Consider the following 140,932-nt stretch of genomic DNA (forward strand, 5'->3'; position numbering starts at 1 on the left):
CTCCAAGTTGGATCGGGGGCTGTAGCTAGAGTGATACTGGTTAAACAGGGCATCATTGGAAGGACACTGTGTAGAGCCACTGGGCATCATTGGAAGGACACATGGGCAATACCCTCAGATTGCAGAAGGAAAGTGAGAGAAAGGCAAAACACAGGAGAGTGTCTGAGGAATGCCAAGAGTACCTGTGGAATCCACGGAGGAAAGCCATAAGGAGTGTTGGGCCACAGCCTCCAGGGCTTTGACTGTCATGGAAAAAGTCACCAGCCAGGAGAGCCACATGTTCCTGGCAGCACTCTACAGCAAAACTGAGCCTGCATCAACATCATCCAGGGGTTTGCAGGGCTAGGTTCTGTCTCTACCACCCCCAGCCCCGCTGAGTTCCTGACTGAGGTCTAGATCCGGGCTGAGAATTTGCATCTTCAGTGCCTAGGTGAAGCCAGTGTTTGAGAATCACTTCTGGAGAGTTCCAGAAGAGAGACTAGAGATGGAGACAGCCACAGTGGGCAGGTGGCAGCCATGTGGGTGAGGAGTGAGGCAAGCTGGGATCCATGTAACTATGGTCACAAGTGAGTGTTTTCCAACAAGAATCCATCTCCATGTTGTTTTCTGTTCTGCTGCCACTGTGCAACTGAAACAAATCTACTTTTATGCAATGTCAAGACAGTGTGAAATCAGAAAAGAATTCCTACTAATGATAATATAATTCTGAATTAATTCAAAATTATGAGTTCCTCTGAGGAGTAACTTCCCTTCAAATGATTTGAAAGGTTCTCTGATTTATTCTGGAACTGAACTAGTTCCAAAAAGAGAACCACACCAGGAAGATATAAAAGTAGAATATTCATCTGATTATTAGAAATTACAGATAGAGATGCAAACTTTGATCTCATTATCTTGAATTTGATGAGACTACCCAAAGGTCATCTGATCATATCTCTTGCTGCCAGGAAATTTTCCCTTCAGAGTCTTATCAAGGGCTATAGCCATGCTGTATATTTTATTTATAAAGACCCTGAAGGTGAGACTGCTAGGAGAGGTTATAAGTTTGATTAGGAGCTCTGGAATGCTCAAACAGATGTCCAAAGGTGTAGTTTAGACAAAAACTGCATATTCAACATTAAGAAATGCAAATTCTGTTCCTTCCTACTCACTAGAGATCTAATAGACATTTTCTTTTTTCTTTTCCTAGGGATTTATCCTGTAATAAAATACAATTTATTGAAAGACGTACATTTGAATCACTTCCCTTTTTGAAGTCTGTGTAAGTTATAATGTCATCTTTGGAATTAGAGTAAGTCTTAATTGTAACCCCCCTTGGTAGTCACTCATATTTTGCAACATCATTATAATTCTACTTGTAGGAAATTCGCTAGAATTATATAGCAATTTTTTCTGGTCTCCGGAGATATTTTGGGCCAAGGTCAGAGTGCTGCAAAACCACCTGCCATGAGTTGTTCTAGAACAACTGCCATGTACAGGACAGACCTCCACAAGCAAGAATCACTCAGCCCAAAGCATCTAAAGTGCTCAAGTTGTGAAACTTGTTCTAGAGAGAGGATATGAAGATCACTGAGCACAAGTGTTTGTGGCGTGTGGTTTGGTGCACCTCACGCTCCACAGGTGCAAATGGGAACGTGTTGAGTCAGAAGCCAGAGTCTTCCAACTGGGAAGTCTTTAGTGTGTGGAGGAGATGTTTCACCTGTACAAATTAGGATCACTGCTGAACGATGAATGTTCTAAAAGAGTAACTTTCTTCTTAATTTGTGTCTTTTTACAGAAATCTTGGCTGCAATTTACTCACAGAAGTGAGTTTGGGCACATTTCAGGCGTGGCATGGAATGCATTTTTTGCACGTGGTGTAAGTGAAATACAAGATAAACGCATATTAAAGAGCTGTGTATATGTAAAATCCATATAGTTATCGTTAGCTGAGTGTAAGTCATGTACAAACTCTGCAAAGTATGGCTTAATTTCCACTCTTTTTTTTTAAAATGAGGACACCAAGGTGCATTGAGGCTCAGGACTTTGTGTGACAGCTGACATGCTCTGCTTTTCCTCATGCTGATCTTGGCCTTGGGCAAGAGAGCACATCAAGCAAATAGTACTCCAGTTAGCACTGCTACCAGAGTCCCCACAGTGCTGCTCTGATTCCCAAATGCTCCTTGAGATTCCACCCCGAATCTAACTGGGTTTGCCGCTCAGTGTGGGGAGCCGAGGTGCTGGTGCTTTCTCAGGATCATTTTCTTCTAAGTGATAAAGCAGAAAGAACAACTGAAAATTCAGCACAGTCACCCAGCTCATGCTGTGTTTTGACAAGTATTTATCTGTGAAGTTATGGACCATCTGTGGGCAAGGGAACTTTTGAAGTAAGCCAAGGTGGTGGTTATGTTAAGCTGTGGTGTGAACAATAATAGGAAAGCATTGCTCTAGCCTGATTTTGTTTGCATCCTGGGCACACTTGAATGAAATGTTGCAGTTTTATTCCCTCCCAGTTTAACAATTCTGTGATAGTCCACGGCCTGGGGAATTGAGATTCGAGATGGAGATTTTCTTCCAAGCCTGACCTTGGACAAGATAGCCACCTGTCCTGTGCTTCATGATTTCACAGTTCCATTTGCACTCGAGGGAGGGGCTTAAGATATGCTGGGAGTAAGTGGACCAGCCATTGTTGCAGATCAGGCTGTATGGCCTCCTCCCTCCCTCCATTCAGGTGGTGCAGGGTCCCAAGCCTTGGCCATCCTTCACTGCCCTCTCAGGCCACAAGCATGGAGCCGGATGGGAAGCAGGGCTGCCAGGATTAGAACCAGTGTCTGTATGGGGGGATCCCAGCATGATCAAACCAAGGACTTCAGTTACCAGGCTACTGGGCAGGCCCATAAAATTTTTTTTTTAATTTACAAATTCTCTCTCATATATATGTATATGTATATAAGCTTTTGCACATGTTTGTACATAGAGAAGAGGTGTACAATTTTAATCTCATTGCATTTTTCAGAAATCTTGATCAGAATCCATTGACAACTGTTGAAGATTCCTATCTTTTTAATTTGCCAGCATTAAAACATGTGTAAGTATGAAAAATAAACCTCATGAATCATGGAGTGATTTATACTCCTTGTTTTTACTTTGATAAAAATTTGTTTTGCATTGAGGCTAAAAAGTTGCAATTTTAAGTTGAACTGGGCTCCTGGATTAAGCTGTACAATGTGTAAAACAGCCCCAGCAGAGAGACAGTGTGGAAGAGCATATTCAGATACATGTCGAAATACAAAGCAGATGAAAAGATATTAAGTAACCAAGGAGTGAAATAGGCAAATGAAAAGGAAGATAATGGTAAAAAAACAACAACAACGGTGCAGGTTCTGTCCTTCAGTGCCAAGGTCACTGACTTGACAGTGCAGAGTAACTTAAATTTCTTCAATGAGAATTTCTTGGAAGGATCTGCCTTGACAAACTCTCAAGCTGCCTTGTTTTACAGAGTAGCCACAAGTTAATGCAACCACATGCTCTTAAAATACTCTTTGTACTTTTTTAAAAATCTGAGTGAGTTTTTCATTTCATTTCAATTTTATTTTATTAGATTTTGTTCCTTGAAATCATCTTTTTAAGGACAGAACTTCTTCTTGGGGCTCACATCATGAATGTTTGGGCTTTCTCCCTCAGAGACCTCGGAAGAACGCAGGTGTCCATGAGCACAGTTGAGAACATCCTCATGAAGACTCGCGAACTGGGAAAACTGTAAGTTACTCTCTTAGGGTTATGTTTTTGTCATTTTGAAGATTTAATTGCTTTCTTACATCAGACTTATTCAGGAATAATTTGCACATCATAAAAGTTTTAAGTATGCAGTGTGATAAATTTCATCATATGTGTCATTATAAAATCACCACTAAATTCCTACTATAGATTGCTTCTGACATGCCAAAAAGGGCCCTCTGAACCCTTTGCAGTCAACCCTTTCCAACCCAGACACCTGTTGCTTTTGCCTTTTCAACATTACTGAGTTTTTTTTAATGTTAGCAAGATTTATTTTTATTTAATAGCAGATATACAGAGAGGGAGAGACAAAAATCTATTCAATGGTTCACTCCTGAAGTGGCTACAATGATCAAAACTGAGCCGATCTGAAGACAGGAGCCAGGAGCTTCTTCTGAGTCTCCCATGTGGGTGCAGGATCCCAAGATTTGGGGCCATCCTCTGTTGTCTTCCCAGGCTGTAAACAGGGAGATGGATGGGAAGTGGAGCAGCCAGGACATGAAGTGGCAGCCATAGAGAAACTGGTGCTTGAAGGAGGTGAAGTAGGCAATTGAGCCGTTGTGATAGGCCCTCGTCAGTGGTAGGCTTTAGCATTGGACTCGTTTAACTGAGCACAATCTTTGTGAGATTTTGCTATTACCCTGGTGTTGGCTCCAGCAGCAGTGCTGTGACTGAGTAATATCCCAGTTGTGTGGATAGGCCAGTTTGTTTTAGTCACTCATCAGTTTGCATATCTGGACTTTCTCAATTTTTGCAATGATGAATAAAGCTGTTAAGAGCACTCCTAGGCAGACCTTTGTCTAAACATGTTTTCCCTTCTTAGGGGATAAACACAAGGCTAGGATCGCTGCAGCAACTACTAACTGCATTTTTTCCTCCTTAAGAAACTGTTCAACAGTTTCCTAAAATGACAGTGCTGTTTGCATTGTCACCAGCAGGGTATGGGAGTCATGATTGCTCCACTTCTGGTTGCAATCTGTGTGTTTCCATTTCAATTTATTTTGTAGTGAGTGGGCAGTGTGGCACAGCGGTTAGAGACTGCTGTTCTCTCCCTGAAACTACCTGCAGGAAGCCTCGACTCATAAGACAATCAGTTTGGCTATCTTTCACTGCAAGATTTTGTGGTGAGAAAATTCAAACCTACATGGGGCCCAGGGTTGTGGCACAGCAGCTTAGGAGTGCTGGTTTGAATCTTGGCTTCTCTGCTTCTAACCCAGTTTTCTATTCATGTGATTGGGAAGGCAACAGAAGAAGACCAAAGTGCCAGGGGTAGGAGATCAGATGGAGCTCTTGGCTCCTGGCTTCAGCCTGGCCCAGCCCCATCCAAGGATGGAAGATTAACTCTCTTCCTCTCTCTCTCTTGTGGTATGTGTGTGTGTGTCTCCAACACTCTACTTTTCAAGTGAATATTTTTACCATTGTATTTTTTTAATTATAAATAATCGGTCTCTTATGGATGTTTGATTAATGAATTACATCACAAGATGTTATTACACAATCGCTTCTCCACCTTTTGGCTAAGATTGAGTGAAGATCTTATTACACAAGGTACAGGTAAGTATGAAGTGACATAGAGTAAGATTGACATATAATATCCCTAGATTTGACATCATATTATATTAGAGCAAATATATGATACCTGACATTTTAAGATTGACTCATTTCCCTTAGCATAATGGTCTCTAGTTTGGCCCATTTGTCCACAAAATATTGTATTTCATTTTTTTTAATACCCAAGTAGTATTGCATAGTGTAGATGAACCACAGTTTTTTTTATCCAGTCCACTGTTAATGGGCATTTCGGTTGTTTCCATGTTCTTGCAATAGTAGATTGCACTGCAATGAACATTGGTGTGTGTGTTGCTTTCTCATGTAACAAGTCTTTTGTATATATTCCTAGTAGTAGTGGTATTGCTGGGTCATATGGTAGGTGGATTTTTAATTGCCTAAGTGTTCTCCATACTGACTTCCACAGTGGCTGCACCAGCCTGCATTCCTACCAGCAGTGGAAGCAGGGTTGCTTTTTCTCCTCAACCTTGCAAGCAGGTGGTGTTGGTAGTTTTCTGCATGTGGGCAATTCTTTCTGGTGTTAAGTGGTGTTGTTTTTAATTTGAATTTCCCCTATTGTCAGAGAGCTTGAGCATTTCTTCATGTGTCTGTTAGCCATTTGAATTTGTTCCTTTGTAAAGGTGTCTGCCCATTTCCCCTGCCCATTTCTTGACTGGTGTGTTTGTATTATTGTTCTGGAGTCCTTTGTATATTCAGGAAAGTAGCCCTTTGTCTCCTGTGTAACGTGCAAAGATCTTCTCCCATTCTGTTGGTTGCCTTTTTACTTTGTTGATTGTTTCCTTTGCTGTGCAGAAGCTTCTTAGCTTAATGTAGGTCCCATTTGTTTATTTTGGTCTTGGCTTCCTTTGCTTTGGATGATTTTTCTAGGAAGTCAGTGCATATACCTATATCTTGTAGAGTATTTCCAACTTTTTCTTCCAAAAGTTTGATGGTTTCTGGGTGTAGATTTAGATTTTATCCATTTAGAGTTGATCTTTGTGTGTGGAGAAAGGTGTGGGTCTTGCAGACTATTACTAGTCGTGCCAACAGCATCTGTTGAAGAGCCCTTCCTTTTTCCCAGATTGTTTTCTGTTTTCTTGTTGAAGATTAGATAGTTGTGCATATGTGGCTTCCCTTCTGGATTTCCTGTTCTCCATTGATCTACCTCTCTGTTTCTGTACCAGTACCAGGCTGTTTTGATAACTACCGCCCTATAGTATGTCCAAAGATCTGGGATTGTGATCCCTCCCGCTAGGCTCTTATTCTTCAGGATGGTTCTGGCTATTCATGGTTTTTTGTGTTTCCAAATGAGCCTTTGTATCATCTTTTCCAGCTCTGTGAAGAAATTTCTTGGTATTTTGATTGGAATCGTGTTGAATGCATATTTTCCTTTTGGAAGTGTGGACATTTTGATGATGTTGACTCTGCCCATCCAGGAACATGGTATTTTTCTCCACTTTTTTGAAGTCTTCTATTTCTTCTCTTAACGTTTTGTAGTTTTCCTCATGGAGATCTTCCACATCCTTTGTTAAGTTTATTCCCAGGTATTTCATTTTCTTCTCTGTTGTGTATCTCATTTTGGTTACCTTCTAATGTCTGAAATTCTTTCCTCTGCAGCATTGATTCTATTGTCAAGCTTGCTACCATATTTTTCAGTTCCGAAATTTCATTTTGTACGTGTTTAATTTCTGTGATAATGTTACTTTTGAATTCTTTGAGCTCTTCCCAACACTTCTCACTGTCTATGAAGAGTTTCATGTTCATTTTTTTAATATTCCTTATCAATGTCTTCTTGTTGCAACTCTGAGGCAGATTATTTTTTGGTCATTTTTGAGGGGAGTACTGGCTCTTTCATCTGAATAGTTTTTCTGGTATTTCTTCCCATTGCTTTGTGCCTTCTTGTCATTTTGCGATTTTAGCTCTGATGTGCTTTGGGGGTTTCTGGGAGCACTGTATCTGTCAGCTGCCCTGTGGGTTGTGAGGCCTCTCAGCCGGCCAGGTAACTAGGATGTTTGTCAGCTGCTGCCACCTTGTGGGCGATCGGTGCTTTCACTCTCCTCATCATTTGTGTGGAGCTTTGCAACCAAAAGCCTGCCAATTCCAGTTCTGTGTGCAAGCTCCCTGCTGCCCGGGGCCTTCACAGCCTCTGCCCGCTGTGCAGTTGCCGAGAGTGGAAATGACCCAGCCTCTGCTACCCAGTTTACAGTCAGTGGCTGGGATCTCCGCACTCTGGGGTGCATCACGCCTTTCCTCACCTCCAATGGGCAAGCGACGGCAGGGGGTTATGTGGCTTTGGTTTGCCCTGGAATTTGTACCTCCACCGCTGGGTTCTGCGGTCTGCTGGGTGTTGGTATGGCACTAACCTACTCTCAAGTACTTTTGGAGTCTGCTCTTATGCTGCTGGGTCACTGAGAGAAACCTCTAACCCTGGGGGCTCCCGCATCTCCATTTTGGGGGACTCTGGCATCCCTCTGGGTGGCCCAAGTCTGAGAAACCTTGCCAACTGTGTCTCCGACCCTCACCCTTCACTTCCCAACTACCCTTTCCCCAAAGGCGTTCCCTTCTCTGGGAGAGACTGCTCATATCTGTGCCTATAGTTTTCTCATTGGGCCATTTTTTTTAATCCCACCAGTATCCTGATCTGAGAGTCGTCCTGACTCCCTCTGTCTCTTATGGGCAGGCCAAGGCTCCTGCTGGTGTCTTCCCTGCATCGACTCACCAGGTTTTTACTGAGTCCCTCCTGCCTGTCCCGGATGGTATCCTGGTATCCGTCTCCACAAGCTCAGGCTGCAGGTTGCCGTCCTGAGAGTTCTTCCAGGTTCTCTCTTGCCTGTGTGAAAGTTGCCTCGGTTTCACCAACTTCACGGAGCTTCGGACATCTTTTCCTGCAATTCTGCGCTTCCTGCCTCTCTTCTGCTTAATTCTGTCCCTGTCTTTTCACACACTCAGCAGCACCCTCAAGTAAATATTTTTACAAATTCAAACTTACGGACAGAATATAATGGTTGTCCATATACCTGTCCCGTAGATTTGGAGTAGCCTGTCTTCTTCCCTTCCTTACTCTCTTCTTCCCGCCCTCCCTTCCTTCTTCCTTCAGTTTCACAATAATGCCAGAGATGAAGCATAATTGAGACCATAAATAAGGTATAGATATATGTCTATACAATGAAGCCATCACCCAACTCCAAATGTACCACATCAACAGGTCCTTATCTCTCTGGAATCCTTCTGTTCCATCACTCTTGCTCTCCCCCGTGCCTGTGTAAGTCTCAGCATCTTTCTGTTACTATACAATGCATTTTCTAGAATTTTATATGAATGGAATTAAACACTATGCACTCTTTCTCATCATCTTTATTTACGTAATATGATTAAGACACACTGTTGTCTGTAGCAATCGCTCATTTCTTTTTCTGGTGGAACAGCATCTCATTGTGTGAACTCAGTATCATCTATCCACTCATCTGTCGACGGACACTTGGGTTCTTTCTAGTTTTGGCTATCACAAATGAAGCTGTTACAAGAGCAGCAGTAAGCCACCACCTGGGACACGCATACTGCACATCAAAGTGATTGAATTCAAGTGCTGGATTCATTTCCAACTCTGGCTTCCTGCTAATGTGCACCCTGGGAGGCAGTAGCTGATGGCCCAAGTTCTTGGGTTCTTGCCTCCTATGCGGGAGACTCAAGTTGAGTTCTGGGTTCCCGATGTTAGTCTGGCCCAGCCCTGACTCTGGTAGATATTTGGAGTGAACCAGCTGATGGAACATTCCTGTCTCTGTTTTTCTCTCCACCTTTCAAATAATTTTTTAAAATATGTCTCAAGAAAAGCTTTTAATCAAATTAGTTTTGGAGTATCATAAAAACTTTAAGACCTACCATATGTTCCAGCTATTCTACTTCTGGGTGTTTATTAAGCTTTACCTGACACCTCCCAGGGAATTCACTGGTGGAAGGGGAGACAGGATTCAAACCCAGGTTCATGGACTGTGGCTTGCCAAGCAACATATTCACCATTGGGCCAAACGCCTACCCCTGGCAAACTTTTTGTAGACCCCAACCTTGATTGTGAGATCCTTTTACTCTGTATCTTTCTCCCAACAATTGCTAGAGTCAGTCTTTTCTGCAGTTAGAGTAATTTCTAATATTAGATCCTTCCAACAGCAGATGAGAAAGGCACTCCCTAGGCTGTGGGCTCTGACTCCTTCTCACAAGTCTGACATTATCCCAGAGTGAGACTTGTGAGCTGGGGGGAGATGCTCCTGAGTGACAGTGCTGACTAGTGGCACTCACTTCCAGCCCCTGTCACCTTTATCCCGAGCATACCACACCCACTGCCTTGTTTGCCTTTCTGTTGGGCACCTCTGCCTCCTCCCCATATTTGCAGCATTTAAGAGCAGCACTTGGTCATCGGGTTCCCAGCCACATAGTCTGACGCCACATCTCAAGATTTCTTTTTTCACAGCCTTGGCCTGCCTCTTGACCTACTCAGGTAATCCCTTAATTATTAGCTGAATTCTCTGTGTTTCCCTCTAACAGGATCTTACCTAGCCACATGGCCTGCTGCCTCTGCCAATTTAAAAAGGACATTGAGACTGTCTGCAAGATAGTCAAGCTGCATTGTCGCAATGAATGTCTGACAAACCCTCTATCTTGTGGTGAGTCTGAGATGCCTGGCGATTTTGATTTCTTCTTTGTAAATTAGAGATAAATGCTTAAAGTTATAATGTAATTATTTTTAGTTCATTTATTCAGAGTAAAACTCTCAATTTCTGAACTACTCTGTCAATGAACATCAGGCTCCCAGTGACTGATAGGAAATTTGATGCTCTAACTGTTCCTTGTGCGTAAAGAATCCCAGGAAGGAATTAACGCTGAGGGCCACACGGTGCACCGTGCTCTCAGCTTGGTGCTTTGCTTCCATGAGCACTCATTTGGGCACTGCACCACAGCCTGTAGCCTGCTTTTATACACAGCAGGCCTCCAGTGCCTCTGCCCTAGAGAACAGGTGCAGAACATTGTTGTTTGGCTTGTTTTTGCAATTGTGGAAAAGAGTACAAGTGACACTACTTGATTCTGAGCCTGGGAGTTTGTGGTGCCAAGCCAGGCATGGCCGCCTGGCTCCTCTGATGGAGCGGAATGCCGTTCCACTGTAGACAGCCCAGCTCTGAACCTGCTCCGAGGCTCAGACTGCTCACTGGGCAGTCACCCAGGGGCTTTGCTGTGGTTTTCTGGATATGTGAAGTGCCACTAAGTAAGTAACTAAACTCCACCAACTAACTGGAAGTCCCACTAATGTTGGGATTCCAGACAAGACTGCTTTACTCTCCCTAGAGCTTGAATATACCTCTCTGTCAGGATCCAGGACTTTAGCGCACTACTGGCTGACAAACAGTGTTGTTTATTGTCCAGAACACTTGTCCACCTGGTAACCCCTTCTCTCCAAGAGGGGGCAGAACAAACAATTTAATGGGCTTTCACAGAGAGGAGACACAAGACGGAGGCATGAAGGGGTGAAGCCAGACACCCGGTCTTCTGCCCACCGTTGACTCTCCACGCACTCATGTTCCTTCTTTCTCGTGATGCTCACCTCCTGCTCTCACTGGCACGGCAGGGTCTGGGACAGAAGCCCAGCCACACAACAGCACACTTGACCTTCCTGCACTTGGAAGCTTGAAGACATCCCCAAGTCAAGCTGGAAATACTAGAAATGAAAGCAAAACCGGCATTTGCAAAAGCGGCTTGTTTCCCCCTTTTTTAAAAGATTTACTTATTTTTATTGGAAACTCAGATTTACTGCGAGAAAGGGAGACAGAGAGAAAAAAAATTTCTGTCCACTGGATCACTCCCCAAGTGGAAGCCCTGGCCAGAACTGAGTTGATCTGAAGCCAGGAGCCATGAGTGTCTTCCAGTCTCCCACATGGTTACAGGGTCCCAAGGGTTTGGACTATCCCTGATTACTTTCCCAGGCAACAAGCAGGGAGCGAAAGGAGAAGTGGAACACCTGGGATATGAGCTGGTGCCCATGTGGGATCCTGGTACATACTGGGTGAGGACTTTAGCCACTAGGCTACCACTCCAGGGCTCCAGCGTCTTTCCCTTTTGCATTTTAGGGCACTGAGCAACATTTACCCAGACACTGCTACCACCCCAGAGAGCTCACAGAACAATCTGTGCATGCATACCACCTAGCAACCTACACATCACTCCACCTACATCCCAGACCTGCCCAGATTGAAAGAACCAGGGTGGATGTGGTGGTTTTCTGTATGAGGAACCTTCTGTGATAAGGGCTAGGAAACATTGAGCAGGGACCAAGTAACCATTGCCTCGATGGAAAAGGACACATCCAATGAGGAGCAGGCTCCTGTTTTAGCATCTGTGCCTTCGCTCCCCTCATGTGAATGCATTTGGCCATGGTCACCTGTTGACAGCAGCCAGAAGACAAGGTTGCTGGAGAGGGAGTCAGAGGAAGCCTTGTGCTCCCTGGGTGTCTGAGGCAGGATGGTGCAGCATGTGCCCGTGAGGCGGGCACTTCCACACTGGGCAGCTGCACAGAGATCGTCTCCCAGCCTTGGGCTTTTACTGGGTGCTGGGCAGTTGACCACTGGGGAGCCAAGGAACAATCCTAAACAGTGACTGCTTTTCATACTCGGTACTCCTCTGAGGACACTCTTTTTAAAAAATCACTTTTTTCTTCTTTTCTGTTGCTGCCATGTCATAGACTTAAGCTTGGGTTATTTTTTCTTCCTATGTGGTAACCAAATGGTGGTGACTCCGAGCCTAAACTGCTAGGGATCTATGACTGTACACTGACATGCAATTTCCTGTTAACGAAAGCATTCTCTTCCTCTCTGACAGTACCAGAACCATCGACAGAGAATCCCAAAGCAGAATTCCTGAAGATACTGCAAGCCCGGAAGAGGAACACTAGCACCAAATTAATTATTACTTCAGAGACGGATAATTCAGAAAAACATACACTTGACATTCTAGACTCTACAAATGAGCAGCTAGACTTGAATGAAAAAGGTGACGTTATCAGTGCACTAAATTACATACTGCGTTATTTCTCAGGCAGCAATCTAGAAGACGTAGAGTCAGTGTTACTACCCTACGTCAGGTTGCTTTTTGCAAGTCCTCAAGATGATCGGTCAGTGAAACACTTGAAAAACAATCTAGAAGACTTCTCTGTGAAAGCAAATAAACGTAAATTGAGAAAGATCCACTTTCTAGAAAATTTGATAAGCTCCAAAGTTCAACAAAAAATGGATGAGGTTAAAGACACACAAAAAGCTGCCATGCTGATGCAGCCTCCGTTAGATATCAGAGGGAAACGACGATTCTTCCTAAGGAAGTTAGAAAGGACCCGATCACAGCAGATCAGCCTGGCGCTCACCCCAAGCACAAGGCAAAGATTACACAGACAGAAAAATGTCATCAAGGGGTCAAAGGGCCTGAGGAAAAGGCAGCAGCGGGAGGCGATCAGGAGGAGAGAGAACGCGCACCCCCTTGTGGAGGGCACCATGCAAGGCGAGCTGGGAAGTTCAGGAGCCAAGGAGCAGGAGGAGCTTCATGTGGCCCAGAGGCCCTGGCACCTGGTGGCCCACTCCTTCCTCCCAGAGCCCCCACTCCCAGAGGAGCACAATGCCAGGGCCGCCTCTTCCCTGAAGAGGCACATCGTGGGCAGACCATCTGCTGCACCCCTTGCAAAGTCCCTCTCTGTAAAGAGGCCTCCGTTCCTTGCCCTACAAAGTCTCATAGATTCACTCCCCCGAGAGCCTTCTCTCTCTTCTGGAGACCCGAGTTCTCAGGATATTCTTTCTCCAGAAGCGAAGGCTCTTCCAATACCTCCTGCCGAAGACGTTCTTAAAGCCAGCCTTGCTGCAGTAAATGACTTACAAAATACTTTGATGCACAGCGTGGCCGTGCGAGAACAATCTCCCCCTGATGTGAGAAAGTTCTTGTCACACGTAATCAGTACTCTGAAAACGGACTGTGTGGACCCCAAGGTGCAGCTGTCCTGCGCCAAGCTCATCTCCAGCACGGGCCTCCTCATGAAGCTCCTCAGTGAGCAGCAGCCAGTAACGGCGGCCAAGGCGGAAAGGGACACAGACCGATGGGAAGAAGAGAACTACATCAGCGAGAGCCCGGGAGGCCAGAGTGATGCGGAAATGATCGAATCAAGTGAGGTGAGGACGGCCACGAGACAGGAGACCTGCCCTTTCCTGTCGCTTAGGAAGTGTCACTAAAGTACCAAGGAGGAAGAACAGGGGCTCCCAGTCCATATCTTGTATTGGGCACATAACTTTGGCCAAGGTGGTGATTTCCCACTTTGCTCCTTTAGAGAATGAAGCAGCCCTGACAAGCTAGATGAACTGTAGAGTACCTGTGTGATCATTAGATCATGTAACATTGGATCTTATGTGGCCTTGAAGATCCTGTAAGTCACTCACCTGGAAGAATACGGGCTGGAATAATTAAATGTTCATACTATCTCTTTATTTGATCTCTTTTAATGATCCTTTTTCTTTTCTTCTAGCTCAAAAAAGAAGTCCGAAGATACATGCTTAACGAAACACTCATCATGGCAATGTCTGTCATTGGAGCAGTGGTGTTCATAATAATGGGAGTCTGTCTCATTTGGGTAAGGACAACTATTAAATCGGGTCTAAAAAATCCTTTCTTTACAACAGATTTGAATGCAGAGTGAACATCAAAGCCACTTGCCCACATACTGCCAGTTGACAATCTTCTTTGGTTACAAAGATATACTCTCCTGAAAAGCATGCACTTGAGATTTTGAATGGATCCTACTCCCAGGAAATCTCAGTGCAACTGGAAATTAGGTAGCAAGCCAAGCCACTGGCTATTGTGAGCGATGAAGTAGAAGACAGGACTTCATAGATAACAAAATTTCCCCACAGCTATGTTAACTGTTTGATGTGCTTACCACTCCCCTCTCTGCTACTGCTGATCTCTCTTCTCGTTGTTGAAATGATGAGAGCTGTATCAGCACCCTCAGCTCACCTCACAGAAGGGTTACTGTCCTCAGGACACTACCAGACAACATGTTAAAGATTCTGTCTGCTCTAATGTATAAGGCAGGTCTAAAGACAGGTTGTTTATGCACCTGAATGTAACTGAATCCTGCTTCCTAAGCTGAACCCTGAGGTGTGCTGTATTTGTCATATCCCATTCCTGGAGCCCGACTCTGTTCACCTATTGCTCAGTTACATAAAGTGTATTCCTTTTCCCAACAGGAAAGGGCTTGAATATGAAGTCATTGAAAGATCTGACAGTCTCGACTCTACCCAACCAGTCCAACCCAGTCTACTTCACTGATACTCTTATTGTCATGTCTGCCCTGTCTGTGCTCCTGCCTAAGTGGCCCCTTACCATACCCCGGTCACACCATGGCCGTTCCTACTTTCACTTGTGCGTTTGTCCACTTAAAATGCCCTTACTTCATTCCCTTGAATCCTCCAACTCTCCTGCTTTTGTTATTGCTCTGATCAGGGTCTCGTGAACGGTGGAAAATAGTAACAATCCCACCAAGCAACCTAGTTTCCTTGACTTCTGCAAGTTTTCTGATCAAATTAAGGATGCTTCCTTCTTTTCATCTTTGGAGGAATTTCATGGAAAATAGTCTGCTTAATGTTATCTAAAAAATCCAGTAACATGTATTAAGCCCCAGTTGCATACAAAACCCTAAAGTAGGTGCTGTCCAAGAGTCAAAGAATTCTGTCCTCAGCAGGGTGCAATGACTTAATTAGATAATACTCCCCCTGCAAGTGCTGGGCTCCAATGTGCTCCTCTTCCCATCCAGCTCCCTGCTTACGGCCTGAGGATGCGGCAGGAGAAACCCTTGAAACCTTGAAAACCTGGAAAGCCTTGAAACCCTGCTTTCAAGTTGTGTAGGAGACAGCCCAACTCCTGTCTTCAGTTTGGCTGAGCTCTGGCCATTGCTGCCATCTGGGAAGTGAATCAATGTATCGCAAGATTTTTGTGCCTCTCTTCTTTGTAAATCTGCCCCTCCAATAAAAATGAAGGAATGTTTAAAAATTCCTGTCAGTAGGGCCCGGCACGGTAGCCTGGTGGCTAAAGTCCTCACCTTGAACACACTGGGATCCCATATGGGTACTGATTCTAATGCCGGCAGTTCCACTTCCCATCCAGCTCCCTGCTTGTGGCCTGGGAAAGCAGTCGAGGACGGCCCAAACCTTGGGACCCTGCACCCATGTGGGAGATCCAGAAGAGCTCCTGGCTTCAAATTGGCTCAGCTCTGGCCCTTACGGTCACTTAGGGAGTGAATCATCAGACAGAAGATCTTCCTCTCTGTCTTTCCTCCTCTCTGTGTATTTGACTTTCCAATAAAAAGAAAATATTTTTTTAAAAAATCCTGTCCTTAAAAATGTTCTCATTTTAGTGGGTCAATGACAGTATAATGAAAGAAAGGCATGTAAGTGATCTGGACTTTGTGGTCACTGTGCTGTAGAATAATGACTGTGTCTTCTTCCAAACCAGGATTACTTCCACAGGGCAAGACCCGAGGAAAAAGGTCTAAGGTAAGTACCAGCCCAGTAATGTGTGAGATGAAACTCGAGAACTAGAGAACTTAGAACACATGTATTCCAATCACCTCATTGTTTAGTGAGGAAATCTCCACAGACAGGAAGCATACTTCACAGCTGGGGTAGGCAGCTCCACCAAGGCACCTTCTGGCATACAGGCGCTGGGGAGGGGTTCCAGCTATGCCCTTCCTGCTGGTCAGACCAGAGGCCTTCATGGAGGCTCCTGACAAGGGCTAGGGGAGGCTGTGTGGCACTGGGGGAGGAGCTGGTCTCCTTTAAGGCAGCAGGAACAGTTTCTTCCCATCTCTCTTCTTTTTTTTTAACCTTTGTTTCGAAATATTTACTTTTTGTTGTTGTTGTTGTTGGAAGGGCATGTTTACAGAGAAGGAGAGACAAAGATCTTATGGGTTTCCCATACAGGAATAGGGTTCAAGGCCTTGGACCGTCCTCCACTGCTTTCCCAGGCCGCAAGCAGGGAACTGCATGGGAAGTGCAGCAGCCAGGACAAGAACCAGCGCCCATTTAGTATCCCAGCATGTGCAAGGCGAGGATTTAGTCTTGCACTGAGCCATTGTGTTGGCCCTGTCTTCTCTATTCTTATTAAACCTCTTAGAGCCTTTTTTTAAATTTTATTTTTATTTTTAAAATTTATTTTATTTTTATTACAAAGTCAGATATACTGAGAGGAGGAGAGATAGAGAGGAAGTGGAGCTGCCGGGATTAGAACCAGCGGCCATATGGGATCAAGGCGAGGACCTTAGCCACTAGGCCACGCTGCCGAGCCCTAGAGCCTTTTTTTTTAAACCATACAGTTTTACAATTTATAAGCAACAAATTCAATTGTTAGGAATATAAATTCAAATGTTTCATCAATTTATAAGCAATAAATTTAAAATGTTAGGAATATAATAAACTACATTATAAGTAGCTTACTTTCCACAGTTTCTTAACATTTTTTATTCATGTCTCCCATTAGATTTTCTTCACTAGATTCTGTTAAGCTCTAGATTTAAATATGGCTAAGCTTTGCACAGTGGCAGTATCGTAGCCAATGGAGTTCATCCTAGGCACGATTATTGCTAATTAAATATGGCTAAACATAACAGCAAAGGGTGACAACAAAATAGCTGAATTTTAGCAGTGCCTAAGTCACTTAAAGCTATTCTTCAAAAGACACGGTATTCAGCCTAAGGCAAACATGGAGAGATTTGTATTTGAATCTTAGGTTCTTCATAGTTTGACCTGTCAGGTCCATGGGACATTCAAAGCCCAGGTTTTGAATGTTTATATACCATGAAGTTGACTGTGTCTCTAAGTGGAAAGCCAGCTGAAGACAGATCCCTTGAAACATTCAACAAGACATTTAAACTTGCACAAGATAAGGAGTTTGGAGTGTCTAACTAACAAAGGTAATTTTAAGCTTTCTCAGAGATAACTAATAATAATCTCTAAGGAAATGTGACTTTAAATTGTAACACTTCCTTGCACTACATTAAGTCAATGATGTTAACAGATTATCTAAATTATTAACAAAATGGATAATCCTTACTCAGTTTTTAAATATATTTTTATTTTATTTCATTTTATGACACAGTTTCATAGGCTCTAGGATTCCCCCAGCCCCTCCCCATACCCTTCCCCCTATTGAATTCCTCTATATTGTTACAGTAGTACAGTTCATAACTAGTCATGATTCCTTCATTGCACGTATGGACCATGCAGAGAGTCCAGCATCTTATTATCCAGAAAAATTCAACAGTTTCATTGGGAGACCATCCTTGGTCTGAAAGTAGAGCTGGCAGAATATCATCCCCTCCAATGAGATGTCACTACACAACTTCAACAACAGGAAGAAACATCAAAATTAACAACATCATGAAGTTAATTAACATGCTCACCTGCCTAAGACTTTTCTATTCTTCAACTGTTAAAATGCAAAGTTCTGTAAAACCATATACTGCAAAGTTTAAATTGTGGCTTAGTTTTCTCCCCCTCAAAAGAAACTTTATCAATTTATGACTGTTAATGCTAAACAAGATGTAACTGCATAGAAACTTTGATGTTAAGTTTGTACTCAGCTGTTATATGTGATGGATGGTAATGTTGATGCTTCCACTGTTCCTGTGCCACTCTGATTTAGGTTAAACTCAAAAACCTGTCAGCTTGGGAGAAAAAAAAAAGGTTTATAGCAGCTGGTTGTGTATACACTGAAATTGAGATGTCAAGGAAGTAGTTACAGGATGTGGTTAAGAACTTGCATTTTCTAACATATTGGTCACTCAAAACCTCTTAAGAGCTTTAACTGGAAGAAACCTTCAAGCTGAAGAGAAGTTTGTCTCTTCATTTCATGAGAAGGAAACAAGAGAAAGGGACAGTATCTTGCCCCTATGGTCACACTACTAGCCTCAGAGGAGGGTTCCTTCCCAGCTGGGGTTCCTCCCTGGCTTGTAAGGGGTTGGGGCTGTGAGCTACATTTTCTGTCAGAAATCACTACACGTGTAGTGCACAAAACAATGTACTCTTTTCTGTTCTGCTTGGATTCATAAGGGGTACCTTGGTGTCAGTGCTAACCTCGTCCTTTAACTGATTTCACCACTCACTCTCCCGTCAGTGACACCTGCAGGGTGAGGCTGCATGACCTAGGTAACTGCTGTCAGACTCAGGCCCTGCCTGATGTGACTCAGTTTACAGGGGATCAAAGGACAATGCACACAGAGGCACCTTCTCCCTCACCCCCAGGTGAAGGAGGCATGTGAGACTCAGTCCCGGTGGGGCTGGTGTCAAATACTAAAGGAGGGAGACAGTGTGTGTGCCCCATGTGGTTGTGCAGTCTGTCACTGCACAAGGGCACTTGGGGAAGGCAGTGTTGGGCTGACAACCTCACACAAAGCAATGTCATAGTTGGTCCTTAGCCACAGGGGCACCTTCAGGCAGACACGGAGAGCTCCCAGAAGCCCAGATCCCGGGTCTGAGGTGCTTTTGCTTTGTGCCAATTGCAGAGGAAGGCTACAGTCTGTCCCAGGCACACCAGAGATGCACACCGGGTGAGGTGGGGAATGGTACCAGTCTCTGATTGTCTCGTGCGTGTGTTTTCCTACAGGGGCTTTTTCAAACATTCGCCTAGGAAGTGTGAAGGCAGTGAGATGCAGGTAACTGAGGGGACGTGGTGTGTGGCTGGAGGAAGCGGCTGGGAAGTGAGATTCATGTTTCCCTCCCCTTTCCCAGGATGGCTTGTTCTGGCTGAGGCAGCCGCTCTGGCTAAGGGATTTGTACAAACCCCTCAGTGCCGCTCGCCTGGAAAAGATGGCTCAGGAACTCCATGATGAGTCCTCTGATGAGGAGGAAATTTTCAACAAACAGACATTGTAAGTTATGGGTTGCCTTCACCACCTTACTTAATGGGAACATGAGGTAGGCAGAAGGGACAGCTGGCCTATTCTGTTCCCCACAGGGAGATGGGCCTCAGGGTGATCAAAGCCCCAGAGGTGGAGATGGAACCCACTGAATCGGCTGCTGAAGGTTAAAGTGAAGCACCCGAGGAGGACACACCGAGTGACCCCTACCCCTGCTGCAGCTGCCCGCAGGTTGTATCCTCATCTGCTTCTGACACTGTTAATAAAACCACCAAGAGACACCCTTGTACTACCTGGGCTGCTCAGAGCCTGTATAGGGATTCCAGGAAGCTCCTGATGCCTAACTTGGCATAATTATAGTATTCCAAATTTGGTACACAAAATGAGGCCTGGTTAATAGTTTTTATGTAACACTAAATCAAATAGTGTTAATAGGATCAGTAATACGAACTAGCTTACCATATTTTTCCAGTGTTAGTCATTTTAGAATGTTTTATGTATTTGATAATTTGAAGAACATGCTTTAAAATACTCATCTTTGTTATTGTTGTTTGTTTTTTTTTTTGACCCACAAGGGTGCCTGTAATTGGGCCTTGGGGGAGGGGCACTTGTGGTGGGCCTTCAGGACCCCCTGCTTGGAGGCTTTTCTAACCAGTGCAGGTAGGTACAGCGAAGCACACTTGCTCCCTGGCTCCCTGGGTGGGAGGGACACTGAGCAGGCTTCCAGGACCACACCATCCTGGAAGTTATCTTTTTTCTGACCTGCATGGATGCATGGAGCCGGAGCACTTGGCTCCCCGCCTAAAGGTATGAAAGGCCAGGAAGCGGCTGGGAAGGCGGCCAAAGGCACTGGGTGAAGCCGCTTGGGCTGTCTGGTGGCGCATCCTCACCGTTTGAAGGATCTTGATTTACAGGGGAATGATGGGCTCTCACAGGTGGTACTGAGCGATGACCTGTCGTTTTTAAGCCCAGATTAGGAATTACAGCTGAGGGACTTCCATAGACAAGTCTGTCATCTGTGTGTAAATAGGGGACTGACAGCATACTGGTTCAGAGGGAACAACAAGAGTGAGAAAAGTGGGTCTGATAGCAGAATCTGTGGGAAATGTGGGCTCACCCCTGTAGAACTGCAGTCTCTGCTGGCTCTCCCAAGAACTGCAGGTGGCTTCAGGCCTAGCTGGGGAGCTAAGGAGGGGGCGCCCTAGCTGTGCTGGGGTTCCGAGTGGTGAGGACAAGAGTAGGACTAAGGGCAGCAGCCTTGGCTGGACGTGGCTACAGACTGCACTGGCATGGATGTGCACTGGGACTTTAGAGCATCAGATTGGGCTAGACTTCAGTCCCCAGTGGTACTTGTGAGAGCCAGATTGGATATAGAACAGGTCAGGCTAGGTCTTGACTCTTGCTGAAATATGTGAAAGCTGTGTCTGGGCATGGAGCAGGTATCACTAGGCTGCAATACCCAACAACAACCAGAATGGGTGTGGCTGGCTGAGCAAGGTCACTGTTCTTGCCAGCACAGGAGGTGGACAAAGTCAATCTGGGCCAGCGACCTATTGGTGTGCATGAGAACTGCCAGTGGGAGGAGACTCAATGGAGGAGCTTAGGAACTCTTTCAATGGGATGCAGTCCCTGCAGGTGAGCACGGGAAGGAAGGCAAGGAGCAGTCCCAACAATGCCAGGTTACAGTACCCACTGGCATATATGTGGGCCAGGTCTGGGGACAAACCAGTCTGGGCCAGCTCATAACACCCACTGGCAGATATGGAAACCAGGGTAGGGGGCAGGAGGAGCCACATCAGGCCTCAACACCAGTCAGTTCACGTTAGGACTGGGACTGCAATCAGACTGGGCTGGAATAGGCTGCAGCACCCACCAAGAGGAGCTGGAACAGGAAGCAGACTAGACTAGGCCAGGCTGTGCATAAGATTACGGATGCTTAGGTAAGGCAGGTCATGCCAGCCTGGGCCCAGTGGGGGCTGGGTTCATGAGTCCCAGGGACAGGGGATCTGACAGGGCTCAGGTAGCTTGGCCCAGATCCTGGCGCCTACCTTTTAGGTGGGTGTCATGTTCATGAGCCCCAGGGGTGGGGGATCAGGTATAAGGTTCATGAGCCCCGGGAGTGGAGAGTCCAGTGGGGCTTGGGTTGCCTGACCTACTAGGTGGGTGCCAGGTTTGTGAGCCTCAGGCGTGTAGGGGATCTGGTGGAGTTTGGGTCACCTGGCCCAGGTCCAGAGGTCCACCTACTAGGTGAGTGTTGGGTTCATGAGCCCCAGAGGTGGGAGATCCTGCAGGGCTTGGGACGCCTGGCCCAGGCCCTTGGGCTTCCCTAGAAGAATAGGTCCTACTTAATGAAAAAAGCAAAGCAGTAGACACAGGTCCTGTTGTAAAAGGAGAATATGGCAGCTCATTTGGTGCTGTAGCAGAAGAGAACTAATTGGACAACTACCCCAAACAAATGATGACAACAAAAAATCTCAGTGAATGGAGCCAATAGACATTGGGAGGGTGACATCATCCTCGAATCAGTGAAATTGGCAGCATTTCAGAACTATCCAAGCCACTTGGACAGAACCCTTGGAATAAGTACACATTAAGACTCTGGGTTGATGTGAGGTGACGGTTCTGCATCCCTGGGTACTGTGATGTGTGGAAAGTCATGAGTGGTGTCCTTCTTTGTCTCCCCTTCCCCCGGAATCAACAAGAAGAAATATCAAATCTGGAAGCAGCGGGTATACCCAGCTTTCCCTAAACCTTGATTCTTCCCACCCTGATCTACCATGTAATCATTATGAAAAATAAAATTTATTTAAAAAGTAAAATAAAAATACTCATATTTGAAGTATACTTGTATTATTTTGATAGGTTCCATAACAAAATGACTTCAAGAATAGACACTTGGGGGTCAGATTGTGGCACAGTATGAAATCACCACTTGAGACCAGCATCACACATCAGAATGCTAGCTCAGGTCCTGGCTGGCCCACTTGCAATACAGCTTCCTGCTAGTGCAGCTGGGGAAGGTGATAAGAGCATGACTCAAGTGTTCAGGTCCTTGCAACCTGTGCAAAAGAGGCAGATGGAATGGCTGAGCTCCTGGCTTTAGGCAGGCTAGTAAAATACTTTGGGGAGTGAACCAGTAAAATTATTTGGGGAATGAACCAGATGAAAGATCTTTCTCCCCAGGCTCTGTGAATGTGTCTCACTCTGTCACTCTACCTTTCAAATAATTAAATCTTTTTATTTAAGATTTATTTATTTTATTACAAAGTCAGATATACAGAGAGGAGGAGAGACAGAGAGGAAGATCTTCCGTCCGATGATTCACTCCCCAAGTGAGCCGCAACAGCCGGTGCACGCCGGTGCTACGCCGATCCAAAGCCAGGAACCTGGAACCTCTTCCGGGTCTCCCACGCGGGTGCAGGGTCCCTCATCTTTGGACCATCCTCGACTGCTTTCCCAGGCCACAAGCAGGGAGCTGGATGGGAAGTGGAGCTGCCGGGACTAGAACCAGCGCCCATATGGGATCCCAGGGCATTCAAGGCGAGGACTTTAGCCACTAGGCCACGCCGCCGGGCCCAAATAATTAAATCTTAAAAAAAAAAAAAATAAAAGATACACACATACTTCCACATCGTTCTGGAAATTAGAAGTCAAAGATAGAGACGATGGCAAGGTCAGTTTCTTTCAAGCCCATCTCTCCTTGGGCTTGGCTAGAGGGAGAGGCTACCACACATGATTCATCCTGAATTGGGCAGAGTTTATGTTATAGCCTCGAGCCTGCTGCCTGTTGATGAGCTGTCTCCCTCTTTGATGCAGGTGGACATCCATGTCTGTAACCCAGAAGGGAAGAAGTACCCAGGTCAGGTGGCATAAACATATCTAGGGCCATCTCTGCCTCCATCTTACGATAGGCCAATTATAACTCAGACCAGCTTTTTAAAAAAATTTTTTCCATTGATGGGCCTAGTGTGGTGGCTCAATGGCTAAAGTTCTCACCTTGAACACATTGGGATCCCATATGAGCGCAGGTTCTAATCCCAGCGACTCCACTTCCCATCCAGCTCCCTGCTTGTGGCCTGGGAAAGCAGTGGAGAACGGCGCAAAGCCTTGGGACCCTGCACCCACATAGGAGACCTGGAGGAGATTCCTGGTTCCTGGCTTTGGATCGACACAGCACTGGCCATTGCAGTCACTTGGGGTGTGAATCATTGGACAGAAGATCTTCCTCTCTGTCTTTCCTCCTCTCTATATATCTGACTTTCCAATAAAAATTAAATTTTTTTTTTCCATTGGAAAGGCAGCTTTAGAGAGAGAAGGAGAGACAGAAGGTCTTCCATCCACTGGCTCACTTCCTAAATGGCCGCAACAGCCAGAGCTGAGCTAATTCAAAGCCAGGAGCTTCTTCCACATTTCCCATGTGGGTGCAAGGTCCAAGGCCTTTCCAGGCTGCAAACAGGAAGCTAGATAGGAAGAGGAAGCAGCCAAAACATGAACTGACACCCATATGGGATTTCAGCACTTGCAGGCTAAAGATGACCCAATTGGGCCATCACAGCAGCCAGAAGACCAGTTCTTAACAGAGGCCTGACTGACTAGAGGAGCTGGACACAAGGCCAACACCCACTGCATGAATGAAATCCTCAATTTCCTATGAAACCTGTCAGAGATAATTATATGAGGCATTTTTATGCTTGGTCTTGCCCAAAAGGCTGAGACGTAATAAAATGAGGTGTTTTTCAGAATGATGATGAAACAAGGCAGCATATCACTAGGGCCAAAGTGGTATAGAAATGTGGTAGTTCAGAAGAGGAAAGGTTAGGTGGCCAAGGGCCAGGAAAGAGAAGGAAATTGTACTGGACCTTACAGTGGTGAAAAAGTTGACTAGGACAGAGCTTGCCTCAAGGAGCTCCCAGACTGGGAGGAGAAACAGCAGCTGGAGTTTGTGCCATGAACAGTATGTTGCCTGGTGCCAGCATTACAGCACAAGTTGAACTGCCACCTGCAAAATCAATATTTTATTGTGAACACTGGCTTGAGACCTGGTTATTCTGCTTCTGATGCAGCTCCCTGCTAATGTGCCAGGCAAAAGCAGTGGAAGATGTTCAGAGTACCTGGGCCCCTGCCACTCATATAGGAGAACCAGATGGAGTTCCAGGCTCCTGACTCAGGCATGGCCCAGCCCTAGTCATTTTGCCCATTTGACGAGTGAACCAGTGAACAGAAGATCTCTAACTCTGCATTTCAAATGAACACATCTTGAAAGAAAACATGTGGGATATGACAGTGGCTGTGTGCCAAGGATGGTGCAGTTCTCACATAAGTAGAAAGCAGCAGATGTGGACAACAGCAGTTATAGCTGACGAGTGGAAGGGAAAACACACTAGACAGAGGACAACACAAAGATGGAGAAGCATGAAAGTGCGTGGAGTTTGCTTTTCTGGAGCATAAAGTGTAAGAAGCAATAGAGAAATGAGTGAAATTGTCTAAGTGCCAGGGAACCAGACCCTAAAGCTCTGGGCATGAACTTAATCAAGTGAAGGTGAGCTGCTGACGTTTCAGCAGACACATGACATGAGAGTCTCGCTCTTACAGGCATATACGAAGCCTAGAAGCGGAAAGATCAAAAGATTTGGGACGTCCAGACTAAGCAGAAACTAGGGCTAGTGGGGTGCCAGATAAGAAGGGTTAGGCAGGATGGCTTGGATTTCCACTCAATTGCCTGGCCAAGAGGTGGTTCAGCAGATACCAGTGAGGACCATAGAAGAACAGATACCTTCTTTCCAGTGAGACCATTTCTGCCAGCAAGCAGTTTCCACCGTTGGTGGCCTACATGTGTTCTGCCTCACCTTCCCTTTAAACATGAAATGCCTTCTGACAGGCCCCCAACTACAGAGACGCTAACCATGGTTAGACACAGTCAAGGGTCTACACAGACACAAGTCTGATCCAATCCCCTCTTGAATTACTGAACATACTCTTAAATTACTTTGTTTGTAAATCTACAAAAGCTAACATATTTGTGTAGTTTAGTGCCAGTGTCCCTTTTATGTGACTGGAGACAAGGAATTTTGTGCCCTGAAAATATCTATGAGTTGATTAGCATGACAGGTGCTGTGGAAGCAGGAAGACTTGTTGCCCAGAGCCAAAGTCCCCAACCATGACCTGGGCATTGGTAATTAATGCACCCAGTCTGTCACAGGCTCTCAATTCTGTTTGCCTCTATCCCTCTGTTGGACAGTTATTGTTTACCTGACTCTCAGTGGAAATGCTAAATTAGCATTGAGTCTCTGACTTTCTGCAAGAACTCAACAGTAACTTTGCCAGTTCTGCCACTGGGTCAGTCAAGAGGTTCTTAAGCTGTGGGCTAGGGCTGCATGCATTGGCGAACTTGACTGAGGCTGGCAGATCACCTCCCAGGGGCTCACCCCCTCACCTGCAGGGCAAACTGGTGCCGATTGTTAGAGGGAGGTGTAGGCGTCTCCTGAATGAGCCTGTACACATGCTGCCTTGGTGGGAGGTCCTCAGGATGGCTGACTTCCTCTAGAGTGAATGGTCTGGAGAGAGACTGAGAATGTTTGTTATGACCCAGCCTCAAAAGCACAGGACTGAAGTCATCAGCAAATCCAGGCCACATTTGAGGGAAGGTATTTAGGCTCCATCTCTTGAAGAAATAAGGGCCAAAAGAGTTTGAAAACTTCTATCAGAGCTTACTGCACAAGGAAGAAACAGTCATCCAGTGCTGCACTTCTGACACCTGCCATGGGAGTCGGGGGCAGGAAGCAGTTCCCAAACCAAGCAATTCTCTGATCCTTTGTGAACACCAACTGCGTATCCCAGAGTTTAATTAAAATATGCAGCTAGTGTCATATCCCATGAGCTAAGAGCCCAGTCCCATAACACTGACCCTACTTCAGATGCCAACTGAAAATGCAGTTCAAGTTGAAGCCTTAAGTAATAGACGGCAATATTTGAAAGAGGGTGTGGTGCTTGTGGGAGTTTGGGCTTACTAGACACAAGGAAATGGAGACCTGAACCTGTAAAGGAGAATAAAACTTGTGTGGAGTGCTACATCCCAAGGAAGGTGGAGCAGTTAAAGTTACCTGTGACACATGAGCCACCAAACTAGCCCTCCGTTTCCTAACCAGATTACATGAGCCCGATGAACTGCTTTCTTACTTAATCTACTATTGTGATGAGTCTCTATTGGAGCCCCCTGAGCTTGTAACCTAATCAAAGTTAGCTGTGGACACAAGAATACTATACAATCCTCCATACTGAAACAGAGTGGATTACAATTAGGATTCCCACAGGTCTACAGGTGGGTGCTGTGCAGCTAAGTGCTAAGAACTTAGTGCTCTGCAGCTAAGGTTGGTTCTGCTTTTCCTGCAAGTCTGCACATTGGCAAGGGCAGGGAGAGGGCTGGTCCTAAGGTGTCCGTTCTGGGACCCTGCTACCCACAGAGAAGGTGGAAGCACGTAAGGGAACAGAAATTTACAAGACCTCTTCAAACCTAAACTCAGAACCAGCGCCCTGTCATTGCTTTGTTGTGGGGTGTGAGTGAGATAACACCAGACATGTCTAAGGTTTATTAAGGAGTCATTATTAACCAAGCTCGGTGATAATAGAGCACAGTAGCAAATCACAAGGCCATACAGCAATCCAACCAATCATAATCCAACCAAACATAATTTCATTTGCCCACTGTCAATGGGTGCTGGCTATCACTGGCTGCACCCCATGACAGCTTCTTCATTCCATGGGCCAAAACAGGCTGATAGGCAAGCCCAAAGCCAAGGGGGCAGCAAGGATGGTCCATCCACAATGAGATCGAGGCAGTGTGTGGATCAGATAGGGGCAGGGAACTGGGACCAACAATCCCATATATCCCGGGGCCTCTTTTTGAGGCACTGCCTACAAAGGCAGTGTCTGTCACTCACCCACAGTTCTTTCTTAGGTCTGGAATGCTGACAGGGTAAGACTCATATTTGTCCTTAACTGTTCCCATGTTCTTCCCCCACTGCCCAGCATCCAGCCCTGCCCTCAGGGATGGCTCAGCACTATTACTGAGCGCATTATAGATAGTTTCCTCATTTCCCCATGTGATCAGTTGGGCAACAAGGACTGACTTCCTGAAGCTCCACACACTGTGTCAAGTGGCCACCCCAAGGTTGCTGTGAGGATTGTGTCATGTGGAGCTGAAATCTGTACCCAGATGCACCTGACACCAAATGCTGTGACCTCCAGAAGAGAGAGGCAGATATTGAAGCTGGTTAATGCAATTTGTCTAGAAGCCATTTTAAACTGGGAGTTCCAAAGCTTCTCATCACTTAAAACATCCTAAGAGGAAGGGTTGTCTAAAGTCACAATCCTGGGTAGGATGCTCCTGGCTTCAGGACAGTAGTAAGTGGGACCCAATGCCAGAGCCCCCTACTGCTGAACAATTCCTCTTAGCCCCCTTCATCAGGACAAACGTTAGGCCAGTGGAACCAGTAACATGGACAGGGAGAAGGTCTGGGGATGAAGCACTCACAGGAGACCAGTGATGGTAGAAGTCTCTCTGAAATCTCTATTACTCCTTCACTTCTCTATATATACTCTTCCCCCCACCGAGTCCTCTAGCCAAGCAATTGGATACAGCTGAGTCCAATTAGTCTAGGTGTTTTTAGCCACAAGCCCAGTTCCTGTTCCTGCTCAGTTTAAGGAGTGCTAATTAACTCCTTAGCCCACAACAAGGTACCACCCCCCATCTCAACTACTGCTGCCTTTCCCAGCAAACCTGGTCCTTTAAAGGAGAACCACTTAAAAGAACTGAACCCCCAAAATGCCTGAATTCAGGGCACAGGCCACATGAATCTCAAATGTATTTCAAAGTAGTAAATCATGGCAAATTTTCCCTGAGTTCCTTAAGACAAGTCAGTGTGCAGGTATCTGAGGCCTGGGTTGATGACTTACAGAAGGGCGGAGAACCTCAGCTGTAGTGTCTTGGTTGTGAGATTTTTGGAAGGTTTTAGAGGCCCGTTATGAAATGATGGCCCATGGCTCTCCAGGCAGGTTACAGGATGGCCTTTATGCATTATACAAGAACATTTTTCAGCACTTACACAAAATGAGGTAGAGGCCCACAGTGTATCTCCAACATAAAAAAGAGCTATTAAGTGAACAAAACAATATGGAGTGTGGTATGTAAAGTCTGCTACTGTCTTGGGCTGGTTTTTGTTTTGTTTTCTTTCTTTCTTTATTTACTTATTTATTTATTTATTTTTGTTACAACAACAAAATCTCTAAAGTTGGGTGATCTTCAAAGAACACAAATTCCTCTGGCCCACAATGCTCAGAGAAAAGTCAGACCTCCAAAGGCTTCTTATTGCAACTCATGGGACATTGGTCAAGGATGCGGAGACTAGCCAGCCAAGGTCACATATACATCTTGGGATGGGAATGATTAATGAGTAACTTAAATCCAGTAGACTTATATGAAATAGAGTAGGCACATCACAATAGTAAAACAAGAGGGATGTGCTAATACCAGACGCAAAGGGAGTGAGATGAGCCAGGTGCATCGGAACTAGATGTCAGATTGATGTAAACCTTAGCCTCAATGGTTCCCAGCAGCTCACGTGCTTCCAGATGCCAGGACCATCCAAGATACCCTTCAGGTTCCCCTTTCTGGTCCCAGAGCAATTTGCCAGGGCCGTTACTGTTCAAGTGGTAACATGAGCCTTACTTTCCATCTGGTCTCCCTGGTGGGCTCAGGGTCCTGATATGAGACACTTAGTGAAAATGTGCCCCTGGGTGTGCATTTCCTTCTCACCCATCTCCCAGCCCCTCCCAGCACCTGGGCTGTTATGTGGCTTCACAAGTACCTGCAGTGTGCGATGAGAAGAGAGACAAGCCTGCAGATCTATTTGGCAAGGTTGAAGGCCTGGGAAAGAAGACCAAGAGACTCCTTAAGAGCTAATGAGATTACTTCAAGGGGTCCCCCACAGCGCCAGAAGATGGTGGCTGTGCATAAAGCACCTAAGGACATTGTTTGCTCAATCTGGGGCAAGGCACCCTGTACCAAACCACTAACGCTCTTGCTGTGCCAATTTGGGAAAGAATTTTTTTTTTTTTTTTAACCACAGTAACTGGATTTTCCAGGAATGGAAAAACTCCTAGCTACTCACTCTGAATGGCAGCCTGTCTCTATATCCTTACTCTGAAAACCACAGTGCTGGGTCTGGTACAATGGCTCAATTAGCTAATCCTTCCTTTACAAGCACTGGGATCCCATATGAGTGCTGGTTTGTGTCCCAGCTGCTCCATTTTCCATCTGCCTTTCTGCCTGTGACCTGGGAAGGCAGTGGAGGATGGCTCAAAGCCTTGAGACTCTGCACCCACATGGAAGGCTCCCGGTTTTGGATCAGCTCAGTTCCAGCTGTTGCAATTACTTGCGAGTGAATGGGCATGTGGAAAATCTTTCTCTGCCCTCCCTGTAAATCTACCTTTCCAGTAAAAATAAATCCCTAAAAAATGCCATAGTATTCAACCATTAACTATATTGGACACGTCCCCCACCCCACCCCAGGATTCTACCTGTGGGTTAAATCCAAATATGGGAAGATAGTATTCTCAGAGAGGTATTATCCAAGGGGCAGTCCCAACTACAACAGCCAGCTTTTTTTTTTTTTTTTTTAATATATCTTCTAACAGCCGACTTCATAAAAGGATGTAAGACCTGGGCCCACAGCCCTTTGGCATGTTCGAGATTGTCCACGGAGAATCAAAGAAACACAGGACTCCTGGCTAAGGTAAAGGGCGCTTGGCTACAAGAACCAGCCTGTACCCAAGCTGCCCTGATGCCCTCTTGGCATTTGCACCTGGCAGCTCCCCTGAAACCGCTCCCTCTAGGCCCCAAGTTTCCATTTGGCCTAGGCCGGCCTGCGAGTCAGGTGCCCAGAACACAGTTCCTGACGGCTTCCCTGCCCTGCACCTCACTGGTCGTGGTCCCTAAACGCGACTTAATGTGCTGAATCCATCTGAAAACGAAACGTCCCTGCTAGCTGGAAAGCAAACAGCCACCCATGAGCCAGAAGGCGAGGTACCCAGAGGACAGCGCCCAAGGGGTCCTTCACTGCTCCCGGGCTCCAGGGTGCAGTCAGGCTTTCCTGGCTCCGGCGATCCCGGTGGGAGGCTCCCATGTGGCTCTGCCCCGCGGGGCTGCCCTCCTGCGCCCTGGGAGACTCGGACGGCGTCGACGTTCCAGACACCACTCACAAGGGCGGTGCGACCATCAGCTGAGGGAGGAGAAGCGGCAGCCCCAACGTTGCCTAGATGGCACCGAGGGCGAGCGAGGGCAGCAACCTGAACCCGCAGACGCTCAGGCGGGGGCAGCACCAAGGGCTCCCGGTTGCACCCCCGGGCCTCAGGTCCCCAAGCCAGCTGGCACAGTCCCGGGCGACAGCGCGGGGAGCGCCCCTGGTGGCGGCGAGTCTCCCAGGCGGCCCTGCGATCGGCTGCGCGTGCCGGGGGCGGGGCTAACGCGAGCCAGCGTGATGGCGTCAGGCAGCGTGGGCGCTACTTCCTGTTGTCGGTGTCCGGAATGTCGCTTCGTCGGCTGAGAGTCGAGGGGGCACCCGTGGCCGAAAATGCCCGCTGCTCCTGCGCCCGCTGCCCTGGGTGAGTCAGGGCTCCGGGAGCGAGGAGAGCAGCGCAGGAGCGGGTGTGGTGGGCCTGCAGCCTGCAGCCCTCCCTGTGATCCTGCAGCGCCAGCGCAGACTGTCTGTGGCCCTCGGAGCCCTCACCCGTCCTTGCCCGCGCCTCAGCTCTGCCTCTCAGCTTGCGCCCGCCCTACTGCTGCTGACTTGGACAGCTGCTCCCACGCGTGACCCGATCTCTGCCTTACCCCATTGCCGCACCAGGGGTCTCATGACCCCATGTTAGTCCCCTGCCAAGCCCCGTAGGGGCCACGGCCCTGGCGACCTCGCTCTTGCCTGTCAGCCGCTCAGGTGACCCCAAAGCTCCACACAGGACGTCCGCTAGAGAGAACTGTCCTCTGCTTTTGTTGTTTAGTTTGATCAGTTCCTTCAAGTATCTTTAGGAGCACTGCTGTGTGCCAGGCACTGTTCTGGGTACTAGAGATGCGGTCAGTGGTGAATGAGTCAGGCAAAGTCTAATTTCATTCCTTCACAGTTGCTCCCTGTTGGAATCCTGTGGGATTTAGACCAGGAATATCCGGGAGACACCTGACACTGGGCGGAAGGAAGGGGGCAGGAAAGGTAGCCAGTGTTTTCCAAAATCACAGTTCTGCTGATCTCACCCACTCTGCCCTCTTGTGAAAAAAAAAAAAAAAAAAACCCGCAGGCTAGAAATTCCCGCCTCCAGTGGGTGTTTAATGGAAGCGATTGTGCTTAAAGCCTTCTGCCCCCTTCCTCCTATCCCACCCCTCCCAGAGCTCTCTTCCAGAGATCCAGCTAGCCGCAGCTAGGAGGAAGTACTGTTTACTGCAGCTCTCACATGTCTGAAGGATCATCTGCCTTTCTGAATCAGAAGATGTCTGTCATTCTTTTCCAACCCAAAATGTGTGACTCTCTGATTGGTGCAGCGTGGCAGGACAGCCTTAAGCACCAGGCTGTTGTTGGGAACTGCCCGGTTCAGCGCTAGGCAGTGGAGGAAAGGGCTTTGGGGAGTTGGCTGACAAGTCTTCACCGAGTTGCTGTTTCTTGGCGGGGCTGCGTTTTGAGAGCTGTGAAGCCAGGGGTGTCCATCTCTTCTTTCAATGTAAGTCTCAGCTATTTTTTTTCTCTTCCTTGGTGTCTGGAGGTTGTAAATTGGACTTGCTGTATGCAGAGAGACTAGCGTTATAATGAAGACAAACAACAAAAACAAGTCTTAATGTTGTGACTGTGTGCTGGGACATTTAGGAAAGGAGAGTTCTGAAACCTGGGGACCTTGGAGGACCCAGGCTCCGCTGATCGGGTTTGGCCATCTCTCAGTAAGCCTGTTTCTTACTGGTCTTGCATCTTGGTGATAACCTTGAGCTTCTTAGCACCTTGGAAGAACCCAAAAGTAGTAGTTTGCAACTTCTCAAGCCAAAGACCCAAGAGAGAATAGTGCAGCAAAAGGCAGGGTTAGAATATGGGATTCTGTGTTACCTGAGGCCCACTTCCACTGAGACCCCAGGGATGGTCTTCCTCCTTGCCTAGGACTATTGTAAAAATCAAAGTTAGAGAAGATGCTCAGAAAAGCCTGCTGTGTTCATTCTGGAAGGCTGTTGTGAGAGAGAATCAGTATTCACAGATAGAAGGAGAGCCTGTGGTGTTTTCTTCACAACAGAAACAACCTCCCGCCTGCCACACTTCACCAGTAGTGTTTGAAATGCCCCTTGGTAGCATTGCCCAAATTCTGTCTGTACTCCTTCCTGTGTAGTGCTTGAAGCCATACCTTTCTGGTTTGGTTCCTGGGGTCAAGAAATAGTGTTTTGAGGGCCAGAAGGGAGCCAATCCCATTCCACGACATATTGTGTCTGACCCACCCACGGTAGCCAACAGAAACATCCAACAGGAATCCCAAAACCTCCTTCCTGGTAGTGCTCAGGTCACTGAACAGATTGCTGACTGTGGGACAGATGTGAGTAGGCAGGGTGCTTTGGTTGCCTGTGAAGGAAGGTAAGTCCTGAATTGTAGCCTGCATGTTTTGGTGATGCCTTAGTGCAGGAAGATAATTGATTGGATATCATTTGTAGGAGGACAGTTGATGGGACATACAAAACAGAAATACTTCCAGGCAAGGGTATGGAAACAATTGATGTGTTCCATAGACAGACTGATGGGAACTCCCATAATCTCAAGTCAACTCCTTGTTGTTGATATGTAAATTCTTCAAAGCCTCCTCCCTTATCCTATGATTGATCAGCTATTGATCATTAGTCAGTAGTCCATATGTGTGATTATCGGCTCCCTGCACCAAGTTCATTGCTGTTGGAGAATGAACAAATGGTGCCTGAACAGAAACTTGAAAGCAGGTAGAAAGTGTGGATAGTAAGCAAGTGGCACCTGAACAGGAACCTGAAAACAAATAGAACGTGCATCAGAGACCCGCTACAGAAAGAGGCAAGTGGACATAATGGGCCAAAATCAGTGGAGAACAGTCTTTTAGCTCTCTTATGCAGAACTTCTTAGTGAAAAGTGGAGCAAAGGCAGCAATTGCATTCTTGCTTAGAGGTTATTTGTGAATATAACCCTTGGTCCCTGGATGAAGGGACACTAGAAACTGAATTTAAGACTTTTGCCCAAAAAACTGGTGACTTGTGACTGTTGATGCAGGACATCCATTGTAAAACTAGAGGGAGAATCAACGTGGGGGTGAGGGGTAAGGAACTGGGGGAAGGGCACAGGCAACCCCAGAACCTATGGAGCTAATCATAAAATAAAATATGTGGAAAAATGAATAAACAGAAATTCCAAGTACACAAATTGTGAAGACTAATTTGACTAAGGGACACCTGATACCTGATGAAGCATCGTGTCTGGATTAGGCCGGGAGAGTGCTTCAGAGACTGGAATTTGAAGCAGTGCACGCTGAGTAAGGTCCTCACCCAGCATTGGTAGGAACCTCTCAGTCAGTAGAAGGCCTGGATAGAACATCATGACAGAGGAGAAGCTCATTGGCTACCACTTATAAAGTAGACATCAGAAGGCTGCACTGTCCAGCCCTCAGCTTCCAGGGCTTATGTCAGAGGTCCTCCATTTCCCCAGTTTTTGGCCTCAACTAGAGTTACACCCTCAGCCCTCCTAGTTCTCAGGCTTTGAACTTGGCTGAGTTAATATTTCCAGCTCTTCTTTGATTCTCCAGCCTCCATAATCATAGGAGACAGTTTACATAGTAAACACCCTCTTATCTGTCTGCCTGTCTATATTGAAGAATGGTAATGGATCACACACCTCCAAATAAGAATCCAAGCCAAGTAGCAAGGAGGTAAACAAGGTCCTAAGATAGAAAGGGCCTACAATATAAGCATTTTGGTTTACTGAGCAATTGTGGAATCTGTTTTGTTTTTGTTTTTTGACCCCCAGGTCTGCAATGAAAGTACAATAGAAAAATTACTTGAAAAGATTTTAAAAATATAGAAATTGAATTTAAGACCTTTACCCAGAAAAATGGTGATAAGACCTAAAGGATAGAAGATATTCATGTTAGCTTTTTGGATTACATGGGCTTTAATTAAGGACATTATTATAATTTTAGAAAGGGAACCTGCAAAAGCCTCCTCTGAAGGAGACGCTGCCGAATCTGGCTAAAAAGGAAGTGTCTTGTAGTACAGATGAGGTAGAAAGAGAAAGGGAACCGTGAGAGATCCCCCTAATAGGAGAGACTGCCATAATATGGCTAAAATAGAAATGCCTCATAATACTGATGGAACAGGGGAATGCGTGAGAGACCCTCCTAACAGGATATGCCGTCATAATGCAAGTAAAAGAGAAAGGCCTTATACTACAGATGAGGAAGACAGAAAAGGACAACTCAAGAGAGACTCACCTAATCCACTGTAATGTGGCTGGAAAAGAAACTAAAACTTCCTGTTATGGGGTGCAGCCAGTGATAGCCAGCACCCATTGACAGTGGGCAAATGAAATGTGGCAGCGTCCCCTGTCCTCTGTCCTGAAGGTGGGTCCTAACAGCAATGGAATGTTAATTCCATCCTCAACCACTCCGCCCACCACTTAGATATTCGCTCCTGCCCACCAGTGACTCACCTATCCTCTGAGGGGGATGGTATTGCGTTGTTGTGTAACCACTCCCCTCACAGGGCCCTTTAAAAGGACTGTGAAGCAGGGGCTCGCTCTCTTTCTGGCACTTCGGCTCTTGGCTGACCCAGGACAGGTAATCCCCTGAGCATGGTCCCTGTGTACTGCTTAGATGGGGCAATGTGTTGTAATGTTGTTTCTGGTTTGTGTGCTGTCAGGAGTTCCAGAAGAGGTGAGGCCTAGCAGTAGTGGAATGTGGGCAGAGAAGCCAGAGAACAATGAATGTCTGCAGCTTTGGAAGTGTGTCCAAACTGTTATTCGTTGCATGTCTCTTAGGATAACTTATATTGTTGGAGAAGCTGGGACATAGGTCTTCAGCTTAATGGATGGACGTAAGGGTAATGACCATTTGTTCCTTTTGCGATTATGTTTGGTTGGATTATGAGGTTGGATTGGCATATGGACTTGTGATTCGCTATTTCTAGTATGCTCTGTTATTACCAAGCTTGGTTAATAAAGACTCCTTAATAAACCTTAGACATGTCTGGTATGATTTCGTTCGCACCCCGTAACACTTCCCATGTTAAAACAGCAAAATCCCAGGACTTCTCTGAATCTTCTAGTGAGGAAAATGAAGGTGGGATAAAATTCCCTGGAGACCTCATGAATTCTGATTGCTTCTTCCAATGATACTTAGTCAAGAATATGATCAAATTGTATATTAGAATCTAGACTTTAACATCATCATGACTTCTAAGGAAGCATGTGCATCCTCTGAACCCACTTCTTCATATGTGTGGGAATGTTATTAAATAACTGGAGCCAGGGAGCAAACTGGATTCCCAATAATTTTGAAGAAAGAGCAAAAATAAGGCTTTCTCCTCAATATTTACAATGGAAAATGTGGAAGAGTGAAATGGCTAAGGAAAACTTGTGATCCTTAGGACCAGCAGGGTAACAACTTCCCACGGCATGTGTGTGTGGGGGGGCAGTGATTCATTTGTGATTTGTTAGTTGGAGATGGACAGTGGGCAGTTATAGAGCAGCAAATACAACTATCATACTGGGCTTACATATATACAGGACACAGCGCTGTGGGCCTGGGAAAAAATTGGAACTGGGTCTGAATATGCAGGCAGTTATACAAAAGCCATCCAGGGTGCTGGTGAATCTTATGGTGAATTTATGGAATGCTTGACTGACTCCACAGAAAAACAAATCCGAGGAGATAGTACTAGAAAACTATTACTTGGGCAACTAGTCTTTAATAATGCCAGTGCAAATTGTCAGGCTGCTATTCATTCTATAAAAGAGACATTTTGTTTGGTTTTGGTGTCTCTCTGATGTTGCAGAGATGGGAAATTCCTTGTCCAGCCCTAATCTGCCCAGCCCAAGTTGCAGTGGTAGAACCAGGCCATCTAGTAGCACCCTTCTCTTGAGGCTAAGGGAGGAAACCAGATGTCTTGTGGGATTTAGTGGTTTAACTGTGTTGACTTACACTACTTCTGCATGCCCTGAGTGGACAGTAGCAGTTTTTGTTGTTGATTTGGGTAGCCACGTCCACCGGGATTACCGATATCTCTGCAGCACATCAGGCAGTGTGCAAGGCTGCTTATGACCGGCTGATTAGGGTCATTTTGCAGCTTACACCCCTGCTGGTTTGTGTGGAACCATCCCTGTGGTGCTCCAACAGAGAATTCAGAGCCCCGAAGCAGCAGCGTTGTGGGAGAGCACTGCCCTTTCAAAGCTGCTCCACTTGGTTTTGCACCACGGAACAGAAGATACTGGACTAAGTCACTGGTTGTGGCCAGGCCCCGACCCTGAGTTTGAATTGTGAGCCCATGCACCAAGGTCCCTTCAGGTTCTCAGCACCATGACTACCAGCCCCCTTGCACCTCAAATCAGCCTTTTGTTCCTCACCCCATTGGTCCCGCTGGGTCCTGGTTGCTGTGACACTTTTGATGTGAAGAGATTTTACCACTCCCTCCCCCCGCCCCCACCTCTGGGGCTTACCCACCTCCGCCCTCACCCTCTGGCCGTTTCCCTCTTGGATTCCTTCCTTAAAATCTATTCTGTTTCTCCTTTAGTGTTGTTCAAGCCTTGGAGCTTGCTCATCTGGCTGCCATCTTCCCTCCAGGTCCCGTGTGATTCTCCGCAGGAGCTGCTAGCTTGAGTGGAGATGCTCTCAGTGGGAGAGAGTGCACTGGACCCCCGGGCTGCCATCCCGGTAGGTGGGCAAAGTCGGGAGGCGAGGTCGGGGGTGGGGGAAGGGAGACTCCCTTTGACATGGACAGTGTCTAGTGAGGCCTCCAGCTGAGAACAGTCCATGGCAGAGACAGGTCTTAAAGAGTCTTACTGATTGTAAAATGGGAGTTTACCCAGAAAATAGTGGGAATTGGAGATAAGGCTTTGCAGTCAAATTTTCAGCTTCTTGGTCAGTTGGGCCAATGCATTGAAATGGCCCAAAACAAACGGTAGTGGGTGCTGGTTTGTTATTTCATTATTGGAGTAAGCTGGTAACTTCCTTATATGTTTTGGAACATTCACCATTTTCCAGGATTTTTCAAACAATTATTTGTGACCACTTTACCAGAACCCTCCCAGACTCCCTGTCTTGGGAGATACCTTTGCATCCTGGCCCAGCTTTCTCAATTCCCTAGGAGAGGCAAGAAGTCATGTTGTGTTCAGTGGTCCCTTGTTGGATTTCTGAGGTGACTTTCTGGGAAAAGCCAGACTTTCCCTTTGCTCCTCACTGCTGTTCCCCAATTCAGAGAACTTTCCTGTTTAAAAGGAACTGTAGATATGCCTTCCTCCCTCCTGGCCGCTGGAGGGTTCCACCTGTCTTGTAGTTGGCTTTTTAATGCAAAGCCCTTTCCCCATCCTAGCCTCTGCCCCTCTGTAGGTGACAGAACCATGAGCTGGATTACCTTCCAGCAAGGGCTGCATGGATATAGATATTTTGGCTTGCTTGTTTGTCTGAAGACTTATTTATATAAAGGCAAAGTGAAAGAGATACAGAGACAGAAAGAGCTTCTATTCACTAGGTCATTCCCCAAAAGGCCATAACAACCAGGACTGGTCAAAACAGGAACCTAGACTCTATCCACATCTCCCAGTGGTGTCATGGACAAATGTCTTGGGTCATTATCTACCGCTTTAACAAGCACATTCACAGTAAGCTGGATTGGAAATGGAGCAGCTGGGACTTGAACCTGTGCTCCAGAAAGAATGCTGGCTTCACATGCGGTGTCTTAATGCACTGTGCCACAACACTGACCTCAAAGGTATGAGTTTCTTGGGGTAAGATTTATGTAATATCTACATCACCTCATCCAGCATTTAGTTTAGGCCCCAAGCTAAATGAAGCATTGTACTTTATATGTAATATACTAGTAACTCTGGTTTGTAAAAAAATTTTAATTTTTGTTTTTTAATAAAAGGCAGAGCAACAGAAAGATCTTGTATCTGCTGATTCTTTCCTTAAATGCTCTCAACAGCCAGGGCTGGTACAAACTACAGCCAGGAGCCTCGAGCTCCTTCCAGATGGGTTGAGGGACCCAAGGACTTGAGGCATCATCTGTTGCTTCTCAGGATGCACTAGCAGGAAGTTGGATCCAACGTAGAGATACCAGATCATGAACTGGCACTCAGCTATGGATGTGGGTGTTCTGGGTGGCAATTTAATGTGCTGTACCATTTGTCTACCTCTAAAATAACATTTAAAATTGGGACCTATTTAAGATGAGAAATTTTGTGTTTCAAAGATGCTATCAAGAAAGTGAAAAGATAATTCACAGAATGAATGACTTGTACTCATGTATGTGTTGAGAATCTAGTGTGCAGAATTCATGAGGAACTCGGGGTTGGTGTTGTGGCACTGCAGGTTCCGCTGCTGCTTGGGATTCCTGCTTCCTAGCCAACTTCCTGCTGAAGCTCCTGGAAAGCAGCAAATACTGGCTTGAATACTAGTCCCTGCCCTCCACAGAAGAGGCTTAGATGGAGTTGCAGCCCCCTGGCTTTGGCCAAGCTCACCTGTTAGTGATGTTCAGGTTGGATAGTGCAGTATCAGGTGGAAGATCTCTCTGTCATTCTGCCTTTTATAAGTCTTTTTAAAAAATAACTCCCACAACTCAACAGTAAAAAGACAAACAATCCAGTTGTAAAAACAACAAAAGATGGGCTTGGCAGTGTGGCCTAGTGGCTAAGGTCCTCGCCTTGATCCCATATGGCCGCTGGTTCTAATCCCGGCAGCTCCACTTCCTCTCTCTCTCTCCTCCTCTCAGTATATCTGACTTTGTAATAAAAATAAATCTTTTAAAAAAACAACAACAACAACAAAAGTTTTAAATGTGCATTATCCAAAGCAGATATGCAAATGACTCATAAGCACTTGCAAGGATGTTGTCATTAAACATTCAGGAATTCAAATCAGCACCACCGGTCAGGATGGCTATAATCAAGAATATGGCCATTTCTGGCCAGAATGTAAAACAGTGTGGTCACTTTGGCAAATAATTTCCCAATTTATCAGTTAAACATAGGGTTTTTATATGGCCCAGACATTCCACTTTTAGGTATGTACCCAAGAGAACTGCAAACATGGCTGCACAGAAACTTTTTTAAAGAAAGATTTATTAATTTTTATTGCAAAAACAGATTTAGAGATAAAAAGAGACAGAAAGATCTTCCGTCCAGTAGTTCGATCCCCAAGTGACCACAGTGGCCAGTGCTGAGCCAGTGTGGAGCCACAGCCTCTTCCAGGTCTGCTATACAGGTGCAGGGTCCAAAGGCTTTGGGCCGTCCTCCACTGCTTTCCCAGGCCGCAAGCAGGGAGCTGGATTGAAAGTGGAGCAGCTGGGACATGAACTAGCACCCACATAGGATCCTGTCACGTGCAAGGCAAGGCTTTAGCCATCATGCCAGGCCCTCGGGAACTTGTATACAAGTGTTCACGGCAGTATTGTAGCCAAGAAGTGGGAACAGCCCAAATGGCTGTTCACTGATGAATAGATAAATAGATCTTTGGAGTAGAATATTATGTGGGGTCAATGCCAACCCCAGCTCCTGATTCCAGCTTTATGTTGATGTGGCCCTGAGAGGCTGCAGTAATGACTCAGGTAGTTTGGTTCCTGTTACCCACATGAGAGACATAGAGTGAGTTCCTGGATCCTGGCTTTGGACTGCTGGCTTTTGCAGGCTTTTGGGGGAGTTAACCAGTGGGTGAGAGACCTTCCACCCTTGTGTATCTGTCCCTCTTTCTCCATCTCTTTGTCTCTTAAGTACTTAAAATTAAAAACAAAAAGGAATAGAGTACTAGTAAATGTATATGAACCTTAAGAATAGTATGAATGAAACCAGAAACAAAAATTACATGTATTTTCTGTTCAAGTGAGATATCCAGAATGAGCAGATCATAAAAACAAAGTAGGTTGGTGACCACAGTAACTCTTTTTTTTTTTTAAAGATTTTATTATTATTATTGGAAAGCCGGATATACAGAGAGGAGGAGAGACAGAGAGGAAGATCTTCAATCCGATGTTTCACTCCCCAAGTGAGCCACAACGGGCCGGTACGCGCCAATCCGATGCCAGGACCAGGAACCTCTTCCCGGTCTCCCACGCGGGTGCAGGGTCCCAAAGCATTGGGCCATCCTCGACTGCTTTCCCAGGCCACAAGCAGGGAGCTGAATGGGAAGTGGAGCTGCCGGGATTAGAACCGGCGCCCATATGGGATCCCGGGGCTTTCAAGGTGAGGACTTTAGCCGCTAGGTCACACTGCCGGGCCCAAACACAGTCACTCTTAAGCTCCCTCTCCCAGCTCATGACAACCCTAATACACAGTATCTATTGGGGTGATGATAACGTTTTAAAATTATATAGTGATGGGCCCGGCGGCCTGGCCTAGCGGCTAAAGTCCTCGCCTTGCATGTGCCAGGATCCCATATGGGCGCCAGTTCGTATCCCGGCAGCTCCACTTCCCATTCAGCTCCCTGCTTGTGGCCTGGGAAAGCAGTCGAGGATGGCCCAATGCTTTGGGACACTGCACCCGTGTGGGAGACCCAGAAGAGGTTCCTGGTTCCCAGCTTCGGATCTGCGCAGCACCGGCTGTTGCGGCTCACTTGGGGAGTGAATCATCGGACAGAAGATCTTCCTCTCTGTATATCTGACTTTGTAATAAAAATAATAAAATCTTTTAAAAAAAATTATATAGTGGTGATGGTTGCATAATTCCATGAATGCACTAAAAATTGTTGCGTTATCAGTATATAGTTTAAATGAATGAATTTTGTGGTGTGTGAATTATGTCTCATTAAATCTTTTTTAAAATTAATTTTTCAAAGAATATAAACATTTACTGTTTGGAAAGAATTAAAAGAGTAGAAAACTTATAATCTTTCCCTGAACCATTCGAGTCAGTTTTTGTAATCCCTTTTCATCCTTTTCCAAACACTTAGATGAATTTGAGATATTTAAAATTAGGATTAAACAGCTGTTAGTCTCTACTTCTAGACTACTGACAGACATGTTCTGATGTGTTTGTTTCCCATTTCCTGAGTGATTTTAGCGTTCAGCATGATGCCAAATATTGAAGCTCCCAAGATGAATAAACTAGTTCTGCCCCTGAGCAGCAGCCCAAGTCCTATGGACAGCAAACGGTGTGTCCATTTAAAAGATGAGGAAATCAGGGAGGTTAAGTCAGAGGAATGAGATGATGCAACAGTCATTGTCAAGGCCAGGCCTGAGACTCCAACCCTGGCTGCCAGGCCTACAACTTTCTTAATGTCACCATGTTCTTGGTGTTTTTTAAATTGTTGTAAGGCACCTTTTTTTTTTTTTTTTCCTCTCAGTTTATCTATTCTGTGGGATCTTGGTCATGCAAGTGAGGTGGGAAGCCTCACCCCAGTACTAAGTTGATTGACCCTAACTCCTGTAGCTATAACTGTGATAGAGCCAAATTTATATTTATTATCTATTTTTAAAGATTTATTTACTTTTCTAGCCACTGAAGGAATAGTGTAGTACCAGGTGTTTGGGCCCCTGCCGTCCATGTGGGAGACCTGAATGGATCTTCTGAATCCTGTCTTCAGCCTGGACCCATTCTGTCCATTTATTTAAGAGGCATAGTTACGGAGAAAGAGGAGAGAGAGAAAAATCTATCTGCTAGTTCACTCGCCAAAAGAACTCAATTTCCAGGACTCGACTAGATCAAAGACAGGCCTGGGTCTCCCACATGGGTACTTGGACCACCATCAGCTGCCTTCCCAGGCACACTAGTAGGAAGCTGGATTGGAAGTGCAGTAGCTGGGACACAAAGTGGCTGCCCATATGAAATGCCAACAATGCAGGTAGTGGCTTAATGTACTATATCACAACACTTGCCCTGGGACCTATATTTAAACAAGATATAAGTAGTTTGACTTCAAAAATCAAAAAGATCCACAATGAGGTATGTACTAAGCAACAATATTTTTATCTCTAGGCTGTAGAAGTGTGATTTTCCTTTTTTCTCTGCATTTTGTCTTTATCTGTCACCATGAACATGCCGATTTTGTGGAAAAACCCGTACATAACCTACAGAAGGGTATGCATGTGTGATTGCACATGTGCTTGGCAACAGGTACTCTCCCAGGACTTTCCTCTAAAGGCCTGTGTTCTGTTTGGTTCTACCTAGGTCATCAAGAAGAAGCTGGTGGGATCCGTGAAAGCCCTGCAGAAGCAATACGTGTCCCTGGACACTGTGGTAACCAGTGAAGATGCCGATGCCAACACCATGTGCAGCGCCCTGGAGGCGGTGTTTATCCACGGCCTGCACGCTAAGCACATCCGAGCTGAGGCTGGGGGAAAAAGGAAGAAAAATACCCACCAGAAGCATTTGCCACAGCCTGTCTTCTGGTCCCTTTTGAAGGCTGTCACCCACAAGTGAGCTCAGTGGGAGATTTTCTGCTTCGGGTAGGAGCTGTGGAGCACAGCTCTTGCCAGCAAAGCTGCCTGTGTTCTGTGTAGAGTCAGGGAGAGGCAGGGGACAGAATAGCTCATAGAAAGGTTTATCTGCGTTACACCTGCCCACGTGGGCCTTGAGGCCAGAGCTTGGAACTGCTTGGTGCCCCTGGGCTTTAGCCTTTTGGAACTCACCTCACAGAGTTAGGTGGTTGCAACAAAGGTGGTGTGGCCTGCAAACCTGAAGCAGTTTCCCTTATAGGAAAAGTTGGTGAGCCTGCTGTAAGGCAATTTGAACACCTTTGTTCCAGATAATACTCGTAATGAGGCATGAGCTTTTTCAGGAGAATGGAGCCCAGGTGGAGCAGCAGCTGTGCCTTTGAGGGGAGGGCCTCAGCTGCACATCGAAGGAGTCAGGAACTGAGTTTAGTATCCAGAGTAGAATCTGCCTGCCTAGATCAGTCTACCCTAAAATTATCACAGTCCGTGGACAGTTCACTTTCCTATATCCTACCTACAAACCCAGAGTGTGAGCCCCTAGCTTGGGCCCCAGATCTGTAGCCCACCCTGTTCTCCAGGGAATTCCAATGCCTTGTTGCTCCTGCCTGCCTTATCAGCTTGACATTCTAGCCCCTGCATGACCTGTCTTGGCTACAACTCAGTCAGCAGCTCTCCCTCTGTGTGCTGTAATGGCCGTGTTCTTCCTGCACAGAATGGTCTTTCCTACACTTGATGCCTTCTTTCTGTCAGTTCCTTGTATCTAGAAGGTTCTCCTCTGGCTTTTGCCTCTTGAAAGCCCTCAGGGCATATCCCAGACACTGCCCTAACTGACATTTTTCTTTTTACAAGCTAGAAGTGATTACCCATCTGCCACTGCAGCTCCACTGACAAAAGGAGCTCTCCCCCACAAGCTGGAAAAGGCAGTTGGCTAGACTGAAGGCAGGGCTCCTGTCATTACCCTGCCATTTCCCAGCTACACTGACCTCATGGCTAAGGTGAACAGATGATGTCACAGGTACAAGGGTTGTTGTAATCGGAGTGACAATTATCCTTCATAATTCCAGCCTCAGAGCATAGGGCAATAGCTTAATTTTCCTGTATACTCCTGAACACTGTTATCTAAGGAATCATCAGGTGGTCATTTTGGTTAACCATGGGCTAAAACAGCACCTCAGTTTTTCTGAAACAGTCTGTCCTCTCCTTCCCAGACACGTCATCTCAGAATTGGAGCACCTGGCCTTTGTCAACACGGATGTGGGCCGCTGCCGGGCCTGGCTGCGGCTGGCACTCAATGACGGCCTGATGGAGTGCTACCTGAAGCTGCTGCTCCAGGAGCAGGCTCGGCTGGGAGAGTACTATCAGCCATCTGCCTTGCTCCGAGATGCCGAGGAGGCCGAGTTCCTCCTCAGCTTCCTGCAGGGCCTGACGTCCTTGTCCTTCGAACTCTCCTATAAGTCTGCCATCTTAAATGAGTGGACACTTACCCCATTGGCCCTCTCGGGGCTCTGCCCGCTCTCTGAGCTTGAACCTCTCACTACCTCTGGTGTGGAACTCCAGCGGAAGGAGTCTCTGGATTCAGTTTCACACTCCTCAGGCTCAGAGGACATCGAAGTACAACATTCAGGTCACAAGATCCAGCGGAACAGAAAGCTCACTGCCTCCTCCCTCAGCCTAGACACAGCCAGTTCATCCCAGCTATCCTGCAGCCTAAACTCTGATAGCTGCCTACTCCAAGAGCCTGGCCCTAAGAGTCCAGACCATTCTGAGGAGCCTATGTCCTATGACTCAGACCTGGGCCCCACAAATGCGGATGACTCGGACCCGTCTCTGCAAGAGTAAGTACCCCTCCTTCCACTCTCTGCCCACCTTTCCTTCCTGTTGCGCTGACTGCCATTACAGTACAAGGAAGGCCGAAGGAGACCTACTGTTTTCTTCAGAGGCCAGAGTTATGAGGAACTCTAATTGAGAAACCTGGGTGTAGTGGGGAAATGGATTTAAACGGGTTGTGAGCTGGGCAGGCACTTGATTTACCCCTGGGTGAGCTTTAACAAGTCATTTCATCTCTTGGAGGCCCTGGCAAGGGAGTTTGGAAACAGAGTTCACAGTGTACTTCCCACTCACAACCAAGGCAGTGAAGCCCAATTTTAAAATTGTTTTCCATCATCCCATATTCCACAAAGGCAATATGTATGAGGAGTCTTCAAATTCCATTTTTACATGAACCTTGGGAAATACTCTCAGACTCTCCTCACTCTTCAGGACCTTGATATGAAGGGTATCTTTTATATCAGAGCTTCTTTTTTTTTCTTTTGCAAATTATTCTGTTGTATGAGTGTGTACCTTGATGTATTTTCTCAGCCCATGTTTAGTAGGTGTTGAAGTTGAGAAGTTGAGTATTTTTTTTTTTTTAAAGATTTATTCATTTTATTACAGCCAGATATACACAGAGGAGGAGAGACAGAGAGGAAGCTCTTCCGTCCGATGATTCATTCCCCAAGTGAGCCGCAGCGGGCTGATGCGCGCCGATCCAAAGCCAGGAACCTGGAACCTCTTTCGGGTCTCCCATGCGGGTGCAGGGTCCCACATCTTTGGACCATCCTCGACTGCTTTCCCAGGCCACAAGCAGGGAGCTGGATGGGAAGTGGAGCTGCCGGGATACGAACCGGCGCCCATATGGGATCCCGGGGCTTTCAAGGCGAGGACTTTAGCCGCTAGGCCATGCCGCCGGGCCCATAGTTGAGTATTTCTGTAAATAATCTTGGTCTTTAAGTATCTCTGTTCTATGAACTCCCAGGAAGAAGGTTGCTGAGTCAAAGGACAGATGTCTTGATCATTGTCACAGACAATTGCTGTTGATGCTCCGCCTGGAAGCACCTCTGTCTTCCCACCTGGCCAGCAGAATTTGTTCTCAGACTTTGGGGCATTTACTTTACTGGTAGATTAAAAATTGTAACCTTTTATTAAGGGCCTGCTTCAGATGAACCGCATTAGACTTCTTTTTCCATACCGCATCCTCTACTCTACCTCAGTTCAGATTCCTCCAGGGTCCCCACTCCATGTGACAATAGCTGCAGAACTGGGTGGTGCTGTGGACAGGGCTCAGAGCAGGGTGAGCTTCATGTCCTCTTGCACCACCCCCCAAGTCCAAGGAAAGCAGACAAATTGCTGACCCCAATGTTGTGTTTCTTCACAAGGCTATTTGCCAGTCAAATCTGATGCCTGTGCTTGTACACAGGAGAATGTCTGGTAGGCCCCAGAAATGATTCCTGAGCACTTTAGGAAGTTGGAAGATGTCAATGAAAGAATTTAGGTCTAAGTCGTTGGGAGAAGCAGCTCCTGCTTCCAGGGATAGCAAGGCCCATGGAATGACTTGGGCTTACTCACTTGTCTTGGCCCCCCTGTGTCTCTGCCTCCCTGAGACCAGCCAGCCCTTTCTCCATCATGTGCCTTGTCTTTATCTCATGAATCCTGTGACTGGGAAATTCCAGCATAAGGTTGTTGGATGAGTAACCTTGTGCCCAGTGTTGAAAGCATTCTCCTGGGCATTGGGGAACTCTCTTAAGGATGGGAGTCATTATGTGCTGACAAACTCAGGACAGTTACATGCCAAGCTGGCCACCATTTAACACAGACATGCAGCAAACCATTCTGAGAGCTGGGCCCTGAAGTTAGTTCCTGAACATCCACAGAGAACTTTGTGTTTATGTATTTAACGTTTTCAAGGCAGAAGATTATCATGTATATATGTATGTTTTAAAGGCAGATTTTCACCAGTGCTTAGTATATAAAATTAAAATAAGTATGTTATGGTAGTTGTACATTTTAAGTATAAAATGTCTAAAGTTAAACATAAAGGTACAAAATATCTTGGGCCCAGCATGATGGCTCATTTGCCTAATCCTATCTGCAAGTGCCGTGATACCATATGGGTGCCACTTCATGTCGCTGATACTCCACTTTCCATCCACCTTTGTTCTTTGGCCTGGGAAGGCAGTAGAGGATGGCCCAAAGCCTTAGCACCTTACACCCATGTGAGAGACCTAGAGGAAGGAAGCTCCTGGCTTCAGAGCTGCCCAGCTCTGGCTGTTGTGACCATTTCTGGAGTGAACCAGCAGGTGAAAGATCTTTCTGTCTGTCCTTCACTCTGTAAATCTGCCTTTCCGGGGCCAGTGCAATATCTCAACTGGCTAATACTCCACCTCTTAGTTTGGCATCCCATATTGGCACTGGTTTGTGTCCCGACTGCTCCACTTCCCATCCAGCTCTGCTTGTGGCCTGGGAAAGCAGTAGAGGATGGCCCAAAACCTTCAGCCATGTGGGAAACTGGTGAGAAACTCCTGGCTCCTGGCTTTGAATGGGCTCAACTCTGGCCATTTCAGCCATTTGGGGAGTGAACCAGCAGATGGGAATATTTTGTCTCTCCTTGTCTCCCTTAATATGCCTTTCCAATAAAAATAAACCTTAAAAAATAAAACGTGTAAAATACCTAACATTTGAAATGAAGTTTATAACTAAGTTTGTGCATTGTGCCTGCTGGACAGGGCTGATTATCCTCGGTAACTTCAGTAGCAATTACTGAGATGCAGACAGTCTGCAAGTCCAGAGGGTAGACTTGGGAGCCGGATGCCCGTGTGTTCGCTTGTCAGTGTGGCAGTTTTGGGCAAGTGCTCAATCTTCTGATCTTGGTGTCCTCATCTGTAAGATGAGAGTAAGATCTTGTTCTTCCAAGGAAAGAGTAAATGAGTTAAGGTGTGTGAAGTACTTAAGACAGTCTCTCAGGATGTAGTTAGTGCTCAGTGGGTGGCATTATTGTCATTTTCTAACTAGACACCTTGTGTCATCAGGTATCCTGTTATTTGTCCCTTTGTAACTGCTGGAGAAGCTTTGGCTGCTAATGTTTGTCAATGTTGTTGTCATGAAACCTTGATTTGGGGCAGATGATTCTTGCAAATGAAGCTCTCTGTGCCTTTCTCAGTGGCCCTTGGCTGCCCAACAGTACCATGTTCGGGAAAACCACAGGTACTGGCCAACATGGCAGCGCCACTCCATAAAGAAGCACTGCAGGCCATGATTTTTAGTTATAGTACACATGAGCACACCCACATGTATGCACACGAATATACATGAGTATATAAATACAGACTGGGACAGGGTGCCTTGCTGTGGTGCAGTGCGTTAAAGCTGCCACCTGCAACACCAACATCCCATGTAGGCACTGATTCATGTCCTGGCTTCTCCACTTCTGATCCAGCTCCCTGCTAATGAAATGGGAATGAAGTAGAGAGTTATCAAGTGCTTGAGTCCCTGTACCTACATGGAAGACCTAGGTGAAGCTCCTGGCCTAGTCCAGCCCAAACTATTGTGGCCATTCTGGAAAATACAATGCTTCTCTCACTCCCTGCATCCCTCCCTCCCTTCCTCTATTCCTCTCCCCGCTCCTTCTGTTTCAAATTCCCTCCCTGCCTCCCCAACCTTGTAATACAATACATAAAAATATCTTTTTTTTAAAGATTTTTTATTATTATTAGAAAGCCAGATATACAGAGAGGAGGAGAGACAGAGAGGAAGATCTTCCATCCGACGTTTCACTCCCCAAGTGAGCCACAACGGGCCAGTGCGCGCCGATCCAAAGCCAGGAACCTGGAACCTCTTCCGGGTCTCCCATGTGGGTGCAGGGTCCCAAGGCTTTGGGCCGTCCTCAACTGCTTTCCCAGGCCACAAGCAGGGAGCTGGATGGGAAGTGGAGCTGCTGGGATTAGAACCGGTGCCCATATGCGATCCCTGCGCATGCTAGGAGAGGACTTTAGCCACTAGGATATCCTGTCGGGCCCCCAAATCATCTTTTTATGTAGCTTTTATGGCGCTAGGCCATGCCGCCAGGCCCAATACATAAAAATATCTTAAAAGACTATGCTTCAAATTATTTTCTAAATGAAATCTGGCAATGCTTAGCCTGCTATGCCATAATACTGACTAGTCACTTTTTTTTTTTTTTATTATGATAGGATTGATATGCCACAGTCACCATTTTCAAGACCATGATTCAGTGATACATAATATCTGCATTATTTTACGTTCCCATCACTAATATTTACCAGGCAATGTCCACATTCTTGGTAACGTGTCAATTACTTGTCTGCTTGGTTATACCCATCCCAGTATACATCTCATTCTGATTTTGATTTACATTTCCTGAATGGCTAATGATTCTGAAACCTTTCCTTTTTTTTTTTTTTTTTAAAGATTTATTCATTTTATTACAGCCAGATATACAGAGGAGGAGAGACAGAGAGGAAGATCTTCCGTCCGATGATTCACTCCCCAAGTGAGCCGCAACGGCCGGTGCGCGCCGATCCGAAGCCGGGAACCTGGAACCTCTTCCGGGTCTCCCACGCGGGTGCAGTGTCCCAAAGCCTTGGGCCGTCCTCGACTGCTTTCCCAGGCCACAAGCAGGGAGCTGGATGGGAAGTGGAGCTGCCGGGATACGAACCGGTGCCCACATGGGATCCCGGGGCTTTCAAGGTGAGGACTTAAGCTGCTAGGCCACGCCGCCGGGCCCTGAAATCTTTTCATGAACTTACTAGCAATTTGTCTTTTTTTGTTGAGGAAAAAGCTATTCAGTTATTTTTCCAATTTAAAATTTGGCTGTATTTTTGGCATAGAATTATAAGAATCCTTTATTCTGGTTATAACTGCTAGACATATATGATCTGAAAATGATGTTGCCTCCCATTCTGTGGGTTGTCTTTTGCTTAATAATATGCTGTGAAGCACAAAAATATTTTTTATTTTGATGAAGTATAGATATTTAGTAGTTGTATACAATTAAGGTATCACATATCTAAGGAACAACTTCCTAATCAAAAGATTTGGAATCTACACCTATATTTCTTTTGAAATGTGTTAGTTTTAGTTTTTGGGTGGTTGGTACATTTTGAGTTAGCTTTTGGGTGTGGCATAAGATAATAGTCCTATTGTATTCCTTTTCTTGTGACTATTCACTTATCCCTACACCATTTGTTGGGGAAAAAAATCCTTTCCCCAGTGTGGTATCTTGTTGTGCTTGTTGAAAGCCAGTCGCTCTTCACCTGTTCTTGACAATCATGTCTTGAAGTGTTTGGGGTTATGATGATGTAAGTGAGAACAGGGCACCATAGGCAGCCTGGGTTAGGACCCGGCATTCTAAGATCCTCCTTCCCATCAGACAACTACAGGGTGGCTTCATGAGGCTACTGGACCCACATGAAGCCATCAGGTTTCATGTGTGCAGCCTTTCAAACTCTAGCCAGTGCTGTTCCCCTCGGAACTCCTGTTTGGGCATGCACTCTCCTCTCGGTTCATAAGCAGCAGAAGAGAATGCAAATGAGTTTACTTTAGAAATAGAATTTAGGTTCTGAGAAACCTTAGGGGGCAGAGCAGTCAGTAGCCAAGGCACATTCCAGAAGGCCGAGAAGTGTTTTTCATCTGCAGTGTGTGTACATGGCAGTAACACTGGCTTCCTGAGGCCCCTGGAAGCATCCCTGAAGGCACAAGGTGTGGCAGTCATACCCTGAGAAGGGAATAGGCTCACACCTCATGTGTCCCAAACTCCAACCACAGTTGCTGGGGATGTAAGTTTTCTCTGAGTCTGCACCCAGTCCAGTGCTGTCCAATGTCTTTTTTTGTTGTTGTTGTTTAAGTCAGCTGTATTATAACAGCAGTACATTTTCTGGTAATTGTTGCTCCTGTCATGGAAAGAAAAAGAAAAAAAAACTTCAGAGAGTAGATACAGTGACTTACAATGTTTGATTTGGGGGAACTGGTGACTAAAATTTGGGTCTTCATTAGCATTCAAAATCATACCCAGAGACAGATTTCATCCTCACTTTGTCTCTGTCCCAGAGAATGGAACTCTTGGTACCCTAGGTGTTTGTGCTTTGGGACATCTCATGCAGACCGCTCTGAGAGGCCCTGCCATACACAGCACTGGAGAAATGATTGCCCACACAACCGTTTGGTTGAATAAACTCTCCTGGCCCACAGTCAGCCTGTTCAGAATGGCAGTCAGGCCCCGTTTCTCATATCAAGCCCTTTTTTCTGCTGATCTCCTGGGCTCCACAACTCACCTGCTCGTCTGGGGCTACAAAGAACCTTTGGTGGACTGTGTCAGAGGAGGGACAGTGGGGGCTAGGCTGCAGTGGATGGTTAAGGGACGATTGCTTCTGTTTCCTATTCTTCCCACTGTCCCAGTGGCCTTGGCCATTGTCATTGACAGCCTGTCACACGGGTTTCTTTGTTTAAAAATTTTTAGGGTGTTGTCAGAGTTCAGCAAAGCCCAGGTGAACTCTGTGCCAACCAGAGGACCGAGCCAAGAATCGGAGATCCCCACTCTCCAGGCCTCACCCTTCCTGCGCAGCCTTGCCACCAGCACACACCTGCACTTTGATGTGCCTGCAGAGCCTCCTCCTGTTCAAGCATCTTCTAGGACCCATGATGGTGGCCACAAGCAGGAACCACTTTTCCAGACACCAGGCTTCCTGGACTTGCCACAGCTTGACTCTGCCCAAGCTGTCCCTGCAGGAAGTGCTTCAAGCCAGCATCCAGATGGGACTGTGAAAGCGATGACCGGAGCAGGCAGTCAAGAGAGTGGCCCACAGAAGGTCCTGGAGGATGGTGGAGCTGGACTAAAGCCGATGGTTTCCTCCCCTACCAGTCCGGTGAGTGGCTCATGTTATTCTAAGGAGGTCCTGGGGCAATGTCTCAGCTTGACTGTGGTAGTCCCAGGTAGAATGTGAGTGGTCTCTGCCTGCCTGGCTGTGTGTGACGATAGCATTGGGGGGCGCAGTGATGTGGAACTCACATTTATTGGTGTGAGTGGTGCAGCTGAGCCAGGCCTGGTGCTAACCATTTCCCGGGGGTCTCCTGCATCTGTACTTCTGGTTGTGGAGAAGGTTAAGTTATCCTAACCTCCAGCAGTCACCAGCAGAGGCCCTGGGCTGCTCACTTCACTTCCTTGCACGTTAGTTTCCTCCTGGGTACTTGTTGTCATTCAACAGTTTTACAAAGTGCCAGACTTTAGAAATACTCATTCTTCAGTGTGATTCTGCTTTCAGAACTACTGTACAATACTAGAAGCTCTGACTGCATATGGCTAATCATTTAAAGTGTGTCTAGTTCCAATTCAGATATGCTGTATAAAACTGGAGGGCCCGGCATGGTAGCCTAGCGGCTAAAGTCCTCACCTTGAACACACCAGTATCCCATATGGGCAGCAGTTCTAATCCCAGCGGCTCCACTTCCCATCCAGCTCCCTGCTCGTGGGCTGGGAAAGCAGTCGAGGACGGGCCAAGACCTTGGGATCCTGCACCCACGTGGGAGACCCGGAAGAAGTTCCTGGCTCCTGGCTTTGGATCGGCTCAGCTCTGGCCATTGTGGTCACTTGCGGGGAGTGAATCATTGGATGGAAGATATTCCTCTCTGTCTCTCCTCCTCTCTATACATCTGCCTTTCCAATAAATCTTTAGGAAAAAATCAAGCACTGGATCTTGACAATTTAGTTTGAAAAGAATATGAAACCTCTCATTAACATTTCTCATTAGTTACCTATTAAAATGAAAGTTTTGGATGAGTATATGTAAGATATTAAAAAGAGCTCCATCTGTCTCTCTACCTTTTTTTAACATGATTTCTCTGAATAGCAGAGTTACAGAGAGGGAAGGACAGAGATCTTCCACCTACTGCTTCACTCCCCAAATGTCCACAGTAGCCAGGATTCGCCTGGGCTGAAGCCGGGAGGTAGAAACTTCTGCTGAGTCTCCTGTGCAGGTGCAAGGGTCCAGGGCCTTGGACCATATTCTGCTGCTTTCTTAGGTACATTAGCAGGGAACTGAATCAGAAGTGTTGTCAGCTGGGACTCAGGTGGCGCTGGCCCTAATCTGTCTCTTTTTTTAATTTGCCTACTAGAACATATTAAAAAAATGACTTAAGTTTTATTTGAAAAGCAAATCTACAGGGAAAGAGATTAATCTTCTGTTGCTGGTCCACTCCCCAAATGACCACAACCTAGCCAGAGCTGGGCCAGTCGGGCCAGGAACCAGGAAATTCCTTGTAGGTCTCCATATGGTTGGCAAGGGTCATCATCCAGTGCTTTCCAGAATACACTATCAGGAAGTTGGATTGGAAGTGGGGTAGGTGACGTTGGAATGGATACTGATAGGAAGTGCTGGTGTTGCAAGTGACTGTGCTGCATGATGATACTAGCCCCAAATATGTAAAATTTGGTATTGGCTCATTTCATATTTCTTTTGAATGGGACTATTCTAGAAAAACCATTCTAGCTTGTGGAGAACCCAAAGGGAGCCAGCTGTGGCAGATCGTCTCCTTGAGAAAGTTGAGGGTGAACAGCCTTGAGAGCTTTTGGCCTAGTGTCACATAGTGGGTCTTAAGTGGAGTAGCCTGTGGGCTAGCACAATGTCTCAACTGGCTAATCCTCCACCTGCAAGCACCAGCATTCCGTATGGGCACCGTGTCCCAGCTGTTCAACTTCCCATTCAGGTCCCTGCATGTGGCATGGGAAAGCAATGGAGGGTGGCTAAAGGCCTTGGGACTCTGCACGTGCATGGGAGACCTGGAAGAAGCTCCTGGCTGCTGGCTTCGAATAGGCTTACCTCTAGCCATTGCAGCTGTTTGGGGAGTGAACCAGCAGATGGAAGATCTTTGTCTCTCTGTCTCTCCTTTTGTCTGAAATTCAGTGTTTCCAGTAAAAACAAATAAGCATTAAAAGAAAAAAAGTGGGGGTTCCTGGTGCCGAGACCTAGCTGCTAAGGTCCTTGCCTTGAGTGTGCCAGGGTCCCATATGGGCACTGGCTCTAATCCTGGCAGCCCCGCTTCTCATCCAGCTCCCTGCTTGTGGCCTGGGAAAGCAGTGGAGGACAGCCCAAAGCCTTGGGTTGCTGCACCCATGTGGAAGACCTGGAGGAAGTTCTTGGCTCCTGACTTTGCATTGGCTCAGCTCCAGCCATTGTGGCCACTGGGAGAGTAAATCATTGGACTGAAAATCTTCCTCTCTGTCTCTTCTCCTCTCTGTATATCTGCTTTTGCAATAAAAGTAAATAAATCTTAAAAAAAAAAAAAAAAGCCAGCACTCATATGGAATGCCAGTGCTGCAAGTGGAGGCCCAGCCCACTAAGCCATGGCGCTGTTCCAAAAGTCGTACTGTATCTATACTCATATATGGTCTGCCCAGTAGCTTGTAAATAAAGCACAGAATGGGGAACAGCTGTGGCGCAGTGGGTGAAGCTGCCTTGTCAGGATGCTGGCTTGCGTCCCAGCTACTCCGCTTCTGCTCTAGCTCCCTTGTAATCCACCTGGGAAGCAGCAGATATTGCCTCAGCTACTTGAGTTCCTGCCACACACGTGGAAAATCTAGATTAAGTTCCCAGCTCCTGGGCTCAACCTGGCCCAGCCCAGCTACTGCAGCCGTTTGGGAAATGAACCAGTGGAAGGAAGATGTCGTTTTCTCTCTCTTGTCTTTTAAATAAATCAATAAATCTAAAAACAAAACAAAAAATCCCTCAGCGTAGGCCAGAACCTGACATAGACTTGGGGCGTTTTAGCCACTGTATTAAGTATAATTCACATATTATGCGATTCACCTAATTCAAAGCCGATCCAAAGCCAGGAACCTCCTCCAGGTCTCCAACGCGGGTGCAGGGTCCCAATGGATTGGGCTGTCCTCGACTGCTTTCCCAGGCCACAAGCAGGGAGCTGGATGGGAAGTGGAGGTGCCGGGATTAGAACCAGCGACCATATGGGATCCCGGCACATGCAAGGCGAGGACTTTGGGAGCTAGGCCATGCCGCCGGGTCCTGTACTTCTAATTTTATTTTATTTATTTTATTATTATTTTTTAAAGATTTATTTTTATTACAAAGTCAGATATACAGAGAGGAGGAGAGACAGAGAGGAAGATCTTCCGTCCGATGATTCACTCCCCAAGTGAGTCGCAATGGGCCGATGCGTGCTAATCTGAGCTGATCTGAAGCTGGGAACCTGGAACCTCTTCCAGGTCTCCCATGCAGGTGCAGGGTCCCAAAGCATTGGACCATCCTCGACTGCTTTCCCAGGCCACAAGCAGGGAGCTGAATGGGAAGTGGAGCTGCCGGGATACGAACCGGTGCCCATATGGGATCCCGGGGCGTTCGAGGCGAGGACTTTAGCCGCTAGGCCAGGCTGCGGGGCCCTGTACCTCTAATTTTAAAATGTTTTCATCTCCGGTAAAAGAAATGCCCTACCTGGTAGCAATCACTTCCTGTCTGTCTTTCCTCTACCTTATTTTCCTCAACCCCTGACAACCTTACTCATTCTGTTCTGGTCTCTGTGGATCTGTCTGTTCTGGATATTTGATACGGACGAAATCACCCAGTGCGTGCTCTCTCTGTGACGTGCTGCTTGGCTTCCTGTGATGTTAGGAAGGTCTGTCTGTCACAGCTGCACCGTCCTTCCTCCCTTTCTGTTGTGGAGGAGCATTCTGGTGTGTATTCATCATCAGGTGGTGGATGTTTAGGTTATTTCCACTGTCGGCTCTTCAGAGGAATGCTGCTGTAACAGTCATGTATATATGTGTAATTGGGGATGCGTTTTAATTCTTTTGGATGCATAACTAGGAGTAGAATTTTTGGACTACAGTAGCTATATATAACCCTTTGTGGCACCGCCAAACTGTTTTCCAAAGCAGCGGTCCCATTTTATATATATATATTTTTTAAAGATTTATTTTATTTTTATTTCAAAGTCAGATATACTGAGAGGAGGAGAGATAGAGAGGAAGTGGAGCTGCCGGGATTAGAACCAGCGGCCATATGGGATCAAGGTGAGCACCTTAGCCACTAGGCCACACTGCCAAGCCCTATATATATATTTTTAAGATTTGTTTATTATTGGAAAGGGTGACTGCAATGGCCGGAGCTGAGCCGATCCAAAACTAGGAGCTTCTTCTGGGTCTCCCATGTGGGTGCAGGGCCCCAAGGCTTTGGGCCCTCCTTGATTGCTTTTCCAGGCCACAAGCAGGGAGCTGGATGGGAAATGGAGCCGCCAGCATTAGAACCAACGTCCACATGGGATCCCTGCGCATGTAAGGCAAGGATTTCAGCCACTAGGCTGCTGCACAGGCCCCCCCGTTTTATGTTCTTACCAACCATGTACTCATACGTGCTCATTTTCTTCCAACAAACAAACAAACAAACAAACAATAACCCCAGTCAGGACCGTGGCACAGTGAGTTAAGCCTGCTGGCATCCCATATGGAAACCAGTTCAGATTCTGGCTATTCTACTTCAGATTCACCTCACTACTAATGGCCTGGGACCATAGCAGAGGATGCCCAAGTCCTTGGATTCCTGCACCCACGCAGGAGACCCAGAAGGAGGTGCTGGATCCTGGCTTCAAGTTGACCCAGTTCCAACCATTACTGCCATTGGGGAATGAACCAGCAAATAGAGGATCTCATTCTTTCTGTCTCCTTCTGTGTGTGTAACTTGGCCTTTCAATTAAATACATAAATCTTTTTTTTTTTTAAAGATTTATTCATTTTATTACAGCCAGATATACACAGAGGAGGAGAGACAGAGAGGAAGATCTTCCATCCGCTGATTCACTCCCCAAGTGAGCCGCAGTGGGCTGATGCGTGCCGATCCGAAGCCGGGAACCTGGAACCTCTTCCGGGTCTCCCACGCGGGTGCAGGGTCCCAAAGCCTTGGGCCGTCCTTGACTGCTTTCCCAGGCCACAAGCAGGGAGCTGGATGGGAAGTGGAGCTGCCGAGATTAGAACCAGCGCCCATGTGGGATCCTGGGGCTTTCAAGGCGAGGACTTTAGCCGCTAGGCCACGCCGCCGGGCCCTAAATACATAAATCTTAATAAAAAAAGAAGTGGAACAGTGAAGATTCCAAGAAACACCCATCTAGGATGCCAGCACCACAGGCAGCAGTTTAAGCTACTATACCACAACAGCAGCCCCTTAGCACACACTTTTTATTTATTTTGGTGTTTCCTTCTAACAGCTTTAGTAATTTGCCTTTGATAATTAGGCTAATGATGCCTCTGGTATTAATTTTTGCATATGATATGAGATAGGATTCAGGGTTCCTGTTTTTCCAGAAGGGTGTCTGTCTTAGCACTCTGATATATTGAATGTGACTGTATAGGTCATGTCGGTGTACAAGCATGGGTCCTGGAGCTTGTGACAAGGCCATTGCCAAGCCAAACTGAAGGTTGGAGAGAGCCTCCTGTAGCCCCTAGTTCAAGCTGGAGGCAGAGGCATGTCCCTTAGGAATGTTCCACTGAGTGGCCTTGACCATGCTGGGCCCACTCCTGAATGGGGTCTGGCTTCTGCTTTGCAGGCTCAGCTTTCCTAACTTGTCATGATCCCAGATCTGACAGAAGGCACCTAATTCAGCAACAGTAATCCTGTGTTCCCTAGTCCTGACCATCCCATCCTGTGGCTCCCTGTACAAGCAGGCTGCTCCCAGTCGGGGGCCTTCACCTTCCTGATTCCTTCTGCCCGGACAGCAGTCCCAACTCCTCTTCCTCTTGCTCATTGTTGCCTCAGCCCTCCCTGACCCGCATGACTAAAAGGTGCCGTCCCCAGTGACAGCCACACCCGACTGATCTGCTTGTTGATCATGCATGCAATATCATTTTATTTATTTATCTCCTTGTTTATTTCTGTCTTCCTCACTGAAGTATTAGCTCCCTGATGCACAAGGCCATGCCTGTCCCTTTCTGGACTGTTGATAGCACTGTGCCCAGGAGAGAGCAGACATACGTTAATGGTGCTTGAGTACGCCAGAGACCGAGGAGAGGCCAACTGGAGAGTTTCCTTTGAGAAGGGGACGGGACCATCGGGTTGGTGTGACTGGCACAGCCCCTGCCTGCTAGGCAGCCTCTGGGGAGTCTAATCACCAGAAGGTCACCAGGGGAACATGTGGCTGACACAGGAGAACCTGGGGTGCTGCCACCTGCCATTCCCACACAGAAGGTGTGGAAATTTCAGGAGACTAACATTTTCCTTCCCTAGGGTATCATCTCCTAGCAGCTGTACTGGGATCACCATCACCTCTGAGAGAAGTACCCCCTCCTCCAGTGGACAGCTGCAATCTTATCAATCACCCTTGTCTCTTTCTTTCCAGTTACCCCAACCACATCTTTTCTTTTTTCTTAATTCATTTTTATTGGAAAGGCAGATTTACAGAGCTAATGAGATACAGAGAGGAAGAGTTTACATTAGCTGATTCCTACCCCAAATGTCCCAAATAGCCAGAGCTGAGGTGGGAAAAATGACCGCAGCATTATAGGTGTTAGGATGAGAATGAGCCAGAATGTCGTGGGAGCTCACGGGAGGTCCCCAGCCCAGCCTGTGAAAGGATCGACAGGGTGGTACACAGGAGTCAGAAGCAACCCTAGGCTGAGTCTGAAGGGGTCATGGGCTCTCCAGCAAGGTCATTAGCAGGGTCTGCGGACCACAGCCCTCTCAGGTGTACGTGAGGCTACCAGGACAGCCATGTGGTGGCCAGCGGCTGCTCCCCCAACTAGTTTTCCTCAGGTCTTGATAAACCAGATAGGATCCAGTACAGAATCTAGTGTTGTAGATGGCCCCAGGAACCATGTCAGTCAACATATCCTGGTGTCCCTGGCAGAGGAAGCACCTTCCAACTCCAGGAACCTGTCAGGGAGGCCCTGAGGGCCTGTTCCTGTGTGGGTCTCCCAAGCACCTGAATCTCCTCACCACTCATGGCTTAAGGAGTCTTCCAGCACCTGAATGGATTTAACTATCTCCTCAAGCCTTCTAGAGCAGCTCCTGCCCAGCTTCTGATCCAAGTCTTGATGTGGGATCAGAAATAGCAACATCAGGATGAGGTTGGTGACAGTTAACAAAACAGCAGGGCTGATCCCACCCCCTGTGTGATGCGTTTCTTCGGTATAGACAGCCTTGTGGAGCAACCCCGCCAGCATCCTTGATCTTCTGTTGTCTATATGTCAATGTAGAAGGGCAGAGAAACCTTGAATGGTGAGGGGGAAATAAAGGGAATTGAGGCTGCTTCCTAAAAGCCCCTGACTCGTGGCTTCCCCCAAATCCCCCAGCAGTGAGCAGCTACAGGCTCAGACAGTGACAGAATAGAGGGGGCAGGGCCTGTCTGGAAGTCAGCCTGCTCAGAAGTAGGAAGCAGTGGCAGAGGTGGGGAGCGAGGACTACCGTACACCTCCCTCTTCTGCCAACATGCCGGGCCAAACTGCATATCCACATGGAAAAGGATGAAGTACCTCTGCCTCTTCATGCTTTCTGCAAAGTTTGATTCAGCCTGGATCATTGACCTAAATGTAAGAGTTGCTACAAAGCTCTTAGCAAGAAACACAGGAGTAAATATTTAACATTGACTTAGGCCGTGGTTTTTTAGATAGAATACCAGAGGTACACAGACAAAAATAATAGATAAATTGGGGCAGGTGCAATGCTGCATCAGGTTAATCCTCTGCCCTATGGTGCCAGCATTCGGTATGGGAGCTGGTTCATTTCCCACTGCTCCACTTCCCAACCAGCTCCCTGCTTGTGGCCTGGGAAAGCAGTCGAGGATGGCCCAAGTCCATGTGACCCTGCACCCATGTGGGAAACCTGGAAAGAGGTCCTGGCCATTGTGGCCATTTGGAGTGTGAACAGAGGATAGAAGAGCTTATCTATCTCTGCATCTGTCTTTTAAAAAATCTGCCTTTAAATAATAATTTAAAAATTTTAACAACAATTGATTAAATCTTACACAAAAGATTTTAATTTTGGTATCAGAAGACACCATCAAGAATAGAATGGGGGAAAATGTGAGTTGAATATGTAGTGATGGTCCAGTATCCAGAATACTAAAAAAAAAAAAGCAAATCAACTTTGTCCTGTCCCACATCCCTCATCAGACTTGAACCACAGCTCCACTCCCCTCTCCAGCTTCCTGCTAACATTTACCCTGGAAAATAGCAATGATGACTCAAGCAACTGAGTCCCTCTACCCACATGAGAGACCTGGGTTGAATCCTTGGCTCTGAGCTTCAGCCTGGCCCCTCTTCAGCATTGCAGGAATTTGTGGAATGAACCAGCGGCTGGGAAAAGTCTCAATCACTCTTTCTATGTTCCTTTCAAAAGTAATTGTAAAAAGAAAAAGAACACTGGAATTTTTATTAGTTTCCTAGGGTAGCTATAGCACAGCACCATCCACTGAATGGCTTCCGGCTTGAGAAACTCACCTACTTGTATTGGAAGGTGCAGATCTGAAATCCAGGTGCCAGGCTGGTTAGCTCTTCCGCAGTCTAAGGGAGAGTCTGTTCCCTGCCTGGTAGCTGCAGGCATTGCTGGCAGCATCTGACATTCCTTGGTTGCTGCTGCTTTTTTTTTTTTTTTTTTTTTTTTTGTAAGATTGATTTTATTTTTATTGGAAAGTTAGGTATACAGAGAGGAAGAGAGATAGGAAGATCATCCGTCCGTTGATTCACTCCCCAAGCAGCCTCAACAGCTGGAGCTGTGCTGATCTAAAGCCAGAAGCCAGGAGCCGCTTCCTGGTCTCCCACGTGAGTGCAGGGTCCCAAGGCTTTGGGCCATCCTCGACTGCTTTCCCAGGCCATAAGCATTAAACTGGATGGGAAGCAGAGGCACCAGGATTAGAACTGGCGCCCATGTGGGATCCCGGCGCATGCAAGGCGAGGACTTTGGCAGCTAGGCTACAACGCCAGGCCCCCTTCCTTTGCCTCCTCATGCCCTTCCCTCTGTGTGTGTTTCTTCTCTTCTGGTGAGGACATCAGTTTCACTGTCCGAAGGGCCCACCCTCCTCCAGTCATGATGTGTTCAAGAGCTCTAGTTCCAAATAGGGCATGTCATTCTGAGGTACTAAAGCTGTGTGATTTCAGCTGTGTTTGGGGGTAGCACAATTCAACCTGTAACAACAGAAAGGCTCAATTTGGAAATGGGCAAAGGATTTCAATAGATTTTTCTCCCAAAAACCTGTCTGCATAATCAGTGAGCACATAAAAAGGTGCTCAATGTCATTATTATAATAGTTAATTGCAAATCAAAGCCACGTTATCACTTCACATCAGTGAAGATATGACCGTCACTGAGAAAACAGTAACAGATGTCAGAGTTTGTGGAGAAATTGGAACCCTCTTGTGTTGCTGGGGTGTAAGGTACAGTAACCACTTCAGGAAGCAGTTTGGGAGTTCCTTGGGTCACTAAACATGGAGGTCTATATATCCTAGCAATTGCATTCCTAGGAATTTATTTAGGAGAATAAAAACATAACTTGCACGTGAATGTTGATGGCCAAAAAGCCAAGGCAGGCTAAATGTCTATCGATTAAGAGCGGGTCAGCATGCCTGGGCAACAGAAAGGAAGGAACATGCTGCCATCATGAAACATCATGTAAAGGGGAGAAAACCAGTCACAGAAGACCCACATTGCATGATTCCATTTCTGTGAAATGGTTGGAATGGGCAGGTCTGAAGAGACAGAAAGCAGGGTTAGTAGTGGTGTAGCCTCGAAGGGGCCGAGGGCCTGCTAATTGACCTGGAATGTCTTTTGGTAGCTAGTAAAGATCATTCTGAACTCAGATTATAGTGATGTTTACACAACTCTGAATTTGCCCAAGTTATTGGACTGTATGCAAGGTTGAGTTTTGTGATGGATAAATAATGTCCTTTTTTTTCTTATCTTAAAAACAAACAGCCCCTGTTTGTGTTTCTTTCTCAATAGAAAGGCACGAGCTGGATCTCAGAAGATGACTTCTACCGGCCTCCCAGGGAACCACCTGCGGAGGGAGCTTCCAACGGTTCCCTGGGGCTCTCCAGGGTGATGCCAAGGGGCAGAGCTGCTCTCCACAGGCGTCTTTCTCAAGGACCAAGAAAGAGCAAATCCGTGGGGGCTCTAGAAGTGTCTCCACCTTCCCCAGGGTCCAGGAAAGCCCCAGCAACCCAGGCGCAGGAGCACAGGAACTTCCGGGTGGTGCACCGGAGGCAGATGGGTATGTGGCTCCACAGGATGCGGGTGGGCCCAACCCATCTCAAAGCAGCTCCAACATTCTGTCCTCCAACCCCCAGGAGCCACGGGTTCTCTCAAGCGAAACCTGGTCCCCTGTATAGTAGTGAGGAGTGACCATATTTGGTAATTCAGGAAAGCATATCTGGGCATCTTCTTTTTAATACAGTCATGCTCAAAACTGCCTTTTGAAATAGAAAATCCTTTTTCTGAACCTCCTCTCTAAAACCTGATGGTGGAGAACCCTCTCTTGCACTTAGAGCTCAGAACAAACCCTGTTCCTCACCCCAGGGGTTCTCAGTGGTCCCCCCAAAGACTTTTCCTTCATGGGATTTGGTCATGAGCTCATATGGGGTTTAGCAGCTCTGCTATTTGTCTAGTGTTTTCTTGTGCTGTTTACAGTGAGACCAGCTGGCAATTCCAGTAAATATCAGTAACTGGTAATAGCCTGATTTCTCTGATGGGTTTCCTCTGAAAACTAAGCCAACAGATAAGGATGCCCAGCCTCAGCACTTTCACCACACTGCAGCATTCGGAGCAGAGGGACATTCCGACTCTCTTTGAAGTAGGCCTCACTGGCTCCCGTGGTGATGGACCTCAAGGGTGAAAGATCAGCTCTCCAGGTCGCTGTGCTGGACCAGGCAAATGACAGTGAATTGATCCCAGAGGTAGTGGTGGGGTAGGAGAAGGTACAAGGTAAACCAAGAGCCACCTGGATTTGCATTTGCTGTGGTTATAGACTGTGACAGAAAGAAAGTCCAGAATAACTGAAAAGTTTTTAAGTCCAAGCAATTGGGAGATTAAAGTTTGCCACTTGTCAGAGGAGGAAAATTAAGGAAGAAGCAGATTTGCAGTGGAAGGATCTCTATCTTAAGTTACATCAGCTTTGAGATGTCCAGGAGACACTTGTGGAGCAGATGTATGTATGAGTCTGAAGTTCGAGATAGAAATTCAGGGCCCAGTGCAACAGCCTAGTGGCTAAAATCCTTCCTTTGCAAATGCTAGGATCCCATATGGGCGCTGGTTCATGTCTCGGCTGCTCCGCTTTTCATCCAGCTCCCTGCATGTGGCCTGGGAAAGCAGCAGAGGATGGCCCAGAGCTTTGGGACCCTGCACCCACATGGCAGACCAGGAGGAAGCTCCTAGCTCCTGGCTTTGGATGGGCTCAGCTTTAACCATTGTGGTCGTTTGAGGAGTGAACCAGCAAATGGAAGATCTTTCTCTCTGTCTCTCCTCTCTGTAAATCTGCTTTTCCAATTTAAAAAAAAATTTTAAAAGTGAGATTCAGGCTGCAGATAATATTGGGAGTTGTTGGTGTGAAACTTAGAACAGGTAAGGTCAGCCAAGAAGTGGGTGTGCATTGAGAAAGGTTAAGAGCCTGGGACTGACACTGGGTCTCCAGCCGTGGAAGGCCAGCAAGAAGGAGTAAGGCCAGAAGACAGAAGGTTGAAGAGGAGGCCCTAGGAATGGCCTCTGGGCGCAGCAGTGAGGAGGATGTTGGTGGCTTCCCAGGAGCTGTTTCAGTGGAGTGAGAGGCCAAAGCCTTACTGGAACAGATTCAAGAAGGAATGGGAGCAGGGAACTGGAGACAATTTCAATATCTTCCCCAGCAGTGTAGCTGTGATTGAGACCAAGAAACTGGGTGGTAATGAGAGCTGTGAGTGGAGACGAGCTATTTTGAAAGATGGGAGAAATCGCAGCTTGTTTGTGAGCTGATGGGAGTGACGTCACTGAGCAGGGAGCAGAGGGCCACAGGGAGAGTGGAGTCCTTGGCGGTCACGGAGAGCATCTGTGCAAGTGGGGGGCCCTCACACATAGCGGTCCCTCCTGGCTACAAGAGGGAAGGCAGAAGTGGACAGACACCGGTGCTGAGAAGGTGCATATATGTGCGGTGGATTATGCTGAGGTGGCTCTGGTAAGGTAGGTCAAGGTCAGAGTGAGGACCCAGTGGAGACACTCAGAAATTCCCTCTGAAGCCAGGAGCCTGTGTGACCATGCCCTCAGCTGGCCTGTGTTCCAGTGGCAGTCACAACCGACACCAGAGGTGGTTTTTCAAGGTAAAGGGGCAGACGATAACCTACCATGCCTATTTCTGCCTCCAGGACTGTCCAACCCATTCCGTGGCCTCATGAAGCTGGGCACAGTGGAGCGGCGAGGGGCCATGGGCATGTGGAAGGAGCTCTTCTGTGAGCTCTCCCCGCTGGAGCTCCGCCTCTACCTGAGTGACGAGGAGCGCACCTGCGTGGAGAGCTGCTCACTGCTGCGCTGCGAGTCTGTGGGGCCAGCCCACAGTGATGGGCGCTTTGAGCTGGTCTTCTCAGGCAAGAAATTGGTCCTGCGTGCCTCCTCACAGGATGAGGCCGAAGACTGGCTGGATCGCGTGCAGGAGGCCCTGCAGAAGGTCCGACCCCAGCAGGAGGATGAGTGGGTGAACATCCAGTACCCCGACCAGCCTGAGGACACCCCCGAGTCTCCCGAGGGTGGCCACCCCTCTCACTCAGACCTGCTGTCAGAATCTTCAGCCCTCCAGGACACACACTTGGACTGGGCGTCTGCTCAGGTTCCAGAGCCTGACGCTATCAAAGAGTCCCTTCTGTACCTGTACACAGACAGGACCTGGGTGCCCTATATATTTTCCCTGTCCTTGGAGTCCCTCAAGTGCTTCCGTGTAAAAAATGAGGAGAAGATGCTAAGTGACAGCCACGGAGTGGAGACCATCCGAGATGTCCTACCAGACACCAGTCTCGGGGGCCCAGCTTTCTTTAAGATCATCACAGCCAAGGCCGTCCTGAAGCTGCAGGCTGGGAATGCCGAGGAGGCCACCCTGTGGAGGAACCTGGTGCGCAAGGTCCTGGCATCCTACTTGGAAACAGCCGAGGAGGCAGTGACCCTTGGTGGAAGTCTGGACGAAAACTGTCAGGAGGTGCTGAAGTTTGCCACGCGGGAGCACGGCTTCCTGCTACAGTACCTGGTGGCCATCCCCACGGAGAAGGGTCTGGGCTCCCAGGGCTGCTTCTGCGCAGGTGCCAACTTGCTGCCCCTTCACCCCCAGCCTGCCAGCCTCACTCTGCCCCTTGTGGGTTCCAGATTGGGGCTCCCCACCCCTTGCTGGCTCTCCACAAGTGCCTCCGTCCCTCTCCTGCAATTTTCTGATGAGTGGTGGGACCTGCTCCTCCCATCCCCATTATCTTATTACTACATCATTGATCCTTATAGTCTTTGGGATCAGGGTCATGGAATCTTTCTGAATATCTCTACTTCCTTTTTCAGATGGAAATAGTATTTATTTTATGAATTCACAGAGAGGTAGAGATCTTCCAGCACTGGTTCGCCCCCCAAATGACCACAGTGGTCAGAGCCAAATTGATCTAAGCTGGGAGCCAGGGACTTCTTATGGGTCTCCTATGTGGGTGCAGGGACTTATAGACCTGAGCCATCCTCTGCTGCTTTCCCTGGCCCTGGGCAGAGCTGAATCAAGTGGAACAGCCAAGACATAAACTGGTGCTTATATGGGATGCTGGCACCACAGGTTGGAGAATTAGCAGGTCCTAGAGCTTTCTCTGGTAACGAAAGTACCCTAGATCCGTACTTTCCATGGATCTTCTTCCAGATCTCCACATGGGTGCAGGGGCCAAGCACTTGGGCCATCTTCCCCTGCTTTCCCAGGTGCGTCAGCAGGGAGCTCAGTCATAGCAGTAGCCAGGTCTCAAACCAACATTCATATGAGGTGCCAGTGTCACCACAGGCAGTGGCTGTCACGTGCTATGCCACAATGCCAGCCCTAGGAACTGAATTTTCCATTTGGATTTGTTTTAAAGGGGTACATGCTGCCCATGATCACTGTTTTGGACAATGTAGTTCTCTAAATTGTTCCCCAGTGTGACTCTCTTCTCCTTACTAGCACATGATGGTGGTACTCCAGGGCAGTGCATGTACTCTATTACTGCAGCGTCAGATCTGATACTTTTTTGCAGGGCACTGCGCCAGATGCTTCATTGAGCTCTTATTTCATTTCTGCCACAACCCTAGAGAAGCTGGTGCTACTGATATCTCTGTGTAGATGAAGAAACGGGCCAGGGTTGCTAAGTACCTTGTCTCAGGCTCTCACAGCTACCAAGTGGCAGAGCAGGATTAGGACCTAACTTGTCCGGCCCAAGAGTCTGAGCTTGTAAACAGGATACCACCTTCATGTTGTTCACAGCCACATCATGTCTTGCTGCCTGTAGTCCGTTATTAGCTTTTCCTACTCCCTGCCTCTCAGTTATGGGGAGATATCAGCTCCTCCAGCAAGGGGCCCTGCTGAGAGTCAAAGCTAGAAGTGGAGCTTAGGTGGGGAGGAGCTTTGAGACCAGAAGGGATTCCTGCCCAAGTGTCAGGAAGGAAGTAGTGTATAGAGGTTGGGAATTGCTGAGCTTCCATCAAAGAACATCTGCAAGCTGCCACTCACAAGCCCTCTACACTTGAGCTTGGCTTCTTAGCTGGTGGGAACCAGGAGTCCAAGGCTGTGACAGGAAGTTCCCCCCACCATGGGTATGATTGCTGCAGGGACAACCCACCTGCCAGCCCGGACTATGAACCAGGGAGCCTGGGCTTGCCTGCCACCCTGCACACACAGTTCGGTGGCCAGGTAGATGCATACTGCTGATGTGTGGGTTGTGTTTTGTGGTTTGCAGGCCATTTTCGTCCTGTCTGGCTCATACTTTGAAATAATGCCACAAAGCAGCCAGTAGAAGCTGAATTTTACAGATGCTGCTAATGGAACCTTGAACCATTGTTGAAGGTCAGGATAAAACAGCTGTTAAGGAAAGGAGCCAGTCCTCTGGACTTATCCCTGTAAGAGGCAAGGATGCATCCAGGATTTACACTACCTTTCCTTTTTGCCCTAGGCATATCCCAGTGTGACTTCCACTGCCCCCTGCTGTCCCGTGAGATCAGACAGCTCTAGGTAGGAACCAGCAGCACGCAGTGTATAGAGTGCCCCGCCTCTTGCCAGCTTCACCACCCTTCCTGTGCCTGGCCTCATCTTCCCTACTCTGTCACTGCTTGCCCAGTCTCACTTAATTGCCTCCATTTCTAGGCCCTCGTGGAGGAGTAGACAGGAGGTAGTGCGGCTAAGCGAGCACCGGAGAGCAGGGACAGATGCAACAGCTAAGTATATTGGACAAGAATATGGTCTTCAGGTCCCAATTTTGAATGTCTGCTCTGCACTTGCACCGCTGTGTGACCAAACAGATGTCTCAACATTCCTGAGCACAAGTTTTACAGAGTTAGGGATTCGTTAATAGGGTCAGTTCTGAGTAGAGACATATCAGTGGTGGCTTGGGTGATGGTGGTGGTGGTTTTATAGATTTTTTTTTTTAAAGGTAGAGTTAGAGAGTGAATTCTTCCATGCCCTGGTTCACTCCCTAAATAGCAACTGGGGTTGACCCAGGAACTCCATTCAGGTCTCCCACATGGTTAGCAGGAGGCCCAGTAGTTGGGCCATCATTCACTGCCTTCTCAGGATTATTAGTTGGAAGTTAGATTGGAAACAGAGTTGCTGGGACTCATTTAGCCCTCCCCTATGACCCTGAGTGGTGGTTATTTTTGTCATTGTACCTAACTTTAAAAAACTAGCACTGACTTTGTAGCTCAGCAGCAGGTTAAGCTGTTAACTTATGATGCCAGTATCCCATAGCAGACTTCCTAGCTTGTGGCTTTAGCATGGCCACTTGGAGAGTGAACCAGCAAATGGAATATTTTTTTGTCTCTCTCTCTCTCTCTCATCCTCTGCTTTTCAAATTTAAAAGAACAAAAAAGCTTCACAGGTCATTTCCTAGTAGCTCCTGCAGGTTCCAAGCCGATTGTGGCCTAGTCTGCGCTCACTCACCCACTGCCCATCTCTGCAGGCTGCTCGCGACAGATTGGCTTCTCCTTCATACGACCCAAGCTCTGTGCCTTCTCTGGCCTCTATTACTGTGACATCTGCCATCAGGACGATGCCTCAGTGATCCCAGCCAGGATCATCCACAACTGGGACCTCACCAAGCGCCCGGTAAGTCTCGGGCCCAGTCCGTGCTGGCCCCAGCAGGTTGAAGCAGTGTTTCCTCCACTTTGTCCTGTCGTTTTCCTGTTTGGAGGAATTTGGCCAAGAGAAGCTGAGGTTGGTTCAGACCCTGTGATGAGGCATAGAACCTGAGACTGCCCACAGTCTCTGTCAGCACCTTCTGACAAGTAGTCCCCAAGTAGGGTATAAGAATTGTTCTACACAGTTCCTGAGTCACAGACCAAAAAGAAAAAAATTCTATAGTACCTACAGGTACACCAAGTAGATGCATGAGTGGGTGGATTCCAGGTGGATGGGCGAGCTGGTGGGCTGTACCACAGAAAGCAGTTAGTTTCACCTCTGTTGGCCCTGGCAATTCCATAGACTTAGTTCGTCTCTTTAAAAGGGTATTTTTTTTTCTGGGGCACCCCCATTTTGAAGATAATACATGGCTATTTAACAGCTAAGCATTACAGAACAGCCAGGAATACATCATGATCATGTGTCATCACCCAGAGAGAATCATGTCAACATCTTGAGGTTAGCCTGTGCTGTGCCTTATTTCCAAGGGCATCTGCGGGCTACGGAGTTGGGATTCTACTGGGTTCACCTATTTTTTTGGCCTGCTTGGCTCAGTGCTGACTCTCAGTTCTTCTTTGTGTTCACCATTTGCTGTGGAATAAGGCCCGTCCTAAAGTCTTCCAGATCTTCCTCCTTTCTAGCTGAGCTTCTTGTTACCACAAGCAGGCTAACTCTGGTGTCCTTATCTGTTTCAGGAGATCACAGGGCTGTGTTGAGTGGTTGAAGGTCGCAGGCCCACAGGTTGGGGATCTCTGGCTGACCTACTTGTGCTATGGCTTGGCTGACACTTGGCAGAATGTTAGCCCAGGACCAAGGCCTTTTTCTTTGTCCTCCAGGTGCATATAATAGGAGCAAGCCTTGGGTAGCACAGGGTGACTGGCTGCCAGCACATGCTCTTGTGCTATTTGATGTAAGCCTCATCCAGGCTGAGTTGGGAAGAGCTAGGCCAGGGCTCAGATCAGCAGGGCCATTACTATTGGCTGCCCACAGACTGGGGACCTGGCACCTCAGGGCTCTAGGATACCATCTGCTGCTGGGAAGACGAGAGATGCCCTTGGAGCCAGGAGACAGGGCCTGGGATCTCCAGGTCTTCTGGGGGCCCATTATGTCCTCTGACCTTAGGGGACAACTGGATCACAAAGGTGCTCACATAGCAGGGGCAGCACCTTGTGTTCACTGAGGATAGGCTGCAGTGCAGGCCCTGTGTCGAGCATACATGGATTGTCTCTCTTCACCAAAACTCAGAATAATCTCAGCAGATGTATGGTTTGAGTCACCCCATTTTACACCTGAGGAGAAGGAGGGCAGAGTGTTACATTTCCCAAGGTTGTTCAGGTGGAATTCAGCCCAGTTCTGACTCCCTGAGCACTGGGAAGTAGCTGGCCACCAAGCCCAGCTCCGCTCCTCAACGTGTCTAATCACATAGGGAGGAGAGCACAGAGCAGGGGGCCTCACTCAGAGCAGGGGGCCAAGCATAGCACAGTCCAGACCTGGGCTTGGGGCTCTTTAGAGGGGGTTTTGCTAAAGCCTCTCTGAGTCTCAGACTCCTCATCTTCCAAGTGGGTTGAAGGCTCCTTCCCCTAATGGTTGCTATGAGGATGAGAAAGGAGTTGATCAAGGTCCCTAACGAGTACAAGGCACATGGTGGTAGGTGCTCAGTCACTAGCGTTAGTAATGGGGTCAGAGCCAAAGATAGGGCCCTCAGCCCCCTATCTGTGGGAGAAGTGAGATTAACCACGCAGCTCCACACAGAGATGTGCAGAATGCTGTTGGCAGTTGTGGGCAAGAGCTGCAGGAGCTTGGGGAAACCTGCCAGCTCCGTCAGCTCTGTGGCTTCCTGTGGTGAAGCCTGCCACAGACCAGCCATCTGGTTTCTGAGTCAGGGCTCAGAGGTGCATGCCTGTTTACTGCCAGCCAGAAAATGAGGGTACCATATGGGCACCAGTCTGTATCCTGGCTGCTCCACTTCCCAACCTGCTCCCTGCTTGTGGCCCGGGAGAGCAGAGGAGATGGCCCAAAGCCTTGGGACACTGTATCCACATACGAGATCTGGAGGAGGATCCTGGCTTTGGATCAGCTCAGCTCTGGCTGTTGCAGCCACTTGGGGAGTGAACCAGAAGGTATTTCAGATAGAAATATCTTCCATCCACAGGTTCACACTCCAAGTGACTGCAACAGCTGGAGCTGAGTTGATCTGAAGCCAGTAGTCTCCTCTGGGTATCCCATGTGGGTGCAAGGTCCCAAGGCTTTGGGTCATCCTCTATTGCTTTCCCAGGCCACAAGCAGGGAGCTCACTAGGAAGTGGAGCAACTGGAACATGAATTGGTGTCCGCATGGGATCCCAGCACATGCAAGGTAAGGATTTAGCCAGGCCCTGAAAAACAAAAAGGAAGGTAAGAAGGAAATGAGAAGGAAGGAAGGAAGGCAGAGTTACAGAGAGATGTCTTCCATCACCTCGTTCATTCCCCAGATGGCCATAACAGCCAGGGCTGGGCCAGCCTGAAGCCAGGAACTTCCTTCCAGATCTCCCATGTGGTTGACATAGTCCCCAAGCACTTGGGCCATTTGCTACTGCTTTCTCAGACTATTCACAGACACTGGATCAGAAGTAGAACAGCCATGACATGAAGTGGTGCCCACAAGGAATACCTGGATCACAGGGAGCAGCTTTACCTGCTGGGCTGCAGACCCAACTCCAACTGCTGTTCTTTTCTACCTGACATTGATGGTGTCTCCAGGTCTGCCGTCAGGCCCTGAAGTTCCTGAAGCGGATACGGGCCCAGCCTCTCATCAACCTGCAGTTGGTAAACGCATCTCTGTATGAACATGTGGAGCGGATGCACCTCATCGGTAGGAGCCGGGAGCAGCTGAAGCTTCTAGGCGATTACTTGTGCCTGTGCCGAAGCGGCGTCCTGAAGGAGCTGAGCAGGAGGTACGTACCTGCTCCCCGTGGATATGTGTGCATATGTCCAGTACATGGGCAGCCTGTGTGCTTGGCACCTGAAAAATTACTGCATCTTTTAGGGGTAGTTTTTGTTCATGTATCCATTCATTCAGACATGTATTCAGAACATACTGAATACCAGGCACAGAGCAGGAATGTGAGATACTGCACTGAACACAGTAGACCAGAGTCATTCCCTTCTGGAAGCTTCAGGTCTGGCAGGAAAGACTGTGAGGAAGCCAACAACTCCATCCAGGAGGTGAAGGCTAGAGACACAGGCTAGAAACGCAGGACATGCCAAAAGCACAGAGGCAAAACATCTTCCACACTTTAAAGCAAACTGGGACAGTCTTCCTGGGGAAAGGAACTCCTAAGATAAGACCCGAAAAATACATAGGAATTAGAAAGAGAAGAAGGGGGGAAAGAGTGTTCTGGACAAAAGGAAGGGTCCATGCAGACCCTGAAGGGAGGCCTTCTGTACAAAGAACAGGGAGCTCTCAGGCTGGAGGAGGGAAGTGGGGAGTGTGGTGAGAGGCAAACCTGGACAGCACGCCAGGCCAGACCATCAGGAGCTGTGGTCCTTGGCTTCTCCTTCCTTGGTCAGTCCTCTCCCCACTGCTGGCTGTTATCCACAAGGCATCCCTCCCAATAGTCTCCATCATGTGCAAGATAGGCTGGGGCAGGGGGATCCCTCCCGATGCCCCTCAGGAAGCTGCCTGGTCCCTGGGCCATGACACCCCATTTCACATGGACTTGGCAGCCTTTCCCTCTGGTTCTCAGGGTGCAGGCCAGTCTGCAGCCTCCCTCTTGGGAGTGGCTGGTGCCTGTTGCCTGCGTAGGTTCTGAGGACTTAAGGAGCCTTACAAGCCCTTTCAGGCTCCTTCCTCAGACCTTCCTTTGCTTCCTGTGAGGCTGGCAGAGAGAGCACCTGACTTGTTGATGTGTCCTTGCTCCATCCTGGCTAGGTTCTGCCAGACCCCTGCCCACACTGGCCCTGGTTCCCCTGCAGCTCCTGAGTAAGGGCTGGGGTGTTGCAGGGATATTCTGCAAGGCAGAAAGCAGAGAGAAACTGGGTGCTCACAGCCCCCAGAGCAGCCACCTGGGCCCTGTTTCCTCTACAAGAAGGCTGTGCCACCCACTCATCAGCTGGGTGTCTGGCTCTCCCCAGCTCAGTGGGCCTGACTCACTCCCATTCTGTATAAGCCAGAACTCCAGACCACTGCAGTTCCTAGGATCTTAGGAGCTTCACGCTCTCCCTGGCCTGCATAGACCAGAACCTCCAACTAGATTCTAGCCCCACTCATGCTGTCTGCGCTGCTGAGCATGTTGCCTTCTCCAGTAGCTTCACTGGGAACCTGCATCCACTCTCCTTCTGCCAGGCTCAGCAGTGCCATCGTCGGCAGCTATAGTATATGCCAGTGCACACTTGGCCTGCTGGAGGACAAGGCTACGTCTGGAAGTCCCATTATGGGGAGGGGAGAGAGTGTGGGCGCCAGCGCAAGACCTGCTGTGAGAGCAGGGAAGTTGCTTTACTTCTTGAAACCCCAGCTGCAGAATGGGCCAGTGATTCCCATGTGTTTGTGGTGTTGTTGGGTGCTGGTGAGAGCTGCCTGAGTGAGGCACCCACAGATGGCCACAAGCAGGAACAGCATATTTGGGTAGCTCCCAGAGGAGGTGGCATCTGGGCTGGAAGCTGGCAATATTTTGTTCTAGTGCCTTTCTTCTTCACAAAGGCAGCCAATGTCAGGAACAGAGGACAGTTATCAAAGGGACTTCCCTTGGTGGATCCATTTACATGGAAAGAGTTGCTCCACATCAGTCGTGTCCTATACATGAGGGACTTCAGATTCTCAAAGCTAAGTTTTTTTTTCTAATTAAAAAAACTTAAATCCACACCTATATCAGAGCTTCAGAAAGTCCATGAAAAAAGCACATCGTGAACAGATGATACATTTGAAAAAAAATTTGGGGGGCTCCAAAATAAACTTGCCTTTTATTCCCATTTTACATGAACTTTTTTTAATAGATTTTTTTTCCCCTTTGGAAAGTCAGATATATAGAGAGGAGAGACAGAGGAAGATCTTCCATCCACTGATTCACTCCCCAAGCAGCCGCAATGTTCAGAGCTATGTTGACCCGAAGCCAGGAACCCGGAGCTTCTTCAGGGTCTCCCACGTGGGTGCCTTGGGCCATCCTCGACTGCTTTCCCAGGCCACAAGCAGGGAGCTGGATGGGCAGTGGGGTGGCCCGGGATTAGAATCAGTGCTCATATGGGATCCCGGGCATGCATGGCGAGGACTTTAGCCGCTAGGCTACTGCGCCAGGTCCTCCATGAACTTTCTGAAGGGCTATCATGTATTGGTCTGGGGTTTAGGAGCAGGAAGAACCCATGGTACAAAGTGGTCTGGCAGGCTCAGGCCACGGAGGTCTTGTCATACTGCAGACATCTGGAATTCATCTGCTGCCAGTGGGGAGCACCATCCAGGCGCATTCTAAGTAGCAGTTTAGAAAAGACCACTCCTGCTGCAGGAGGACGGGGGTGGAGAGCCGAGCACCAGACCAGCAGCTGGTGGAGTATTAACCCAGGCCCTAAGCAAGCCATGACCAGTGGCCCAGGAAGATCCAGAATGTAAGAAGGGAACAGAGAAGGCATGGGCGGATCCTGGGGTATAGATGGGGTCAGAGAGGAGACCCTCACTATGTGAATGGCAGCTGCCTGGCTGGTGTTTTTTTCCTTCCTGATCAGCATCAGTGACAAGAGCTAAGATGCAGCCACTGTCTCCCAGAAAGCTGTAGAGATCACTCTAATGCCTACCACAGCTAGCCTCATGCCAGAGGACAGAGCAGGCATGAGTATGCCCCCGTGCCCATGTGCTTCCCTCGTAGAGGACAGGAAAAGGGGTCCTCTTCCTCTGGTCTCAACTGTCACAGAGACCAGTTACAAGGCCTTGCCCTGAGTATGATGGGAGCAGAGACAGCAGCTTGTGGAAGACCCCAACCTAGCTCACAGGGCTGCCTAGAGAGTAGAAAATAGACTCCATCCAGGTGAGCCCCACCCTTCCTGCCAGCTCAGGGTTGTCCTGTGTGATGCCATGCTCCTCCACCTCCACTGTTTTCCTGCTGTGAAATGACAGCATCCTGTTCTCATAAAACTGCAAGTTTGCTGGGCCAACAAGCGTGGTAAACTGAGTGTGGCTAGCCAGCACTGTCCTCACCCCACAAAGTACAGTGTGGCCTACTGGGCTACTCAGTGGGATTCATAATCTTCACCTCAGCTTGGGCTCTCCCTGGATCATAACTAGGGCCATCAGGTAGGGCAGGGCCAAGCCCACATTCCTCGTGCCCTTTGGCTCACACCCTGAAGGCCTGCCCCAAGGCTTGGCACTATCCTGTCCCTAGATATCTGGGATATGCCTGGACAGGTCCCCAAGCTTCCTCTCACTTGAAGTGTTCCCCACCCCAACCCCTGTCCCCACCACACACACACACACACACACACACTCTCTCTCTCTCTCTCTCTCTCTGTCAGCCAAGCAGGGTGTGGTAGCAGGGGACTTTGTGCAGGTGTTTCCTGTCCATCCGTAGGGACACGAGTCACAGGATCCCTGCCATCAACGTGGCAGAGGCTGAGCCGAGCCCTCGCTCTCCCCTCCCCATGCTGAATATGCTGCTATGCTTGGGGTGCATTTAAGGTCCTCTCATGTATCAACAAAACCCAGATACTTCAGTGCTTCCCCTTTGCTGAACCAGGGCTGCTGTCCCTGGCACTCACTGCCCCAGCATGACACGATGGCGAGAATCACAAGCTTACATCCACCAAGAGCTCAGAGGGGTCGGCGAGGATGCAGGCTCTGGAGCTGGATTCCTGCATTCAGATGCAGCTGTGTGGGCCCTGGCGAGTTGCTTAGCTTCTGTTTCATCCCTGTGCTTCTCAAAATGGGGCTTATACTAGGACTGGCCTCACGGGATTTGGGTGAAGGTTAAATGAATGAAGGTACAAAGAAAACCCTTAGTCTGGTTCCTGGCACGGGCAGTTCACTTTCCTCCTCCCCATTGTTGTCAATGATGTGTTTACTCTGTGCAAGGCACTGAGCCAAATGCTGCAAGCAAATTATTTCACCTTCATTTGTCAGGAGAGGAGAACTGACATTCAGAGAGGTTCAGTAACTGACCTAAGGTCCTAGGGCTTGACAGGCCAATGTGTGCCCTTGGCCACTGCCTTGCCCAGGTGGGAGGTGGCTATGACTGATTAGTAGTGCTGAGAGAATGAAAACGAACACCACACCAGTTGGCCAAGGTCTTGGAAATCCTTCTAAAGAATCTTGTGGGGCTTTTTCTTCTTCAAAGGCTCAACCACAGGAATTACCTCTTAGAGTCTCCTCACAAATTCAGTGTCGCTGACCTCCAGCAGGTAAGAATGCCGTGCCCCCACAGACCTCCGGAGGGGCTTCGTCCTGGGCGATGGTACAGGGGATGGCCATGGCAATCTTCAGCCCCTTCCTACCCCAGAGCTTCCTGGCACTGACCAATCGCCCAGCCTCCCCTCCGCCTCCCCCCAAATAAACAAGGACACCAGCAAATACCAGGACACAGGGGTGAGAGTTTTCCTTCAAGGAAGGAAGTGGATTGGGGGCTCATAAGGGACTACCCCCTACAACACAAGGGCTGGAGGTCTGCATGGCTCAGCCTGGCCGGCACAGGGATTTGGGACAGGGTGGCGGGAGCCACAGCTGGGGACTGTGCTTGCCCTTCTCAGATCGCAGAGGGTGTGTATGAAGGATTCCTCAAGACGCTGATCGAGTTTGCCTCCCAGCACGTCTACCACTGCGACCTGTGCACCCAGCGCGGCTTCATCTGCCAGATCTGCCACCACCACGACATCATCTTCCCCTTTGAGTTTGACACCACAGTCAGGTATGTGTGACAGCCAGGCAGCCATCTCCCAGCCCTGCCTTCCTCTACACCCACAGCCCCAGTGCCCTTGCAGTGCCAGTGCCCAGGGCTGGCCAGGTCACTCACAGCAGCCCACATGCAGGGCTCCCAGGACTCGCGTGCCCTTACGGAGCCATCCATCAGGGATCTTGGTGGCTGCTGGCTATCTAAGAGGGGCCCCCCTGTGCACCTATCTGGCTTGTGAAACTGAGTGGGCGACTACCCTAGAGGGCTGGCCCAGGGCCTGGCCAGAGTGGGTACGTGGTGGGTTGATAACCTGCCACTGCCTCTGCTGCTGTGGGTCATGTTATTGACATAGGCCTCAAACCTGCCTTCCACCCATGTGGGGGCCGAGGATGAGCTGAGATGAGCATTAATTCTCAGTGGGTGTCTTCCAGCCAAGAGTGGAGCCCTGAGTGGGCCCAGGGCTGAGGCTTTCAAACTGCAGGGTGTTCTAAAGATAGGCAGCAGCCACAGAATGAGTCTCAAGCAGCATTTCTAGAAAGAGGACATGGCATCCCAGTGTGTGTGACATACTTGTGTGAAGCGTTGTTCAGGGCAGCTCCAGCACCAGGCAAAGCAGAGCTGTGCATGGGCATAGTTGTGCTGAGCAACAGGGCCCAGCTTCAGCCCAAGCCGTCTCCCACACAGCCAGCACAGCAGCACTTAACCACTCTCTCTTCCCCTAGGTGTGCCGAGTGCAAGACCGTCTTTCACCAGAGCTGCCAGGCCGTGGTGAAGAAGGGCTGTCCCCGCTGTGCCCGCCGGCGCAAGTACCAGGAACAGAACAGTCTCACCTGACCCTGCTGCCCTAAGCTGCCCCGCCATCCCAGCTGGGCTTGCCATCAGTCCCTTGGTTTCACCAGTGTGCTGGCTGCCCCTACCCCTTGTTGGGAAACTCCAGGAGTGATGAGGCCTCTCACCCCTTGCTCTGCTCCAGGAGTGTGGACACAGCAGAGGCCCACACCCGAGGCTAGGGCCCTCTCAGCAGGCCAGGGACCTGTGGCCAGGCTGTGTACACACTGTGGGACAGACAGGATGTTTTCATTCCACGTTCCTGATTAAAAGGACTAGTTTTCTAAGGTGGGTCTTCCCACTTTATGTTTCAGAAGAAAATATTTTTTTCTATTATTGACACTGCACAACTGATCCGAGAACGCCAGGCCTACTTACCCTGAGCAGTGTGCAGGAGCCTCTGGTGCCTAGCCTGAAGGCTGGCTGGTGGCAGGCAGGCCAAGCAGCCTGTCCTGTAGAGCAGGCAGTGCTGATGACAGCCTCCTTCCTCTCCATGTCCCCATGCCCCTCACCTGCAAAGCCTAGCCCCTCCTTTTGATCCCAGCCTCCCTGGATCTTCTCTGGCCTGGGGTTTGGTCCTTGCAACAGGGAGATAAAATGACTCAACACCAGCACTGACCGCACTTTTGGCCTTCCTTGATTCATCCCTAGGCCCTCCTCACCCTTGCACCCGGCAGGGCCCTACCCCAGGTGGGCCCTCAGGTCACCCCACCTGCCTCACTTTGGCCCTGCCCCTGAGCCAGTCCTGGTACAGTGGGGAAGGAGCTGTATCCTTGCCATGCTAAGGTGTGTGGGACACACGGACGCCGCCAAAGCCTCAGCCTTGGCCTCAGCTTGTGAACTCACAGAGCATGACTGACTACATGGCAGCAGGGAGCTTGGGGGCTGGACTGGCAGCCTGAAATGGTTTCCAAAGTGAAGTTTAGAGGCCTGGAGAAATGTGACTGTTGTCGCTCTGCTGCCTTCCCCACTTGTGAGCCCAGCAGGCCCCTCAGCCCTGGAGACCTCTGGTGAGCTCTGCCTGCTCCTGTCAGATGAGCCCTCCCCACCCTTGCCCGGGGCTGGTTTGACTGCTGAGTCACCTGCCAGTCCCCAGAAGCTGCTGAACTGTGAGGTAAAGCAGAGGAGGCGGTGACAAGGGAGTGACAAGGCTGCCACAGTTTCTGTGTCCCATATGCACCCACATCCAGAACACCAACGCCTCCTAAACCAGGAACTGGGGTCTGTCCCCTTCCTACCCCCATAAATGGTCTGATCCGAGCCATCAGTGCTCCAGGTCCCTGAGTGTATATTCCAGAAGGTCCCCTAGGAGGCAGCAAGAATGAGGCCCTAATTGATGGGGCTTCCTTCCATGCCCCCTCTCCCACACCCTCTGCATCTGGACCATGGCGTTGGAGCTTGCCTGCCCCCTCCAGTGGGTAGCTGCTGTGCGCCTCAGCAGTGCCCACGCTGTTTTAAAAACGGGATTGTATGCAATAAACTGCTGGTGATGAGAGGGGGCTCTGGCCCTGAGAAGTGGTTTGCCGGATACTGAAGGAACACTGATTTTTTAAAATAATTTTGCAGTAAAGACCTAATCTTTCTAATTGCTGGCCTGGTTCTGAACCTAACCCTGCCTCTGATGGGGGAAAAACTCCTTGCCATCCATTGCCATCCAGTGGCGCTGGGGTTAGGGCAGGGGATCAAGGGAAAGAAGTGAGGAAGCACAGTGTTGGGTGTGCACCCAACTCCTGCCACACCGGGAGCCACAGCCTGTGGGAGATTTACTCACACGTATACACTCATGCAATAGGCTCCCAGTAATCTGTGGAGAATTCACATCTTTGTCCATTCGCTTCTTGAAGCCCCCTCATGGAACTGAAGCAGATGCCCCAGTAGCTGCTTTTCCTGTGCTTTGGGCAGACCCCCTGACACTGAGTCATGCTCAAGGAGGTCAGGGTTCAGCTCAGGGCTCAGGTCCACCTTTACCTGGGTGCCGGCCTTCCTCACAGGGCCCCTGCAAGGGGAAGCCCACCCTGGCAAAGGAGGGAAGGGACATCACAGGGGAATCGGGCTGCAGGAAAGTGGGAAGGAAAAACGCCAGGTTCCTGTTCTGGAAGACCGCTTTCAGTCTACAAGTGGCCGCTGTACATCCATGAGCCCCCAACTTCCCCCAGCAGCAGTGGGCAGTGGCCAGCGGGCCAGAGGAAAGATGAGGGACCAAGGGGTGGCTGGTCCAGTGGAGGACCTCAGACTCCGGGCCAGAGTGCTGCCCTGCTTCAGGCCCTGTGTACTCTGCAGAGTGACTCAGAACACTCACCCACTGCCCTCTTCCCCGTTTTCCTGACAGAGAACAGCCCGTGCGGAGATCCCAATCCAACCCCAAGGAGCTCATTCATGGTAAAGGCATTAACTATGGGTTGGGTATCCTCACTATGGCATTGTGCTCAGCGCCTTCCATCTACTCGTGCCAACATCCCATGAAGTCACTGTTGCTACCCTCAGTTTATGGGACAGAAAACTGAGGCGCAGGGAGGAGGCCGAGCTCCAAGATCTAAAGGCCAGCAAGTGGCAAAGTTGGACATCAGACCTGTCTGCCCCCGAGCAAGGACCACAACCCCTGCCAGCCTGTCTCCTTGCCTGGCCTGCTAGCGGGGGAGGGTATGTAGGGGGAGCGGGCAGGGTTTGCCCAGTCACTATCTCCAAGCATGTGTTCTGCCACGTGCCTGCCTTAAAGATTCCCAGAAGCCCCTGCTCCCACACCAACCGCTTCCTTACCAGAACAGCATCTACCCCCTGCATAAGCATGGGCAAAGATACCCAAGCAAGGGCGCCCAACAGAGCATGCTGAGACAGATTCCTACTGAAGTGCCAACTTTCATGAAGTGGGGTTTGCCAGGACCACAGCCTGGTTCACGTGGGCCGGAAGCAGCTGATTCCAGCCTCAGGTACTAAGGTGGGTAGGTACAGCTGCTCAGGTCCCCACAGTCTGGAGTGAGCCCAGAGTCATGTCAGGAGGAGAAGGCAGCCTTCCCCAGATGTAACAGAACCACCATCACCCCCTCCAGGATCAAGGAGTGGGTGGGGGCAGGGGGAGGAATCCGCCCAAAAAGTGGGGTATGTGAGATGTGGTGGTTCCTGCCTCCTCGTCCCAACGCCCAGGCTCTGCTGCCGCCCCTTCCCTGGAGGCAACCAGGTGTGGCCCTGGATCCAGGGAGGAGAGGGTGGCGACTCCATTCCTGGGGTACTGGGCTGGGCCAGAGGGGACAGGAAGCAAGGACACCGGGGATTGTCTCTCGCAACCGCAGCCCAGCCCCAGTCCGGGAGGAAGTTGTGCCGGGCTCTCTCCGCTGCTGCTTCCCTCGCTATATTGTTCAACAGGAAACAAGGCAGTGCTGGAGCCGGGCGGCGGAGGAGGCAGCCCGAACTCCGGGCCCCCGCGCGCGCCTGCCGGGCCAAGTGAAGACGAGGCAGACCAGCGGAGCCCCGAGGTGGGGGGGCCGCCGAGCGGCGGGGAAGGGTAGGGGGCGGAGAGGGCGGTGCTGAACCGAGGGGGAAGGGTCCTGCAGGTGGCTCGTCCAGTCCCTGAAGCTTCGCGGGCCGCCTCCCTTTGACGCGCTAAGGCGGGAGCTGTGTAGGGCGGGCCGGCTCCCCCTGGGGAAAGAGGGGAGGGCAAGGAGTTCCCTGCCTTGCGGGAGCGGAGAGAACGAGGCCCGGACCCCCCAGTGCAGACCTAGGATGGGCGCCTCTGTAGCTCGAGCAGCCGGGGCAGCGGACTCAGCCGCCTCCGACTCCGGCTGTAGCTCCGATACGTTCTTGAGCTCCAAGGATCCTCCTCGCTCCCCTTGGCTCCCTTTCCCTTCGCCCACTTTCCCACCCCCGGGTCGAGGAGGGAGCCAAGATACTGCACTCCAGTGGGCGTCCCTGCCGTGAGAATGCCAGGTGCATCTGGTCAGCTCCAGGACAGGACCTGGTGGAGGCAGAGATGGGCCCGGGAAGGGTGGTGCCAGCAGCCGGGCTACAAAGAATTGGTAGTTGGGATTCAGGGCGCCGATGGCCTTCGCTCAAATGACAACGCCCGATAGGACTACCAGCTTCAGGGTCCCGCGCCCAGAGCGCGCAGATGATTCCGGACAGCAAGTCCCATAGAGGGCGGGGAGGATGGGGTGAAGCGGGGGAGACGGGGGAGGCGGTTCAGGGGACGCGATCCTACCTTGCCTGCGCTGCACCCACGACTGGTCAGCGACCAGTCCCCCAAACTCCAAGGGCCCTGGCACAGGCATTGGGAATCCTCTCCACCCCTACCGGACCCTGATGCACCGGGAGTAGGGGAATAGCGCTCCTGAGTCACACTCTCCCTCTGCTTCTCTGGTCAGTTCCTGCTGCCCCGCGCGGTCTCTCCGGCCTAGCCCTCGGAACCCCCACCCGGAAGATGGAGGGGCGCTAACCCCGCAGCCAGCCGCCGGCTCCGCCCCTCCAGCCCGTGCGCTGCGGGAGGCCGGCCCAGCCCACGTGAGTGCGCTGCAGGGCAGCGGAGGAGGAGGGAGGCGGCGGGAAGAGAGGGTCTTACTCTCTAGGATGTTCGTGCCTCAGTTTACATTCCTTCCCCCATTGAGGACCACTGAGAAAGTAGAGACGGAGGGCTTCCTGGCAGATCCTGTTCTCAGGCTCCCGTAACTTCAGCGAGTTGCCGGGCTCTGGCTGCTGGGCCTCCGGGTCACCTTTGCGAGGCAGGAAAAGGGGCGGTCAGTGAGGATTTGCAGGGAGACACAAACGCTGCCTGGACCCAGCAGCAGCCAGGCTGAGCCGGCAAGAGCGGGCAGGGGCGAGCAATCGCTGCATGAGAGCTTTGGGGGCTCCTAGGAATATGGCATAGGCCGTCACTGCCACTAAGCAAGTACATTCCCCAGGAGCCACTCTCACGGGCTGGGCAGGGAGCCTCGGGGCAGGTGGAGCTGCGAGGGTCCAGAAGGCGGAGGGGGTGGTGTAGGCGGAGCTTCTGGGACTGGGCTGCCGCGTAGCCACTGGGAAGAGAAACTGAGAGAACCGGTTCCCCAGCCTTGCCAACCAAGGCCCCTGCGCCTAGTCAAGGTCGGGACACCCCCTCCCCCAGGGTAGAGCACTCGAGGTCCTTCCCCAGAGCCTGCGCCCATGCTTCACCCCATGGGCCCAAGGCGCAGAGACCGAGGGCGCTGCCAAATACCTTTCCTCCGAAGGGATTCCTAATGGGCAGAGCATAGCCAGGCAGGGTTGGGCGCTTCCTAGCAGTCAGGCGGAGCGCTAGGTCTGCCCTGTCTCCTCACTTTGCGCCTACCATAGAAAGGCCATGGGAGTATAAGGTAATTTTATGCAAGTCTCTATTTTAGCTCCAGGGAAGCTAGGGCCTAACACACAAGGCTAGCACAAGATTGAGGCCGAGTGCTGGGGACCCCGCAGTGCGACGCTCGGCTTCCCGCCCCTGACCCCTGCGCTGCGTGTCCTTGCCGCCTGCAGGGAAACGCCGTGGCGACGATGGCGGCGGACGTCGAGGGCGAAGTATACGTGCTGGTGGAGCATCCCTTCGAGTACACGGGGAAAGACGGGCGCCGCGTCGCCATCCAGCCCAACGAGCGCTACCGGCTGCTGCGCCGCAGCACCGAGCACTGGTGGCACGTGCGCCGTGAACCCGGTGGCCGCCCCTTCTACCTGCCCGCTCAGTACGTGCGGGAGCTGCCAGCGCTCGGAGACCCCGCCCCCGCTCCGCCTGCGTCCCAGTTCCAGGCGGGCCCGGTGGCCCCCGAGCCGCTGACCTACGACTACCGGTTCGTGAGCACGCCGGCGCCCAACAGCTCCGCCGTCGAACCGCGAGGCCGGGCTAGCTCCTTGTGCGGTTCCGCGCGGCGCGCCGCGGCGGCCAAGCGCAGCAACTTGGCACCCAGCCTGCCTGCCAGCCTGTACCTCCGGCCTGCGGCACCCGTGCGCCCCGCGCAGTCCCTGGACGACCTGGCGCGCGTCGCAGCTGCCGCCCCGCCACCTGCCGGCCTCCTCGTGAGCGCGGGTGGCTTCAAGGCTTGCAGCGTGGCCGGCTCCTGGGTGTGCCCGCGGCCGCTGACGCGCAGCGACTCGGAGAACATCTACGAGGCCATCCAGGACGAGGTGCGCGACCCACCGCGGGAGGGCAGCCCGCGGCAGGAGGAGGTAGGCGGCCGGGAGCAGGGATTCGGGCGGGGGCGCAGCACGGCCATGGGCTTGGCCCGAGCGCACCTTCCTCACCCGGGAAAAGTGTCTGCGGGGGTCCCCAAGGGTCCGCACGTCCTTGATGAGAGCCCAGAGGTGCTCCAAGTTCAAATGGTGGCAAGCTCGCCTTGAACCCAGAGGTCTCTGCTGATCTTCACTTGGCCCACGTGGTAGGAAGAGTCACGCTGTGAGGCAGAAATGCAAATGTTCTTGAGCACAGGGAGTTTATATAATCTGCAACAACCTTGTGCCCGCGTGCGTCTCCGACACCTTGCAGCGCTCTGCGTTCCTAGATGCCCATGGGCGCGGCCTGGGCAGGCGGGGGACTGTGCACCTGCGACCTCAGGCTTTTCCCAGGAGCTGGATTCTGACAAGCTAAAGTTCGCTTCCCTTTTTTTTGACAATTTCCCACGTTTCAGTTCCTTTTTCCTAAGCTCTCGATGAGTCTGTGTCAAAAGGAAGCCTAGCTACGGTGAGGACTGTTTTTTTTTTTTCCTCTTCAGAATCCAATTGTGTTAATTTGGGAAATCTAAAATAGGGCACGTTTTAGAAACACTCTTGCGTCCTCACAATCCTCTGGGCGGCCCGAGTTTCTTGGGCAAATCTTCCCTGCCGGGGCAGCCCTGACCTAAGTGGGCAGCCAGCCTTCTTGGCCCGTAAGCCCCTCACTGCCGGGGGACTCTGCTGTCTGGCCTGGGGCGCCTCGGGTGGCGCTCTCCGAGCCTGATGCCCGCCCCCCGTGCGGGGATGGGACCTGGGGTGCATTCGCCCAGCAGACCCCTGCCCCCTCCAGTGCCGAGTTTGCGGTTTGAACTGCACTCCGCGTGGTCACCCAGGGGCCACTGGACACCTCTCCCCAAGGCCCTGCGTCCCCGCGTTTTTGCACAGCACCAAAGAATTAGTTGTAATGGGAGTTTCGACAACAGGAGGCGCCACGACTTTGCCGGGGAGCCCTAGGGTGCGGCGTTGGGCTCCGTGTCTGCCGGACAGCCCGCCCCCTCGTGGCCAGAGCGCAGAACAGCACCTGGCGGGGCGGGGACCGCTCCGGAGCGGGTCTTGGTGATCCCAGCCACTGTCCCCGGCCGGGCAACTTCACTAAATAGGTAGTTCCATGCCCTGGCTCCCCTCCGTGTCTGGGCACTGCAGTCCTGGAGCTCTGTCCCAGAAGGTGTACACACAGAGTATGCGCTGAGGAATGGCGAGCCGCGGCAACCAGAGCTGCCACCCTAGAATCTAGAACCAAAGAGGAAGCAGCCTCCGCCTCTCTGCTGTCGGTGGTCCCTGAGAAGTCATTGAGGCTGCCAGAGTCACCGCAGGATGGTACCCTTGCCTCTATTAGCTGCAGGTGCTGGAGGGTGTATGGGAGGGTGGGGCACAGAGCATGGTGATGGTGGGTAGACCTGGATACTGGGCAGAGAGGCTCTGTTTGCTGTGTGGCTTTACCACGTCACTTCGCCTCTCTGGCACTGAACTGCACGGAATACCTGCCAGGCCCATGTGTGCTTTCAGATCTAGAGATGACGGAGGCACAGCCCCTAGCCCTCACCCTCAGGGATAGCTGCCTCCAGGGTCTGCCCAGGCTCTCTGTGACCACCTGCACTCAGGGTGCAGGGGAACAGCATGGGCTCAGGCCAAGCAGGACGCACACACTGGAGGCCTAGCAGCAGAACGTGGCACGGGGTTGGGAGTGGGCGGTGCCCTGCTGGGCAGGCCCTCGAGAGGAATTTGGACTTTAGCCTGAAGCCCTTGGAAGACTCTTAGTAGAAAAGGGTGTGGGACCAAGCAGAGAAGCCTGGGGCTAGTCCAAATGAGCAGGAGGTTGGGAAGGAAGTTGGGAAGAGCTCCAGCTTCCAGTTTGCATTCTAGGGGAGGAGCTGCAAGGGGGGGGGAGGAAAGATGGGGCTCCCTGAGTTTAGGTGACAGACAAAGGGAGGAAAGGAGGTGCCCTAGAGGAAGTGACAGCCAAGGAACATCAAGGACCAGCAGAGAGCGCTGGCCCTGGGGCCCAGAAATGGCCAAGGCAGCAGGGGTTGGAGGAGGGGGAACAGGAAGGTCAGAGGGGTGCAGATGAAGATCCAAATGTTGTGTGTAGACGCCCCCATTCCCAGGCAGGAAAGGGAGGCTGTGTGCACCCCCATGGAGACTTCCCCATGGGTGGGCAGGTACTAGGAGGGATGTATACAGGGTCTCCAGAAAGGGGTGCCTAATTGGGGTGCCACACCTGCTCAGGGCCATGGGCTACCCAAGAGAAAGGGGTCTCCTCTGGGTATAGCATTTACAGCTTGTCATTCACCAGGTCCTCACTGAGCCCCTAGTGCCTGCTGGACACCGGTGGTCCGACACAGGCCCCAGGGGGCTCACAGTCCTGCAGGCTGACCCTCGAAGGTGTTCCCCCGGGCTGAGCCCCAGCCACTGCAAAGGCAGACGTACCTACTGCCTCCTGCTGCTCCCATTTTCCTGAACAGGTTCACCGAGGTTGCATGGCTGGCAGAGGGTTACACAGCCATGGAGTGGCTATGTCCAAGTCCATTCTAGACCCCCTGACCCCAAAGCACAACCCAGCTCCCCGGCTCAGTGCCACCCTATTCCCCCCGGCCAAAATGGCACAAGCCTAAACAGGCCCACGCTCCCTCTCCTCACACCTTGTGCAGCCAGCCCAGGCAAGGCATGGACCCCAGGGCAGGAAACCTGAAGTCTAAGCCTGACTCTGTTCTCTGCAGTCTAGGGTACAGGAGAAGTAGCAGGTGGCCCAGGAGAGGGCAGAGGCCAAGGCTCAGGGGAGGGAGCAAGGGGAGAAATGTGGGATGGGCCTGGAGGACTCCCCACACCCACCCCAGGCCAAAGCCACAGGGCGCCACTAGGGCTCCTCCCCTGGGGATTTCGGGTGTGGTCATCATGCCCGCCCAGGGCTTCCAGGTGAGCCAAGTATCTGGAGTGGTGCCCGCCCCAGGGCCAGGGCATTGGCTGCTGGGAGGAGAGTGACAGCCCAGCCCTGCCTTTTCTCCTGCAAACAGCCCAGGAGGTGCCCACCTGCGTTGCCTCCTGGCCTGGAAGCAGCCCCAGGGCCTCCTGGCTTCTTCCTCCGCTGCTGGGAACCGTGAGTGACCCCTGCTGTGGGATTGGAACCCCTGTGTGGTGGTGTTGGGGAATGGGACGTGTAACAGCATTTGCCTTCTCTGTCCCCTCCCTCGTGACTCTTCCTCTGCCTCCCCATCCTTTCCTGTTCTCTCCTTGAAGCTCCCCAGCGACCCCTTTTTGCTGGGTGCCAGGTTTGGCACCTATTTCCTGGAAGCAGCTCCCAAGGCCACCCAGATCCACTGTGATTGCTGTAAAAATCTGGCCCCAACATAGATTCACCTTGGGATCCCCTTTCTGAGCCAGCCAGGGGATTTCTGTAAGAGCAGGGAGCTAAAACTCTAGTGGGTCCCCTTCTACTCCTCTTTCCAAGGACTCCACCCCCACTCAGCTAGGGCAGCAGGCCCCTGGGTGGCCCTGCCTGTTTCTCCACACCTGGCCTGACTTTTCCCTCCCTGTGACTCACCTGCAGTCCGAGGCTGACCCAGGTGCCTGCAGCCCAGCCCCTGACTTGGCCCGTGAGAGAGCAGGTGCTTGGGTACTCTCCCCTCACCACCACCATCCACAACCCCGCATTCCTGGCCACTGCTCCCAACCATGGGCTTCATCATTCACCTCTTGGCTCCTGGTTCCTTTCAATCCCTCAGACCTCCTGCAGGGGGGCCCAGGAGCTGCCCCCCAGCCCCCTCCCTCAGTGACTGTCCTAGCGGGAGGGAAGGGGCATCGATGCTAAATGCCAGTGCCTGGCAGTTGGTGCCGGCCTGGGACACAGGGCAGCCCTAAATCTTAAACCGGGCTGGCAGGTGAGTGGGCATGTGGCCAGGGCTGGGCCTGGAAGCAAGAGCTGATGACCCTTGGTTGGTGGTGTCTTGGGGAAATGGGGCCCCCAGGAGGGGATGTGGGGCGCAGGGACTCTGGAAATGTTGCTAAATTCCTGAGAGACTGCTTCAAAATCAAGGAAAGGGGTTTCCAGAGCCGCTGCCTTGGTGAGGTAGGGCCTGCAGGAACCCCTGTGCAGCTTAGTCCTGGGCTCCCAGGAGAGCCCACCCTGCAGCCTCTCCTGCTTCTGACTTGAGATTAATCATCAGGCATGAAAATGAGTGGTTTGGGGTGGGGAGGTGTCCCAGGCTGGGCCTCCATGTCTGCCCTGGGGACTGGACTGACTGATTTGTTCCAGAAGCCTGCACACCCTCCCCCCCTTTGCCACCTCCCCGCAGGCTTCTCTGTTCCTTGTCACAATCCTGACACTCCCTGACCTGTTTAAATATGTGAATTACCTTCCCCCAACAAGAGTAGCCTTACTGTAACTATGTGGATGAGAGGACACAGCATCAGCTTAGTGAGCGTGAACATTTCACCTTCCTTTCATTGGTTGTGCTTTCCTGGCCTTACGTGATGGGGACTTAACTCCAAGGACATCACAGCACACTGAGCGTTGTGAATTCTGCTGTTCACTTCCCATGTTCATTCACTCAGTAAATAGTTGATGCTTTTCTGGGCACTGGAAGGCAATGAAAAGTAAGTTTAGCGCCAGCCATCGGGTAACTCACAGTCCAGAAGGAGAGGACCAACCCGTCTGTGTGTGGGCACTGTGGAGAGGACGTTAGAGGAGTATGATTTTTAAAAATTTTTTAGTATTTATTTATTTTTATTGGAAAGGCAGATTTACAGAGAAAAGGACAGAAAGAAAGATCTTCTGTCTGCTGGTTCACTCCCCAAGTGGCTGCAATGGCAAGAGCCAGGAGCCAGGAGCTTCTTCTAGGTCTCCTATGTGGGTGCAGGGTCCCCAGGGTTTGAGTTGTCCTCCACTGCTTTCCCAGGCCACAAGCAGGGAGCTGGATGGGAAGTGGAGCAGCCAGGACACAAACGTGCCTATGTGGGATCCTGGCATTTGTGAGGGGACAATTAGCCAATGAGCCATCACGGCAGCCCATAACTGAAATCTTAAGCATTTTCATTTAATAATTGTGTTTCCTAGTCCCTCTGTCACCTTGACAGTCTTACATCTTCTTTAACTATGTAATATGCTTACAACTCCTTTAAAAAAAATCAAAGCAACTTCCTTTAGAAAGTAAGTGGTAGGGGCCCGGCGCAGTAGTGTAATGGTTAAGAACCTTGCCTTGAACACGCCGGAATCCCATATGGGATCCAGCAGCTCTAATCCCGGCAGCTCCACTTCCCATCCAGCTCCCTGCTTGGGGCCTGGGAAAGCAGTCAAGGACGGCCCAAAGCCTTGGGACGCTGCACCCGCGTGGGAGACCCGAAAGAGCTCCTGGTTCCTGGCTTCGGATTGGCTCAGCTCTGGCCATTGTAACCATTTGGGGAGTGAACCATCGGACAGAAGATTTTCCTCTCTGTCTCTCCCCCTCTCTGTATATCTGCCTTTCGAATAAAAAAAAATTAATGTGTAAAAACAAAAGAAGGAACAAAGGGAGAGTGGGAGGGAGGAGTGAAATCCTGGCACAGCCCGGTTTCCTGGCCATGTTCTCCCGCAGCTCCCAAGTTGCCACTTTGATTCACTCTCTTTACTCTCTCTCTAGCCCCAAAGATGCAAACATGTCAGGATTAGACACCTTCTGCCCTGGGCCGCTGCTCACACAAAGGGGGTCCTCTGGACGGACTTCCCAGCGGCCAATTTGATGGAACGGTGTCTTGGAGATGGTACCTGAGACCAGGTGTCGCCTCCTGGCAGCTGCCGGCCTGTTTACCTGTTGCAGAGATGCGTAACCGTAACAGCCTCCTCACTCTGCTTCAGTGACATTTGCACTTTTTCTCACCTCTTGCTGTTACTCCCAATGTTGTAGGAAATAATAATCCCTTGGGTCTGTCATCGTGGCATCCCATGTTGGAGCACCAGTTTCAGTCCCGGCCGCTCCATTTCTGCTCCAGCTCCCTGCTGATGCACTTGGGAAAGCAATGGAAAATGGCTCAAGTACCTGGGCCTCTGGGCCCACAGGGGGAACTGGATGAAGCCGGTGCAGCCTGGTCCAGTCCTGGCTGTTGTGACCAGGGAAGTGAAGTTGTGGATGAAAGATATTTCCCTTCTCTCTCTGTCTCTCTCCTACCCCACTCGACCACCCCCCACAATAGCACTTTGCCTCTCAAATAACTAAAACAAGTCTTTAAGAAAAAAGGAATAATCTTTTTATCCAATACGGAGCCAAAAAATGTTGATCTAGGTTCAGGGTCCAGAGTGAATGACAGCTTTCTGATAGGCATCACCAAATTACCATCCACAAGCCTATGTCAGTTTGCTCCCACTAACGCAGCCTGGCCACCAAGAGGGCCAAATCATTATTCTCAATCAGGCTGACCAAGAAGCATGCAGGGTCATCCAAGAGTCACTGGGGTTGGTCTGGCTTCTGCCAGCAAGGGTGACATCCTCCCGTGCTTGTGGTCCTGTTGGTCTCTCTCTTCCTGTAAATACTCAGCTTGTAGCTTTCTCCCGTTGTTCTGGTGGTTTTTGTTGTTTTATTTTTGTCTTACTAAGTTCTAGAAGCTTTTCCTGAATTAGCAAAATTAAGCCTTGGCCTAGTCTACAACTTGTATCCCCTCTCCGCAGCTGACTTGTGATGTTGCTATTAGTACTGTTTTGCCACACAGAGGTTCTCAAAAGGACTCCATCTAGTTTACAGCTTTTGGATTTTGAGTTTTTGCTATATACCATGAGTCACTTAACAATAGGGAGACGTTCTGAAAGATGTGTCATGGGACAGTTTCATTGTTCTGTGAAGGGAATGGTGACTTAGTGGTCAGAGGTCAGCCACTTTCTGTGAACTCCTGGTGTAGTCAAGAACCTGGCTGAGCAGGATGCAGCAGAGGCCGTGGCCAACAACGCACAGCAAACCATCTCACAGCCGACTTCTTTTCTTGTGAATAGGAATACACTCTAAAAGAATGGTAGAAAGTATAGGATGAGGATCAATGTCTTGGTAGCCGGCTAAGCCATCACTTGTCACACCAGCATCCCATATCAGTGCCCAATGCAAGCCCCTGCTGCTCTGCTTCTGATAATCTCCCTGCTAATGTACCTGGGAAAGTGATGAAAGGTGGCTTAATTGTTTGGGCATTGCCACCCACATGGGAGATCTGGAAGAAACTCCTGGTTTCAGCATTGCCCAAATAAAGCAATAAATGTTAATATAAATATATATACAGGATAGCAGATACATAAAGCAGTGGTAGATTGCATCTTGTCCTGGTCTGGGACTGCATCCTGTTAGTAGTTGTCTGTACTCACTATCGATTGGCGACACAGCAGGTGTATTCCCAGCATGGTCACCCCAGGGACTCCATACAGGCCAGGTGATGGGAATAGCTCAACTCCATTTTTTTTTTTAAAGATTTATTCAGCTTATTACAAAGTCAGATATACAGAGAGGAGGAGAGACAGAGAGGAAGATCTTCCATCTGATGGTTCACTCCCCAAGTGGCCACAATGGTTGGAGCTGAACCGATCCGAAGCCAGGAGCCAGGAACTTCTTCCAGGTCTCCCATGTGGGTGCAGGGTCCCAAGGCTTTGGGCTGTCTTCAGCTATTCCCAGGCCACATGCAGGGAGCTGGATGGGAAGTAGAGCTGCTGGGATTAGAACCAGCGCCCGTATGGGATCCTGGGGCGTTCAAGGTGAGGACTTTAACCACTACGCTATAGTGCCGGGCCCCTCAACTCCATTTTAATCTGTGGGCCCACCACCGTGTGTCTGTCAATGGAAGCCTGCTGAGCATGCATATGACTATGATGTGTCTGTGTTGATTTTCTCCTCTTGGTGTCATTTTCTTATGTTTAGGTCTCTGATCCTGGGGTTGGCAGCAGGTGGTCCCAACCCTTTCCTTTTCCCTGACCAGCCTGCTCCCTGTGTGGCCTGGCAGCCATGGCTGTGGTTGCTGCCCGTGAGCTGTGGGAGGTGCAGGCCCCAGGAATGACCCTGAGATAAGTGGGAAGTTGGGGGTGGAGGAGCAGGAAGGGCAAGTGTGTTCCCAGGTGAGCGATAATGAACTTCAGACAGCTATAACAGTGAGGATGGAGAAGAGTGAAAACGGGGGAGGAAGTTGGTTTGCTTTTGATTTTGGTTGACTTTCATTATGAGATTTTTCAAACATGTAGAAAAGTAAAAAGAATCTTTTACGAACTTTTTTTAAAGGATTGATTTATTTGAAAGGAAGAGTTAAAGAAGGAGAGGAAGGAAAGAAGGCAGAGGAGAGCTTGGATCCTCTGGGTCCCTCACCAAATGGCCAAAGCCAAGAGCCTATGTCTTCATCTGGATTTCCCACTGGGTGGCCAGGAGTCCAACTGCTTAGCCATCCTCTGTTGCCATCCCAGCATTAGCAGGTGGCAACTTAACCCACTGTGCCGTAATGTGGGCCCCTAAAACCTATTTTTAAAACAATTATCCCTGGGCCTGGAACAGTAGCCTAGTAGCTAAAGTCCTCACCTTGCAAGCGTTAGGATCCCATATGGGCACTATTTTGTATCCCTGCAGCTCCACTTCCCATTCAGCTCCCTGCTTGTGGCCTGGGAAAGCAGTCAAGGACAGCCCAAAGCCTTGTGGCCCTGCACCCACATGAGAAACCCAGAAGAGGTTTCAGGTTCCTGGCTTTGAATCAGTGCAGCTCTGACCACTTGGGGAGTGAATCAACGGATGGAAGATCTTCCTCTCTGTCTTTCCTCTCTGTATATCTGACTTTCCAACAAAAATAAAATAAGTCTTTTAAAAAAATTATCCCTTAGTGCTGGCACTATGGTCCAATTGGTTAATCCTTTGCCTGCAAGCCCCTGCAAATACCTACAATCCCACATGGACGCTGACTTGTGTCTTGGATGCTCTACTTCCTAGCTGTTTTAGGAGAATTCCCCCATGATCCCTTGCTTCTGGCAGGTCTCAGTGACCCAGGATGCATTTGGTTGTCTGTGTAGTGTTCCCCAACCTCACCCCTTTCCTGCTGCCATGACAATTACACAAGTTACAGAAAATGGAAAGAGACAGGGCTCTTGGTTCCCCTGGTCCCCTGGCCCCTGTGTTACTCATGAGGCCCCCGTGGAGCTGAAAGCTTAGTGGGCCAGACTGTCAGGACATGGTGACCACTGAGTCCAAGGTGACTTATGTCCCTGCTTCAGCAAGAGGTGATTTGCAGATGAAAGAAAGAAGGAGCGATAAGGTGGCTTTGATTTTCATCATGGAGCTTACAGGGTGGACAAAGGTCCCATGGGGGCCAGCCTGGAACCAGAGCCTAGAGGCTGCACTGAATACATGCTGCATACCTGACCAGGACAAGAGCGCCAGGTGGGGGCCAAGGCCCGGCTATGAAGACAGGGGACTTTCAGAGTAAGCCTGGGACAGACGTAAGCCAGAAGGGCAGACTTGTCCTCCAGGAGGCTGGGGACCCTGAGAGTAGTGGTCACTGTTCCAGTGAGATGGGAGGGAGAAGCAAGCTGAAACTGGTGTTACAGGGAGTGCCAGGTGTGTGCTGTTTCTTCTAAAGGCCCAGAGAGATTTGAGGTGAGGCTGCTTCTGAACTAGTGGGGTTCCCGTAGCCAGGTTGGAGAGCTTGGTATAAAGGGTCCTTGTGCCCCAGCTGGGGGAGGAACGCTGGTGCAGGCTGTGGGTAGAAGATGATGCACCCTCCTCCACCCTCAGTCACACTTTCCCACCTCCCTAGGCCGGCTCCCACTGGGGCATCCGCTGGCTAGGAGGGGCCACCTCCACTTAGAGCATGAACCCCAGTGGTGGGATGGGAGTGGGGCGGGGAGGAGGGTGACTACCTCAGAACACAAGTGGGGGGAGCTGGTGACAGGCCCTACCCTACCATAGCACCCTGGGGATGCTGGCCCAGCAAGCAGTGAACTCCCCAGAGGCTCCCTCCCCGGAAGTCAGAAAAGCAGAAGAGCCACTCTGCTGTCTCCTGCCTCCCCCCCCACACACACACACAGGGAAACTGTGGCCTGGGGGCGCAGAGGCCAGAAACTCCCGTGTCCATGTAGGAGGAGGAATCTTCAGAATGCCAGCTCTGTTCTTTTCCAATGTGTCTGTCACCAACAGCTGCCAGATTAGGCGCCTCGCCCTGCACCTGCTTCCTAAAGCACACTGAGCTGTGGCTGCCCAGCTAAGCCCCCGGGAGCCCGCTCAGGGTCCACCCACCCTCAAAGGACTGAGCTCCCCTGGACTCCTCCCAGCATCCTGCAGTGACTTCATTTCTTTCCCCCATCATAATCCGCTGGTGGACATGCAGCTCTGGGCTGCGCCCAGCCTCTGCCCTGGAGAAGGTATGGCCGTAGTGTGGACAGATTGAGCTCCTTGAAGCACTCAGGTCATGGTCCTTCTGGCCCTTGCTCCGCCCAGCCTGGTGACACAGCACTGGCAGTGAGGCCACAGGGAGGTCATATCCCCTTGTCAGCCCCCCTCACCATTTCCTAGTTTGGGGGGAACTTCCTTTGCCTTTAGTCCCCCAAGGATAGAATTTCCTTACTGCACCTGCATCTGCCACAGCTCTTCCTCTGGTGGTTTCGGAGAGAAGGCCCGAGGACAGAGACGGGACAGATGTGATTAAGATGCACAGCTGCTTTGTTTGGGTAGCACCTCTTCCTGAGGGGTGAGGGTGTGGTTGAGGGAGGAGGACCCCACTGGGGAGCTGCTGTGGTTGTCACCTCCTCCCTCTGGGGGAGGGGAGGCGCAGCAGGCCTGCAGCCTCTTTCTGTAGCCATAGCAGGTAGGAGGCCTAGGGGTTTGCTCAGTCCCTGCTCCATGGGGCTGAAGCTCACTGAAAAGCCCCAGATATGGGGTTTGGGCCTCTTTCTAGAGAAGAGGAGCCAGCCCCGTTGTCCGTATCCCACTGCACGGCAACACTGAGGGCCTGGCGTCCCGCACCTGTCCTCTTGTCCCCTCCCCCACCCAGCTCCTGGCTGCTGGCCCAGAATTTCCGGCTACTCTGGAATTTTCAGCAGCTCTTCCTGTTTCCTGGGCCTGGTTGCAGTCTTGCCTGGTGACCTCTGTGTGTGTGTGTGTGTGTGTCCCTAGTTTCAGGGCGGGGAGGGTGTGATGTGTCATACGTGTGACAAGGATGAGACCTCTGGGTTTCCCTCCTGCTCTCCACCCTTGACCTCTCCAGGGATTGCAGTCAAGGTAACACGAGAGCTTTTGAGGGCATAGTAGGGCACAGCCCTGCTCTGACGTCTCAGTGCCACAAGTCCCACACCAGGCTTTACTTTGCCCCGAGCTTGGGGGAGGGAGGAAGTGTGAGAAGAAAGGAGAGACCTCCATGCAGGGCACTGAGGGGAGGTAGCTGATGCCTGGCCCCCTTCTCTGGGTCCCTGGAGAACAGGCAGAGGCACGGTTATGGCACACCTCTTGTCCCCCCCGGGAGAGGGTACATGTGTCGTGGTGACCAAGCTTGGATGAGACAGAGCCAGGCGGGCAAACAGTGGTGCGGCAACGGTCCCTCCTGCCCTCCAGGTGCCTGGGATGATCTAGACTCTGGCCCCTCTGACACCATATCGGCCCATACTCCTTCCTGTCCGCCAGCCCCTCCTCTGCCCCCCAGACTTCCTCTTCCCCAGCACATCCTCCTGGGCCATAGGAGAGCTGACAGCCACCCATTGTCCTGTTTCCGCCCAGGGCAGCCCCAGTCCAGCCATCAGCTTCTTGCCTTGGGTCCTGCCCCACTCGGGACAGCCTCCCCATCCGTGAGCCTAGGCTAGGAAGGGACCCAGTCTCTGCACAGCTCCCGACCCAGTCCGCTGCTGAGGTTCGGAGCTTGTCTGTAAGCAGAGCCCCACATAGGACAGTCAGGGTAGTCCCAGACACTGAACCTCCCCCCTCCCCGTCGCCCCACAGGCCCGCCACAGGCAGCACTTCCGCAGCCCCACAGGAAATGGGCTGGCGTTGCAGCTACCCGCCATCTCGAGGCAACTTCTTGTTTCCCTGTTGCCCTTTGGTAGCCCTGGGGTTCTGCCCCCTTGGCTCCACCCCTGAGACGTTCCCAGGGTCCAGTCCCAGCAGCTCAGACTGGACAGGATGGTGGACGTGATTGCCAAACTGACCAGGAGGCAGAGTCGGACCCTGCGGGCACAGGTAGGGGACCCTGGTGTTTCAGTGGGGGAGAGAGGCACTCTGCCTCTGCTGAGGGGCGCCCAGTGAGCTGGGGCTCCTCCTTTCTCAGCTCTTTCCTGTGAGATGATGCTGACGGAACCTTAGCTTGGGGCACAGATGAAGAGGGACTGGGAGTAAAGGGGGAGGAGCAGAATGAGCCAGTGTGGGAGGCTGTAGCTGGTGACAGCCAGGGCCCCACACGGCTCTGGTCCCCAGCGCCAGGGCAGAAGGCCGGTCACTTCCTCTGTTCCACTCGGTGCCCCTGGGTCTCTGGCGTACCAGTCCCCAGCCCTCTGTACCCTCTGCGCTGCAGGCAGCCCCTCTGGGCCTCACCCAGTGGAGAAAGGCTGGAAGCCCTGTTGCAACCCCACGAAGACCAGAGGAGGGCCTGTCCCCAGTTGGACCCCGGGAGGCTCTGTCAGGAGGTGGGGGACAGCAGCTCTCTCTTAGCACCAGCTAGGTTCTGCCTTTAAGAGACCTTGGGGATGCTGCTGTTGAGCCAGGTCATGGCCCCAATGGGGCTGACTGGAAGCATGTCTAACGCAGCCATTTTCCTCTTCCCACCGCCTCCCCCGTGTTTTCTTTGATGTTCTTGACCAGAGCTCTCGCTGGTGTCTTTGGTGTTGTCCCATGTGTCTGTGGCTGCAGGCTGGCATGGGATTGACCGTGCGTTCAAGCAGCAGGTATTTTGGGACATTGGTGCACCTGCTGGGAGGCAAATGATGTGAGCTCCGTCCTCTGGCTGTTGTCCTCAAGAAACATCTGTGTTTGGGGGCAGGTGGGTGGGCAGCAAGCCCACGTCCAGGGCAGAACAGACTCTTCCAGAGCAACAAACAGGGTACCAGCAAGTTCACTCTCTCTCCAGGGAGTCTTGGGCTCTGGGTATGGGCAGGTGTAGGAAGGAAGGGGATGAGAGAAAGGATCACATCTGGAGGCCATGGCCAGAGTGAAGACATCTTTTGTGGTAGGGACAGCGGAGCAGCCTGGGGCAGTCGGGGTACAGAGCTGCTCACCTGGGGGTTGGGGCAGAAAGGCGAGGTGGGGTGAAGGGTCCTGCCTCAGGTGCACAGGAGCCGGGGCTGGGAGGTGGCAGGGACCCATCCCCTGCGTTCCTGAGGTCTGGCTGCCCTGTGGAAAGCTGCAACACCCCTTCTCTGATGACATCTGCTGTGACTCTTAGCACTTGTGCTGAAACTCACCTCCACCACTGCCACTGGCTTTTGGTTTTGTCTTAAGATTTTTTTATTTTATTTATTTGAAAGAGCTACCCAGAAAGCGAGACAGATCTTCCAGCCTGGTTCACTTGCTAGATGTCTGCAACAGCCATTGACAGGCTTGAGCAAAGCCAAGAGCCAGGAGCTGCTTCCAAATCTCCTGCATGAGGGCCGGGCTCCAGGCACTTGGGCCATCTTCCACTGCTTTCCCAGTTCGTTAGCAGGGAGCAGGGGCAGAAGGGGAGCAGCAAAGCAGAGCAGCCGGAACTCCCCTCGGCACCCGCACAGGCAGTGGTTTTACCCACTGTGCTGCCACACCAGCCTCTGCATGCACATTCAGGGGCTCGCCCCACTGGGAGCAGGACCCGTGTCCGTCCGTTCACTGCTGCACCTGCGAGGCTTGGCACAGAGCAGGCGAATGACTATTGCATCGATAAAGACTAGCTTAGGTACCTGCTAAAGACCGGCAGAAAGAACAACTTAGAGTGAGTCATGCTTTTCTTCTCAACAGTGTCACTAGAGCAATATCAAAGGAAAAAACTATTGTACAAAATTTGGAAATTGCCAAAGAGGTTTAAAGAAACAAAACAGAACTAAACAAAAATATAGTGCTACTCAGGGAGGACCCTGTATCAGCATTTTAGATTTCCAAAAACACAAAATTGCAACTATGCTAAGTTTGCCATTTTCTTAATTTAAAAAATATTTTTTAAATATTTATTTATTTTTATTGGAAAGTCAGATATACAGAGAGGAAGATCTTTCATCTGCTGATTCACTCCCCAAGTGACTGTGATGGCCAGAGCTGAGCCAATCCAAAGCCAAAAGCCAGGAGCCAGGAGCTTTTCTTGGGTCTCCCATGGGGGTGCAGGATCCCAATGGTTTGGGCCATCTTTAACTGCTTTCCCAGGCCGCAGGCAGGGAGCTGGCTAGGGAGCAGGACCACTGGGATTAGAACCAGTGTCCGTTGGGATACCGGACATGCAAGACAAAGACTTTAGCCGCTTGGCTACTGCACCAGGCCCTAAATTTTTTAAAGATATTTTTTAATTGGTAAGGTTTTACAGCAAGAAGGAAAGACAGAGAGGAAGATCTTCCATCCATTGGTCCACTCCCCAAGTGGCCTCAATAGCCAGAGCTGAGCAGATCCAAAGCCAAGAGCCAAGAGCTTCTTCTAGTTCTCTCACTTGGGTGCAGGATCCTAAGGTTTTGGGCTGTCCTCCACTGCTTTCCCAGGCCATAAACAGGGGGCTGGAAAGAAAGTAGAGTAGCAAAAAAAAAAAAAAAAAAAAAAAAGAAGAAGAAAGTAGAGTCGCTGCAATATGAACTGGTGCCCATATGGGGTCCCAGCTCATGCAAGGTAAGGACTTAGCCATTGGGCTACCACACCAAGCCCATAAATCTTTTTTTTTTTTTTTTTTTTTTTTTTTTTTTTTAAGGAAGAAAGGAAGGTCTTATTTTCTGCACCTCTTCCACTGCTGGCATTAGGTTAAGCAGTAGCTTGTTCTATTATGAGCCAAGGACAGAGGCTCGATGCAGTGGGCACCCTGCAGAAATCTCAGGAAAAGCTAGAACTTGGTATTCCGTTGCCTGAAGCAGCCTGGTGAGATGGGGGTGGGGCCAGGCCTGGGCCAACTTCAGGTGAGTCAAGGAGAAGGTGGGGACCCCTGGCAGCTACCGGAGCTCAAGTTCAAGGCTGGGGCAAGGAGTGGCAGGAAGTAGGGCAAATCTCAGGCAGGAATTAGGTACTCAGCAGTGCCTGGTTTAAGGGCTTAGACTTTGTCCTGCAGCCAGCAAGCAGCCATGAAGTGTGAACATCAGAGGTTGAGGGGGGCCCTGGTCAGAGCATGAGAGGCACGGCCAAGCTTGGAGTCGGGGGTGGGGAGGGGTAGCGCCTTTGCTTGTAACCTCTTTTCCCAGCCCATCTGGTGGTCATCCCACTCTTGTCTGGAATTCATTCTGACATCTGCAAGCCCCGTGTCCCCCTCCCCAGGAAGTTTTAGCCCCAAAGCCAGAGGGGGCAATGATGACAACCCCAGGGCTTTCTGGGTCAGGCAGGAAGGAGGGCATTCCAGCTGGAGCAGGGTCCTGAACTGAGGAAGCTGGGTCCCTGCGCCACCGTCTGGCCTTGCACCACCCTGAGAACCAATTTAGACATGCTTTATTACTGTTGGCGAATAGAGACTACTATCATCTCACCCACCCAGAGCACTAAATTCCTCAGCAAGCACTGAAGAGCATTTCTGCATTCTTCACGTTAATTTCCCTGAAGGAGCAGAGGGGAGGTTTTACCCCCCTCCGCGGGAAACTGAGGCACAAAGGTGCCGTGACTTACTGAAAGCCACCAGGTGACAAGTGACCAATGGAGATGGTGGGGCCCTGAAGCCCCACTAAGGGTTGCATGTCTCTCTCCTCTTCCTCCCGCAGGCAGACTCTCCTGAGCCAGTGTACGTCAATGTGGAGAGGCAGCCTCAGGCCAATTCTCCGGGCGCCCCTGTGGCTGCTTGCCCCAGCCAGGTGTGGGAGACACACAGGGACGCAGGCACTGGGCGCCCTTACTACTACAACCCAGACACGGGTGTGACCACCTGGGAGTCGCCCTTCGAGGCTGCCGAGGGTGCAGCCAGTCCGGCCGCATCCCGGGCCTCTGCAAGCAGCCGCGAGAGCCTGGACACTGAGTGGGACCAGTACTGGGATGAGGAGAGCCGCCGAGTGTTCTTCCACAACCCACTGACAGGCGAGACGGTCTGGGAGGACGAGCCTGAGGACGAGCCGGAGGACGAGCCCGAGATGCAGCCCTGCCTGAGCCCTGGCAGCCCCAGGAACCAGAGGGTGAGGAGTGGGGATCCCCATCTGGCTGCCTCTGACCCGCCTCCTGCTCCCTAGAGTAAGATGGTGAGGGGCGTGGCCAACAGCAGTCCTTGGCCCCCTTCCCTTGCCAAGGGGGGTGGGGCAGGTGAGGAGGTGGGGCTCTCGGGGGGCGGGGCTTCCTGTGGGAGCCTTTCTGACCCCGCCTTCGCCACAGAACCAGGAGGACCTAGGGCTGTGGGGGCAGCGGGCGTGGAGGCAGTAATGCATTCACCTTCTGTATCCACAGCCCCCAACCCCTGAGACCGATTACCCCGAGTTACTGGCGGGTTACCCTGAGGAAGACTACTCGCCTGTGGGTTCCTATGATGAGCCCTGTCCCCTCTCTTCCTTGACCACACCTCCGGGCTGGTCTTGTCATATCAACCAGGACAAGCAGACGCTCTACACCAACCACTTCACCCAAGAGCAGGTAGGGGCAGTGGCAGTGGGCCCCGTTCCTCACGGGCACTTGGGCTTGATACTCCTACGCTGAACTCCAAGGCAGCCTAAGACAGAGGTGCCAGCACCTGCCCCTCCAAGTCTCTGGTGCTACCTTGAACTCTGGTTGGAGGGAAGCCTTTTCCTCCCCTCTCCTCTCATGAGCTCTGACTGTCACTGTCCCCACAGTGGGTGAGGCTGGAGGACCAGCATGGAAAGCCCTACTTCTACAACCCAGACGACTGCTCTGTTCGGTGGGAGCTGCCCCAGGTAACCACCGGGGCAGAGAGAACTTGGGGAATGGGGAGGGGATTGTATGTGACAGGATCTTTCTCCCCACCCTGCCCAGGTGCCTGTCCCCACCCCTCGGAACACCACATCTAGCCAGAACAGTGACACCCCGGCCCAGTCCAGCCCCCCGGAGGAGAAAGTAATGGAGGGACACAGAGGTCCAGGGGGCAGGGTCGGGTGGGATGGGTCTGTCTAGGCCTTACACAAGGCTGCAGGGTTGGGTGAGGTTGGGAGACAGGAAGAAATGTCTGCTGCCCTTCCTGCAGGCATCACCCCACGACCTTCAGCCAGCAGGGTGACCATGCTGCCAGAAAGGCCTCAGTGGAGTCACAGGCCCAGCCTATGGGGCAGCTGCTGGCCCTTCTGCCCCATGGCTCACCCCCTTCCCTCTGCTCCCTCCTAGATCAAGACCCTGGACAAGGCGGGCGTCCTGCACCGCACCAAGACAGTAGACAAGGGGAAGCGGCTCCGGTGAGAGGCTGGGTCCACCCGGCCAGGGTAGGGTTGCCTGCATGAACACTGCTGCTAGGCCAGGCTCTGCCTCAGGAGATGCCCCAGGAGGGACCTGAGGCACCCAGAGATAGCATGACGCCCCGAAGGCCCCTGGCCTGGTGACCAGGTGACAGCAGCATTGGGCGTGCACCCTCCCAGTCGGGTACCCCAGGCTGTGTAGTGCAGCTTTCTGCCTGCCTTCTGGAGTGACAGGACTAAGCCCTGCCCGTTCCACTCCTCCACTCCCCCCACCTCCCACCCAGGAAGAAGCACTGGAGTGTCTCCTGGACGGTGCTGGAGGGTGGCGTCCTGACGTTCTTCAAGGACTCCAAGACCTCGGCCACAGGAGGCCTGGTGAGGCCTGGGGCCCCCCGGGGGAGCCATCCCACCTGCTCCGTGTCTAACCTGGCTTGGGAGAAGTCGGACTAGAGAGCGCAGTGCACCAGCATGGAAGGGGCTGGGCCAGCACAGGGAGGGAGGGGGAGGCTGCAGATCCCCTTCTCCCCCCCCACCCCACCTGGAGGACAAGCAGTGGGGGTCTGGGGGGCAACGGCAAGGCATGCCATAGGCATGTTGGACCTGAGGGTTCCCTGGAACCTTGTTCCCCTCTGCTTCCCTCTCCCTTAGAGGCAGGCTGGCAAGCTTTCCACCCCTGAATACACAGTGGAGCTGAAGGGGGCCTCTCTCTCCTGGGCCCCCAAAGACAAGTCCAGCAAGAAGAATGTGCTAGAGGTGAGTCAGGGAGGGGGAAGGGCCAGCCTCCAACGGGATGGGGTCCCCAGTGACTAAACAAGGGCAACAAATGTGCTTGTCAGGAAGAGAGAGAAGGCCCAGGCGAGGGGCCTCCCAGGGCCCCACCTATGACTGTCCCCGTGAGTCTTGGTTCTAAGCCACTTTTGTCCCCATCTCAGGTCTTATGTTTTGAGGCAGAACACAACAGAGGCAACCCTAGAGAACCCGTGTTGCCTGCTGCAGAGCCAGGGTTGATGCAGAGCTGCAGTTAACACAGAGCTTGTGGCGCCAGCATCCACACTGGGAGGCCTGGCTCCCAGTCCTGTTCCCCTTCTGAATTTAGATTCCTGCTTGTGTGCACCCTGGGAGGCAGCAGGTGGTGGCTAAAGCCCTTAGGCCCCTGCCCTTCGTGGGAACCCTGGATGAAGTTCCTAGCTCCTGGCTTTGGCCCAAACTCAGCCAGTTGTAGGAATCTTGGGGGTGAACCAGCAGTCAGAAGACTAATCTCTCTCTCTCTTGTCTTTTCTGAAGATTCAAAAACAAGTAGGGATGGGACCAAGGTAAAGAGGAATCGGGGCAGAGGAGGAACAGGTGCTGCAGTGGGAAGCAGCCCCGGGAGGGAATTGAGGTCTTTCCTGACCTTAGCTGTCATGGCAATGCCTGGGGTCTGCCTGTGGGCCTACAAGGCTCTGTGAGGGGGTGGGGATGCAAGGAGCTCAGGGTGTATTGCTTTCTGATGACTCATCGAGCTGCATACAGTTTCAGAAGCAGAGCAGGACTGTGAAACTGGTCTTACCCCTTGAACAACGTCTTCTTCAGGCGACAGTTTGAGTGTCAGAAGGAGCAGGTGTTTCAGTGCTGTGATGGGTCCCCCTGTAGACGGTTCTTCCCCAAGGCACCTCATGATAGAGGTCTCGGGTGGGCCTTTAGGAGGGAGCCAGAGCCATGTCTCCCAGCAAGGGCTAGAGGGAGTGGTACCCTCAGAAGCTGCCAGTGTAGTGCTTCAGGCAATCCAGGAGCTGCCTGGAGGGAGGGACAGGGCAGGGAGGGACTCCCAGCCCTGGGCGACTGCAGTGTTGTCCTCCAGGCAGAACCCGCAGGATGGTACGGAGGACTCTCCTGACCAGAGTCCCAGGAGCAGCCAGTGTGGCCAGTCCACTGTCCCATGCCCCCGGTATGATGAGGGTGCAAGTGTCTGGCAAGACGCCACGGTGCAGTACTGCAGCCAGCACTTGGAGGTGCCTTCGGCCACTCTTGGGGGAGCACCATACCCAGCCTGGCGCATGCGTAGGGTGGCCAAGCTGATGACCTGGTGCCAGCACCTGGGCTTGGGTTGTGCAGGGAATGAGCAGCCATTTCTTCTCTTTCTGTTTTAGTTTTTCTTCCAATTTTTAAAAATTTCTTATTTATTTTTATTTTATTTGAAGGCAGAGAGAGAAAACTCAGATCTGCTGGCTCAGGCACTCAAAATAGCCAGACTCAAGGGCTTGAGTCACCACCTGCTGCTTCCCTGGCCACATTGGCAAGGAGCTGGACTGGAAATGGAGCAGGACATGAGCCCTGGGCATGGGGGCAGGGGAGGAGCAGGCATCCCAAGCAGTGTTATAACCACTGTGCCAAAAACCATCTTTTCACCTTTTTCAAAAAAAAAAAAAATAGCAAGTTAAATAGTCGTCACATACAAATTTAAAGGCAACAGCCCTCTGTCTCTAGAAGTTGTCGGAGGGTCTGCTGCCTCCACCTCTCCTCGGCCCTTGGGGCAGGGTGGAAAGAGCTGCAGCCCGTCCCCTGCAGGGCCCGTGAGCTGCCCACGCCCCCTCCAAGTCCAAGAGGGTCTGGGGCATACAGCCTCCTTGTAGCACTGTGTCCTTGACCTCCTTGAGGTGGGGCTACAGGCTCTGGGTGTGGGGACAGCCTCTGGGCCCCTGGTGTATCTGGGGGTGGAGGAGTGGGCCCTTGCCTTCTCCCACATCAGCAATCTGCATCCGGGTCCCCTTTGCTGGTGTTTTATTCACCACAGTCCCAGTGGCCAGGGGTGCCCACCCCTCAGGCAGCGTCTCTCTCTTAGAGCCCCATGGGCCTGTGGTCGGAGGGAGACCTACCCAGGTGGCCGGTTCACCGCCAAGTAGGGTGTGGCATGGGCAAGTGCAGACAGTGGAGCCATCTGTACACAGAGATGCCCTCCCCCAAGGCCTGGGCTGAGGCCCTTGTGCCATTAGATGCCACCCACCCATGCTGCCCTTAGCTGTCTCCCTGGGGCAGACCCAGAGAGCCAGGCTGACTGAGTGACTTGTTTCTCTCCAGCTGCGGAGCCGTGATGGCTCAGAATACCTGATCCAGCATGACTCGGAAGCCATCATCAATACCTGGCACAAGGCCATCACCCAGGGCATCCAGGAGCTGGTAAGCAGAGTCCCGGGGACTTCCAGGCTGGGGGAGGGGGTGGCTAGCAGGGAGCTCCATGACCCTGGTGGGGAAGTGTGTCCCCGTGGGCATGGCAGCTCCTCTGAGCCCACCCTACTGGTGGATGAGAACACAGCCTAGGGGTGTAGCCCCAGCTGGAACAGCAGAATGAGAACAGAGATGCCAGAGTCCACGTGGGGAGGCAGAACTCAGAGTGGGGGGAGAGCTGAGGAAACCTTAACAGAGGGGCCAGGGAAGGACAATGGCTCAGGTCACTAAGGAAGGGATGGTCAAGATCACCAGGGAGGTGGACCCTGGGGGGAGGGAAGGGCTGCTCCTTAGGGGAGGGGTGGAGATTGGGCCCAGTATAGGAAAGAAAACTGTGTCTGGGGTCCCTGGCCCAGCCAGCATCCTGGAAGGGCTGCAGGCTATCTCTGGGTGATCCCAGTCCACAGACTTGGCCCCAGAGGAGGGAAGCCGCAGCAGCAGCGCTGACTTTGGGTCAAATGAGCGCCTGGGGAGCTGGCAGGACAGAGAGGAGGACACGCGGTCTGGTGCAGGTGAGCTGGGGACCAGGAGAGGGGAGCAGGGCACACCAGGAGGCCCCTCTTGGGGGAGCCTCTGGCTGGGGTCTGTCGAGCCAATGCCATGGCCGCCCTCAGCCTCCGTCCTGTGTTCGCCAGCAGCAGCTGCGTCTGTCCTGAGCCCGGGAACCCTGGAGAGTGACTTGAGCAAGGTCCGGCACAGACTGCGCAAGTTCCTACAGAGGCGACCCACGCTGCAGTCGCTGCGGGACAAGGGTTACATCCGCGGTACGTGAGCGGGGACATGAGGAGGGTGCGTGTGGGGCCAGGGCGGAGGTGGGGGGTGCGGGATGGCCCTGACCAGCCTCTCCCCCAGACCAGGTGTTTGGCTGCCCGCTGGCCGTGTTGTGCGAGCGCGAGAGGAGCCCGGTGCCACGCTTCGTGCAGCAGTGCATCCGTGCCGTGGAGGCCCGGGGTATGCGTGCCGGGGAGACCCCCAGGATGGGTCAGGTGGGAGGGGACTCTTGCAGGAAGCTGCGGCTGCGGCTTTAGTCCTAACCTTGGCCCTCCGTGCCTTCCCAGGCCTGGACATCGACGGGCTGTACCGCATCAGCGGAAACCTGGCCACCATCCAGAAGCTGCGCTACAAGGTGGACCACGGTGAGGCCGGCCCCAGCACCTGCCGCTCCCACCCCACTCCCGGCCCCCCAAGTGCCGAGGGGTGTGACCTCCTTCTCCCCTCTGCTGCAGATGAACGCCTGGACCTGGAGGATGGGCGCTGGGAGGACGTCCACGTCCTCACAGGCGCCCTGAAGCTCTTCTTCCGGGAGCTGCCCGAACCCCTCTTCCCCTTCTCGCACTTCCCGCAGTTCATCGCAGCCATTAGTGAGCTCCTGGGGCAGGTGGGGTGGATGGCGTGGGTCCACCCCGCTGGCCGAACCTGCCGCTGTCACTGTACCCATTCTCGCTCGCTCTCTCCTTCCCTTCCTCGCCCAGAGCTGCAGGACCAGGCCCAGCGCAGTCGCTGTGTGCGTGACCTGGTGCGCTCCCTGCCTGCTCCCAATCATGACACGCTGCGGCTGCTGTTCCAGCACCTGTGCCGGTGAGTGGGGCCGTGCAGGGCCGGGAGGTGCCGCCTCCACCCATCCCGCAGCTCTGGGCGCTCATCCTTCCCATCCCCTGAGCAGGGTGATACAGCACGGCGAACAGAACCGCATGTCGGTGCAGAGCGTGGCCATCGTCTTCGGGCCCACGCTCCTGCGGCCAGAGACAGAGGAGACCAGCATGCCCATGACCATGGTGTTCCAGAACCAGGTGGTGGAGCTCATCCTGCAGCAGTGCGCGGACATCTTCCCACCGCACTGACCCGCCGCCCAGCCCGGGGACAGTCACTGGGGTCTGGCCACTTTGCAGCGCGGCAGAGTGTGCGTGCGCACGACCAGACTAACCAGAAGTCCTCTGGCCTCGCCCAGGGTCTGGGTCCTTCAAGGGGATAGCGGCCCCTGGTGGGCAGTTGGTGAAATGTGATTTTCCCCCTGTCAATGCAGTTGGGGACCAATCATGTGGTTCTTGATGCCAGCACTGAGGCAGAGTGCCTTCAGTGACAGCCCACGCAATGAAGAGACACTTGGAGAGTCCTGACTTGAAGCTATCCCAGAGGCCCTGTGGGCCGCACGCGGGTCATGAGGCAGCTACCGACCACCTCCAGCACCGGCCGCCGAAGCTGTGGCCGTCAGGCCTCAGGGCCGTGGCTGGCTGTGCCCCTGTGTTCCATGCCAGGATTCCTCCTGTTCCCTCAGCACGTGCCCTGCACCTGCCACCCGGCACGCACCCTTGCCACACTCAATTCCATGTTACAGAAGAGGAAACAAGTTTGCCCAGGCAGAGCAACTTTGGAGTCCAGTGGGTGATCCAAGTCCCCAGTCCCTAGCCAAGACTCTCCCTACAAAGTAGATATTGGGGGGGTGGGGTTGTGGAGGATCAGGAAGCAACCGACTCGCCCAACCCACCTCCAAGCCCCAGCAGTTCTGCTCTGGGGTGAGCATGGGGGATTAACCCTGGCAGGACCTCAGAGCCGCAGCTACTGCCGGCCATGCCCTGAGGAGATGGGAGAGTGACACAGTGTCAACAAAGCAAATGTGAAGGTGGCCTTGGGCCTCCTCCCCCCATGCCCAGACCACCTGTGGCTCTTGGCCCCCAGCCACCCCACTGCACAGCCAGTAACCACCCATATTTATTGAACGTTTGGCACCATGCCAGCATCTCGCTTGAACAGTTTTGCTCATTTCTGCCTCTACTATTTATTGCTAGTTCTGCACCCTGGGCAGGGCTACCTCATCTGCAGCCTGGCCCAGTGGGCAAGGTTGCCCCAGCTTCCCCCAGCGCCAGCCGGCTCAGAGAGGCAGAGGCCTCCTACCATGTGTCTCAGTGTTTACAAGATGTAAGCTGAGCTAACGCTGTTCAATAAAATCTGGTCTATTCTCCTACCTGGACAAATGGACTTTGAGAATGACTTCCAGGACCAGATTTGTATTTAAACTCCTCTGCCTCAACCTGGTTCCATATGTGAAATGTGGGGGTGGACGGAGAATTGTTGGTCCTCCACCTGTCCCCCAACCTCTGTCCCCACAGCAGGCCCTGCCACCACTGCCCCAAGGCAATGCTCTCATGCCCACGTGTGAGAGGTGCCCACATCCGTGCAGCCACATGGGCCACCCTAGAAGCCGGTCCTGTGTGTTAGGAGCTTGCTCCAAAGGGAGGGGCCTGGCCTCCCAAAGTGCCCCATGAGCCAGGTAGGGGAAGCCACAGACAGAGCCAGTCCAGTCCGGAAGCTGGTAAAGCAGGGGGCCCCGGTGGGAATCTCTGACCCCCAAGTCTGTGCATGGAGCTGGTCAGTGTAGCCACCAATGTCTCAGCCACCTGCAGGTGCACAAGGAAGGGCTGTGACTGTCCCCCAACAGCCAGGTGCCCCTCAGCAGCCATATCTGAACAAAGCCATAAAGAGTGAAGGACCACCCAGGCGAGGATATGGTGTTGGTGGGGACTGCGTGTGCAAAGACCCTGGGACAGAAGTGTGGAGAGAATAAAAATCTGAGAGCAGAACCTTTGGAGGGGGGTGAGGAGTGCCCAGCAGGCCTGCGCAGAGGAAAGCAGGGACAGACTTGGGACACTATGAACAACATGGGATGGGGACGGGGGTGTGGCTGAGAGCCTTGGGCCACCAAGACAACAAGCTGAAGGTTCCCCTGGCAGAAAAATGTCAGACCCCTCCCCCACTCCAGGCTGGCAGACATATTTTAGAATCACACAGTGTCCCCAGCCTCCAGTGAAGATGCAGGGACTCAAGTGGTGGGCACTGTAGGCCTCGCTGAGTCAGGGTGGGGGGCTCTGAGAGAGAAGGCGCATTAACAGGGGGCCTCAGCTGGGGGAGCTGGCTCCGAGAGAGAAGGTGCATTAGCAGGGAGCTGCATGGGAAACAGAGTAGCCAGAACTGGACCCAATCCTGTAATGTGGGATGCAGGCATCTCAGGCAGCAGCTACACCAGCTGTACCACCCCACCGGCCCCCAGGCTCGTGTCCCGGCATGTGCCTAAAACCTTTCAGCTCAGCTCAGGGCCCGCCTGGTCTGTAGTTAGGGCTTGGTGGCTTGGAACCTGGTTGGAGCCGCCAGACTCAGACCCATGCTCCACCCTGCCCTGCCACGGGGTGCCGGGTGACCGACTCTCGTCAGTGTGTTGATTTCTTCATCTGGAGGCTGGGGATACAGCAGTGCTCCCAGCCGCCTCCATGGCTGTGGGGATGGTGTGAGATGATCCTAGCCATGTTCGAAGAAGAGACTGGCCGGAGGAGAGCACTCGGGGAGCACCTGCTGCTCCTGCTCCTCCTGATCTGTGCTGGCTGCCCAGCAGTTCCACCCACCTCCTCTGAACCCTAGGACCTCTGCACATGTTTATACCTGCAACCCCCCCCCCCCAGGAATCCTCCTCCCCAGTTGGACACAAATTTGTTTATTTTTATTGGAAAGACGTATTTGCAAAGAGGAGAGTTAAACAGAAAGATCTTCCATCCACTGGTTCACTTCCCAAATAGCCACAACAGCCAGAGCAGAGCTGATCCCAAGCCATGAGCCAGGAGCTTCTTCCAGGTATTGCATGTGGGTGCAGAGTTCCAAGGCTTTGGGCCATCCTCCTCTGCTTTCCCAGGCCACAAGCAGGGAGCTGGATGGGGAAATAGAGCAGCCAGCACATGAATGGGCACTCATATGGAATACCAGCACTTGCAGGTGGAGAATTAGCCAGTTGAACCATCTCACCATTTTGGAACAAAAACCTTTGCAAAGCCCGCTGATCCCGGTTCCTCCTGTGCAAGCATAGTCCCTGGATGGCACAGCCCTCGTGGGAGCCCTGCAACACTAAAGGAGGCCTGGTGGGAAGGGCCTGGGCTGTGACCCTCTGCTTTCGGAGTTCCAGAGCACTCTCTGTGATGTCAGCCCAATGGTGCTGGGGGCACACAGCGTGCTGTCCATGTGCGGCAAGGGCAGGGGAGGGGGAGGTAGGGATGGAAGGATGCCTCCAGCCTCCAGGACAAGAGGCTGCACTCAGCCAGGAAAAACTGGAGCTGTGTGTGGGTCTGTAGATCCGGCCTTGGCCTGTTCTCCGCCCCTGGGGACGCGTTGCCATGGTGACAGCAGTGTCTTTTCCTTGCTGCAGGGGAGTTAGACTCCACAAGCTTTGTGGCTTTTTGGGAGGCTGCACTCCCGTTTTAGAAATGTTTATTTGAGTGGCAGAGAGACAGAGAGACATCCTGTCTGCTGGTTCACTCCTCAAATGCCTGCAGCAACTGGGGCAGGGATTTAGGAACTCAATCCAAGTCCCCCCAGGGGGCCAGCACCCACTGCCTACTGCAGCAGGCGGGAGCAGCCAGGCATCCAACCCAAGCACTTTAACATGGGAGACCGGTGTCCTGCTCAGATCTCTGTCCCACATCAGCTTCATGGTGACAGACACATCTGTAGCAGAGAGGGGCCAACACTGTGGCGCAGTAAGCTATGTCCACCTGCAGCAGCATCCTATACGGGCATGGTTTTGAGCCCTGGCTGTTTTGCTTCCCATTCCGCTCCTTGCTAATGTGCCTGGGGAAGCAATGGAGGATGGCCCAAGTGCTTGGGCACCTGCACCCACATGGGAGACCCAAATGGAGTTCCTGGGTTTTGCCTTTGGTCTGAACAGCTCTGGCTGTTGCGACCATTGGGGGAGTTGACTTTATCACAAGTGTCCTTTTGTGATCCACAGTCCAATCAAGGCATAGAGTAGCTGCATCACTCCACAGAACTCTCTAACGCACGGTCAAAGTGCTCCCATGGCCCACAGCAGAGTGCTCCCAAATCTAGCTTCCTCTTGGAGATAGGTAGTGATGGCTCAAGCAGTTGGGACCCTGTCCCCTTGAGCCAACCTCTAGACTTGCAGGTATTTGGGGAATAGACAGCAGATAAACAGACTCTCTTTAGTTTTTCTGCTTGCAAATAAATGAATAAGCATTAGGAAAAAAAAAAACAGGTTTTAGTATTGTGGCACAGTGCATTAAACCCCCACCTGCAATGTCAAATCCCCTATGAACACTGATTTGAGTCCCAGCTGCTCCACTTCCAACTCAGCTCCCTGTTAATGTGCCTGAGAAAGCCGCGGAGAGTGGCTCAGGTCTTCAGGCTCCTGGACCCACGTGAGAGACCTAGAAGAAGCTCCTAGCTTCTGGTTTGGGCCTGGCCTAGCTCTGAACATTGTGGCCATTTGGGGAGTGAAGCAGTGGGTTCTCTCTCTCTTTTGAATAAGTAAATACATCTTTAATAAACAAATAGTCCTAAAAAGAAGAGGAAGGAAGGGTGAGAAGGAGGGAGGGAGGGAAGGAGGGACGAAGAGGGGGGCTGGATTACACTATGACAGTCACCCCTCCTTCCTGAGTCCCTGACAACAATGTCTTTTTCCATCTCTGATTTTTACCTAAAGGCTGTTATTCCATGGGCACACAGAGGAAACCATCCCACAAGGTGTTTGCTCTCCTGTAGGGCTTCACAGATCCATTCCAGTTGCTGTTGGTGCCAGTCCTGCTTGGTTAGCGCTTGAGTAGTAATCCACAGCTACATTTTGGAGGAGGGTCCCCTGGATGTCAGGAAGGATGGAGAGAAATACGGAAGCTTCTAGTATCCATGTGAACATCACAGCAGGACCTCCGCCCTCCAGGTCATGTCTACCCAACCTGGAACTGGCCTGGCTGGCATATTGTCAGACACTGGGGTGTGGGAAGCAGAGCTGCCAGCAGGGGGCGGCAAAGGCCTTTGCGCAACGGGGTGGTTCCACCAGGGCATACTAGAGGCCTAGCAGGACCTTTTGGGCCCCTGTGCACAGAGATCAAGAAAACCTCCCAAGTCTCGTCTCCCTCTGGACTCCAGCTCTCGGTCTTCCTGGCAGCACTAAGCTCTAAGGTTAGGGAATGAGGCTGATGAAGTAGCTTCCAGGGAGAAAAGGTGGGCAAAGGCCCATCATCTTCCCTGAGCTCAGGCTGTAGGGCGGGGCTTCGGCACCTCTTGCCCACCATCCTCCCCAACCTCAACAATTATGGCCAACTGGCCTTTAGCATTCCCTATCACTTTCCTTCTTGCCTGCAGGCCACCTTTCTGGACACAAGCCCATGAGTGGGTATAGCCAGCCAGGAGCCAGGGTCCAGGGATGAGCTGACAATGGGACAGAGGGTTGGGCTAGATTGTTTTGGTGAGAGGCACAGGGGTAGGTTGAGTGCTGGCCGCCCAGCAGACAGGAGCCAGAGGCAGCTGAATCCCAGACCCCTGCCGCAGGTGGCAAGTTCTCACAGACAGCATCTACTGCTGTACACCAGCCTCTCCCCCTCTCCCCCCGTGCCTAACTCAGAGCAGCTCTGAAAGAATACTGTCATTCTCTGTGCCCAAATCTACGTGTGTGCATTTCCAACACAAGCCTCCAGATGGTCCTGCCTAAGAATGCAGCATGCACTTACCCACTTGGCAAGCCCATCTCTGGGTGCCCAGAGCCTGAGCCTCAGAAGAGCCTAATGTGGACTTTTTTTTTTTCAACATTTTTGTCTTCCTTCTTTTTTCAGCAGTGAGGGGTTAAACATTGTGGTACACTAAGTACTAAATACTGCCTGTGACGATGGCATCCCATAGTAGCACTAGTTCATATCCCAGCTGCTGTACTTCCAATACAGCTCCCTGCCAATGCATCTGGGAAAACAGTGGAGAGTGGTTCAAATGTTTGGGCCCCTGCACCCACTGGGAGATCTGGAAGAGGCTCCTGGATCCTGGATTTACATGGACCCGGTTCTAGCTGTTGCAGCTGTTCAAGAAGTGAACCAGTGGGTCTCTCTCTCTCCCTTAAAAGTAAATTTAGGTAGGAGAATCAACATGGCAGAATAGGATAAGGACACATTTAAACAGACAGAGAAACATTAGCCAGTGTGAAGCAGAAAGGGCACATTCCAGGAAACAGGAGAGGATAGGACAACAGCAGAGGGGCACCTGGAGACTGACAGACACAGGAAAGCAGCAAGCACAGTGGTGTGGTGTTGCAGTCACTGATACCCCAGTGGCATTCAGTGAGTGGTGATCTGAACTGCACCAGCAGCCAGAACTCCACCAGCAACAAGGTGGGAAGGGAAGTTCACCTGGAGCCCAGGAGGTAAACCCAAAGAACTGCCCGTCCTGCTGGTCTGTTTGACTTGACCTAGAGCAGAGACAGGGTAGCAGGTCCCAGATGGGCAGTGTGAGAACAGGGTGAATTTTACAGCCCAGTCCACCCCCTAGAGCAGACTCAGGCACCATTTTGTTTAGGGAGGCAAGGGCTAGGGAAAGGATTGAGCATACACTGAGCTGGGAGTGAACTCATTTCTGGTTCGATGAACTGCAACAACGTAGTATCCAACAGGTTCCACCCAAGATAGGTCCAGGTAACCCTCAGACCTGATGGCCAGCAGATCAAGAACTCTAATAGTGGCACATCAAGCGCCATTTTGTACAGTGTGGCAAAGGCTTTAAGACTGCAGGGACAACAGTGAACTGTGCATGCACTGAACTGGGAGTGAACTCATTGCTAGTCCCACAGGAAAAATAATACTGACTTTGGTATCATACAGATCAAAATAGGTCTGTGTGGCCCCCAGACCTAACAGCCAACAGGTTCTAGAAAGATCAGCACCAACAACAACCTAGCTATATAGCATACCTGGTGTCTCCCTAATCCTGAGACAACAGTTCAGGCTCAGCATGGTATCACAGGAGGTAGAGAGCGGTAAGCCAGGATCTGGGGCTATGGAAACCATGATAGAAGTCTAACATAAGAACCTAGATCTGGAACTCGCTGGAGGGAGTCGCACAAGTGACTTCCAACACAAAGATGTGTACCAACTGCAATAAGTAAAATCAAACTATAGACCTGTGGGTGACACAGCTTAGAAACCTACCTCAAGGAGACGATTCTGCTAAACAGAAGTACAATGACCAAGAACAAAAGAGACAGAGGCACAGTGAATATTATTGAAGACTCCCCTGCAAAGGAGCAAAAGCCTTTGCCAAAGTCAGAGTTAACTGAGGAAGACATTGAAAAAAATGGGTGATACAGAATTCAAAACACTTGTTATAAAGCTTCTGATCAACAACGAGAAGCACATAAAACAAGCATTCAAGGAATTTAAGGAATATGTCACACTGGAAATGAATCAAATGAAAGCTGATATATCAGAAATGAAGAATATAGTGGATCAAATTAAAAGTACAGTGGAGAGTCTCTAAAACAGGATGAAGAAAGCAGAAGAAAGAATCCCCAAATTAGAAGATATTGCCTGTCACCAGGGGGAAGCAAACAAAAAACTGGAAGCAAAGCTGGGTCAAGCTGAAAAAAAAGTATTCAAGAATTGAAAGACACTATTAAAAAGCCAAATATAAGAGTTATGGGAGTCCCAGAAGGTGCAGAAAGAGAAGCTGGGATTAAAGGTGTGTTCAATGAAATAGTAAGGGAAATTTTCCCTAATCTAGAGAAAGAATTAGGAAACAACATCCAGGAGAGGCACAGAACTCCCAACAGGCTTGATCAAAAGCAATCTTCACCACGACACATTATAATCAAGCTCTCTTCAGTTGAACATAAGGAAAAGATTCTTAAATGTGCACATGAAAAAAATAATCAATTGCAATTAAACTCACAGGAGACCTCTCACAGGAAACTCTACAGGCCAAAAGAGAATGGAGCAACGTATTTCAAATTCTAAAAGCAAAAAATAGTCAGCTAAGGATAATGTACCCAGCAAAACTTTCTTTTATGTTTGAAAATGAAATAAAATTCTTCCACAGTAAAGAAAAGTTAAAAGAATATGCTTCTTCCAAACCTGCCCTACAGAGGATACTTAAAGATGTTCTCTTGACAGAGAAAAGGAATAGCACCCACCAAAACCAAAGGCAAATGTGAAGACCATTCCAGTAATATAACAACAGAAAACTAAATCAATGAACAACCCATTGCTAAAATGACAGGATCAAATTACCACCCATCATATTAACCTGAACATAAATGGCTTAAATTCATCATTCAAGCACCATGGATTAGTAGACTGGATTAAAATAACAAAACCCATCTATTTGTTGCATATAGGAGACATATCTCACCAACAGAGATCAGTGGAAACTCATGAATTTTTGTTTTTTTTTAGTTTCATCTCTTCAAAAATTGTTTCTCATTAAATTCTTCAATGACTCGTAGATCATACAGTAGCATCATTTTCTTCAAGAAGGTTCTTGATTTTCTTTTTCATTTCTTCAACAACACATTAGTCATTCAACAGAATGTTATTTAACGTCACGGTGTTGTTAATTTCTTTTTTCTTCCTGTTGTTGATTATGATTTGTGGCTTTTCATTTAAGGGGATGAATAGTAACTGTGTAATGGAGACTATCAGATGTGAGGATACAATGCAGATGTGAGGATACCATGCAGTATGCATCTCTACTTCCAGACAAAGATGGACCCCAATGAAACTGTGTACTATATCTTGACAACAGGATGCTGGACTCTGTCATTGTCCATGCCAGCAATGATGGACATATGACTATTTATGAAGAACTGTACTACAGTAATAAAATAGAGGAACTCAGTGAGGAGGGAGGGGATTGGGGGTGGGTTAAGGGAAATCCCAGGGCCTATGGAACTGTATCATAAAATGATAATAGTAATAATAAGAAGAAGAAGAAGAAAAAGAAGAAGTAAAATTTTTTAAAAAGTAAATTAAAAACTTAAGAGGGAATAACCTCCTAATTAGAGATTTCAAAAATTCTTCACACTAAAATAAATTTATTCTTTAATTCCAATCTCCACCAACTTTGCTAAGTGTGCTGCATAGTCAATGCATATACTAAAAACATTTAGATTCTGGGCTTCATGCGATGGTCTAGCAGCTAAATTCTCGCCTTGCAAGCAACGGGATTCCATATGGGTTTCAGTACATGCCCCAGCTATTCCCTTCCAGCTCCCTGACTGTGGCCTGGGAAAGCAGTTGAGGATGGCCCAATGCCTTGTGACTCTGTACTCATGTGGGAGACCCAGAAGAAGCTCCTGGCTCCTGGCTTCAGATTGGGTCAGCTCCGGCCATTTTTGCCACCTGTGGAGTGAACCAGCAGACAGAAGATCTATCTGTCTCTCCTTCTCCCTGTAAACCTATCTTTCCAATAAAAATAAATAAAGTAGTTCATCAATCTTTACGCCCCTGAAAAAAAAGCAGAGTCCATGAGTCATAATAGAAATGCAAATGTTTAAGACTATGTGATATGACTGCACACCCATGGGTGCTAACATGAACCCGAGTTCCAGGATGGGATTTGGTAGGGTCAGGAGACAACGGGAATGGTTGTTCCCTAAACTGCACCAGCTCCTCTGGGAAACCGGCCAGCCCACAGAAACCACACACAACGAGTCACCTTATCACCCAGAAATCTAGCTCAAGACACTGAATCTAAGTGTAAGGAGCCTGTGATGTTCACAGATAGCCACACAGAGTGCTCGCAGCAGCATGGCTTCTGAGGACCAGGATGGGAGGACAGCCTTCACGTGCCTGGGGCAGATCAGCCAAAGGTATAACATGTGCCATCAGAGAGTTATTTCAATGACACAAGTGCTGAGCAAAAGAAGCCAGACACGAACAAGCATGGTCCCTGTGGTTCTAGCTGTGCACAGTTCACAAGCAGGTGAAATGAGCCAAATTGGGACATCATAGTTGGTGGACCCTGAGGAACTCTGCAGGGCAGAGGGGTAGGGGCAGGGAGAAGCAGCCTGCTGAGCTCCTGAGGGGCTCATAATTCTCTGATTTTCACCTGAAGGAGTGAGAAGTGGCTGACATGAAATGGTGGGTGTTTGGCGCCTGCTTGGAACTCCCACATGTCTTGTCGAGTGCCTGGACTTAAAGCTTGGTCCTCTCCTCATTTTAGCTCCCTGCAGATGCATATTCTGTGTGGAGACAGCAAGTGTTGGCTCAGGACTTGAGTTCCTGCCACCCCCCATGGAAGAGCTCCGAGCGGTCCAGACTCCCAGCTTCAGCCTGGCCCAGTCCTGGCTGCTGTGCATGCTCCAGGGGTGAACCAGCAGAAGGGAGTGCTCTCTGTCTCTGTTCGTCTCTCTCCGTCTCCATGTTAAAAAAGAAAAGAAAAGAAAAGAAAAGAAAAGAAGTGATGCTGTGGCCATTTGTGGTCTGTTGTCCTCCAGGGACTGGCCCACTGCCGTCCCCTGGCAAGACCTTGGTCCCTGTCTCTTGTTAAACAGCCAACAGCTCTGCCCCAAGTCTGTTCTCAGGCGCTCCCTGGCAGGGCCTGCTTCCTGCACGTGGCTCAGAGGACCTCCAGCAAGCAGCCCTGCCTCGGAGGCCTTGCCCATCCCCACCGAGAACTGGCACCACGAGACACAATGTGGTGAGTGGTTATCATCGTGACGTCAGCTTAAAGGTTAGGGATGTCCCCAAAGTATCCCAGTTCCCTTCTCCACCCTATATGGATAGGTCACCCAGAAGACAACCTCCAACTTCTACTTCACCTCCTGAGAACATAGGTTCCCTAAATCAAGCACTAGGCTGCGTGAGAAAAAGCCACTTTGTTTTCAATGTTCACAAGTTGGGCAAGTGTGACAGCACAGCAGGTTAAGTTGTAATCTACAACCCTGGCATCCCACATGAGCAGGGATCTGAAGCCCAGCTGCCCAGCTTCCCATCCAGCTCCCTGCTGATGCACCTGGGAAGGCAACCGAAGATGGCCCAAGTGCTTTGGTTCATTCATCAGCACTTACTGAACACCTGCTGTATGTGTCCGAGCAAAGCACCTGCTACATGCAGCATGAGTCAGTTTCCAGAGGGGTCTCCTGGGTCACACCTCATTCTCACAGTGGCCTTGGAGAAAGGAGTCTACCTGTCCACCCACTAAGTCCTCTAACAAACACATACTAAGCCCTGAATGCCTGTTGGATGCCACGAGGGAAGAGGGAGCAAGAGGAGCAGATATTCTTCATACTCAGAGCAATAGGGTAATCTGAGATTCTGACGAATCCTGCAGAAAACACAGCAGAGACGGAGCAGGGAGTGCTGGGGCTCCCCTGGGTGGGTGGTCAGGGCAGTCTGTCCTGCAAGGGTCACCTTGCAGCAGACAGGGTGTCCAGCACAGGAACAGAAGTTTCCTTTAGTGTTGGTGAACTGGAATATTCTCTGGGAGGGAAGTGGAGGCCGAGAGGGAGAAAGGAGGCAGCCGGCGGGTGAGTGGGAAAGGCTGGCAGCCACTCAGCTGGATCCTCGGGTGAGACGTGAATTCACGCCCAGGTTCCCTGGAATCAAGCCCAGGCACCCTGATGGACCACAGGGTCAAGCCAGCGACTGCATGGAGGGAAGAATGGGCATTGGCTTCGGGTCTGTGTGGGAGGTCAGGCTGTCGGAGTAAGTGCCAGGGCTCAGCCTTCTCCAGACCTGTTTTCATCTTTCCAGACAGCAGCACCGCCACACCCTCTGTTGCTCCACCCAGAAGCAAATAAGCCCTTCTCGCATCCTTTCTTTCTCTCCCTACCACATCTGATCAGCACTGTGGGTGTCTGCACTAAGAACATGAGGCAGCTACCGGGTATGTCAGTTGCATACACGTGGCCTGGCTGTGACACCGTGTCAGGATGTTCCTGCTCCCTTGGTGCGGGGGGACAAAGCGGACAGCTGGCTTCAGCCACAGGGAGATCGTGAATGCTACCAGCGCACCTTGACAAGGCAAGCTGGGGTTGTCGTGAGAGAATGGTTGGTCTGAGACTAGGGACGCCAGAATGGAAGTGGGGGCAGGAGGGGGAGGGGTGATGGTCTGAGAAAAACCTCAGGGATGAGTTGGAAGGGTAAAGGTTTCTCAGAGACAGTCTTTCAGCAGTGAGGGCAAGGGCAAGGACAAGGGTGTGGGTCCAGAGGAGCCTGAGTGGGGGCTAAAGGACAGGGAGGGGCACAGGTCAGGAAAGCTGGAGAGGAGGCCAAGGACGCCGCCTGCCTCCACTGCACAGCTCTGGGGTGCTGTCCTTGGAAGGAGCTGCAGGGAAGTTACTCCCAGGGCCAAGGGGTGGGGGATACCCCGAGAGTCTAAGGACCCTGAAAGTGGCCATAAAGGAGGCCTGGCTGGAGCAGCACAGACAGAGGCAAATTATCAAGAGGAGGACGTGAAGGTCACAGGTGCAGGTGGTCAAGGACATTGTCCAAGGAGGAGAAGGCGAGAACCAGCTTGGAGTTCAGGTTCATCAGCTCCAAGGCCACCAGAAATCCTGAGGCTACAAAGATGGAGGACCCCCAGGCCAGCTCTCCCATGACCCAACAGCGCTGGTCTCCCCTAGCCTTGGGGAGTGGAGCCCCTGGCAGCAAGGAGTGACCCCAGGGGTCAGCAACCCGGGCAGGCATGGATTCCCAAAATGGAGTTCATTTCTCAAGGGCTCTTGGCCACACCCCTGGTAGGTGAGCAGGAGGCTATCTCCAGTGTGTTGCTGGCCTGGCCCCACACTATGTGGATTCGTTTATTCAGTGTGAACATCAACTAGGCATTAGGCAGCACTGCAAGCTATTAAGCTGGAGCTGACAGCCACACAGATCCTCGCCTGCACGTGTCTACTCACTGTACTGCTGCAGAGGGAAGCTCTACACGGTAAGGGAATGCTGGGAGCACAGATGAAGCCACAGCAGCCCAGGCCAGGGCTCTGTCTGTATCAGGACTGCTGCATACGGTGCAAGCCGGCATTGCATCAGGTAAAGGTTCTGCCCCCTGGATGGGTCCTGACCAAGCAGCTCCCTGCAGGCACCTCTGGCACATCCACTTCTGAATGTGGCTCCATCCTTACTGTCCCTGGGGCCAGCTGTTGGCAAGGACCCTGGCTGAGATGGGGTGCAAGATTCCTGACAACAGGGCGGCCTCGAGATGCCCACCTGATGGCTCGGGGCTCCCAAGGTGAGTGTCCCTGGGGAGTGGGAGAGAGCCTTGGAGGTCACCTCTTACAGCGTCTGCCACTTCTGTCACCATCCCCTCCAAGGCTGTTTCAGCAGCAAAAGGAGAGAAGGCAAAGACCCAGTTCTCAGGGTGAGGGTACCACTGAACTGGGGGCTGGCATGTCTTAGAGCTAGAGGAGGTGAACGTAGTTCTGTGGGCAGTGTCTACATCTGGGGTCCAGTAGGTGATGCAGGCTGCCTGGAAAAGGGGGCGAGGGAGACTCATGTGGGGAAGGTGAACACTGGTCCCCCCACTCCCACCCCCTGTCTTGGAGAGACAGGGTCAAGGACTGCTGACTGTGTGGGTGGCTCTGGGGACAGGAGGTGCAGTGAGGTGTCAGAACAGGTGCTGCACGCCTGGACGCTGCTGAGGTACCCTGGCCCTTGGGAAGGGAAATTTTGGCAAGGCCAACTTTCTCATCTTTCATTTGAAGTTGGCGTCCAGTGGCTCCCCTGCCAGCAGAGAGGCCTGGCATGGGGCCTGAGGCACTGAAACCACCTGGGGGATGTGAGCACACAGTTGACATCCCCCTCCCCTGCCACCTGTGGGGATTCCCAGCCTTGGGGTTGGACTTGAAGCTCACAGGGCGCTTCTCCTTTAAGAACAGCCCCGCCCTGAGCTCGGGTGAGGGTTGAAGGGTGTCTGGGGGAGGACAGGTTTTGGTGGCAGCACCACCAAGGAAGATCATACAATCTTCAGAAGCCACTTCCCTGTATAACACCCGGTTTCCTCCTGTCCTCAAATGTCAGGGTAGCTGAGCTTTGAGGCTGGCTCCTCCCCCTACATCACCAGGCACCGCATCAGCCTGTGTCCTCCCCTCTTTTTTTAAATTATCTTTTATTATTGTTTTATGATACAGTTCCATAGCCTCTGGGATTTCCTGTCCCACTCCCCAAGTTCTCTACCCCTGCATTGATTTCCTCTCTAGTATTACAATGGTAGGTCCTTCATGAGCAGTCATAAGTCCACCAGGCCGCCGTTGAAGTGTTTCCCGACATTGTAGGCATGGACAATGTCGGAGAGCCCAGCATCCTACTGTCAGGATGGTTTCCGCTGTTTCACTGGAAGTCCATTTGCTCTGGATGCATAGAGACATGCTGCACTATGTCTCCACATCTGGACATGTCAGTCTCCACTACACTTCTGTTATATATCCCCTTAAACATGGAACCAGTGAACATAGTCCAAAACAGGGAGAAAAACAGTAAACTTTCATCAGCATGAAGTTAACAAACATGCTACAAAATACCAATGCGTCACAAGAGTATTGAAAAAGAAAATCAAAACCCTTCTTGTAGTAGATGCCACTGCATGCATGACCCATGTGGACTCTGTGCCCTTCTTTCACCTTGCCCAGAGCCTATTGGCTGGACACACATGTGGGAGGCACCTCCAGAGGGGAGAGTGGGCTCAACCCAGAGCCATGCTGACCTCAGCAGTGTCCCTCTGCAGTTCCACCTGCCACCACCAACTTGTTCCACTCCCAAGGGAGATGGCAAGAAAAATGGCATGGCCTGGCTACATCACCCAGCCTTCCTCAGACGCCAGGGGCCTCCTTCTCTCTCAGCACCACTGCTCAGGCACCCACCAGGGGCAGGGCTGGGAGGGAGGCCCCATGTCAGTGTTGCTAGGGCTCCCTAGCTGTTCCCATCACTCAGCACGTGTTAGCACAGCAGTTCACGTACCCTGGGCACTAACCCCATGCCTAGGCTGAAGTTGCCAGACACAGCAGCCAGAACTTCAGGATGCTCAGAATCTGAACTTCAGAGAAACACAGGGAGATTTTAGCCTCAGATTTCACCTGGCAACCAATCTCCAACACATCAGCCTTCTGACAGGGGCGATGTTGATGATGATGATGATGATGATGTTACCTTTTACAGGTAAGCAAGCTGAAGCTCAGAAGGGATAAGTAGGGGCCGGCATGATGGCTCAACTGGTTAATCCTCCCCCTGTAAGTGCTGGCATGCCATGTGGGCAATAGTCCGTGTCCTGACTGTTCTGCTTCCCTTCCAGCTCCCTGACTGTGACCTGGAAATGCAGTAGAGGATGGCCCAAAGCCTTGAGACCCTGCACCTGCATGGGAGACCCAGAAGAAGCTCCTGACTCCTGCCTTCAGGTCAGCTCAGCTCTGACCATTGTAACCACTTGGGGAGTGAACCAGAGGATGGAAAATCTCTCTCTCTCCCTCCGTTCCCCTTTCCCTCCCTCTCTTTTTCTCTTTGTCTCTCCCTCTGTAACTCTATCAAGTAATAAATAAATAAATCTTAGAAGAAAAAGAAATAATGAAAGAAAGGATTGCTCCGGGAAGTAGGGGCCATGGCTCAAAAGTGACCCCACCAAGGCTGGGTCCTGGTCAGTGGGAACCCTCCAGTCTCTGACTTAATCCCGGGAACTCTTGCCCCCAACAGTGTCGACAAGGGTATTGGGCTCTGGGGTCCAACAAGGACAGGTCACTTGCCAAGAAAGACAAGAGCTTGGCTGAAACAGAGGAGAAAAACTTCCTGGGACAGTGGGTTCAGAGAGGGTGGGTGGCTGTGATCAGTGGGGAGGACTCTGAGTTAGACATCAGGGTTCGTTCTCACATGTGACTTCACCTCTCTGAAAGTTGACTATTGGGTAAAGTTGACACAGACAGCCCCAATCTGTTCCCTGATTCACAAAACACCCCACCCCCTGCCCCAGGACGGAAGTGTTTTGGAATTGAGAAAGGCATTTGGGGTTCAAGAAATGGACAGACAGAGAGCACCTGTGCCCTGGGGCCTTGATACTAGTCCTGAGTGACCACTTCTGCCCCAGCACTGCCGAGTCCCCCCAGCAGGCTCAGCTCCCAGGGGGTTGGTGTCCAGACCTTTGTGGATTCTGATCTTGGCAAGAAGAGACATTTTGTCCTGAGATCTGCAGCCCCCAGGCTTCCTTGCCTGCCCTGCCTTGCCCACCAGGTATGGAGGAGGAGACCCACTCACTGAGGCCTCAGAGGGGTGAGGAGTGGCCAAGCAGAGAGGATGCAGTGAGCCCTGGCAGCAGGCGGGGCTCTGGAGGGCAGGCGCGGGCGCTCCTGAGCTCTGAGTCAGTGCAGGTCACTGGGGTGAACAGGAATGCAGCCCAGGAGTGGCAGAAGGTGGGAGGCAGGTGAGGGGCACATGGCTACTGTACCTGCCCTGGTTCTTGGTCCGAAGGGAAAAGTGCAGAGAGACACTGTTCTCCTCCCTAAAGACAGCATATTCCTACACCTGCAGAATGTAGACATACTCCGAGAGAGACCCACCAGCCTTGGTCGTGGCTGCATTGTTCACATCAGCCAAAAGGTGAGGACAGGCTGAGAGTCTGCGGCAGCAGGGGTGGATGGAGAAACACAATGTGGTGGGGGCAGGTCATGCAGCACTGTGCCCAGAGGTGGCACTGAATGACATAAGCCAGTCCTAGAGTGCCCAGTTCCGCTGCCTCCCCTCCTGCCAGGACCCCAGGGCCCACCCAAGGCTTCGAGAAAGCGGAATGTTGTTTCATGTTTAAAAATACTTACTTATTTATTTGAAAAGCAGAACAACTCAAGGCATGGGGGAGGTTCCATCACTTCCCCTTCCCCAAATAGCCATAACAGTCAGAGCCAGGCTAGGCTGAAGCCTGGAACCTGAAGCTCCGTCCAGGTTTTTCATCTGGGTCACGGGGCTCAGTTTGCTGTCTTTCTGGGAGCATTAGCAGTCAGGAACCAAAATGAGCACTGTGATATGGGATGTCCACCTCACAGACAGCTTAGCGTGCTGTGCCACAACATTAACCTCTGATACTGCTTTTATTTACACACACACACACATAACACACACACACAGCAGTCATAATATACTGGTGTAATGAGGCATGTTACTGGCATAAATAAATGAATCATTTGGTGGAGTATATCCTCAAATTATTTAGCACCTTAATTTATTTAAAAGGCAGAAAGACTGACAGAAAAGACAGAAACATCTCCCGTCTGCTGGCTCAGTCACCCAGTGCCTGCAGTAGTTGGAACTGGGCCAGGCTGGAGAAGGAGCTGGCATCTCAACCCAGCTCTTCTTTGTGGGTGGCAGCCATCACTGGCTCCCTCCCAGGGTATCTTTCAGCAGGAAGCTGGTGATGGGGGCTGGTCAGGATCTGAATGCGGGGCCTAGGAAATGGGGCGCAGGTATCGTGCCGTGGCATCTTACTAACGCTCATGTCACGCTCATTGCTGTGGAGGCATCACTCTCCTTCAGACCTGTGCCAGCCATACCCTGCCCAGCTTGGTAGAAACCCCGCTAGAAGCCTGCCCTTCTGGCAGCCCCCTCACCCCCCCCCCCGAGAGCCTGACCAGGGTCCCGCAGGAGTTCCCCTGGGTCAGTGTTGGCACCACCTGACTTTTCTAACCCTGTTATGACAGTCCATCCCTGCTCTCATTCTGGAGCTGACACAGTTCTGTGTTCATTCCGGGGTTCCCCAAGTCCAGCAGGGTGAGCAGACTGCCAGGGGCAGGACCACGGACGGTTAGGGGCAGGGGCTGCCTCCCTTCCCCATAACTGCCCAGGCAGCCCAGCACAGGATGGACTCAGGGCATCCCAGGAAAAAGCTCTGCCCTCAGCATTTCCCTCTCTGGTTGGTTCTCTCATCACCTTCATCATCATCATTGTCTCCGTTTCCCCTGGACATCCCCCGTGCCGGCATGTGACATCCAGGATCCCAGGTGACCCTCCCCCAGTCCTGGGAGCTGCCAATCATGAGTTCCCTGGCAATAGAGGAGGTGAGGAGGTAGGGTCATACTCCCAAGCCTTGTACTTGTGCTTGCTGCACAGCCCCACCATCCAGGCATGAGCCCAGCCTTCCGCTGACTTCCAGGTGGCTTAGCAGGAAGCAAGCTGGGGGAACTGGGTGGGCACTGAGGCTCCAGGGGCAGCGCAGGTTTTTAAAGGAGGACAACAGAGTGTGCCTCCGTTGCCCTGAGCCAAGCCCAAGGGTGGTGGCAGATCCTGGAGAGCCTGAGGGTCCCACTGGGGCCTGCTGTCAACCCCAGCTCTAGCCACAGGTGCAGTTAGCAGGATGGAAAGGGTGCACGTTAGAGGCACTGAGGCTGTGGGCTTCAGTGGCAGCAAGTGGAGCGCTGGGGCCACACTCTATGATCCCATGTTCCCTTCTTGATGACTCTGCCATGCTTCCAGTCTGGACTGAGCTGGACACGGGATCCACACACCCCCAGGGCAAGCTGGGCACAGGGTGGGAAGCAGAGGCCAGGACCCCTGTGGTAGGAACTATCAGCCCCAGAGCTGTCCCTGGTCCCATGATCACCCATAAACACCACCCCGATCCAGTCTGTGTCCTCTGCTCCCTTAGCATTGGTCCTGCTCCTCCCTGTGCTTGCGTCCAGGAGGCTGGTCCCATTGCTCCCTGCCCTCCCAACCCTGGGTGTCCTTCATGATCCAGCCAGGATGATGCCTCCTCCATGGAGACCCCCTTGATCCCCTTTCCTGTCTGTGTTCCTCCGTTCCCTATTTGCTCTGATATGATTGGTTCAGACGAAGGCCTGGGACCCATGAGAGCAAGAATACGATCAACTCTTTTCTGACATGCCCAATAGGGCCTGTTCTTTCCACTGGGACTGGCAAGAGGCAGGATCGCATCACTCCAAGAATGAAGTCCAAACAAGGAAACAGAGCCCAAAGGTGCCATGCAACGTGTTGTAAGGACCCATATGAGATCCGGGCACATGCAAGATGAGGACTGTAGCACTAGGTTATTGCGCCAGACACCCCCCTCCCCAAATGTTATTTTGAAAAAGAAAAAACAAAACACTTGGTGATACCCAGTTGACACATGGCAAGCACCTGACAAATGGACACTACTTGATCTCTGTGTGCTCAGAAAATACTGAAGCTGTTCAGCACGGGACTTCAAAACACGGCAAACTTGCCCTTGGCCCGTGGCCCACCTTTGCTGGCTGGCCTCCAGTTTCTCTCCCTCTCAGAGCCTTGGTCCCACCCTCCCCTCTCTAAGGACCACTCGCGCCTCTGCCACTGTGCGTGAGAATAGCTGCCCCTCCCCGGACTCATGTCTCAAGCCGATAATGAAGACCAAGTCTTGGCATAGGGACAGCGAAGTCTGAGCTCTCCTCTCCAGTGCTGAGTTGTCACTGGGAAGCAGACCCTGAGCCAGGGACATTCCCCAGGCCCCCCCTTGGCATCCTGACAAGTTCTGGCTCATGGGATGTGGTAAGGCCTGCTGCAACTGGACCAAGGTTTTTGAGAAGGGCTGATGTCATTTGCATACAGCAGATGACAGGGTCACCAGGGGATGGCAGAGCCTTGGGAAGCAAAGGCTCCCTGAACCACTTCCTGGAGGAGAGCCCCACCTGCAAGCCAGCCACACGGGCTTTGCACCTGTGTGACAGTAAGGCACAAGCACCATGTATGAGGAGGGGGTGGACAGCAACCAGCCCTGTCTTCTAGTGGTGGCGAGTGCATCTTTCCTTACAGAGGCTCTGGGATCACTGTGAGGGGTTCAGGGGAATGAACCCCTCAGCCAGGCAGTGGGGCAGTTCTCTTGCCTTCCTCTCTCCCTCCCCACCCCCAGTGTTCCCAAACCAGGTGGGGAGAGGACCCAGGAAAGGCGGGGTCTGGGATTGTCTGCTTTTCTGATTCTTGAGAATCTTTCCAAAGAACATGAACTTGAAGTTCTTTGGAGAGATGTGGGCAGCCGACTGTGTCGCCAGCCAGGTCCATGGGGAATGGGTAGAGTCCGTGGGAGGAGGCCAGGAGGAGATGCTGAACAGATGGAGATGAACTGCTGTGGCAACTGAGTAGAACAAGGCCCAGGGGACGCAAACATTCCCTAAAGGCTGGGACCATCGAGGACCAGGGTCTAGACAATGCAGGCCCCGTGTGTTCCCTGCAGGCTGGGCCAGCGGGAGCACCAGGACCTGAGAGATGGCGGCCCCACGCATGCCCTGCAGGCTGGGGCCACCAAGGACCAGGGCCACTCCGCATTGGCTCCTCCTGGAGAGGGCAGGCTGCTCCCTGCCATGGCCCAGGCCGATCATCCTATTCACTGAGGGCCACGCACGTCACAGGCCATAGAGGCAACAACCTTCACCAGGGCTGGTTGGATGATGCCGTGCAGAAGGCTCCAGAGAAGAGGAGTACTTGCAAGCCAGGTGGTATTGACCTCCTAAGGAAATGTCGAGGAAGACTGTCTTTTCCAGGGAACAAGACAGAGCCCATAAGTTAGTCATTTTTTATTCTTTCTTTCTTCGTTTTATTTATTTTATTTATTTATTTTTATTGGCAAGGCAGATTTACAGAGAGAAAGGAGAGACAGAGAGGAAGATCTTCTGTCCACTGATTCACTCCCCAAATGGCCACAATAGTCAAAGCTGAGCCGATCCAAAGCCAGAAGCTAGGAGCATCCTCCATGCTCCCACGTGAGTCCCAAAGCTTTGGGCCATCTTCCACTGCTTTCCCAGACCATAAGTAGGGAGCTGGGTGGGAAGTGAAGCAGCCAGGACCTGAACCAGCGTCCATATGGAATCCCAGTGCTTGCAAGAGGGGAGAATGAGCAATTGAGCCATTGTGCTGGGCCCTGGAACTCAGTCTTGCACCCTTGCAATGCATCTGGCCTCTTGCTTCTTTTCCAACTGTCTAGGCCACCTTAGCCACCTGTGGTCAAGGACGACATCTCCCATCCAAGCTCACCCCCACCTGGGATGTGCTAAAGCACTGGCTCTTCTGCCATTATTCTGGCATCCAGCTCTGCTTTGAACAATAGAAAATAAAATGAAACGTTTTTGTTCATGGGGGTAAGTGTTTAGCGTAGTGGCTAGGATACCAGTTGGGTTGGCCATAATCCTTCGTGGAGTACCTGGGTTCAAAGCCTGGTTCCACTTCCAAGTTCAGTCTCTGGGTCCCTGTCACCCATATGGGAGACCCAGATTGAGTTTCTGGCTGCTGCCTTCAACCTTATCCTAACCCCAGCTGTTGCACGTATTTGGGAAGCAAATCAGAAGGGAATTCTATGTCTCTTCCTGCCTCTCTGGTTTTCAAATAAATAATTTTTCCATTTACAATAGCTTTTAAAAAACTCACAAGTTATCTAGGAATAAATTTCATAAAAGCTATGTAAGACATGTACAACTAAGACTACAAGACATTGCTGAGAGATAGTCAAGAAAACTGGAGTCAGTAAAGAGATGTATTCATGGGTTAGAGGACTTGTTGAGATGACAATTCCCTCCAAAACAGCCTCCAAGCCCAACTCAATTTCTTTACTTATATTACAAAGCCAGATATACAGAGAGGAGAGACAGACAGAAAGATCTTCCATCCGTTGATTCACTCCCCAAGTGGCCGCAACAGCCAGAGCAGAGCTGATCCAAAGCCAGGAGCCAGGAGCCTCTTCTGGGTTTCCCACATGGGTACAGGTCCCAAAGCTTTGAATCGTCCTCAACTGCTTCCCCAGGCCACAAGCAGGGAGCTGGATGGGAAGTAGGGCTGCTGGAGTTAGAATCAGCACTTACAAGATGAGGAGTTCAGCTGCTGGGCTACCACACTAGGCCCCCAACTCAATTTCTATCATAACTTCAGGAGTCTTTTGTGTAAAAATAGCATTTTAAAATTTTTATTTGGCCAGGGCTGAGCCAGGCTGGAGCCAGGCCAAAGCCAGGAGCCAGATGTTTCTTCTAGGCCCCCTATGTGGGTGCCAGGGACCCAATTCCTTAAACCATCTCTGCTGCTTTTCCAGATGCAAAGCAGGGAGTTGGGTCAAATGTGGAATGCATGGGACACAAACCAGTGCCCATATGGGATGCCAGCATGACAGGTGGTAGTTGTATCTGCTATGCCACAACATTGACCCCAGATATAAATTTTTTATGGCGCTGTGGATTCCCTAAATATCCAAACCATCTTAAAAAAGAACAAGGAGTGTGTGTTGTAGTGCTACCCATTAAGCTACCCATTGAGATGCCCCCATCACATAATTCCTGTGATCAAGTCCTGCCTCTCATCCAATCCAGCTTCCTGCTAATGTGTGCCCCAAGCGACAGCAGAGTGCGGCTCAGGCATTTGGGTCCCAGAGCCAGAGTTCTCAGCTTGACCCAGCCCCAGCTTGGCAGAACTAGCATCTGGAAGACATTTCTCTCTTTCTCTCTCTGACTTTCAAAACTGAAAAAAGAAAAAGAAATTATTACTTTTCTAAGTTACATGCACTGATAGGTTATGTAAGACATACATACATACACTCCCCATTTTTTTTTTCAGTGTTTGTATCAAAAGGCCAGCCCCCTAACGGATATTCAGTTGAAAAGACTTTGCTTTTCCCATTGGCTTGATTTGGTGACTAGATGAAGAATCAATGATTTGAATTGCAGGTCGAAGTTCTCTGTTCCATTCTGGAGCCCTCCAGGGTCCTGACTCCTGGAGCTTTATGATAAATCATGCAGCCATGGAGGGTGGAACCCAGACTTTTGTTTTTTCTCAGACCATAGGAACTGGGCTCCAGTCCTTTTGCTCCAGGGACCTTTTTTTAAACATATATATATATATGGGATCTTTTTAAAAACACATATATATGTTTATCATTATTATTATATCATTATTATTATATTTAAACTTAGCAGTTTATAGTATTCAAGCAAGATTTTACAGAACTTCATGCATTTTAGGGTAATCAAAACAGACTTATAACTCGAACAAGCCATATATTAACAATTGAAGAGTAGAACAGTCTTAGGCGGTTGAGCAGAGAAATTCCCAATAACTTAGCAAGTGAGGAATAAGTGAACTCTGCAACCTACCTAGTGAGGTCTAGAAAAAGCCAAATCAGGAGCCTGACCAATAAGGTACAGGCTGAGAAATTATAGGCCAGCTGACTTTTTGCTCCAGGGACCTTTTACAAAATGTCTTTTTTTTTTAATTTATTTATTATTTTTAATTCACACTGAGAAAGTATCTTTCCATCTGCTCTGTGTACCATAATGTACAAAATAATACACATCAACACCTCCAAAGTGATTTTTAAATAGGGCTTAGAAGTTAATGTAGCGCTAAAAGCCATAAGAATTCTAGAAGAAAACACAGAATATCTTTGAAACTTAGAGTAGGCAAAGGCATCTTCGGACTAAACACATGTGGCTATAACTATTTAAGATTGATAAATTAGAATTCATCAGAGTAAAACTTCTCATCAGAAACACCATTTGGGCCCGGTGGCGTGGCCTAGCAGCTAAAGTCCTCACCCTGAACGTGCTGGGATCCCATATGGATGCCAGTTCTAATCCCGGCAGTTCCACTTCCCATCCAGCTCCCTGCTTGTGGCCTGGGAAAGCAGTCAAGGACGGCCCAAAGCCTTGGAACCCTGTACACACATGTGAGACTCAGAAGAAGCTCCTGGCCTCGGATCGGCTCAGCTCTGGCCATTGTAGCCATTTGTGGAGTAAACCAGCAGATGGAAGATTTTTCTCTCTGTCTCTCCTTCTCTCTGTAAATCTGCCTTTCCAGTACAAATAAATAGATCTTCAAAAAACAAACAAAAAGGATTGTTCAGAAGTATTGTAGCAAGCCTTACAAATATGCTATGTCTTTGTGGTTTTGATTTGTATTTCCCTGATAACTAATGGTGCTTATTCCTTCATGTATCTTCTTTGGAGAAATACCTATTCAAATACTTAACTCCTTTTTGAATCTTACCGTGCTTTTATCGAGTTAGAAGAGTTCTTTTTATATTTGGGATGCTAGGCTCTCATCAGGAACAGGATTTGCAAATATTTTCTCCTATTCTGTGAGTTGCCTTTCACTTTTGTGGTGATGTCCTTCAAAGCCCAAATGTTTGACATTTTGATGACATTCAACTTCTCTTTTTCCTCGTGCTGTGGTGCTTTCATTTCAGAGCTCATTGTTTATGCCAAAGCCATGAAGATTTACTCTCGCATTTCCTTCTTACAGATTTAGCTTAGGTGTAGGATCCATTTTAAATTAATTTCTGAATATAGTGTGAGATAGGGAATCCAACCTACTTCTTTCACATGTGGATATCCGGGTATTATTTGTTGAAATTATTTTTGCCTTGAATTGTTTTAGTATCTATACCTAAAATCAATTGATTATAAACATGAGGATCTTTCTGAAGTCTGTTCTAGTCCATGGTTTTGCTGTCCTCCAGCTCCTGCTCTTGGAAACATTGTTCAGCATCACAGCTCAATCCCTCCACACACTCCTGGGGTCTCAGCTCTTTGGGCCACATCTAGGCCTGGGTTAGGCTTAGGTGAGCTAGGCATTCCCAAATACTAACAGGTGCCACCACCTCAGTCATCAAGATAAATGAGCAGGTTGGGAGAGGTCAACCATACAGCCTGTGAGTCAGCTGGTGGGATCAGTGGCGAGGACCGTGCCCACTGATCATCATGAGTAGGCTCAAGAACCAGGGACTGACCTGATGGAGCAGCAGGTAGCTGGGCCAGGCGTCTGTCTGTCTCCCTGGTGGATGGTGAAGGTCCCAGAGGTGGGGCAGGTCTTGCTCACCTTTGAGCTCCTCATCCCCACGGGAGCCACCCAGGAGGGCCCACACAGGAACAAAGCCCATTTTGTTTACTCCCTCCACCAACTCTGACTCCAGCTTCTCACCCACGGCTGGGCACCAAGAACCTCAGCTAATGCCTGCTTTGCGGTGACTGGATGCCTTCCATCTAGCAAGGGTCTCGGAGCCATCTTGGTGTTAGGGCCTGGCTCTCCAATGTGCTCCTAGACTGAATGCCATTGAGTTCCTGGAAAAAGACTGTCCTTTCCCAGATAGCCTTCACCTTCACATCCAACAGAGCTTGGTCTCAAACCGGCCAGCACTGACGTTGCGAAGGTGTTGCGTTTGGAGCTGCTGATGGAGCCAGCGCTTCATGTCTGTGGTTTGTGCAATCATCATGGCCTGAGGAGCTGCGCAGCTGCAAGGCTCTCAGCCATGACTGGGAAAAGCGGACAGCCAAGAATATTTGCCCAGGGACTGCTTTCTGGCCGCACCCTCCAGCTGCCATCAGGACACCCCGCTACACCCAGCCCGACTCACTCCTACATCTCATTAGAAGTGCTTGCTGTGTCTCCTACCTTCTTTGGAATTTCCATTCCTCTTTCTTCCAAGAACTATAAAACCCCAGTAATAGATTGGTAACATGAGAGCACGGTGTCCTAATTGGGTGTCCTAATTGCAACAGTTCTGCATTACCTGCTCAGAAAGGGAAATACTTTTCTGCTTCTGGCAACATCGAAGCGCGGATAGACAGCTGATGCTTGAACCTCTGTTCTTCACAATAAAAACCCCATCCTCTCCCTTGTGGCCTCTGCCCATCAATGCCTTGTGAATTTATTCTGTGCTGCTGCCTAACCTCAAAGTACAGTGATGCCTTCTGGCAGTGAAGTTTTGTCAGAAAGTGACTGTGTGCCAGAGGGCGGGGTGAGTTAGACTCCAGGGAGCCACATGGCTGTGCAGGCTATAGGACCGCTGGACAGCCGGTCTTCTGGGACTGTGGCCTCAGTTGCAGGTCACTGGCTCTCCAAAGCATGTGCTTACACTGAGACTCAGTGGGGAGACACAGGCTGATCCACCTCTAATTCTGCCTTTCAATCAATAAGTAAAAAAGAAAATCTTGAAAAAGTATTTTTGGGCCCAGCGCAATGGCTCAATGGCTAAATCCTTGCATGGTACACGTGAGGATCCCATATGGGCACTGGTTTGTGCCCCAGATGCTTCACTTCATACCCAGATCCCTGACTGTGGCCTGGGTAAGCAGTGGAGGACGGCCTAAAGCTTTGGAACCTTGCACCCACATCGGAGACCCAGAAGAAGCTCTTGGTTCCTGACTCCTGACTTTGCATCAACTCAGCTCTGGCTGTTGCAGCCATTTAAGGAGTGAGTAAGCAGGTAAGAGACCTCTTTCTCTCTGTATCTCGACCTTTCAAATAAAGAAACAGAACTGAAATTAAAGAATAAATGAGTAAAAACTCGGCCCGAGGTAGGTCTGCAGCTCCAGCGTTTTCTCCCAGCTGCCACCACTGTGTGCTAGGTTGTCAGCTGTGACTTTGGGAAAAGCTTGAACTAGATGATGATGAAAATACAATGATGCGCCTGAGAGAAACCTGCAGCCAGGATCTTCCCTAAACTTTAAAAGCATCAGCTGTTTTCTCTCTGTGAAATCTCTCATATTTAAAGACACTAAATTGTTTTTACAATAGAGAATTTAAAATGATGGGCCCAGAGTGATGGCCCAGGAGCTAAATCCTCACCTTCATGCGCTGGGATCCTGTATGGGCACCAGTTTGTGTTCTGGCTGCTCCATTTCCCTTCCAGCTCCCTACTTGTGGCCTAGGAAAGCAACTGAGGGCAGCCCAAAGTCTTGGGATCCTGTACCTATGTTTAAGACCTGGAAGAAGCCCCTGGCTCGTGGTTTTGGATCAGCTCAGCTCCAGGTCACCTGGGGAGTGAACCAGTGAATGTAAAATCTTTCTCTCTGTATCTCCTTTTCTCTATAAATATGCCTTTCCAATAAAATATGCATACATGTATGTGTATATATATATATATATATATATATATCAAAGAATCAAAAATGAAAGCTGAGCCTAGGCTGACACAAAAAAAAGCAACCTTTTTCTTTTCTTTTTTTTTTTAAGATTTATTCATTTTATTACAGCCAGATATACACAGAGGAGGAGAGACAGAGAGGAAGATCTTCCGTCCGATGATTCACTCCCCAAGTGAGCCGCAACGGGCCGATGCGCGCCGATCCGAAGCCGGGAACCTGGAACCTCTTCCGGGTCTCCCACGCGGGTGCAGTGTCCCAAAGCATTGGGCCGTCCTCAACTGCTTTCCCAGGCCACAAGCAGGGAGCTGGATGGGAAGTGGAGCTGCCGGGATTAGAACCGGCGCCCATATGGGATCCCGGGGCTTTCAAGGCGAGGACTTTAGCCGCTAGACCACGCCGCCGGGCCCAAAGCAACCTTTTTCCTGAGCAACCTTGCTCTCTGGATTGTGCATACAGCAGGTGCTTGGCTGTGCCAGCGGCAATAAGGAGACAGCCAGAGAGGAAGAGCTAGATGCCAAGGTGACACCTCCCATCTGGGACAGCGTAGCCTGGAAGGTAAGCAAGGCAAAGACAAACATGGGACCCCTAGTAACAGCCCTGGGGGCCGTGAGAAGACCTTTACACCTGTGATCCACCTGTCAGTACATCCCAGCAGGATCACTCTAAGCCTCATCACCTATGTGTCACAACATACACACACACACATCACACAAACTGCTTGGTGTGTCATGCTTACAGAGCCAACTGAAGGTAGAATTCATAGATTTAAATCTTTTTTTAAAAATTTATTTAGTTTTATTGCAAAGTCAGATTTACAGAGAAGAGGAGAAACAGAGAGGAAGATCTTCCATCCACTGATTCACTCCCTAAGTGACTGCAACGCCCGGCGCTGTGCCAGTACGAAGCCAGGAGCCAGGAACTTCCTTCAGGTCTTCCACATGAGTGCAGAATGCCAAGGCTTTGGGCCGTGCTTGACTGCTTTCCCAGTCCACAAGCAAGGGCTGCCAGAATTAGAACTGGCGCCCATATGGGATCCCGCTGTGCTCAAAGTGAGGACTTTTAGCTGCTAGGCCATGGCGCCAGGCCTAGATTTAAATCTGGGTATGTATGTATGTATGGATCTATCTACCTATCTATCATTTGAAATGCAGAGAAGCAAAAAGAGAGATACTGCACCTGCTGGTTCACTCCCACATGGCCCCAACAGTCAGGGGTTGGCCAGGACAAAGCCAGGATCCAGGAGTTTCTTCCGGGTCTCCCATGTAAGTGGCAGGGGCCCAGACACTTGGACTATGTTCCACTGCTTTTCCCAGGCCATAAGCAGGAAGCTAATGTCTCACGAACCAGTACCATGTAGGATGCTGACATGGCAGGTGGTAGCTTTACATGCTATGCTGCAAAGCCAGCCTCACGGGCCCAGGAAACTTTCTTTTCTTTTCTTTTTTTTAAGATTTATTTTATTTTCATTACAAAGTCAGATATACAGAGAGGAGGAGAGACAGAGAGGAAAATCTTCCGTCCGATGATTCATTCCCCAAGTGAGCCGCAACGGCTGGCGCTGCACCAATCCAAAGCCAGGAGCCAGGAACCTCTTCCAGGTCTCCCACACGGGTGCAGAGTCCCAAGGCCTTGGGCCGTCCTCCACTGCTTTCCCAGGCCACAAGCAGGGAGTTGGATGGGAAGTGGGGCTGCCGGGATTAGAACGGACACCCATATGGGATCCCGGTACATTCAATGCGAGGACTTTAGCTGCTAGGCCACGCTGCCTGGCCCGAAACTTTCAAAAGACCATGAAAATGTTTCAGCTTTAGTTTATTTAAGATCATAAGAAAAGTTGAGGGGCCAGCTCCACTTCCAATCCAGCTCCCTGTTAATGACCTGGGAAATCAGCAGAAAATGCTCCAAGCGCTGGGCTCTGCACCCACATGGAAACACAGAGTTCTTAACTCCTGGTTTTCATCTGACCTAGGTGCCAACCTTTCTGGTCATTTGGGAGAGTGAACCAATGAATAGAAGATTCTTTCCCTCTCTCTCCCTTTTTCTCTCTCTCTCTCTTCCTCCCTCTACCTTTCAAGTAAATAAATCTTTTTTAAAAGATTGAACTAGATGATAATGAAAATATAATCATGCACCCTGCTTGAATTATATTCCTCTTTTCAGCAACACTAAGATTATACTTTTTATTATTTTTGTAAAGAAGACAGAACCCAAGAAAGCAAAAGTCAGAGACGACACTGGTGACCTCTCGTTTTGTTTCTGCAAGGGACAAAAGGAAAGGACAGGACAGGCATTCGGAGTAGCTGTGGGATGCTGCCTGGGACACCCACATCCCACGGCCAAGTGCCTGCAACTGAGTCCCAGCTCCACTCCTGGTTCCAGCTTCCTGCTGATGTGCACCCTGAGAGGCAGCTCATATCCTTGGGTCCCCACTACTCACCTGGGAGACCAGCTAGAGTTCCAGGCTCCGCCCAGAGTTCCACAGCTCTGGCCCAGCTATGACTGTTGCAGGCGTTCGGGAAGAGAACTGACAGATATGTGTTTGCTTAGCCAGTCTGCTTTTCTGAAAAGCAAAAAAAGAAAGTTCAGAAAGAAAAGCCTAGAAGGGCCAGGAGTTTGTTCTCCCTGGCCACCTGGTTGCTTCCTTGTAGTACCTGGAGCAACTCAGGAGGTCAGGGCATGGCCCTGGCACCCTGGCATTGCCAGCAGAGCCCCACCCAATCCATATCCTTCCCCAAGAGCCCCTGGCCCTCCCAACACCCTCAACGCCCAGCACTGAGGAAGAGCAATGTTGCCACTCCCGGCAGAGCCTGGCTTCCTGTTTTTCTCCAAGTGAACAGGGTCAGGCTCCTGCTGGCAAGGAACTTGGGGACCATTCGGAACCAGCAGCTCACAGCCACATGGACAGACAGGCTCAGTGCTGACAGCAGGTGATGGCAGGCTGCCTGGGCTCCTGGGCCCCCTCCTCCTGCATTAAGGGTCTCTCTCCCTGACATCCGCACAGACCCTCCCAGGCTTCCCCTCACTCATCTGTCATCCAGAAAGGGTGTTTCCATGGTGCTTGCCACCTGCTGGAAGGATGCAAGTCACAGAAAGACCTCTGCAGCCACCTGCACAGCAACAGGAGCAGCACCTGCCCATGCTGCCTTGTCCTGCCCACTGCAGTCCCATGGTCATGACAACCATATGATGCTACACTGATTAGGTCTGGCTCATGGTGGCAAGAGTGAGCACGACTGGTGCTGGGCCTTTGCTCACATCACAGCCACCTTCCTTCTCTCCCAGATGGTTTGGTCATGGCCAGCCCAGGTCCTGGGGATCCAGGTTTCTCTCTAGCTGGCAGGTGGTGGCACCCTGGCTGAGGAGTCTCCCCATGATTGAGATGCTGCATGAGCCACCCAGGGTTCACACAGGGAGCCAGCCCTCAGCCCTCAGCTCCCCACCCACCACGTACTCAGCACTCTCCATGGGCGCCTGCTGTGCACCAAATACGTCTCTCTCAGGATGCCCTGGCCCATAGGCTTTGCACACATTTCTTATCCTCTCAGCCCCAGAGAGATCTCCCATCTTCCAGTTTACTCTGCTAATGCTGCAACAGCTGGGGCTAGGCCAGACTGAAGCCAGGAGTCTGGAACTCGATCTGGGTCTCCCTCATGGGTGGCAAGGAACCAAGTACTTGAGCCATCACTTGTTACTTCCCAGGGTACAAATTAGCTGGAAGGGACTTGAATATAGGATTCAGGTGTCCCAAGTGGTGGCTTCACCATTGCACCCAGCCTCACTCTTTCCTTCTGCTTATTCTCCCCCCACTCTCTCTTATTTATCTCTCCTCCATCCCTTCCAGTACCTTTCCTGAGATGTGAAGCTGACAACCAGGAAAGGTGGGCCCAGAAATACTCAGGAGTACTCAAGGCCACGGCTGAGGCAGGACCCCATGGGAGAATGCACCCACACGACAGCACAGTGTTCCATGCTACACTGAGCCCAGGGAACACCCTTGGCCCCCTTTCCTGTTAAACCCCCTTAAATATAAGGACAGTTCCATGGGGACATTCATGCTCACACTCAGCCTAGGGACTGGATCCAGCAGCCCAAGATCCAAAGGCAAGGGAAGAGGTAGCCTGGCTCCTTATCTGGATGACTTTGAGCATAAATAAGAAATAGTACATGAGGGAGCTTCCCATCTCCAACAAGAGCAAGCCTAGGGCAGCCCACCTACAAGCTCAAGGACCTGCGGGATGTTGAAAAATAGAGCCAGAGCATGGTGTTTGGCTCATGAAATATTTGTTGATTGCTTATCGGCCTTTGGGCTAAGATCAAGTGTGAAATATTTATTGAATGGGTACAAGACTCCAGATGGGGGCTGGAGTGGATGGCACTGAAGATGGAAGAAGGTTGGAAATACCAACAGCCACATCTGTCATGCTGAATGTGGACCAAGATGGCAGCCTCATGGGGCAGCACCAACGACTCACCCCAGCAGAGCACTTCCTTGTGTGCGCCAAGCACTGACTATCTCACCTCAGTGACTCATCACTTCTCCTAGCAACCCTGCATCAGAGCTCTATCACCATCCCTCTATGTTACGGACAAGGAACCTGAGGTTTAAAGACACGAGGAAGCCGACCAGGATTTCACAAACCCAGACACTTGGGCCCGAAAGGCCGTGCATTAACTATCACATTCTCCTGCCACTCAATTGGATTTATTTTATTTTATTACTGAAAGACAAACAGAAAAGAGATAGACAGACAGACCTCCCATTCATTGGTTCACTCTCCAAAGCCCCATATCAGCCAGGGCTGCATCAGGCTGAAAGCAAGAACTGAGATCTCACTCCAGGTTGACCAAGGAGGTGGCAGGAAGCTGCCCACAAGCCTGTGCCTGCTGCCTCCCAGGGTAGGCATCATAGGAAGCTGGAGCTGAGAGCCACGCTAAGGCTCAAGTGACATGGGGTACAGGCATGCCAAGCAAGGATCCCAACCCAGCACCAACACTTGTACCCTAGGTTCAGACTACCCTCTACTTCCAGGTCAGCTGGTCCACTTGAGTCACCTGCAGGGTCTTATTCTTTAGAATCACGTTGTCACCTGTGAACTCAGCAAGTCCATCATGCTACTGGCCACTTCCAGTCAACATCAGGGCAGTGTCAGGGTGAAGAGAGAAATGGCGGCAGATGGCACCAGGCTGGAGGTGGGAAAGGTGGAGAGAGTGAGTGGCTTAAGGCCTTGCGTAGGAGATAACGGGGAGAGGACTTTCTGAGACGTTGACATAGGGAGTGAGAAGCATACTCATAGTTATGCCTACTTGGTCCCAAATGAAAGGCTATGCACTTGATTCGCAAAAACCACACGGGTCCTGAAGTGAGGGAGAGGAGTGGGGAGCTACCAACAGGCTGCAGGGTGTATGAGCTATGAGCTACTTCCTGCCTGCTAGGAGCATGATGCAGGCCTGCTTTGGTACAGGGTTCTAGCTGTGACACCTAGTCAGACACCTCCTGTGGGCACCTGTGCCAGCCTGGTTTATGCCTGTTGTCTGCTCCTGGCTACCAGCAGTTGTCCTGGCTGCTGGATGATGTCTTCTGGCATCTTTGGAGATTGCCTCAGCAGCAGGAAACAACCTTGCCCGTGTGAAACAAGGTCACACCTTGTTTCAGAGGTGACTGTTGCCCAGTGTCTGACCAGGAGGCTGGCACTGGGCTCGGCGGCGTGGCCTAGCAGCTAAAGTCCTCACCTTGAGCAGGCTGGATCCCATATGAGTGCCGGTTCTAATCTCGGCAGCCCCACTTCCCTTCCAACTCCCTGCTTGTGGCCTGGGAAAGCAGTGGAGGACGGCCCAAAGCCTTGGGATCCTGCACTCACATGGGAGACCTGGAGGAAGCTCCTGGTTTTGGATTGATACAACACCAGTTGTTGCGGTCACTTGCGGAGTGAATCATCGGACAGAAGATTTTCCTCTCTGTCTCTCCTCCTCTCTGTATATCTGACTTTGCAATAAAAATAAATAAATCCTTAAAAAAAGAGAGGCTGGCACCAAGGCTGGGCCCTCATCCTATCTTGAGGCATCACTGAAGAGTTCACACTTTCCTTAGGTGCACTGTGGGTTGGTGGGGCCTTGGCTGAGAGCACATCATGTCTTGGCCTCTCTCTTTCTTTTTCATGGCATTGATGCCCCAGTCTAGGAAGCTCCACCTTAGTTCCACCTGCAGCCTGTACCTTCCCTCTCAGTAGTGTGCACACCAGGATAGTGGTTGACACTGTCCCCCCTGTGTCCATGACACCTGCTGGTCATGGTACTGGCCATTACTTACAGTCCAGACTCGCTTCACGACAGTGAGCTGTGAGCTCCAGGAGACTCTGCTCCCAGTTGTACAGAGCCAGGGCCTGTGGTGGCAGGTTCCAAGAATCAGCTTTTCGATGAATAAATAAGCTACCAGGGGAGGTCAGGACAGCTCCAGGGGTGGGGAGGGGGCTACTCAAAGCTGCTAAAATCCTCAATGTAGCAGCAAGATCAGCCACCCGACTTTGCTTGGAGTTCCTTCTGCCAACGTCATCCCACTCCAAGTCTAATCCTTCATGTTTCTGGCTCTGTCTGCTTGTTCATTCACTTTTTCATGGGATGGGTCCTTAGCCCACACCATGTGCCAGGCTCACAGCAGGATGCTGGCACACACACGTGACTACAGTCCAGACCTTTGTCTTCCTCACCCCACAGGCTAGAGGGAAGACAGGTGTGTGAATGACTGCTGTGGCCATGTGACAAGCCCCTGGTCCACCATGCCTACCTTGGTTCTGATCGTAGTGAGATTTCAACTGTATCAATGTTGGGTGGAGGGAGGGAGAGGGACTCTTGGATTTGTCTGCAGCCTGTGCGTGGCACTGGTCCCTTGGAAACCTTTCCCTTGCCGGGTTCCCTAATGCCCTCCATTGACTCCCACCCCCATCTCTCCCTACTCTCACTGTCCTTAAAGTCCACCGGGTCATGTGGCCTGGCCAAGGCTTGAAGTGCTTCCCAAGTGGCAACTACCTAACCATCAAACTTCCAGGGCCAGATATTTCTTCTAGGTAAAGATCATATTTTACAGTTATTTGTTTATTCATCTTTATTTGAAAAAGAGAATCTTCTATCTGCTGGTTCACACCACACGTGCACACAACAGCCATCCAGGCCATAGTCAGGAATCCAGCACTCAGTTTGGGTCTCCCATGTGGATGGGCAGAGACCCAAGGACGTGAGCCATCTCCTGCTACACTGGCAGGAAGCTGCCAGATGCCCACCTCAATATCACACATTCACAGTGGCCTTCTGGAGATAATGGGCTTGGCTCAGCAGCCAACTCCAGCCTGGGTGAGCAGAGAGCTTGAACCTGGGTGAGAGAAGTGGGCTTGGAAACCAGTCCACCTCTAGCAAGCAGTCAGTCCCCAGCCGAAGAGGTGGGGTTCCTGGGAGACCCGGCTCAGCTCTTGGAGGACAGCCAGAGTCAGGACAGGGAGCTGGCAGAGCAAGCTGCCTCTGCCTGCCACCCTCCCTTCTTCCCATTGTCATCTCCTGTTAATCAGGTGGCTGTCGTGGGAAGCTCAGCCACTATGCAGAATTCCAGGAACTCCAGGCTGAGCAGGCTCCTGGCTGCCTTCTCAGTTCCTTGTTGCTTCTTAAAGGTCTCTGGGGCAGGCGCTTGGGCCCTTGGCCTTCCCCCACTGAATCCTGGCTGACTGCCTCAGTTCTGCCCCCACCCACAATTACACTTCTCCCTTTTTGGGATTCTGAAAGTCCTAGAAGGTCACCACGGGAAAGGACCGTATAGATGACAGAAGAGGAAGCTGAGAGCCCCTAGACCAGGGAGGTGGGCTCCAGCTGATGCTCCCACCTCCCCACGACCCTAGCCTCAGGAAGTGCAGCCATTTCCCCAGTACCAAGCCCTTTAACCCAGGACTGTTTTTGGAGGTGACGAAATACACAGGGTGTATGTGGAGATGGCGATGCAGTACTGTTGTTAGCCTCTGTAGCCCGGGATAGAAAAACACACCAGCAGCGCAGGAGGTACGGAAATTTCTAGAAGGAATATCTAGTGAGACTAATGAATGGAATATGTGAGTTACAAGTGAATGGAAGATGAAAAAGTGACTCCAGGAAAAGGGGGTGGTAGTGGTGACATCTTTGCAGAATTTAGCAGGAGACTCTTCTTGGCCTGTGATTAATCCTGAAAGGCTCGACAGGCTTGGTAAGCTTATGCCAGGCAGGATCTTGCAACCTCTTCTCCTCTCCTAACATCACCCTGCCCTCCTTCCTTGGAGCTACAAAGAGTTCCAGGCAGAATGAATTATGTCTAACCTGCTGGTGAGATGTCCATCTGTGAATTTATTCCATTCTTTTTCCAGCAAAGCTCCTTGAGCACCTGTTCCAGGCCCAGAGGGTGCATCTATAATTTAGATGTGATATCCATCCTCATTGAGTGCACAGCCCAGCAAGAACAAAAGAAGCACCATGGGAGTGGCACTGGCCTAGCTGTTGAGGAGCAGTTAGCATGCCACTCACACTGGATTTCTTGGGTTCAAATCCCACCTCTGATCCCTGAATCCATCTTCTGGCCGATGCAAACTCTGGGAGAGGCAATGGTGATGACTCGAGGAATTGGCCCCTGCCTTCTGCCTGCAAGACCTGAACAGAGTTCCTGGCTCCCTTCCCTGGTCTAATCCAAGCCCATCCATTGCAGACATGTGGGGAGCAAGCCAGCGAATGGGGGTGCTCTCTTTGTCAAATAAACAAACAAAAAAGAATGTCATCACAACATGGGAAAGTGTTCTAAAGTCACT

The 140,932-nt window shown here is 50.7% G+C and overlaps 3 protein-coding genes and 1 pseudogene across 8 annotated transcripts in view; all 4 read left to right on the top strand.

Moving 5' to 3' along the window:
* LOC131482352 (leucine-rich repeat-containing protein 37A3-like) overlaps positions 1 to 13,197 on the top strand; it is a 16,230-nt gene extending 3,033 nt beyond the window's left edge. The window contains exons 4-10 of the mRNA XM_058675800.1: positions 1,190 to 1,261; positions 1,778 to 1,858; positions 2,996 to 3,067; positions 3,664 to 3,738; positions 9,844 to 9,962; positions 12,166 to 13,028; positions 13,135 to 13,197. Coding sequence (XP_058531783.1) covers positions 1,190 to 1,261; positions 1,778 to 1,858; positions 2,996 to 3,067; positions 3,664 to 3,738; positions 9,844 to 9,962; positions 12,166 to 13,028; positions 13,135 to 13,197 — 1,345 coding nt within the window. The remainder of the gene's footprint in view (positions 1 to 1,189; positions 1,262 to 1,777; positions 1,859 to 2,995; positions 3,068 to 3,663; positions 3,739 to 9,843; positions 9,963 to 12,165; positions 13,029 to 13,134) is intronic.
* Positions 13,198 to 16,900: 3,703 nt separating this feature from the next.
* Positions 16,901 to 17,072, top strand: LOC118759762 (U4 spliceosomal RNA; annotated as a pseudogene).
* Positions 17,073 to 30,752: 13,680 nt separating this feature from the next.
* Positions 30,753 to 77,327, top strand: PLEKHM1 (pleckstrin homology and RUN domain containing M1). Of its 2 annotated transcripts, none has more exons than XM_004597272.2 (12): positions 30,753 to 30,889; positions 37,094 to 37,183; positions 42,628 to 42,875; positions 44,102 to 44,728; positions 51,184 to 51,589; positions 61,655 to 61,922; positions 64,039 to 64,959; positions 67,825 to 67,970; positions 70,781 to 70,974; positions 75,334 to 75,397; positions 75,743 to 75,900; positions 76,608 to 77,327. In XM_004597272.2, exons 2-12 carry the CDS (start codon positions 37,136 to 37,138, stop codon positions 76,717 to 76,719), a joined length of 3,192 nt encoding a protein of 1,063 aa, XP_004597329.2. In that variant the 5' UTR covers positions 30,753 to 30,889; positions 37,094 to 37,135; the 3' UTR covers positions 76,720 to 77,327. The 2 variants fall into 2 exon arrangements, with proteins under 2 accessions (XP_004597329.2, XP_058532626.1); XM_058676643.1 differs by having other exon boundaries at positions 30,771 to 30,889; positions 37,044 to 37,183.
* A 3,637-nt stretch (positions 77,328 to 80,964) lies between these two features.
* ARHGAP27 (Rho GTPase activating protein 27) lies at positions 80,965 to 105,920 on the top strand. Of its 5 annotated transcripts, none has more exons than XM_058675468.1 (17): positions 80,965 to 81,204; positions 82,186 to 82,869; positions 98,708 to 99,112; positions 99,378 to 99,560; positions 99,758 to 99,838; positions 99,918 to 99,998; positions 100,263 to 100,330; positions 100,615 to 100,705; positions 100,979 to 101,083; positions 103,388 to 103,486; positions 103,935 to 104,046; positions 104,170 to 104,298; positions 104,387 to 104,485; positions 104,593 to 104,670; positions 104,761 to 104,895; positions 105,007 to 105,112; positions 105,198 to 105,920. In XM_058675468.1, exons 2-17 carry the CDS (start codon positions 82,204 to 82,206, stop codon positions 105,373 to 105,375), a joined length of 2,616 nt encoding a protein of 871 aa, XP_058531451.1. In that variant the 5' UTR covers positions 80,965 to 81,204; positions 82,186 to 82,203; the 3' UTR covers positions 105,376 to 105,920. The 5 variants fall into 5 exon arrangements, with proteins under 5 accessions (XP_058531451.1, XP_058531450.1, XP_058531446.1 ...); XM_058675463.1 differs by lacking the exons at positions 80,965 to 81,204; positions 82,186 to 82,869 and adding exons at positions 85,875 to 86,005; positions 94,812 to 95,048; XM_058675465.1 differs by lacking the exons at positions 80,965 to 81,204; positions 82,186 to 82,869 and adding exons at positions 85,875 to 86,005; positions 94,812 to 95,048 and having other exon boundaries at positions 104,173 to 104,298.
* Positions 105,921 to 140,932: the final 35,012 nt, after the last annotated feature.

This window comes from Ochotona princeps, chromosome 17 (assembly GCF_030435755.1).
Source record: "Ochotona princeps isolate mOchPri1 chromosome 17, mOchPri1.hap1, whole genome shotgun sequence".
NCBI lineage: Eukaryota > Metazoa > Chordata > Mammalia > Lagomorpha > Ochotonidae > Ochotona > Ochotona princeps.

Coding starts and splice junctions, on each gene's coding strand:
- ARHGAP27 (XM_058675468.1), top strand. CDS start 82,204: ATGGCGGCGGACGTCGAGGGCGAAGTATACGTGCTGGTGGAGCATCCC. Junction 100,706..100,978: donor CCTCGGCCACAGGAGGCCTG/GTGAGGCCTGGG, acceptor CCTCTCCCTTAG/AGGCAGGCTGGCAAGCTTTC. Junction 105,113..105,197: donor CTGTTCCAGCACCTGTGCCG/GTGAGTGGGGCC, acceptor TCCCCTGAGCAG/GGTGATACAGCACGGCGAAC.
- PLEKHM1 (XM_004597272.2), top strand. CDS start 37,136: ATGCTCTCAGTGGGAGAGAGTGCACTGGACCCCCGGGCTGCCATCCCG. Junction 44,729..51,183: donor TCGGACCCGTCTCTGCAAGA/GTAAGTACCCCT, acceptor AAAAATTTTTAG/GGTGTTGTCAGAGTTCAGCA. Junction 64,960..67,824: donor CCAGGGCTGCTTCTGCGCAG/GTGCCAACTTGC, acceptor CCATCTCTGCAG/GCTGCTCGCGACAGATTGGC.